General features: G+C 42.2%; 3 protein-coding genes and 1 long non-coding RNA gene across 14 annotated transcripts; 1 reads left to right on the top strand and 3 right to left on the bottom strand.

The window, feature by feature from the left end:
- The first annotated feature begins 3,297 nt into the window (after nucleotides 1–3,297).
- Nucleotides 3,298–10,661, top strand: LOC143518483 (uncharacterized). 3 transcript variants are annotated; one of them, XR_013132203.1, is made up of 4 exons: nucleotides 3,298–3,432; nucleotides 3,566–3,910; nucleotides 4,056–4,097; nucleotides 5,105–10,661. It is a non-coding gene; the product is annotated as an uncharacterized LOC143518483 (long non-coding RNA). The 3 variants fall into 3 exon arrangements; XR_013132204.1 differs by having other exon boundaries at nucleotides 3,298–3,766; nucleotides 3,881–3,910; XR_013132202.1 differs by having other exon boundaries at nucleotides 3,298–3,910.
- Nucleotides 10,662–18,072: 7,411 nt separating this feature from the next.
- On the bottom strand, nucleotides 18,073–22,576 carry LOC143518350 (uncharacterized). Its single transcript, XM_077010789.1, has 7 exons — nucleotides 22,333–22,576; nucleotides 21,460–21,657; nucleotides 21,155–21,348; nucleotides 20,476–20,500; nucleotides 20,085–20,119; nucleotides 19,940–19,954; nucleotides 18,073–18,093 (listed from the first exon to the last, which is right to left on the bottom strand). The coding sequence occupies exons 1-7, from the start codon at nucleotides 22,343–22,345 to the stop codon at nucleotides 18,073–18,075; spliced, it is 501 nt and encodes a 166-aa protein (XP_076866904.1). The 5' UTR covers nucleotides 22,346–22,576.
- A 17,339-nt stretch (nucleotides 22,577–39,915) lies between these two features.
- LOC143518461 (uncharacterized) lies at nucleotides 39,916–128,257 on the bottom strand. Of its 9 annotated transcripts, none has more exons than XM_077010930.1 (21): nucleotides 128,134–128,257; nucleotides 114,983–115,184; nucleotides 53,438–53,632; nucleotides 53,149–53,342; nucleotides 52,953–52,983; nucleotides 52,765–52,799; nucleotides 52,030–52,054; nucleotides 51,816–51,902; nucleotides 50,726–50,923; nucleotides 50,445–50,620; nucleotides 49,630–49,660; nucleotides 49,367–49,432; nucleotides 48,338–48,805; nucleotides 48,001–48,180; nucleotides 46,828–47,295; nucleotides 46,494–46,670; nucleotides 44,051–44,085; nucleotides 43,836–43,919; nucleotides 43,400–43,441; nucleotides 41,883–41,924; nucleotides 39,916–41,021 (listed from the first exon to the last, which is right to left on the bottom strand). In XM_077010930.1, exons 1-20 carry the CDS (start codon nucleotides 128,143–128,145, stop codon nucleotides 41,922–41,924), a joined length of 2,709 nt encoding a protein of 902 aa, XP_076867045.1. In that variant the 5' UTR covers nucleotides 128,146–128,257; the 3' UTR covers nucleotides 39,916–41,021; nucleotides 41,883–41,921. The 9 variants fall into 9 exon arrangements, 8 of the variants coding, with proteins under 8 accessions (XP_076867045.1, XP_076867044.1, XP_076867046.1 ...); XM_077010929.1 differs by having other exon boundaries at nucleotides 39,916–40,509; XM_077010931.1 differs by having other exon boundaries at nucleotides 39,916–40,509; nucleotides 41,888–41,924.
- On the bottom strand, nucleotides 44,096–46,433 carry LOC143518467 (uncharacterized). The gene has a single exon (XM_077010950.1). It carries the CDS (start codon nucleotides 45,865–45,867, stop codon nucleotides 44,503–44,505), a length of 1,365 nt encoding a protein of 454 aa, XP_076867065.1. The 5' UTR covers nucleotides 45,868–46,433; the 3' UTR covers nucleotides 44,096–44,502.
- Nucleotides 128,258–128,702: the final 445 nt, after the last annotated feature.

Here is a 128,702-nt window from a genome sequence, read left to right as displayed (position 1 = left end):
TGTAATATAAACATTGGCTGTGAGGCCAGGGATGCTCGGGAGGTTTGCGTATGTGATCATGTGACTGACCGGCTTCATTTGATTGGTCACTCATACTCGGGTGACAAGGTCAGTCTTCACAAAATTCAATGTATTTTTATAAACGTTACTCTTTAGTAAATACTCAAAGCACAGGTTTACCTGCAATATCATTAATAACTGGCAAGTTATTTAGCATCTCATTGCAGTATAAATGTCCATATTTAAAAAATAGCTACCGACATTTAAAAACGAATTCTTCGCCCCGTACACTAGACTCCGCCTGTTTATTGTTCATAGAGCAATGAATCCTGGGATATGGTGGGACGCGAAGGATACTCAGATGCATCCTTCGTTTTCGGGGTTTTGAAGGCTACATTCGTCGGCCGCATAAGAAGGAGTCCACGAATTGGGACAGCCTCGGCGCGGCGCAGTGACGTAACCGGCCTACAAATGCGCACTTCGTGGGCTGCAGCCCCTGAATTGAGATACTTGAAAAGACGAATGATTTACAAAACGAAAGTAACTGTAGCGCGCGCAAATCAGATTGTAACAGAGTAAAAGTCGCGTTTTTCTCAGCACATATTTACTCAAGTAAAAGTAGAAGTCGTTCATATTAAAACTACTCTTACAAGTACATTTTTGTCCAAAAAGCTACTTGAGTAAATGTAACGGAGTAAATGTAACGCGTTCCTACCCACCTCTGCGTATTACACAATGTTTAATATTCCAATTAATACTGTATCTCAGTATACAAAGCATACATTTTCAAAGACTTTCGTGTAGAATGAACTAAAGATGGAAATTTATTTAATATAATTTCCTTCTAACACAATCAGTGTTGCTTTCTAATTGAACAGGTTGGGCTCACAGAAGTGTGGTTGACTTGGAGATACACTGTTGTTTGTGTTCCTTTTATTTTTTTGAGCAGCATATAAAAATAAAATAAAGATAGGAAAAGTTTTTTTCTTAATTATATTCATAAGGAACATAATCTGTATACTTGTGACGGGCAGGGTGAGCGAATAAAAATGAAGCGATCACGCCAAGTCTCAGGGAAAAAGGATGGTTTAATTGAAAGTGCGCAAACCAAAAACCCGTGACGCGATCCAAATTAAGGATATAATGACCAGCGGTCAACTGCTACAAAGATATAGACATAGATATATAGATATAGACAAACAAACGACCCTCAGTGAGACGGATCATGGGCCCCGCCCACCTGAGGGATGCACACAACAAGACAGCTGCCGCTGTGGATGGAATCGACCAGTAGGGGGCCCGCTGTACCGTGACATACAACCGGAAACCTTACAAGCAAACTAACAATATATTCAGACTCTCAATAAATATACTAACCATATTCATTGAACCCCACCAACAGACTGAACACAACATAAATACACGAGATAAAGACAAACAAAACAAGACACCGCTGAAATAAATTTTTTTATTCAGGGCGTTAACCCACAGACGCCAAAGAAAACAACACATGGAAGTGTATGACCGGAGGGGCGGAGCCAACCGTGACAGTTGAAATGCACAATTTTGGCAGAACATTAAGCACTTTTCACCTGGTTAGACACAACTATCAATCATAACTTCAAACAGATCTATGAAGATTCTGTTGCAGTGCAGCAAGAACAGCACAGTTTGAAGTGCATTAGAAGGACATTATATTAAAAACATTTCCCTCTTTAGTTTGTTCTACGCATAAATGTTTTTGAATGTGTTTGCTTTGTATACTGAGGTTCAGTAATAATTGGAGTAACAATACCCCACATTGTTGTTGTAATACATCATCCAAACAGAAAGTGAATACTTTTTCAACCAATTGAATCTTCATTTAACACCTTGATAATGACATTTATGATGACAAGATCTGTGCACACCTCACATTGTTCTATTTCCTGTTTGGTCAGATACAAACATTAACTTGTTAGTCTTTGGTGTGTCTTAGTATTACATATATGTGTAATGCAGCAGTCTCTCCAGTCAGTAAAGGGTTTAGAGATAGAAACAACTGGAGGAAGAATAACCAAAAGTTTAGATTAAATATTTTACAGTATATTTACCTGAATTGATTAACAATCTGTAACCTAATCAAAGCAATAACCATTTATTTAATTATAGACTCAAATAAGACTGAAGGACACAGTGGCATCATAAACGCAGGACCACAACCTGGATCAGAAGAACAAGCCCAGCAGACAAGAAAAGACAAAACAAAAGAGGACAAAACCAAAAGGCAAGGAGAAGAACCCAAAGACATGACTGGTGCAGGTCAGATCTCAGCTTGCACTTTTTATACATATATATATATAAGCATATATGTGACTGTCTGTTCATAAGCATATAAAGGTACAGTAAGCTTTACTAAGCCCTCTCAACTTCTTAGAATCTTAGTTGAGTAGAAATCAACTTTTCCTGTGAGGCTTTAAAATACATATGCATTTACATTTACATTTAGCAGACTTACAAAGTGCTTTACATCTGTTCAAAGAATTCATCCTAGATAATAGCACAGATAACAGGCCAGAATTCAACCAGACTAATACTAAACTAAAGGAATCAATGTCATTACCTATTATTTTGATTAAAAACGGGCTCACTTAAACAGGAGTTGAACTTTTACCAAGAAGCACAATTAACCATAGACAGATAGACATGCAATTTAAGAACAAGGACAACAAGTGTTTTCTGCTGAGTTAGTGCTCATTTAAGAACTCAACAAATAAGTGAGTGTTCAGTTTACATTTGAAGTAGGTAAGAGACTGCAGTCTGAGCAGTAAAGTGAAGATCGTTCCACCATCTTGGAGCCAGGACAGAGAATAGTCTGGAAATTTGTCTTCCATGAGGCTTTAAGCATGGAGATTTGAGTAGAGCCATGCATGAGATTTGGAGTGCTCACGGTATGGATCGAACTTTGACCATGGACATCATGTAGGGAGGCGCTAGTCCATTTTTGGCTTTGTAGGTAAGCATCAAAGTTTTATATCTGATGTGTGACGCTACTAGAAGCCAGTGAAGAGAGCACAGGAGAGGAGTCACATGTGAGAACTTGGGGAGATTGAAGACCAACATTATGAATTGGTTGTAGAGGTTAGGACAAGAAGCCTGGAATTTACCAGAATCTCAAGCAAAAGTAATTAAACTCAAATTCTATTTTAACCAATCACAGGATGTTCCAAGAGTAGCCAAACAATTTGTTGTGTGAACCCCCAAAATTATAAGTGTGGATGTACATTCATTGTTTATTGCCCTCATATACACTATATGTTCAGACTCTCACTGACAATGAGAATATGAAATGACATCTGATTATTATGGAACAAGGTAAATAAGGTCTTTAAAATAATCCCATCTTCATCTTTTTTAGGCAGTGACTCGGGTAGTGCGTCAAAGGTCCCTTTAGTGAGTTTGTCCATTATGGTCCTGAATTCATAAAATAGACCAAACAACTCATTCAACTTTACAAATGTGTCTTTACTCTTTTGGCTGATTATTTGAGAGAGTCTCACATTATTGTTTTTTCTGTGTTTTTCAGTGTATAGTTTTGGTAAGTGAAAACACCTCTGCTTCATTAGACCTCTTCAATACTGGTACCAGTGTTTTCACCTTTTAATGGATAAATTCATATTTCTCTGAATACAAAATGTTGCACTGAGTCAAGCCTTAATGAACACAAACGTCATCTTGGTTTCCAGGGAGCAACATGTGTGATCGTCTTAGGGATCATCTTATCACGGTTGTGGATTTGAGTACTTTCATTTACATATGTATTCATTTACACATTGTATTCACATTTGTTCATGATATAGTCATTAAATTAATGTAGAAACACATCATATTCCCATTTTAGGAACTAGCGGATTCAATATGACATATACAAGTAAGCGTCTGTTTGCTGTTCAATGCATTTACATGTACATTCACTGTTTATTGCTCTGAATAAAGTGTTTGGACTAACTGACAGTGATATTTTATTTTGTTCCCATTCCCATCTGATAATGTAGTCTTATTTTTTTCTGTTCCAGTGAAGAAATGATTGTACTCTATCAAATGAGCTCTCAAGTAAGGTAATATCAAAAACACAAATCACCTCATTCAGCTTTCGAAATGTCTTTACTTCTTGGCTGATTTATGAGAGTGTAACATTGTTTACTTTTCTTTGTTTTTAGTGTTAAACACTTGATTGTGTTATTATATAAGTTAATGAACAAGTTCTTCAATGCTTAGTTATTTTATGAAACCTAATTCAGACAGATTCTCTTGTGCATCTTAAATGTGTCACTGTAAAATGTCCACTCTTGCTAGCAGAATCTGCATGCTTATGTGAAGAAATATTTTACAAACTAAATTCCTTACAATGGAGATATAATACATCTTTGTTGGTCGTGTATTTTTATTATTAATCAAACACTTACAGCACAAAAATACACAGACACACAATGTAACGTTCTGCGTAGCGCAGAGCAGGGAGGCGGACACAAATGCTGAGGAGAGCGAGATTTATTAATAGGAAATCCAAACTCAGGGTCATACAGGCAGGCATGGGTCGAACCAGATGGGCAGTCAGAACATGGAACAAAACCAAGACGAAGTGACATGACTAAACCAGAACACAAAACCAACCGTAATGCAGACACTCGAACATACACAGGGCACCGTGGCAGAATAACAAGAACAAGGCGAGTACATACAGAAACAATAATGAACCGCGACATACAGGACCAAACACCAGGATTAAATAGGCATGGGTAAATGAGGAACACATGAAATTCTAACGAGTGGGCAGGGTTACAAATTACCAGGAGGGACTAGGGACACACATGGCTAACAAAACAAAACACGACTGAATGACAGGAGAAGGAGCTAATCGTAACACACAACAATACAATAAAAAAAGATTTTTGTTCATAAGAGAGTAATGGAGATGTATGTTCTGCAAATCTGGATGGCCACAGTTCATTGGCTCTGCTGCTTGCAGTAATAATGCATTACAGTAATGATTTTACAGTAATGTGTTACAGTAGTTATGTGTTATAGTAATATGTAATATGTGCCTTTTTGTATGTGTTCTTAGATGACCAAGAAGAGCCCAGCATGTAACCTGAACTCACATGAGCATTTGATCACATGACTTCACAGAGATTTACTTATGGATTTGAGCAGATGGGTAACAAAACTGTAATTCCTAAGAGTATAACTTAACCGATTCACTAGTAGATAATAAGGTCCTGAAATAGTTAAGTTGTTGAAGCTGTTATTCATAGTCTAATTGTATGAAAACAATGTTATATTGTTTCACTGTTACATTGTAGTGGAGTGTTGGATTATCTATAAATCATTTATTCAAGTCTGTGCGTTTGAAACAGTTTGAACAGCTGAAACAGGAACAGGAACACAGACCTTGACAGACACAACCACGGGGACAGGGACCAAAACAAAACCAGGGACAGGACCAGGGAGCAAAGGGAACATGGGCAGCGAAACATAAGAGGCATGGGGTGGAGCAGGAGGCATACAAAGTCCATGCCCAACAGAGGGCCGCACAGTCTCAGAGGGAACAGGCGGGGTCCGCTGGCGGGCAGCGGGAACAGGCGGGGTCCGCTGGCGGGCAGCGGGAACAGGCGGGGCCCGCTGGCGGGCAGCGGAAACAGGAGCCGGCAGACAGGCAGCAGGAACAGGAGCCGGCAGACAGGCAGCGGGAACAGGAGCCGGCAGACAGGCAGCGGGAACAGGAGCCGGCAGACAGGCAGCGGGAACAGGAGCCGGCAGACAGGCAGCGGGAACAGGAGCCGGCGTGGACGACCCCTCCTGGGTCACGGAGACAGGAACCGGCGTGGACGACCCCTCCTGGGTCGCGGAGACAGGAACCGGCGTGGGTGAGACGCCCTCGGGGGGCGGAACCACCGGGCTGACGTCCTCGGGGGCGGAACCACCGGGCTGACGTCCTCGGGGGGCGGGACCGCCTTACTGACGTCCTCGGGGGCGGGACCGCCTTACTGACGTCACCGGGGGGCGGGACCGCCTTACTGACGTCACCGGGGGCCCAAGCCGGCCAATCTTGGGTTGAGTGGCCACTACTCCCCCCCAAAAAATTATTTGGCGTCTCTATGGGAGAGGCTGGCAGGATCGAAGGAGGGAGGAGCTCCTCAGGGTAGGCGACGACCTCATGCGTTGTGGCAGCGGGGCTCTGAACCGGGGGCGTGGTCTTCCTCCTTCCCCGGTCTGGTCTGCGCCTGGAAGAACATACAGACACAACTGCTTCTCGGTGGCTTTCATTGTGACTCCGCCTCGTCGGAGGTATCGGGAGCTCACAATGGCTTTTGAAAGCCAACCGAGAGCCAAGCCAACGCTCGTCTGCACATTCATTCCGTCTGCCCGAATCTCGCGCTACAGGCTGCTCCTCCCTGTAGCTTGTGTCGAGTCGGGCAGACACATAGCGCTTATCAGGGAGCTCGTCGCTAAAGCTAGAAACCGAAAGTGATTTCGCCTTGTTTTTACAGCGACGAGACTCCCCTGTACCCACAGGGCAAGGGGAATTCCTGTCTCTGGTTCGTTCATGCTGTAATACCGGAGAGTCGAACCGAATTAAACCAGCCAACATCTCATTACAGCGATTGAACTTACCAGAGTCTCGCTCTCTCGCTGTGTCCTTGTATGGTCGGGTATTATGTAACGGAGCTCGTGCTGCGGAGCGAGAGGACGGACACAAATGCTGAGATGAGCGAGATTTATTAAAGGGAATACCATAATTGTCGTCAGATAACCAGTCCGGGTCGATAACGGGAGGGCAGTCCGAATAACACGCAAAGACAGGCATATTAAACACAAGGAAACACAACCAGGCAGGGAGACACAGAGAACCAGAATAAACGAGCGAAACACAAAAGCACAGGATCAGGTACACGAACCAACAGCATGAACAAACATAAAATGAATCAAAATACCCGACAAAGGACAAGGGAGACTCAGGGGCTTATATACATAGGAACTAAACTACGAGCAGGTGAAGACAATGACACAGGGGCGTGGCAATTAACAAGGGAATCATGAGACAAACAAGCGGGGCGGAGTGAACAGACGCGGAACACAGACACGAGGGAGTTCAGAGTGACTGCTACGGGAGGGGGGCATGGTCATACGTGACAGTGTAACATTTCTTTTTTTTTTTGTTTAAACTGGGGTGGGCATAGATACATTTTTTAATCTAGATTAATCTCACTGAAATCTTGAAATTAATCTAGATTAAAATGGCTCATATGCGTGCTACCCAAGTAATGACTAAGTCAGTCTTTGAGATAAGGTTTCCTAAACTTTCGCGAGTGACCGTAGCGTGCGAGTCCGCACACCTCACGCGATCCTGCTTGAACGGTGGAGGCGTTCATACTTGCCGCGTCTCACATTCTTTGCAGTGTTGTCCGAAACGATATGTGGTAGTATAAAGAAACACCCCTCAAAAACAGGGGAAGAAACATTTACCTGACCAATTTTAATGTTGCTTTGTGTTTCAGGTTTGAAAAGTGCTGGAATTTAGGCTAAAGTACTTGAAAACACTTGAAATTGTAACTACATCTTTGTTTCACAACAAATAGCTGTCTGACTGAACAGTTCTCTTGTATTACGTTAAAAAATACGAGCCTCTTGTAATTCCAGGACGAAACATGAGAGAACATGAAGACGTAATGTAATAAAAAAGCAAATAATTTCAAGTATATGTATAAATATTTAACTAAAGTTTAACGTGCTGGGAAATATTGAAATGGACCTTGAAAGTGACATACAAGTGCTTGAATTCCACCTTGTTATGGTGTATGAACCGTACAAACATGACTTTGTTCATTGCACTGAGGCGTGGCGTGCGCTAAGTTACAAAATTCGAGAGGTGCACGACCTCGCGAATCGACTGCACCGCGATTACATCATTTTCACCGCATGGACCCTTGCACTGCTCGCGGCGCGTCAAGTATAAACCAGGCTTTAGCGCACTTCGTTGAAATGTTCTGAAAGCACCGCTTGCAAATTGGCTTGTTCATATCCTTCGGTTTTCCATCTGTATCTGCTTCAAATCCAAAGTATTTCCACACAGCACTTCTGCTGCTTTCCTTGCTTATTAAGATGGGCTGCGAACACACTGCGTTTGCTTTAGCTGCCATTTTAGCATTACAAACTGTTCTGTGCATTACGGCAGCTTGGGTGGGTCAAACTAAAGCGCAGTTGTCGTACCGTTTCAGAATGTTCAGTATCGATACGTATCAATATATCGATTTTTTTGACAACACTATTTCTTAGTAATTGTGTTTGTGTAAGGTGGGATATGTTATTCTGTGGGTCTACCCCGACCATACCCACAGTCAGCCCCGTCGACGGGGGGGGACAACCGGGTCTGTTGTCCCGGGCCCCAGGGCCAGGGGGGCCCATCAAAGAACCCAGCAATTTATTTTTTATTTAAAGTCTATAATTTTTAAATAATCTTGAAATCTTTCATTAATATAAAATTCTATACTCAAAATAAGCTCAATGGCTAAAATATATATGTTTTTTACCTATCTGCATATTTTCCATTAAGTGCATACACCCCCGCCTCCCACTGGAAAATGGTTTGATCCAGCACCGACCGTAACCGGCTGGTACCCGCTCAACAGCGGGAAATACAGTGGTGAATAGTTAAAGTAAACAGAAATTTGGAGCGCAGAAAAGAAAGGAAAAATTTACCTGATGAATTTTAAAGTTGCATTGTGTTCCAGGTTTGAAAAGTGCTGGAATTTAGGCTAAAGTACTTGAAAATGCTTGAAATTGTAACTACTTCGTTTCACAACAAATAGCTGTCTGACTGAACAGTTCTCGTGAAGACATTAAGATTGGGCGTTTTGAAAATAAACAACCATAAAACCATGTGATAAAAAGCGAATTGTTTTGAGTCATTTCGAGTATATGTATAAATATTTAACTTAACGAAACATGAGAGAACATGAAGACGTAATGTAATAAAAAAGCAAATAATTTCAAGTATATGTATAAATATTTAACTAAAGTTTAACGTGCTGGAAAATATTGAAATGGACCTTGAAAGTGACGTACAAGTGTTTTAATTCCACCTTATAAAGGTGTATGAACCCTGCAAACATGACTTTGTTCATTGCGCTGAAGCGCGGCACGCGAGAAGTTACAAAATTCGAGAGGTGCACGACCTCGCGAATGGACAGCGCATGAGGCCCTCGCACACGGGCGGTGCCACTGCGATTATGTCATTTTCGCGCGAACCCCATATACTATATCACCCGGGGGAGCACATGGGCCTGCCCACAGTAGTGCATGTGTGAGTGAATGAGTAGGTGTGAGTGTGTGTGGGCGCAACCATTTTCAAGAGAAAATTGAAAAATACAATTGAATACATTTGATATATAAACATTCCTATGATAGAACCTTGTCTCTGTCACGGGATAATATAATTAATTACTTTTCCTGTCGTTACAATGCCGTTGACGTTATTGGTCATTAAAAGCGGTGCGTTACTATATATTGATATACTAACAGTAATGCGAGCGGACCGCTGCAGGAGTAACAGATCTTGACAGGTCACAGTTCTCTGTGTAACACCTGTTTAACTTAACAAGTCAGTAAGCGATTGGCTAAGGCAGCGTTATGGTAGCCAATCAGAGCCAGTGTTTTTACACGCGCGGCGAACCACACCAGTGACAGACACACACAAAGAAGGGGCAGAAATGGCGAGTCAGGAGCAAGCCGAAGAAAATTTAGCATTATCAAGGTGGCGATATAAACGTTATTTAACCCTTATATGGTCCAAGGGTCTGTGGGACCCATTTTTAAAAAATCAGCTTAAAAAAATTCTACAATTTTTTTTTTTTCAAACTGAGATTCATTGGTCCTTGGCTCATTTTCTGTGAGCAACATAAATCAGAAAATATTTTCAATGACCACCCCCCCGTACCCCCCCCTTCACATTTGTATTACATACAGGGTCCAGGGTCCACTGGGCCCTGGGCTAGTCAAAGTGGGCAATCAACATTGGGTTGGGTAGTTGATAGTCGTCTGTATGACTTTAAAGGATATACAAACAAAGGACAGAGGAGTTTGGCATGCAAAGGTGAGCAACCATCAACACTTTTGATGGTTGTCACATCAGGGGTTGATTGCATATTGTCAGACAGCAGACGAAGAATCTCTATAGAGACAAAGGGGTGAGATCTGAAAGAAGCATCTTTTCTCTCAGCCCTCATTATCCCTCCCTCCTCTCTGGACCTGTGTGTGTGTGTGTGTGTGTGTGTGTGTGTGTGTGTGTGTGTGTGTGTGTGTGTGTGTGTGTGTGTGTGTGTGTGTGTGTGTGTGTGAGTGTGTGTTTCATCCAATCATGGGGACATGATGCTATAAATGCTAAAAATGCTATAAAAGATGGCAAAGCGATTCTCAGTTCAGACTGCCTTACAGCTGCTATTGGAAGAGACAGAGGATTTTGATGGTGATTCAGAAGAAGAAATTTCAGGATCACATTTCTGAAATATCAGAGTCTGATAGTGATAATGAAAAGGAGGATGAGCAGCAGCCAGCTCCGTTAGCACCAGCCCGTCAGCAGCTAGCCATAGGACCAGCCTGTCAGCCAGCATGATTTATGATTCATTTCCTTATTGTGTTACATTTTAATAAAAAAGTAACTAATAAATAAATGAGAGCAAACTAATTTAACATATGTATTGTTTATTTTACTTGCAATTGGGCTAAATCTGCTGATTATTTTAACAAAAAATGCAATGGGTCCCCCACGCCCAGCTGGACCCCAAGAAGGTAGACCACGCCCGGATCTCATCAGGGTTAAGAAAATACTTGAAGTTCCTGAATGTCTACCAGAATGGGTATTTGATTTATTTAATTAAGAATATAGGTTTTATTGTTAAGTTTACTTCTGTTGTGAACAAACCAATTGTCTCAGGTTGAGAGAATTTAATTTAATTTGATAGATGTAAATGCACTTTATATAGTGTAACTGTTTACATTTGCTTTTTTTTTTACAAAGATTTGGGATTTTAAATGATTTTATGCTGCACTGGTTTGTTGATGTGCAATAAATATCAAAAGTTAAACATCTTTCTGATCTACTCATTTCAACTGACTATGAAAACTGCTTTTTCAAAAAATCCTTATTTATTGGCATATAACTTTTTTTTATGTAACGCAAATAGTTACTTTCTCTGGTAACGAGTTACTTTTATTATAGAGTAATTCAGTTACTAACTCAGTTACTTTTTTGAACAAGTAGTGAGTAACTATAACTAATTACTTTTTTAAAGTAACGTTCCCAACACTGTTGGTAGTGCACAGTGTGTGAAATGTTAAAAAAAAATCATTGTGCTTTTATACTCTGATAATATTTTAACATATTTATTAAATACTGCCACGTATCATGAAACAAATCTTAACTCATGTTTTCACAATTCACATATCAATCAGCTCTAGCTGAAATGTCATTTCTATATCATTCAATAATAGACATACAGTTTGAGTAATGTTAGTCTAGACCTGTGTATTATTTAGGTATACATAATTAGAGGCACATAATTAGGCCAGCTCTAACGCAAGCTAGCAAAGAACATTTTCACCTGTTAAACACCGACACGCATTCTTAGCATGTCAAAAGTAAACTTCTACATGGTGCACTTATTTTGAGGGCGACATAACTTTATAGAAATTGTGATACTAATCAAATCTCAAGTTAATTAAAGGCATGCTGGCTAATCTAAGCTAGTTTACTAAGCAAGTTTAGGCACCGGACTGCTTAGACACTCACCGTGTGGAGGAAAAGCGCGCGGTGATTCTGTGTCCAGTGGCTCAGGCGGAAGTGCACACAGTCCGACAGCTGGGGGGGCACTCACTTTCACTTAAGGCTGTATGAAATGTAGTGCCCTTAAACAATCTTTGCTTCAAACCCTTGATATCGATGGTCGCAATCGCGCTCAAATTGGATAGCAACCTTACCAATGTGTGCAGAACTTCACAGTAAGAGTCTTTGTCTGAGCACATAAATACATACATATGTTGGCATGTTTCCATACGTGATCTTGCTAAACATCAAATGTCTAATCTTTTTTTAATCCATCATTATTTAAGCTTGGATACTAATCAGTTCATTTAGGCGTATCAGAACCCGAGAAGAACCAGAAACAGAGAATAAAAAAATGAATACGTTTAGGTGAAAATTACGTTTGTCTCTACACAGAGAAAAGTAGACAAAGACAATCCTTAAACTATGAAACCTCTCTCTCTCTCTCTCTCTCGATTCACTTAAAAGATTGCACGGCCAATTTTAACAATTGTTTGCAGCAGTTTAAGAACAAACCTAAACATAAAAAGCACTAATAGAAAATAAGAAAAATTTTAAATACATCAAAAAAATTAATAAAGCGGTTATTGTGGTCTTTTTAGTGAAGAATTCTGACCTAATCCCACTGGGCATTACGCTCAAGAAGTGTGTCTCTCTATCTCTCTCTCTCTCGATTCACTTAAAGATTGCTTTATTTGTGACGGGCGGGGGTGAGCAACAAAAAGGAAGTGATCACGCCAAGTCTCAGGGAAAAAGGATGGTTTAATAGAAAGTGTGCAAACCTAAAACCCATGCAATATCTCCAAATTAAGGATATAATGACCAGCGGTCAACTGGTACAAAGACAAGACATATATAGGCAAACAAACGACCTTCAGGTGAGACGGATCACGGGCTCCGCCCACCTGAGGGACGCACATGACGTCACCAAACAACAACAACAACAGCCGCTGTGGACAGAGGCGGCCGGTAGGGGGCCGCCTCACCGTGACAAACCCCCCACCAAGCCGCACTCCCCTCCACTGGGTGTGTGGCACACAGCGGCTGCACACAAAACACGAAGGGGCAGGAAGGCAGGGACAGGCATGGACACCTCCGGAGTCCGGGAGCTGAAACACAAACACACACATTACTCAGCTCGCCTCCCCGGGCGGGACCCTGGACCGACCGGGCCGTTAACAACACAAAACCACGCCCCAGTCGGTCACAGGGCCCTCACGCCCTAACCGGTGTTTAGCCAGAGAGCTCCAAGGGTGTGCGGACGAGGAGCTACGACTCCTTTATCGTCCTTAGTGTGTGTGTGTGTGTGTGTGTGCAGGTTACCTCCCCGAGGCGTGGCTACTTCTCCTCCTGGACCTACCTCCTCCCAGAGCTGACCCCGGCCCTTGGCTGGGGTCACCCCAGCCTCCTGGGGAGCCAACCCCTCCCGGGGCCCCTCATCGCAAGGTGGACTCCTCCACCCAACCCAGGAGCGCCAGAGACCGAGGCCCAGAGCACCCCCGACGCGGGCTAGGGAGCAGCCCCAAGGGCCTCCTGGTCACCCTGGGCAGGAGGGAGGATCTCCATCTCCAGCAGGAGCTTCTCAGACTGGAGCCCCATGGTCCCCAAACATCCGGGGGCCCCAGCCCTCTAGGGAGGGGCACTTCATGACCGGGCTCCGGTCACCCCACAACACAAGGGGGCTCTTGCCAGGTGGAGACCCCCACAAGGTCCAGGAACACCATGACACCACCAGGGGGAAGCACCTGCACAGAAACAGAACACACACACACACACCCAACCACACACCAACATAAAACACAAACGCGCCACACCGACGCCCTCCGTGCCATACCCCGTGGCACGGGACCACAACCGGTCCCCCCCCAAACACACATTTAAGGGGAGGAGCAAGCGTGGAATTACACACAACAACGACAGTTCACGAGCACGCTAGGACACAACGAACACGCAAATACTAGACAAACAGAAATAGTGCACAGACAGTAAACGAACGGGTTCAAAACGTGCGTGCTCTACATAAACACAATAGTGACGCGCCGCTCAGAGTCGCAGTCGCTCCCCACATTAAACACAAGACACACGGGGAGCAAGGAAACCGTGACGAGTGGCGACCGCGTCACACACATGAAACACTAAACACATAACGACGCGCACGCACACTGATCCTCCGGTCCGTACCCGTACACACTTATCACACACACACGAGAGTTTTCCCAGGCAGACACCCTGGTCCTCACCGGCCACACACAAACAAACGCACGGCGGAACTCTCTCAACACACAACGGACACGAAGGGCTTTTCCAGGGCAGACTGCCCTGGTCCTCGCCGTGCTACACACATACACACACACACAAAACACAAAAGCACGGCGGAGCTCTTCAAACAAAACACCACGTAGACAAACACTTACCACGAGACATGACCACGAACGAAGGAGAAAGAAAAAGAGACTCGGCGGCTTCCGAAGGGTTGCTGGTCATTCTGTGACGGGCGGGGGTGAGCAACAAAAAGGAAGTGATCATGCCAAGTCTCAGGGAAAAAGGATGGTTTAATAGAAAGTGTGCAAACCTAAAACCTGTGCAATATATCCAAATTAAGGATATAATGACCAACGGTCAACTGGTACAAAGACAAGACATATATAGGCAAACAAACGACCCTCAGGTGAGACGGATCACGGGCTCCGCCCACCTGAGGGACGCACATGACGTCACCAAACAACAACAACTGCCAACAATACGCATGGGGAATGAGACCGGGTTGGCCTTTTAGATATGTGTGCTACTGCTGTCGCACAACTCAGAGGATCTGGATTAAGCAGTTCCAATGTTAAGAGATTTGTCTCATCTATGGAAGAAGTGATCTTTGAGACTCACAGTCAGGCTATGGATGTCGCTTTACAGTGTTTACCTCCAGGGGATACAGAAAATATGAACAAAATAGAGCAATCATTCAAAACATTGGAAAATCTATTTACAACTTTAAATTCAGCAACAAAGATAAACAAACACTTAAGAGACAAATGGGGATTTGTTGAGCCTATTGAAAAAGTGCTTGGCACAAGATTTGACAGCAGAAGAAACAAAAGAACTGGGACATATGACCAAGTCATTGTAACTGATAAGTTTACTTATATTCCCATTTTGGAAACACTAAAGAGTATTTTAAATAAAAAAGACCTTGCAGACATGTTCATGCTCAGGTATATTCCCAAAGAAGGTGTATATGCAGACTTGAGAGATGGCACCTATTTTAAGGAGAGTCCGTTATTTTCTACACAAAAAGATGCCCTTCAGATTCAGCTGTTTTATGATGACTTTGAAACTGCAAATGTCTTGGGACCTAAAAAGGGTTTACATAAATTAGGTGCCATATATTTTACTCTAAGAAATTTCAATCCAATCTTTAATTCATCTTTGATTAATATTCATTTATGTGCTCTATTTCATTCACAGGACATAAAACGATACAGCTTTAATTTGATACTTGAACCTCTTGTCAATGATCTGAAACTGCTTGAGACAGAGGGACTTCAGATTCCAATTTTTGAACATGCGATTAATGGTACTGTTGTTCAGGTCACAGGGGACAATCTTGGTTTGCACGGTCTGTTTGGCTTTGTGGAGTCATTTAGTGCTCGGTATTGCTGTCGTTTTTGTCTCCTTGAAAAACACAACTTTCAAAAAACTGTATTCTCTGAAGATGACCGAGAAGTTATTTTAAGAACTGTTGATGGGCATGCAGAGCACTGTCAGAGTGTACAAGCAGATCTTGGGCTCCCTCATCTATATGATGTGAAACGCACTTGTCTGTTGAATTCACTTCAGTATTTCAACACAGCCAAAAACTTTTCTGTAGATATCATGCATGATATTCTAGAGGGAGTTGGTCAGTTTGAGGTGAAGCTGATTTTAAAGTACATTCATGGCAACTTCCTATGTGCTGAGCAAGTTGCTGGTAGGATACATGCATATGACTATGGTTTCAATCAGCAGCGAAACCGTCCACCTCTGTCAACAGATAAGATGCTGAATGGAAGTAATGATTTGGGTTTAACAGCCATACAATCTTGGTGATTGTTACGCTATATGCTTCTGCTATTTGGTGATTTGATTGAGCCAGATGATAAACACTGGCATCTTCTACTTTTGCTTTTACATATTGTTAGCATTGTATTTTCACCAGTCTTGTCAGATGGCATGACAGTGTACTTCAAACATTTAATAACTGAGCATCATCAGCTGTTCAAGCAATTATTTCCTGAAATAAATCTTTTGCCAAAGCATCACTTCATGATACATTACCCTCGTAGCATAAGGCACATTGGTCCAGTTTTGCATACATGGTGCATGCGTTACGAGGCCAAACATAATTTCTTCAAGCAACAATTAAAAAGCTATAAAAACATTACAAAAACATTAGCCAAAAAGCACCAGAGTTACATGGCAATGTATCACGAATCTTTTGGCAAGGAAAGACTCACTTTAGGTCCAGGAAAGATGGTGACACTTTATGAGTTAAAAGAGGGTGCAGCAATTGCTGCAAAATTTGGGATCAGTTTGTCAACCAGTGTGTTTTCTACCAAGTGGATAAAATACTGTTGTATAGAGTACCATCGAGACTTTATTGTATGTACTGAGGCAGCATGTGAGATGCCTGTATTTTGTAAGATTGAAATGATTGCTGAAAAAGATGGCTGTGTTTTGCTCTGTGGAAAATTGATGGAAACCATCTGTTTTGATGACCACTACCATGCCTTTAAGGTCAGGCTGCATCCAGACAAAGTTCTAAAAGTTTTGCACATAAATGATCTTTTCTACTTCAAATCATTTGATGTTCAAATAAAGTATGGTATGACCGATGCCTCCTTATTTGTGGTTCCATATTGCCATTTTATGCAGACCTAGAGTCATTGTTCTAGTGGTGTCCTTATCAGGCTGAAGTTAACTGTTTGTGGACTTGGTTGCTTGGCACGGCAAGCGCATGTGAAACCATTTACTGCCAAAGTTTTTACAGTCAATTCAAAGGTCTCCAACGCAATGGGAAGTACTCCATATGTTATTGTAACACTACTAAAGGTTGACAATGGATCTTTTAAAAGGTGATTTTGTTCAATAAAAAGAATGTAAATTCTGTGGTAATTTGATTTTACTCAATTGTATATTTTAAAAGCAAATCATTATTGAATTATAATGGATTGATGCAATTTAACACTACAGAAGTGTAAAAATTGCACTACATATGCAGCAAGAACATGTCAGGGCTGACTCGGCTGCCACTCCCTCTACCACCAGGAGGGGCACCCGAGTCAGTCCTAGACTTGCTGCACGTAATCAGCAATGATTCGTTTCAGCTGTTCTAAGGCTTCTTAAGGAAGCTTTGGGAAACGGATCATTGCTGATTCGTTGTGGTTTCCATGCGCTTTCAGGCGGTATCCTCGGTCTCTGTGGTATTCTTCACAGGAGTTACAAGGTGTCTCATCACCTCTCATCACCGATGGTACTGGTTGTTCCTGGGCCCCCAAATTTGGTGCTACGCCACATCAAAAAAAAAAATTCAATTGCACACTTGCTTCCTCTCTCCCCCTGGATTCTACGCCTGGGACATCTTGTAATTGGTTATTAAATATAAGTGGTAATTAAATATTGGTTATTTAATATGTAATATTATGGTATGTAATATTTTTGGTAATTACACTCCTGCAGCTCTCAGCTATGTCCTTTTTCTTCCTCACTTCAAGCACTTTGCTGTTACTTTATTGAATCTCTTTTCTCTTCCTCAACTGTTGAATATTTTCCTGCAGTGTTGTGGTTTCATCTTCAGTCTCTGGTGTTGTCCTGCACAGTTCCAGCACACAGACGTGTCCTCTCTGTCATCTACAGCTGTTCTCTCTGTGCTCTCATGGGTCTTTAGTCTCTCTCCTCTTACTGGACCTCGAGGGCTCAATGGTTATAATATTTCACTCCATCCCTTTAATCCACTTTCCCACCACAATGTAACAGTGAAACAATATAACAATGGAATTGATTCAGCATCATATCTAAACAGTAACAGCAAATATACTAGCAAAAACAGCTTCAACAACTTAACCGATTATTTCAGGACCTTATGATCTATTAGTGAAAAGTTATACACTTAGAAATTCCAGTTCTGTCTACTTAATCCCAAATCCATGAACAAGTATCTTGGAAGTAATGTGATAAAATCCTCATGTGCGTTTCTTCTTCATCTAAGAACACATAAAAGAACACAATACTGTAACATACTGCTGTAACACATCATTACTGTAACACATCATTACTGTAAGCAGCAGAGCCAATTAACTGTGATTAACTAAATCTTCAGATCTGCAGAACATACATCTCCATTACTCAGTCATGCCCACACTAAGAAACAGACCAAAAATCTTTTTTTGTAACATTTATGAAAATTTGCTTTAGTTCCTTTGTGTGTCTGTGTATTTCTGTGTGTATTTCTGTATGTGTTTGATTAATACTAACTAATATATGACCAATAGAGATGTATTATGTCTCCAGTCTAAGGATTTACAGTGACAATATCAAAACCCAGAACTTTCATTTTTACCTTTACTTAGTCTGATTGTGTGATTTGTGTGTGACTTGTGTATTTGTCTGTATTTTGTGTAATTTGTGTGTTAACGGGCCGCCCAATGGAGGATGGGTTCCCTTTTGAGTCTTGGTTCTCCCGAGGTTTCTTCCTAATCCCCACCATCATAGGGAGTTTTTCCTCGCCACTGTCGCCTTTGGCTTGCTCATTAGGGTTCTGGACCCATAGTATTGTTAACCTTTTAAATCCTGTAAAGCGCTTTGTGACTACATGTGTTGTGAAAAGCGCTATACAAATAAACTTTGATTTGATTTGATTTGATTTGATTCTAAATTATGTCAAACATATCATGCTATCACAGAAGAATCCAGATTTTCCTAACAAGAGTGGACATTTATCAAACACATTTTCTTATGACAAATTTAAGATGCACAAGAGAATCTTTCTTTCAGAAATAAATCCTGAACTGGGTTTCATAAAACAAGCATTTAAGAACTTAATTTAATTATCCTATTTTAATATAAGTTAATTATCCAGTGTGATAACACAATCAAGCAAATTACAATTCTGTAGTAAATAACAATGCAGTTTAAATTTCATTAAAAAAACAAAGAAACAACAATGAAGCAATAGACGAAGCAACAATGTTAGGCTTTCATAATCAGCAAATAAACAGGCTTGATTTCATATTCTCAGTGTCAGTGAGAGTCTGAACACATAGTGTATATAAAGCCAATACACACTAACTGTACATGCACACTGATCATCTTGTGGGATCACACAGCAAGTGTAAAAATTAAATCAATTAAACAGTAGACAGACACTTACTTGAATGTGGTGGCTTCACCTCTTCCTAAAATGGGAATATGATGAGTTTCTACGTTAATATAATGACTAAATCAGTAAAAACTGTTAAAGTGAAAGCTTTTAAATACTGTGATCTTCATATTACACTCATATAACCCCAATATTACTGTAATGTTACACTAATATTACATTACTGTTACACCAATATTACTCCAGTAACAGGAGTCAGTATTACATCAATATTACACCAATATTACTCCTGTCACTGGAGTCAGTATTACATCAATATTACACCAATATTACTCCAGTCACTGGAGGCAGTATTACCTCATCTGAGGACTCATTTGATGGAGCTGGATCATTATTTTTCAGGAACTGAAAAAAATTACTGTATTATGAACTGCTTCAGGAATTCTGCAATTACAATACAACTACTGTATGTGAAATTACATAGAGTGAGTCTGACTGACTGACCAATCATGATGTGAATAAACTGCTAAATGAAAACTTGATTCTATTACATTTCATTACACTGCTACACAAATAATGTTGCTGGGAAACCAAGATGACATTTGTGCTCATTATGGCTTGACTTGGTGCAACATTTTGCATTCAGGGAAAAGTAAACGTATCCATTAAAAGATGAAAACACTGGTTCCAGGATAGAAGAGGTTTAATGAAGTAGAGGTGTTGTCACTTACCCAAAAACTATTATCCTGAAAACACAGGAAAAAGCAACAGTTAGTCTCTCTCCAATAAACAACCAAAGAAGAAAGACACACTTGTAAAGCTGAATGAGTTGATTGGTGTGTTTTATGAATTCAGGACTGTAATGGGGAAACTCACTGGGTGGAACTCTGATGCACTATCCAAGTCACTGCCTGAAAAGGATTCAGATTTAATTTGCATTGTTCCATAATAATCAGACTTCATTTCATATTCTCAGTGTCAGTGAGAGTCTGACCAGTGTTTATATGTGACGGGTGAGGGAGTGCAATAAAAAAAGGAAGCCATCATGCTAGTCTCAGGGAAAATGGTTTTATAATGGATAAAGTGCACAAACTCAAAACCTGTGAACTAATCCAAATTAAGAATACAATAATCAGTAGTCAACTGGTACAAAGACAAGCCATATACAGGTATAGGCCAACAAACGACCCTCAGGTGTCGGTAGTCCTAATAGGCCCCACCCATCGCAACAACAATTAAATGCATTGAACAGCAGAAAGACACTTACCTGACTGGCGTGGCTTCACGTGGTCCTAAAAAGGGAATATGATGAGTTTCTTCATTAATGTAATAACTAAAACAGTAAACAAATGTTCAAGTTAAAGCATTCAAATCCTCAACCATGCAGAGTCTCACTAAGATGATCACTCTGCCACGCCCTTGCACCTTTTCCCCCATTACCTGCACCTGATCATTGGCCACACCCCTGCACCTGTCTTCATTACCTGTCCTGTTTAAATCTCGTTATTCAGTTCCCAGTGTGGGGAGTCTCCTGTCTACCTTTGAGTCTTAGCTTAGATGAGTTCTCCATTATGTGTGTTCTCCCTCAGTGAGCTCTACCATCTGTTAATCACTTTCCTTTGGGGTCAACACCCCTGGACTCTGGGGATCACATGATATGCTGTCTGTTTCCAATTTGAGTTTGCCTGAGTTTTTGCTTTTTTTGAGTTTTTGCTTTTTATGTTTAATAAAAAAACTCCAATTGAATCCTATGTCTTTTGTCATTTCTGACAACTATTTTCTGGATGCCCGAAGACTGTAGGTGTAGGAGTATGTAGGTGTGGTTTGTTTTACCCAAATCATTAAAACTAAAACTAAAAATAAAAGTCTTGACCCTACATCAGTACTCAGCTTCAGAGATAAACAGAAAACTAACATGCTAAAGTTTTGGAGTATAATTTCAGTACCTGATGTTTTAGCTTTTCTACCACTTTTTTTAGTGCTTCCTCATTTTTTAAGCAGTTCAATAATCCACAGTCCTCATGGAACAGACAGTCCACTGTGGTCGTGTTCTCCCTGGTTACATATCTGCTGCTGTCTGGTACTGTGTAGTGTCGGTCAAATGTGAGATGGAGCACCACTAGAACAGCAGGCTTGGAGTCTATGGACAGAGTACATTTTATCAAAATGTGTTTTGTTCAAGTCAGATTTGTTATGTTCTTGAAAAGTAAAGAGTTAATATTTCAATAGTTAAGACTGATGCATGTCTTACCTGCTGTTTCAGGGAGTTTTTTCAGTGCTGATTTAATGTCACTTCCAGCCCGTGACACAATGGGACAGAACAGCAGAATAACATCACACTCCTCCACTGTAGACACCTCCTGCAGGTCTGGTATTTGTTTGTGGAGACGGCTGATGAATCCTTCATGACTTCGTAAAGTGTTTCCAGTTACAATGGTGCAGTACGTAACTGTGAGGAAATGGAGAGCATTTTCAAAGATTAATCTAGAAATATTACACCAACTCGGTTTGTGCCGATCTGCACTCCTGCATAGTTTGTCTCCATCCCTCTAACACACCTGATCAATTCTAGACTGTTTTCCCTTCTAATCCACGTGAGGAAACACGTGAGGCACAATGCACAGAGACGTTCATCCCAAATCCAGCACTCGAAGACTGTAAATTATGTGAAAAAGAAGAGTGCTAAAGATTAGTGAGTATCAGAGTATCAATCCAGGATGAAACAACTAAGATCCAGGAGAACACCAGAAAGATGGACCTAATGATTAGTGAAACAAGCTCTGAATACAGGATCAACAAAGGGTGGGACAGAGAGATGAATGCAATAAGCTACCAGGCATAGCATACATGAAAACTCCATAACCAGTATGTATATACACATAGAGATATTAAAGAGATATTCAAAAATTATAGTGAAGTTCACAATGTTTCCATAGAAACAGGACAGAGACACATAGGTCCTTCATCAGCTGTGCAAACACATTAGTAGGTAGCAAAAATAATTGCAAATAGGTAATCTAACGCCGTTAACTGCCCACCACTAATATATATATATATATATATATATATATATATATATATATATATATATATATATAAATTTTTTTTTAAGTTGAGGTCTGACCTTTACCAGTCATGTCTTTGGGTTCTTCTCCTTCCTTTTGTCCTTTTGTTTTGTCTTTTCTTGTCTGCTTGGCTTGTTCTTCTGATCCAGGTTGTGGTCCTGTGTTTATGATGCCACTGTGTCCTTCACTCTTATTTGAGTCTATAATTAAATAAATGGTTATTGCTTTGATTGGGTTACATATTGTTAATCACATTCGGGTAAATATTAAATATTTAATCTAAAAATTTGGTTATGCTTCCTCCAGTTTATTTCCTCTATCTCTAAACCCTTTAATGATTGTAGAGACTGCTGCATTACTCATATATGTAATACTAAGACACACCAAAGAATAACAAGTATAACAAGTTAATGTTTGTATTGGACCAAACAGGAATAAAACAATTTGAGGTATGCACAGATCTTGTCATAAAGGTCATTATCAAGGTATTAAATGAAGATTCAGTGGGTTGGAAAAGTACTTTCACTTTCTCTTTGGATGATGTATTACAACAATAATGTGGGGCAGGGGTCACCAACGTGGTGCCCGCGGGCACCATGTCGCCCGCAAGGAAGTCATGAGTCGCCTGCGGGCCTGTTCTAAAAATAGCTCACTAATCTGGTAGCCCTCCGCAATAATTGGTATCCAAGAAGTAGCTCCCAGTTTCAAAAAGGTTGGTGACCCCTGATGTGGGGCATCATTACTCCAATTAATACTGCAGTATTCTCAGTATACTCAGTATACAAAGCAAACACATTCAAAAACATTTCTGTGTAGAACCAGTAGCGAACCGTGACCATTAAACCTGCCCCCCCCCCCGAAAAAAATTCCTCTCCTAATTAACTGCAATAAAAATAATATTAATAATAAATAAATAAATAATTGGGATGACAGTACAGCTTTAGAAATGCAATAACCAATAATATCTGTACTAGATAACTTCTTAAGCAAAATAAGGTTCTAACAATATAAGATTCCACAGCTCCCAATTACTTGGAAGCGGAATATGTAAACGATGCACACTAGGGCATCAAAGGAATGAATCTAAACTAGCTAGCGGTGGTACGATAACGCCAGCTAGCGTCGCCACAGCGAGCGGAAATTATCATACAGTTAAGCCCGCCCACTAAGAGGGAAGATATGATTGGTCAATTTTACTGTCATTTGAAACTGGTATTGCACTGAATTATAACTGCCAGGCCCTCTGTAAACGAACAGCGGGCATCACAGTCCTGATAGGGGGAGACACAGGCTCACAGGCACCGATTGAATAGACACGGGTTAATAATTTATTTGCTTATATTTTTGTAATTGTTTAGATGTCGATTGTCAAACTGTAAGTAGATAAAATAAAATTGGATAAATTATATTATATATATTTATAAGAATATTTTTAAAGAATATTTTAGGCCCTCTGAGAGGGCGTAAAGGGCCCTGATGGTTCCCCACTGTGTAGAACAAACTAAAAAGGGAAATGTTTTTAATATAATGTTCTTCTAATGCATTTCAAATTGTGCTATTCTTTCTGCACTGCAACAGAATCTTCATAGATCTATTTGAAGTTATGATTGAAAGTGTCTAACCAGGTGAAAAATACTTACCCTGATAGCAAATTCACTCTGGTCCTAATCTGGCCCAGACCAATCACAACATCTGTAACGAATCTGGCAAACTGATTTGGCCCGGCTTATTTTTGCACAACGGGCCCAAACCGGCACAGATACGTTTTGCACCTCTGGTCTGAATTTGGGCCAGAACTGGCACAGCTCTGGTGAATTTAATTTACATTTGGCCCAAATGTGGCTCAGATCTGTGACTCATTTTCATGTCTGGCCCAAATATGGCACAGACTCAATTATAGTTATTAGAACGACACTGGCCCAGCTCCACCCCACATACTCTGTAACACATACATGATCACAGATTTGGTTCAAGGTCTGTATACTTGCTTGTAAACGTTTTCTAATAAAGGTTACATTTTAAGATGTATTGGTTTTGTTACGTTCCTACAACCACTCAAAATACACTTAACATACACATTCTGACTTAGACAAATGAATATAAAAAGACAAGATTTCATTTAAATGTTATTAAACTTTATTCACACACCCCCCAATATGTTAAATTACACAAATATCATTTAATGTGGCATAACTAAACTCCACATTTTGTTTTACTTTTTCAGGACAGTTAATTCAGTAGTTCAGAATTCAGTTAATTCAGTTTGTATAAATGTACAAAAGCGATAAACATCTACTTTAACCAGGTGTGTATAACTTCATAACAGAGACAAATGAACATATAACACAGAATATCAGAACATATCAAAAGCTCTGTACTGACCATGTCTACATATAAAAAGTAAAAATGTGCATCATGAAAATCAATTATTAATTAATTCAATTAAATTACATCATCTGAACAATTTTTACCCTTTATCCCCATAAAGCTAACATTTTACAGATACATTTACTTTTAATAACAACACTGTATGTTGAGTTACTTGTATCAGCTTAGATTACTTAATTTGACTGGGCTTGACTGGCAGCAACTGCGCGTGCCTTGCGACCACCACCTCGGTCTGATGCTGAGCCAAACCATCGAATAGCCAGCTTCTCAATGTCATTGCTGGTTGCATTCTGAGTCAGCTGGTTCTTCCGTACAGCCCCTGTTAAATGGAAAAGAAAACGTTTATTCCCTAACTTTCTAAAGTATAAATTCGATGCCATAGATTGTTTTGCTAACACTTTATGTTAATGTCTGTTTCTTAATGGATATATTTAATTTAAACAGGTAAAATAATTTGAATACACAACTCACCACTTTAGTAAATACTAAAACACCTAAAATACAGGAATTTCAATGATGGAAAATCTAATTCAGTATTTTACTGGCCTTTATTATTAGTATTTAACTACAGATGCTATTAACAAACTGGTATGAATGACTATGGTAGAATCAGTGAATGTTTGTTAGTACCCCAGGCTCTCCATTAATCGGCTCTGTATTAACACCATTTGCACTTGAAGTAATACATTTCCAATACAGTTGTGTACTTATAGCAGACAAGATTTCGATAAATTAAAACTTTCCATCCTACCGCCTACGTAATGTATTCCCGGTGCGAAGCAGCATAGTAACCCTGCGTGCACACGGCAAGCGACGAGAGCGACACAGCGGCCGGAAGTCATTCATTTTCTATGGCGTGGTGTTGGATACGCCGAAAAAGAGACTTGCTGCCGGTTGGTTTGGCAGCGCATAGCGATTTCATCGCTTGCGGTGTGCACGCAGGGTTACGGGCATCTAAACGATGCACTATTTAAGGTGGAACGGAGCACGGCGCGCTTTTTTTCTGTGACTATACACCTCACTTCTCCCTCAGATATGAACTACACGTTATTTCACCGGGGGTCGAATTAACTGAATCAAACGAACATTCAAATCAATAAATTGAATCAAGCGGAAGATTGATGAATTACTTAAGTTGGATAAATAATTTAATTAAACAATAAAACACACAGTACTCCGCTAAATAAGTGTTTGTGTGCCCGTGCTTTTCCCTTGCCTGCTGTTATTTGCTACTGCTAAGCTAGCTAGCGAACACTGACGCCAACTTTTAGCTCGGACATTTAACCTAGATCGCTATCTAACTATGAATTTCCCAATGTAAAAGGTGCAGTTAGCTACACAGATTATGTGTTGTTTCTTTAAAAAAATCACAATCCTTAATTATAATTTAAAAATACAGCTTACCTGGACAGGAGCTGCTCCTTCACGTTTCCCCTCAGATTGTCCTTCCAGTAAAATTGGCGCCTAAACTTGTGCAGCTAAAATATTAATGCACTGTGACCGGAACTATTTGATCGCTGTATATGTTTGTAATAAAAATAACTCAATTGCACATAATTACTGTAACATCTATTGTTATGTATATTTTTTTTAGCAAAAAAGGCCTGTAAAGAACCCTTAATTTAGGAAAAAGGGGCGGGGTCTGGGTTTTAAAAGGAAGTGATTTCGGAGAACGGGGACTCCTGGTATTGGACCGGCTGTGGGTGTCGCGACAGAGAGAAGACGGAGGCTGATGGGTTGCGAACTAATTATGCTGCCTGGCGTTTGAAGAGACGCGCTTAACCGGGAAATGACTGGTTGCACCCGGGGGCGAGGACTTCCCAAACCAAGCCGGGTCAGTTGATCCTTGGTTAGACTTTTTATGGAGATATACTCCCGTGATGATAACCTGGGGTTGGGTTTCAATGTGTGTTTCTCATAGCGGATTTCCCGGATGTTTAGTCTCCGTGTCTGATTTTATTTTATAAATGCCGAGTGACTGCTAGTGTTAACTATGATTCTATGCATCTCCCAGGCATCTTATAGCTGTGTAGGAAGGCTGAGCTAGGGCTAGGCAACACATATTATATGATAGTGTGCTCCATATTCAGTGGGTGTGGTGTTGTGTAAGTGGGTGGTTGATCGTAAAGTGGGGGGTTACTTTGTGGTGGTCATTAAAATGACGTGCAGTGTTGATGTGTGGGTTATGCATTGAAGTGTGTGTGTGTGTGTGTATTACATAGATTCTTAGCCCAAATAGATCCTTAGCAGTCATCCGATAGTGGGTAAGACAACCGGGGATGTGATGGAACTTTTTACTGTGGTATTATAATAAACTGTGTATTTTTATAGTATTAAGGTCCCTTTGAATTATTGTTGAATTATCCTGGCCAGACCTTCCTGGCTTATCAAAGGTGGTGGCAGCGGTTAAACAATTAGATAATTGATACACAGGCAAAACCACTACATTTGGTGGCAGCGGTGGGATAGTTTTTATTAAGTCCTTTTTTTAGAAGGTTACCCTCCCCCCAGTGAAACGTAGAGATCGACTCTTCCAGTAATTCTAATTCTACTATGGGTGTTTCTCTGCCCGCATTTATGCCAGAAGTGTTTGATGGTGTTTCTTGTACGTGGCCTGACTGGCTTGGGCAGTTTGAGTTAGCTTCTGAATTGAATGGTTGGGATGATAATTTAAGGGTGAAGTTTATGACCTTATTACTGAAAGGAAAGGCTCGGGAAGTCTTCTTGGGTTTACCAGCTGAGGCCAGAACTGATTATAGGCAGCTGAAGACTCATCTAGAGAAATACTTAACCCCACCTGCTAATGAGGAAGTTGAGCGGCTCACTTTTCAAACCTGTAGACGTGAGGGTCGGGAATCAGCTTGTGAGTTTGGGAATAAAGTAAGGAGATTGGCCCAGAGAGCTTATCCCGGGGTGGAAGGTAAGGTCGTAGATATGTTGGCAAAGGACCATTTTATCAGTCAGGTGGGAAGGGGTGATATAAGGGTGCAGTTGAGGGCAGCCAAACTGAAGAGCTTGGAGGAAGCCATTACCTTAGCTACAGAGCTGGAAGTGCTACGGGATTTAGAGAGGGAAGACTATGTGCCAGAGGAATCTAAGGTCCGGAGTGTTCAGGCACGTTGTGAGAAGGGGGATGCTGGCGCTCTTACTGAGGTTCTGAAAGCTATTGACTATTTAACTCAGGAGGTTCGGAAGTTAAAGGAGGAAAGAGCCCACTCACCAAATTTTAATGTGGGGAATAGGGGGTCTAGGTTTAGGAGTGATTCAGACCCATCTAGTCGGCGGTGTTGGTGTTGTGGTGACCTTGGTCATATAAGCAGGAACTGTACAAAGGCAAAGCTAACGAAAACTAGAACGGGTGGGTGTTCCGGGCTGCTCACCCACCCACCCGGATTTGTCCAGTCAGCCCCTATTGTGCTTGGAAAGTGCTGGTATGGGATTTTATATCCATGGGAAGGTATTAGAACAGCCTGCCAATTGCCTTATAGATACAGGGGCACAAGTGTCTCTCTTGAGCAGCACATTCCTTTCTGATTTGCAGGTTAATGCCCAAGCAGAATTACAGACTTATAAGGGGAAGGTGCGGGCGGCTAATGGGGCGCTGTTGGACATTCTTGGGATTTGGGAGGGCCCTTGTGTTTTCGACGTGTTACAGGTGAAGCACCAATTCCTAGTTTGTAGAGATATTAACCAATCAGTTTTGTTGGGTACTGATTTCCTGTCCAAGTTTGGGGCCATCATCAATTTAAAATCAAATACCTGTTCACTCTTAGGAAAGAGTCTGCCGTTGCTCGGGGCATTTGGGAGAGGGGAGGTTGGGAAGGTTGTGGTTAAGGAAAGTATAGTCGTTCCCCCCCGGTCAGAAGTAGTGATACCTGGGTTGGTGCCAGAGGTACAGTTGGGTGAGGTTTATGGTCTAGTGGAGCCCAGTGAGATGCTCTTAGAAAGATATGACCTGCTCGTTGCTCGTTCTGTTGGTCAAGTAATTCAGGGGGAGATTCCTGTTAGAATCATGAATATCTCTACCGAACCGATAGAGTTGAAGACAGCCATGTCATTAGGGGTTTTCACGTCAGATATAGAACTTTGTCAATCCCTGGATGCTGCTGGAATAACCCCTGATGACCAAGTAGATAACATCATGAGTAACTTGGGGCTGTCTAATAGAGGCTTCAGCAGGGAGCAGCTAGAGGCCGTTAAAGAACTGGTACAGTCAAATTTGTCTGTTTTCAGTATGGGTCCCCATGACCTTGGTAGAACCCCCCTATGTCCGCATCGGATCGACACTAAAGATGCCCCACCCATTAGAATGGCCCCGAGGAGAGTGCCTATTCATTTCCAGGATGAGATGAACCGAGAAGTCCATGCCATGCTGACTAATGGTATTATCAGTCCCTCCTGTAGTCCTTGGGCAGCGCCAGTGGTGTTGGTGAGAAAGAAGGATGGGACACTGCGCTTCTGCGTTGATTACCGGAAGCTAAATGAGGTTACTGTAAAAGATGCTTACCCCCTTCCACGTATTGATGATGCCTTGGACTCTCTTGCTTCTGCCCAGTGGTTTTCCACTTTGGATTTAGCCAGTGGTTATTGGCAGGTGGAAGTGGATGAAAGGGACAAGGATAAAACTGCTTTCGTGACCAGGACGGGTCTGTACCATTTTAATGTCCTTCCCTTTGGATTGTGTAATGCGCCTAGCACTTTCCAGCGCCTCATGGAGTTGACCCTGGCGGATTTGCAATGGACCTCCTGCCTTATTTACCTTGATGATATCATTATTTTTGGTAGGTCTTTTGAGGAACATCTTAGTCGGTTGCAGACCGTTTTGGGGAGGCTGAGTCAAGCCAACCTCAAGGTTAAGCCCAGCAAGTGCCAGTTATTTGCGAGGCAAGTAAAGTACCTGGGACATGTGATCTCCAAGGATGGGGTCCAGACGGATCCAGAGAAGGTGGCTGCAGTCCAACAGTGGCCTGTTCCAAAGAGCCCCACAGAGGTCAGGAGTTTTCTGGGGTTGGCCTCATATTATAGACGATTCATTAAGGACTTTGCTAAAATAGCTAGGCCATTGCACCGACTCACAGAGCAGGGAGCCAATATGAGGTGGACGGGCGAGTGTCAAGAGGCTTTTGATGAGCTTAAGAGACTGTTGACAATGGCACCTGTTCTGGCTTTCCCAGACCCAGAGGCGGTTTTCCTGCTGGACACGGATGCAAGTGATACAGGTATCGGAGGAGTCTTGTCGCAAAAGGTTGGAGGAAAAGAACGTGTTATAGCATACGCAAGTCGCTCTATGAGTCGGACAGAGAGGAACTATGCTACTACAAAGAAGGAACTGCTGGCTGTTGTGACTTTTATGAAACAGTTCAGACACTACCTGATGGGGAAGAAGTTCACGCTGAGAACAGATCATAACTCCCTACGGTGGCTTCATAGCTTCGACTGCCCTGAGGGTCAAGTTGCAAGGTGGTTGGAACAGCTGGCATCGTTCGAGTATGACATTGTCCACCGCCCTGGAGTTTCCCATCGAAATGCTGACGCTCTGTCCCGACTACCGGTTGCTGAAGTAGAGCAAGTCTGCTTGATGGAAGAATGTGAACCTCCAACTTGGGACTGGAAGGTGGAACAAGATAAAGATGAGATCCTTCGTAAAGTGAAAGCCTGGGTGGAGCAAAGTAGGCACAAGCCTCCCGTAGAAGTGAAGCAAGATCCTCAGCTGCGGGGCTATTGGAATATGTGGAATACCTTGAGTCTGGAAGATGGAGTCTTAAAGAGCACCCAGAGGGGTCTTCAGGGAGTCGATCCATGCGAGCGAGTTGTGGTTCCAAAAGTGTTAGTCCCAGAGGTGTTAGAAAAACTGCATAATACAAAAACAGGGGGACACTTGGGAATTAATAAGGTAAAGGAAAAGGTGAGGATTAGGTTCTTTTGGCCAGGATGGAGTAATGATGTTGCAGAGTGGTGTACGAAATGTGAGCTTTGTGCTGTATATAAATCTAGTGGGCCAGAGCCCCGTGCCCCCCTTCATCCCATGCAAGCTACCTACCCATTTGAGAGGGTGGGGATAGACATTGTAGGCCCCTTGCCTACCACGATCCAGGAGAACCGGTATATACTGGTAATTGCTGATTATTTTAGCAAGTGGTGTGAAGCATTTGCTTTAAAAAATCAAGAAGCTGATACTGTGGCTAGGGTAGTGGTCGAACAGTTCATTCTTAGGTGGGGCACACCAAAGAGTATTCATACAGACCAGGGAAAGAACTTTGAATCTGCTTTATTTAGAGAGATTTGTGATCTCTTGGAGGTCCAGAAAACTAGGACTACTCCCTATCATCCTCAATCAGATGGGTTGGTAGAACGATTAAATCGTACTCTGACAACAATGCTTTCCATGTTTGTACATTCAAATCAGAGGAATTGGGATGAGCTCCTTCCATATGTAATGATGGCTTATCGGAGTAGCACTCAAGCTAGTACAAAGTTCTCTCCCTATCATGTACTTTTTGGTAGGGAAATGGTTATGCCCTCGGATTTACTGTTCAATGTGGAGGTGAACAAACCATATACATCAGTAGGAGGCTATGTCCAGGAGGTGGAGAGCAGGCTGCGGTCTGTGCATGAGGCAATTTGTAGACACCAACAAGAAGCCTCACTGAGACAAAAGCAATTTTATGATTTACGGGTGCGTGGGCCAAAATATGAGGTTGGGGATCGAGTGTGGCTTCGGGACAAGGCCAGGAAAAGTGGCCGGTGTCCCAAGTTTCAGGGACATTATACGGGGCCGTATACAATTAAAGAAAAGTTGTCTGAGGAGCTCTTTAAATTGTCTTCCCAGGGTAGACCCTTATTTGTTGCGCATTACAATCGCCTTAAGCTCTGTACGATTCCTTCTCTTCCAAGGGGACGGCGGAACGGCCATCGGGAACCGACTGGCAGGATCCCTGGAGAGAGACTGGATTCCCGTTGGAGAACTGCAGGGGTGGAGGACAATTCTATTGCTCCTGCCTGGGGAATCCGGTACCGGGCCCAAGGACATGCTGGGCCTTTGGAGACTGCTGGGGAAGAAGTTGCAAGTTCCCCCACCACTATAAGGGAGGGGATAGCCGATACAGTAGTAGACCAGCGGCCTTCAGGAGTTTCGGACCCAGATGAACCTCTGGCGCGCATGGAAGGATCAAGCGGGAATCACGCTGGACCTCAAGGGCCAAGTACTTCAGAAACTGTTGGACAGAACACCTCGGGGGCAGCCGAATCTGATGTTCCTCAGCCACCTTCATCTAGACGGGCTAGAGTCCTTAGGGCTCCAGTGTGGCAAAAGGACTATGTGATTGATTTATGAATGACGTGGGGACACGTCTAGAGGCAAAGTGGGGGTAGTGTAAAGAACCCTTAATTTAGGAAAAAGGGGCGGGGTCTGGGTTTTAAAAGGAAGTGATTTCGGAGAACGGGGACTCCTGGTATTGGACCGGCTGTGGGTGTCGCGACAGAGAGAAGACGGAGGCTGATGGGTTGCGAACTAATTATGCTGCCTGGCGTTTGAAGAGACGCGCTTAACCGGGAAATGACTGGTTGCACCCGGGGGCGAGGACTTCCCAAACCAAGCCGGGTCAGTTGATCCTTGGTTAGACTTTTTATGGAGATATACTCCCGTGATGATAACCTGGGGTTGGGTTTCAATGTGTGTTTCTCATAGCGGATTTCCCGGATGTTTAGTCTCCGTGTCTGATTTTATTTTATAAATGCCGAGTGACTGCTAGTGTTAACTATGATTCTATGCATCTCCCAGGCATCTTATAGCTGTGTAGGAAGGCTGAGCTAGGGCTAGGCAACACATATTATATGATAGTGTGCTCCATATTCAGTGGGTGTGGTGTTGTGTAAGTGGGTGGTTGATCGTAAAGTGGGGGGTTACTTTGTGGTGGTCATTAAAATGACGTGCAGTGTTGATGTGTGGGTTATGCATTGAAGTGTGTGTGTGTGTGTGTATTACATAGATTCTTAGCCCAAATAGATCCTTAGCAGTCATCCGATAGTGGGTAAGACAACCGGGGATGTGATGGAACTTTTTACTGTGGTATTATAATAAACTGTGTATTTTTATAGTATTAAGGTCCCTTTGAATTATTGTTGAATTATCCTGGCCAGACCTTCCTGGCTTATCAAAGGTGGTGGCAGCGGTTAAACAATTAGATAATTGATACACAGGCAAAACCACTACAGGCCCACAGAAAAAGGCTTTATAACTTGATTTATTTATTTATTAATTTATATATTTTTCTCTATATTTTTGAGCGAAGGGAAACATTTGTGTGATTTGGCTGTGATTCGTCACTGATTTTTTTCTCCGCATATGTAGCAGTGTTAGGGCCACTTCTGGCCCAAATATGCGGACCAGATCCGATTTGCCGTTGTGCAGACAGATCCGTACCAGACTCGGCTATTATAAGACAATACTGTATTGCATCCGGGCCAAATTCGAAAAACGGAGGTGACTGTAATGCGGATTTGCCGGAGAAAAAACAGATCTGGATCAGAGTCGTCTGCTATCAGGGTAATGTTCTGCCAAAAATGGTTGGCTCTGCCCCTCCAGTCATACATGTCCACGTGTTGTGTTCTTTGTCTTCTGTGTGTTAACGCCCTGATTACAAAATTAATTTCAGCAGTGTATTGTTTGGTTTGTCTTTATTTTGTGTATTTATGTTGTTTGTGTTCAGTCTGTTGGTGGGGTCCAATGAATATGGTCAGTTTGTTTATTGAGAGTCTGAATATATTGTATATCAGAATATATCTGAAAGTCGTATTAATGTTTGGATTATTTGTACCATTGTGTGTGTTAGTTTGCTTGTTAAGTTTCTTCTAGGTTGTATGCACTTATGTTTCTCCTTGGTTCAAAGTTTCTCATTTGTTAGACAGGAGAGAATGTTTGCGTGTTTGTGTGCACCTTTTACAACTTATTCATTTCTATCCATCCTAGTTTTGCTGTCTGCTAACTCAACACTGATTTTCACTGAACCTAAACATTAACCCTATACTGCCCATGACCCCCTTTAACGCTAGGCACCCCAATGGCTGCATTTCTTACTAATGGTACTAGTACACTTCAACACTAGATATCTCAAGTTGTACATATAGGAAAATGATCATTCAGGGCTCAAACTGAAGAAGACAGTTAGGCCAACATATTGATTCATCTCTAGGCTTATATTTCCATAATTGTGGTTTTATTTGAGAGCTTATATTACAGAAGAACATGGCCAAAAAAACCTGAACTTGAGCTTGAACTTGAAATTGACCAGTATGTATATTCACATAGTTATTCCAATCTGTCTATAAATTTGCAATATATTTCGCTATGGTCTTTTCTAATAACACAGAAAAAATGGAGCAAATCCATTCAAGCATTGCAAAGTTATTCCACTTTGTTCCAAGGTATGTCAAGTTCAACATTCCAATGTCCAAGTATGAGACACACCCGGTACACACCCATAGCCAACCAAGCTAACATGCCAGAGCTGGAGTGGCTAATCGGGAGAATCGGGAGGATTCCCAATGGGCCGGATTTGGGCATGAAACTCCCGGGCTGAAAAAGTGGCCCACTCCGGCCCTGTAACATGCTAACAAATTCCATACACGAAACCAAGGAGCTATTTCAAACAACAACGAAGCACATATTACAGAAACACCAGAAAATTACAATGAATAAATTCCATGTCCAAATATGAACTGTACGTTATGATATTTATGTCCAATATAGTCCGACAGGATAAGCTAAGCTTATGTCGCCAACTCCGGTAGCATCTGACACGATACCGAGTACTCCAGCACTCAAAAGCTCCAATACTGTTTATAATCTAATGTTTAGTATTAGATTATATATTTTGTACAAAATCGCTTATGAAAAATTATCCATTTTTATCGCGCCGTAGCCGTATTTTCTGTGATGTTCAAAAGTATCCACGATCAGAATAAAAGCGAACAGAATAATCCACGGCTGCGTCAGTTTCTCCGAACAGTGTGTTCTGGTGGAGCTTAGCTTAGGTTAGCAAAGGTTAGCTTATGTTGCTATGCTAGCGGACCCACATTGGAAATGAACCGCGACTTTCCGAAGGGTTTTATAAAAGAAATAATCCACCAATCATGGCAAACGAGGGCTGGTTAGCTTCGGAAGGAAGTAAACTATTGGTTAGAACAGGGTTAGGGTTACACAGCAAATTCAGAAGTGTTAAATTTCCAGTGTTGTTGTTGCCTGTTAAAAATACAGTGTTAATTCAACACTTGTTTACTCTAGATCAACGATATGAGTGTTTTTTCCCAAAAGAGTTGGTGTTATTCCGGGGAGTTAAATTTGTGAAACTCTGTATGGTGTTGAGTTTAAAATCAACACCTGTCCCAGAATTCCTACGTATACTACATAGCACACGCCCACCAAATTTTTTTATGTTTTAAAGCGTATAAAAACTTCAAGTTTTAACACTATAGTTTTTTTCACATCAGAATATTTTGACGGCACCCCTGAGGAAGACAGACGGCACCCTGGTTGAGAAACGCTGGTCTACAGCACAAGCAGTTTCATGGAGTCTGGAGCTGATGTTGTGACTTCTGTTGTAGCTATTGCAAAGCCAGTGCTGTTTTAGGTGGTGTGCTTGTTTGATATACAGGTGAATTCAAACTGCAACTTGTGTGGTTTTCTTTCAAGTGTTCTTGCTCCTGGAAGTGAATTTGGGGATTATTGACTACTAGAAGTATTTAAAATTTCAGTTTTCTATGTTGAGCTATATTTAACACTTTCCATCGAGTTATTATATGTTGAACCTTAATCGTTGTTGAATTAACACCGTAGATGGTGTTAACATTTGACACTACACTCTAGTGTTAGATAAATTCAACACTGATCTGTGTTAAATTTCAACTATTGAGAGTGTTGTTTTAACACTATCACAGTTAACACTTTCAAAAGTGTTATTTTAACTCAATCCGGTGTGGACCAATATAGACACTTTGAAAGTGTTGAATTTAACAACCTAGGAGTTGAATTAACACTTCCAAATTTGCTGTGTAGGGTTACCCCTAACCCTTAGGGTAACCCTAACCCTTTCAATCACTTCTAAGGCGCCAGAATGTCTGTAGAGCCGATTGGATCACCCCCCCTTCGCACCTCGCCGGGGAGAGGTTGTAAAACCTGTCATTCAAAGTCACTACCCCCCTTCTGACCAATAAAAACCACTCAAATCAAAGCAGAACCGCTGCAGCTTTGTAATAAGAGGACAAATCAACTTTCAAAACGCTTCGGTGACGCTTAGGGGGCAGATTTGTCGGAGCGTCTCATCCAGGAAGTGGATTACGCAAAATTTTTCAAGTGAGGTGAACAAGCTTTTTAAGGTACTTAACCACAACGGATATACGATGTTAAGGTCTTAAATTAAAGCCTTATTAGTAAACGATTTTTAGGTGACAAAACATTAAGACATCTCACATCATAAATATGTTTTTTAAACGGATATGTCGGGAGACCCCCCGCGAGGTGCACTTTTGTCGCCAACTTCAAAGCCGGATATCTCGCGATCGGCTGCACGTAGACATCTGAAACTCGGTAGGCATGTAGATGGCATAGGAAATTTTGAATTTATCACTTTTGTTCGGAGATTCATTAATGTTTAATATGTTTTATAAGGCCATAAAGGAGCTGGGTCTGCCGGTGGGCCCACTAGGGGGCACTTCTGCAGAATATAATAAGCTTTCTCTTCCAAATCAGGAGCTCACAATAGTCCCAAGTCTCTTCTTGCATTTTGTGTTGATTTAGAAAGTTTATGCAGAATAACAGTTTTTGACATTTCAACACTACTTTATAGATGTCAGTATGGACACTGCTGAACACATGCCAGACCACCAGAGATCACCCTCCCTGGAGTTCTAGCAACACCATGACAACAAATCACTCACCTGCACCTTCTCAACTCACTACTTAAGCTTCCAGAGAACGTCTATATAACCAGCCGTTTACCTGCTCTATACTGTGTTGACCTTTGTAGAGGTGAATATTCCAGGTTCAAAAAGTAAAAGTCCTCTTCAAGATTTTGCTCACGCTTCCTGGATTGTGTTGATTCCACTCATTTTAATTGGCTTGCACTAATTAGAAAATCCAGCAAAGTTTGTGTAAAATCCTGGACAGGAATTTTACTTTATGAGCCTGGAATGTCTGTTATTGTTGTTTTTGGATGTAGCCCTATGCTTCTGTTGTGATGTTTCAGATGAGCAAGTATTTGAACATTGATTCATTGAAAGCAATATACTGCATTGAGAAAGAGTCTGTTACAGTTGGATTCACCCATTCTTTCATTCTGTCTTTTTATTCTCCATGTGTTTGTTTTGGTTTCTTTTGTGTGCCTATATTTTGAAATTCCTGGTGGTGTCTGGCCTCATGCCCCACCCTTGTGCTTGTAACGTTTCAGGGGGACAGGCGTGACGCAAGTGCAAGATTTGACTAGTTTAGGGCATTGCCTCCCCCAAAAATATCCCCCGGGGTGTGCTCCTCACCGCACCGAAAAGAGGGCTGGACGGCAGCACCTGCAAACCGAGAGCGCATTAGGTTGCTGAAGCCCTCCACTGTCCATGCTTCCCCTAAGCGCCTCGACAGGATAATGTCCGCCCACTCCAGTGCTTTGGTCTTCAGTAGGGAGCGCATGAAAAGCACCAACACTCTCTCAGGAGGCGGGGGGCAAGTCAACAGCTGAAAGTACAACTCGCACTGAAAAAAGAAATATTCCACGGACATGGTTTCCCCGTTGTACACATCCGGGCAGGGAGCTAGTGAGGGCAAAGCAGCATATTTTCCAACGGAGTCCCTGGTCAGAAAGGATAGCAGGTTGTCCAGGCTTGCTTGAAAAGAATCCTTTCCGTCGTGTACCAGCGGACTAACTGGCGTACAAGACACTTGCTGCGTCAACTTAAACTGGTCGGTCATTATGTAACGTTTCAGGGGGACAGGCGTGACGCAAGTGCAAGATTTGACTAGTTTATTAAAGATAATAAGAAACAGACTAGACAGACAAAACTACCAGGTACACGAAAATTAGCGTAACAGAAACATCAAACAACAAGACGGCAAAGCAGAACCACAAAACGACAGAACTACACTTGACTTAATACAAAACCCACACACACGTAACTGTAAGACAGAACTAGAAACCAAAGAGGACTAACGAACATAGGACTCAGGGTTACTCGCACAGGAACAGCTACAAACTTAAACGTAAAGTGTAGGGCTGCAGACAGTAACATAACACAGAGGACACAACCGATAGAAAACTGAACAACAACACAGAGGGGAAAACTACCGAATACAAAGAGACCGAACGGGAAGCTGAAAACAGACACAGAGTACAACTGGGACACTTAACGGACACAGAAAACACATATGGTAAGGTAAAGCAGAGCGAGGGCAAGGAAGACAGAGGGATGCACTTACTAACAATGACTGACACGGAGGACTGAAACAGAAGGCTTGAATGAACAGAAGCAGAAGGCAGAATGACTTTGTACATTGCGCTGAAGCACGGCAAGTTACAAAATTCGAGAGGTGCACGACCTCGCGAATCGATAGCACGCCAGACCCTCGCACACAGGCAGGGCCACTGCGATTACGTCATATTCGCTGCGCAGACCCTCGTGCCGCGTCAAGTATAAACCAGGCTTTATAAACCAGGTTCATGGTTTAAACGATTCCTCGCCATCACAGCCAGTATTGTTATACTGTGCATAAATACTGCATTGTACCAGTACGTTTCATAACATCAATAAAAACTTCAATACTTACCAGATTTTTTATCATTAAAGTGCAGTAGATAGGAAATTTTTCCTTTTTTTATGTACTTTCATATTTTTTTCTTTCAAAATAGAAATGTGACGAATACCCCCCCCCTTTTTTACAGAATTTGTATTCTTTTGTTTCCTTTATATTTTAATTTCCCAATAATATAAATATTGTCACTCATTCCTATTTCCACGTTTGAATATTCTCAGTCTGTGTGTAGGTACATTTGTCAGCTTTGACTTAAATTTGTATTAAAGCCTTTCAAGAAATGGAGTTGTTCTTATAGTAATGGCAATTTAATTAAGGGGGCGTATTGAAATGAAATACAATTAGATAATCTTTTTTCTTCATTTACATAATCAACATGTATTTTTTTAATCATTGGGTTTTAAGTTTAAGTTCTAAAACATGAATTTTTTATTTATTTACCTAATACAGTACATCACTTTAGGCCAGTATCAATAGTTTGGCTGTCATCATTCATGCACAAATCAAGCCTTGAATATATTTCTGGCTTCAAAAACATGACTATCAACATACACCCTCATTATTTTTTACTGCCCCCCCAAGTAAAGCAGTCCAGAACCGGGGCTGGTGTGAAGACAGTCAAATGCGTATGTCTCACGCTCATTGCGTGAGAGTTGGCAACCCTGCTGTTCCCTCAACCTTGTCTCCTGCCTAGCCCTCAGGTACCGTACCGACTCTGCCTTCTCGTTACGACCCCGGACCGGATTGACCACTCCCAGCAAATGGCACTAGATAAACTCCGTTTATGCATTAACATCTCGCATTCTCTGGTTGTATCTATCTGCCAAATAAAGAGCACTGCGCTTTTGCACAAGGATCCCTCTCTGTCTCTTCCATTCGTTATAATCACTAGTTGGTGCATGCGGTTGGTTGCTCTTGGTTTAATGTTAGTGTACTGTGTGTAGCTTGGTTTGTTTTATTTATTTTATTAATAAACCTCCTGTACCTCTGAAACAGTGTTACCAGAAAGAACACCTCAGTAACACAGGCATCTGAGAGAGAATCCCTGTACTACAGGTACTTCTGTTTCTCACTGTAACACTGATCGGTGCATAGAATAAGTCTAATGTAGCAGACCTCTTGTCACTTACATTTTTTCTTAAACTTAAAAAAAGAAAGAAATGTTACACTTTCTCAAATAAGCAGCAAAACAGCAGTACTGGTACATTTGTAAATGGAAAGGAGTTATTTGGTGTGACTGCACTTACTATAATAATGAATCTCGCCCAAGAAGTCAATGCTGATGTACTATCAGAGTTTGTGCATGTAAAGGATGCAAGGAAGGAATGAAAGGCGGGTTTTACACAGATTTTGTGTGGGATATTTTTGTAGGACCTGGCAACCCTGAGGCTGGAGGTTGTTGAACTACATGCGAGTAAAGTGAAGCCGCGGAAAACCCGGTCTCATCCTTCTTTTTGTTTTATTAAAGAACCCAACACGACAAATGGAGGAAAAACGCTGAAAAGCCATTCAGAACAGCCACAGTTACAGCTTTCATTTTGGAATAGAAGCTTAATGTTAGTACAAAACAGCTACTTAGTGTTATTAGTCAGCTAAAAATAGCCTAGCATGCATTTAGCACTACATGGCTAAATACCAGTAGCCTACAAAATAACTGATAATGATATTTACAGTATTTTGCACTCAACTTGTTCTTGTCCAACACTGATATTCAATGTGAATAATTTAGCCATCGAACCTGTGAAATCTAACAAACTCTGAAAACAAATAAACATTGCTTATGTACTGCATAGAGTTTGATTCTGTAAAGGAAAAATATGACATTTATTTGTGATTGATTCAGAACTTAGACTATGAATAACAGCTTCAACAACTTAACCATTTTAGACCTTATGATATACTAGTGAATCATTTAAGTTATACACTTAGAAATTCCAGTTCTGTCTAAACTAAGTGGAGTTACCCCTCTGCTCAAATCCATAAGTAAATAATTGTGAAGTCATGTGACCAAATGCTCATGTGAGTTCAGGTTACATGCTGGTCTCTTCTTGGTCATCTAAGAACACACACAATAACGCACATATTACTATAACACATAACTACTATAACATTACTGTAACACATCATTACTGTAATGCATTTTTACTGTAAACAGCAGAACCAATTAACTGTGGGCCCCAGATCTGCAGACTGTACATTTTCATTACTCATTCATGCCCACACTGCACGGAGAAACAGACCAAAAATCTGTTCATGTGAACATTTATGCAAATTAGTCCAGGTTTCGTGGTGTGTCTATGTATTTCTGTGCTGTATGTGCTTGATTAATAATAGAAGTATATGACCAACAGAGATGTATTATATCTCCATTCCAAGGAATTCCAATAATACAATATTTAATCACAGAAGGATCCAGATTCTGCTAGCAAGAGTGGACATTTTACAGTGACACGTTTAAGATGTGTCTCCATAGATCACCAATGTCATCGTGGTGGAGGGGTTTTTGTGCCTACATGATCCTATTATTTTCAAAACGCCCGATCTTAACGTCTTCTCTCATGTTTCGTCCTGGAATTACAAGAGGCTCGTATTTGTTAACGTAATACAAGAGAATTGTTCAGTCAGATAGCTATTTGTTGTGAAACGAAGTAGATACAATTTCAAGCATGTTCATTTAGCCTAAATTCCAGCACTTTTTTCCTGAAACACAAAGCAACATTAAAATTGGTCAGGTGAATGTTCCCTCCCCAGTTTTTGAGGGCTGTTTCTTTATACTATCACATATCGTTTCGGACAACACTGCAAAGAATGCGCCGCGCCAAGTAGCCTCCGCCGTTTGCTCAGGTGTGCGGAGTCGCGCGCTACGGTCACTCGCGAAAGTATAATCACCCAGGCAGGAGGGAGGTAACTTTTCTACGTAATGTCCGAAAATCAGAAGGCGGGAAGTCAATCAAATGACACCGCCGTCATCCATCCAGCGCTGACGATCCAGTGAGAGGATCATATTTCGGACACAAAACAGATAGCACGCCTGTGTGGTTTATTATGATTTGACGGATTTTTTCCCCAAAAAATTCAAATGACGGAAATCCGTCGTAGTGACGGAGAACTTTAACCCATGAGCTAGAAGAGGTGGCTTGGGAGAGGGAATCCTGGACCTCATTGCTTAGGCTACTGCCCCCATGACCCAGACCCGGACCAGGATAAGCGGATGAAAATGGATGGATCCATCCATCCATTTAAGATGCACAAGAGAAAATAAGCATTTAAGAACTTGTTCATTAACTTATATGATAACACAATCAAGTGTTTAACAGTTTAAATTCCTTTCAACTAAAAACAAAGAAACACTGTCATAATCAGCAAAGGAGTAAAGACATTTATAAAGCTGAATGAGTTGATTTGTGTGTTTTGTGTGTTTGGTATTACCTTACTTGAGAGCTCATTTGATAGAGTACAATCATGTCTTCACTGGAACAGAAAAAACATGACCGCATTATCAGAAGGGAATGGGAATAAAATAAAATAATTATCACTGTCAGTGAGGGCCTAAAAACTTTATTGAGGGCAATAAATGTACATTTAAATGGACAGACTGTTACTTTTCTGTTGCATGTGACTTTGCATGGTCCTAATGGAACATGGTTGCACTAATATAACATTACTACTACACCAATATAATTCCTGTCACTGAAGGAGTAAATGCCTTATTTGAGGACCCATTTGATAGAGCAGTGGTTCCCAAACTTTTTCTGCCGTGCCCCCCTTTAGTAGATAAGAATATTTTTGCGCCCCCCCTACACACACACCCCCATATTGACACATGTGCACATGTTTTAAGCCTGGTTTATACTTCATGCGTCGCGAGGGTCCGCGTGGCGAAAATGACCTAATCGCGGTGGCTCCGCACATGTGCGAGGCCTCGTGCGCTGTCGATTCGCGAGGTCATGCACCTCTCGAATGTTGTAACTTCGCGCACGCCGCGCTTCAGCGCAATGAACAAAGTCACGTTTTTCAGGGTTCATACACCTTTATAAAGTGGAATTAAAGCACCTGTACGTCACTTTCAAGGTCCATTTCAATATTTCCCAGCACGTTAAACTTAATTAAGTTAACTATTTATACATATACTCGAAATGATTCTAAATAATTTGCTTTTTAATCACATAATGGTTATTTATTTTGAAAATGCCCAATGTTAAATTCTTCATGTTCTCTCATGTTTCGTCCTGGAATTACAAGAGGCTCGCATTTGTTAACGTAATACAAGAGAACTGTTCAGTCAGACAAATATTTTGTGAAACGAAGTAGTTACAATTTCAAGCATTTTCAAGTACTTTAGCCTAAATTCCAACACTTTTCAAACCTGAAACACAAAGCAACATTAAAATTCTTCAAGTAAATGTTCCTCCCTGTTTTTGAGGGGTGTTTCTTTATACTACCACATATCGTTTCGGACAAAACTACAAAGAATGTGACGCGGCTAGTATAAACGCCTCCACCATTCACACAGATTCATAGATGTATATTTCTATCAACGATTTTGCAGAGGTTTTTTATTCTCCACTGCCACCTATCGCCACCTATCGTTTCGGAGAACACTGCAGTGAAGCTCGCGCAAGTATAAACGCCTCCACCGTTTGTGCAGGGTCGCGCGAGGTGGGCGGAGTCACGCACTATGGTCACTCGCAAAAGTATAAACCAGGCTTTACTTCCAAGCTCCGCACCCCCCACTTTGGGAACCACTGTGATAGAGCATTTCTTTGCTCGAACAGAAAAATCACTGATTTATCAGTCAGTTCAGGCATTGTGCCTTTGCACTACAACTACGTGAAAATTCAGTGTTAATCTGACTGGCAGATTAATCATGATGTAAATAAACTACTAAACGAAAACTTGATTCTATTACATGCCACTGGAGTCACAGTCACTGGAGGCAGTATTACCTCATTTGAGGACTCATTTGTTAGAGCAGGATCATTTCTTTGCTGGAAGAGAGAAACCTTGATTCTATTATTCTATTACATTCCATTACACTGCTACAAAAAATAATGTTGCCTGGAAACCAAGATGACATCTGTGTTATTTAAGGCTTGACTCTGACATTTTGTGCAAATGTATCCATGGTACCAGTATAGAAGAGGTGTCACGAGACAGTCCCGGACCACTCCCTTTGGGCGTGTGTTTCTGTTGTCCACGTCTAGTTGTGTCCATGTATGTATTTCCGTGGGTGTGGGTTTATGTGTGTGTGTTCATCCTGTAGTTTGTCTATTTAATGTGCGTTTACGCAGTGTCCTGTGCTCGTCTTTGTCCGAGTGCTTATGTGTGTGTATGTGACTACTAATAGTCGCTTCAATAAATGTCTGTGAGACACGCACTCGCCTCGTCCTGCTGCCTCAACCTCACCGTTACAGAAGGTCTAATGAGGCCAAAATTTGCCAAAATTTTGCCAAAAAAATGAAGCCACTGTAAACACAGAAGAAGCAACATTGTGAGGCTCTCTCAAATAATCAGCCAAAGAGTAAAAACACATTTGTAAAGCTGAATGAGTTAATTGGTGTGGTTAATGAATTCAAGGCCTTAATGGGGAAACTTACTGGAAGGACCTTTGACGAACTATCCGAGTCACTGCCTGAAAAAGATGCAGATGGGATTATTTTGAAGACTTTATTTGCTTGTGCCATAATAATTAGACTTGATTTCATAGTCTCTGTGTCAGTGAGAGTCTGAACATAGAGTGTGTATAAGGGCAATAAACAATTACAGATGCCCCTAAGATAGTCCAGCATGTAACCCTACAGATGCCCCATGTATAACCCTAACCACGAAGATCCACTGACGCAGACAATGCACGTGGACAACGTAAACACACGCCCAAAAGGGAGGGGCCGGGTCCTCAACGTGACAGAGGCCCCCTTCAAGGTCACTACCCGTCCCGGGGTGCCAACAGGACCGAGTGCACCGAACCCACGACGATGGGCGGATCCGACACGCTCAGTCCTGCGTCTGGGAGGTGACTGCCCTTGGCGAAGCGTCCGTCATGAATCGCCTAGCACACCCCCCCTGGGAAGACGGGGGAAAAGACGTTAGACACATTAAACGGTACATTTACAAACATACACACAGGAACACTTACACACAGAGGAACAAGCGGGGAAAAGGGATTTGGTACACATACGGGAAGACAGACGAAAACTGGGACGGACACACATGACAGTGGCGCCAGGCTGCGCGCCAGGAGGAGGGCGATTAGGGGAGAGAGACCGGGAGCCACTGGTGCTGCAGGCGCTGTGGTGGGCGGTGCTCCTCCTGCCCTTGCTGCAAACCCTCCACCGGACGCAGCGCAGCTGGCGGACGCGCCAGGACCAGCGCGGTTGGCCGACGCACCAGGTGCAGCGCGGTTGGTCCCACCCCTCGGTGGGCCGTACGGGAATCCCTCTTCACCTGGGGATCTCCCTCCGGACCTGGCAGTGGGAGGGGCTTCCTCTGCTTCCATCTCCTCCTCACTGCCACGGCTCCAGCTCATGGGATGCCCCGAGCTGCCACCCCGGGAACAGTCCATGTCGCTGGCTGGGGAGCGCTCGGGGGATGAGCCCGCCTCTTGACTCCACCTCCTTTTCACCGTCCTGGCGGACAGTTCAGAGGGGGGAGGGCTCTCCTCCTCCTCGGTATAGGAGCCCTCGGACGGAGGGTAATCCACGTTCTCCTCTTCTTCCCCACCGTCGTCATCGGGGTATGCGGAGCACTCCGACGGGGGGTACTCCTCCTCGTCGCACTCCTGCTCCTCGCCTTCCTCCATGATGGTAGAGGGGCCTACGGGCGGAGGGAGGTAGTCCTCTTCCTTGGACTCTTCCTCCTCCTCCTCTTCCCCGTAGTCGACCGTGGAGGCGTCGTATAACGACGGAGGGTAGGCTTCCTCCTCGTCCTCTTGCTCCTCCTCCTCGCCTGAGGAATCCCCCTCCCCAAACTCGCTCTCGGGGGTCCTCTCCGCCCCGCAGAGCGCGAAGGAGCTTACCCACAGGGGTGAGGGCTCCCTGGATGTAGAGGGGTTGTACTCCCTCCAAAGCCGCACCGCCTCCTGGCGGACCCTTTCCGCTGCCTCGGGGTCGTGGTGCTCCCGAGCCTGGTGCAGCAGGGACGCACATATCGGGTCTTGCATGAGCTGCGCCAAAGTCGGCGTTGCTTTGCGGCGCGGGGGGGAGGAAGAAGAGCGGTGGTGCCGCTTGCAGGACTTTTTTCCCTTCTTGGGCTTGCTCTTGTAGCCTGGCATGTTTCGGTGTCTCTTGACGGCTCGTCGTTCTGTGACGTTCAGGCGCAGCCAAGGACGATACACGGAATCCTCACTTTCGTAGCAAACGTTACTTTTAATAACAACAGATATTGCGCAATGGCGCACGAGAACACTGAAGCACATACACACAATGTGCAGACTTTAGACAACAACGAGCACAGGACACTGCGCGAGCACACATTAAATAGACAAACCACATTAACCCCACATGATTACGAGACAAGTCACAGGTGAGACATATTATCACACGACATAATCCTAACCACGGAGATCCACTGACGCAGACAATGCACGTGGACAACGTAAACACACGCCCAAAAGGGAGGGGCCGGGGTCCTCAATGTGACACCATAACTTCTAAAGAAATGAACACTATAAATTTCTGTAAAAATTGTTTGATTCTAAAATAAATTGATCTTCTAAAATGATTCTAAAAAACTATTAATCAAGTGGGAATATTCTTCTAAAGAAATGATCACTATACATTTGTGAAGAATTTGTTAGATTCTAAAATGAATTCATGTTCTAAAAACGATTCTAAAAAACTTTTAATGAGTAAATTATACAGGATGTGAATACGGCATCAAGTATTCATAACCCTAACCCTAACTCAAATATAGAGGAAATACTCTCCTATGTTAACACATTAGTCCAAATGTTTAAAAAAAAAAAAGATTTCAGCACCCAGCTTTCTGGTACATCACACTAGTCTTCCTCCACTGGCTTAATCTGTGCACGTTTACTCTTACCTGCCATCTCTTCAGCTTCCACTCTTTTATCCTCTTGTTTTTCTTTCTTTTCTTCATTCTTTTCTTTGTCTTTGTCCTCTGGTTCTTCTTCTCTCACTTGTAGATCTGTGTCATCATCAGGTCTTGATTTTGTACCATGTGTGTTTTTTCCAGAACAATCAGGAACTGGAGTTTTCTCTGAAGGAAGGAAATACGTTAACAGACTGTTGCTCTTAGACAGCTTAGTTTTATAGAATGTAAATTTAGCTTTAACATTATAAATATAAACTTCACACAATCATGAGGAAAAACTGAAGGTACATGATACAATATTATTTGCAGGTCATGTCTTTACCGGTCATGGCTTTGGGTTCTCCTGCCATTGGCTGAATCTCTTTTTTGTCTTGTACTTTCTCCTCTTCTTTTTTCGCATTTTCTAGATTCTTTTGTTTTTTGTGTTCTTCATTCTGTTCCCCTTTGTTCAGTTGTTGGTCCTGTTCCTTCTGATTGCTCTGCTGGACTTGTTCTTCTGATCGACATTGTGGTCCTGTGTTTATGACGTCACTGCTTCCTTCACTCTCATTTGAGATATCATTAGAAAAGTCCATCTGGTGACTTTCCTCTAGCTTTTGAGTATAAGGTGTGTAACAGTTACCAGTCATGTTTTTAGCTTCCACTCCTTTACTGACCTCTTTCTCTGCTCTTTTTTCATTCTTTTGATTCATGTCATTGTCCTCCTCCTGTGTTATTATTGGTTCTATCATGTCAATGTCAACATCACCACTTGACTTTGACCCATCAGTTTCTCCTGGAAAATCCTGAACTGGAGTTTTCCGTAATTGAAAAAAACATGTTAACTTACCGCTGCTTTTAGAAAAGTGTGCTTTACAGAATGTGAATTTAGCATTAACATTAAAAACAACACACAAACATGAGCAAAACAGGCACATAAATGATGCAGCTTAAATACATTCAGGACTCCTGAAAGAACTTTGAGAACTTTGTTTTTGTTGTCAAAAACAAAACTGCACCTGAATAAAAGAAGAAATTAATCAAGTGGGAATATTCTTCTAAAGAAATGACCACTATACATTTGTGAAGAATTTATTAGATTCTAAAATAAATTAATGTTCTAAAAACAATTCTAAAAAACTCATCTTTTGATGAATAAATTATACAGGATGTGAATACGACATCAAGATTACAATAAAAGTTTACTCTCCTATGTTAACACGTTAGTCCAGTGGTTCCCAAACTTTTTCTGCCATGCCCCCCTTTAGTAGATGAGAATATTTTTGCGCCCCCCTCCTACACACGCTCCAACCATATTGACACATGTGCACAAGTTTTACTTACAAGCTCTGCGCCCCCCCTGCAATAGCTCCGCGCCCCACCTAGGGGGCGCGCCCCCCACTTTGGGAACCACTGCGTTAGTCCATATGTTTTTAAAAATGATTTCAGGACCCAGCTTTCTGGGACATCACACTATTGGATTAATCATGTCCATCTGTGTACGTTTTACTCTCACCTGCCATCTCTTCAGTTTCCACTCTTTTATCCTCTTCTTTTTCTTTCTTTTCTTCAAACTTTTGTTCTTTGTCTTTGTCTTCCTGTTCCTGTTCTCTCTCTCGTAGCTCTTTGTCATTATCAGGTATTGATTTTGTTCCATGTTTGTCTTTTCCAGGATGATCTGGAACTGGAGTTTTCCCTGAAGGAAGGAAATACGTTATCAGACTGTTGCTTTTAGACAACTGAGTTTTACAAAATGTGAATTTAACTTTAACATTCTAAATATAAACTTCACACAATCATGAGGAAAAACTGAAGGTACATGATACAATATTATTTGCAGGTCATGTCTTTACCGGTCATGGCATTGGGTTCTCCTGCCATTGGCTGAATCTCTTTTTTGTCTTGTAATTTCTCCTCTTCTTTTTTCGCATTTTCTAGATTCTTTTGTATTTTGTGTTCTTCATTCTGTTCCCCTTTGTTCAGTTGTTGGTCCTGTTCCTTCTGATTGCTCTGCTGGACTTGTTCTTCTGATCGACATTGTGGTCCTGTGTTTATGACGTCACTGCTTCCTTCACTCTCATTTGAGATATCATTAGAAAAGTCCATCTGGTTACTTTCCTCTAGCTTTTGAGTATAAGGTGTGTAACAGTTACCAGGCGTGTTTTTAGCTTCCACTCCTTTACTGGCCTCTTTCTCTGCTCTTTTATCATTCTTTTGATTCATGTCATTGTCCTCCTCCTGTGTTATTATTGGTTCTATCATGTCAATGTCAACATCAGCACTTGACTTTAACCCATCAGTTTCTTCTGGAAAATCCTGAACTGGAGTTCAATAAAACTGTCAAAACTGTCTGAAGCCCTAGCTAAAATAACCCTATCTTATATTATATATATATGATACAGTATCATTTCGAGGTGATCATATTCAGGTACGTTCAGGGCTTAATTTGAGCCGGATCCTGCCGGAACAGGATCCGGGAACTGTTTAATTTTGAAGCGTGCGTTCCGGTAACTGTCTGCCTCGATCCGGTAACATTTAATGTTGTCCGCTGGGTTGCCAACTCTCACGCATTGCGTGAGTTACTAGTTCGCTAGCTCTGGCGCCAACCACCGGCGATATAACACTCAATCTGTGTCCATTTTACGTTCGCCAATGCCACCCCCCCCCCACCCCCGCTCAACAATTTACGTTCGCACCCAACCCCCCCCCCTCAATAAATTACGTTCGCCAACGCCACACCCCCCCTCGCTCAGGTTACAATGCGTTCCGGCAACGTTTGATTTACAAATTAAGCCCTGGGTACGTTTTTCTACTAATTTGGTAGAAAAGTCTCTTTTTCTAAAACCGCCTAAGCCTAAACTAGTAAACCCTAAAGTCATTACCTGTTTCCTTAGATTGCGTCTGCATGTCTGCCGTGTCTTTCTGAGTGAACCCCTCTGAATGTACAGCTGAGCAAAACAATATGATGTAAGCAAGACAATAACCAGACATAATTTCATATTCTCAGTATCACAAAGAGTCTGAACATATAGTGTATATGAGGTCAATAAACAATGTAAATGCACACTTATCTTCTTGTGGGTTCACATTTAAAAATCATTATAAATCAATAATTAAAAGCATTGAACAGCAGACAGACACTTACTTGCTCTTGACTGTGGTGGCTTCATCTGGTCCTACAATAGGAATGTAATGTGTTTCTACATTAATATATTGACTAAATCATGAACAAATGTGCATACAAATGTATAAGTGAAATAATTCAAATCATCAACTACGGTGAGACTCACTAACATGATCACTCTGTACTAGTGTCACACCCCACTACCTCCTCCAATTACCTGTAACACCCCTGCACCTGCACTGATCATTGGCGACACCCCTGCACCTGTCTCAATTACCTGCACTGATCATTGGCCACACCCCTGCACCTGTCTTCATTACCTGCACTGATCATTGGCCACACACTGCACCTGCACTGGTCATTGGCCACAACCCTACACCTGTCTCCAATTACCTGCATTTAAATTACTGTTTAAATCTGGTTGTTCAGTTCCCAGTGTGGGGAGTCTCCTGTCTACCTTTGAGTCTGATCTGAGTTCTCCATCACATGTGTTCTCCTTCTGTGCAGTGACCCTCTACCATCTAACAATTTCCATTTGAGGTTGACACCCATGGACCATGTTTGCTGATCACATGACCTGCTGTCTGTTTTCCACTTTGAGTTCCCCTGCTTCTTTGCTTTGTATGTTTACTGAATAAACTCCAATTGTATCCTGTAACTCTTCTCATTTCTGACAACTCTTTTCCCTGTTCTGGATGACTGGAGACTGTAGGTGTTGTTTGTTTCACCCAAATTATTAAAACTAAAAACAAATGTATTCACCCTACATCAGCACTCAGGTTCAGAGGTAAATAGTAAACTAAATAGATAAAATTGATAGAGTATAATATCGGTACCTGAGGCTTTAGTTTTTCTACCACTTTCTTTAAGTTCTTCGCTAATCCACAGTCCTGATGGAACAGACAGTCCACTGTGGTCGTGTTCTCCCTGGTTACATATCTGCTGCTGTCTGGTACAGTGTAGTCTGGGTCAAATGTGTGATGGAGCACCACTAGAACAGCAGGTTTGGAGTCTGTGGACAGAGAACATTTGATCAAAATTTGTTTTGTTCAAGTCAGGTTTGTTATGCCTTTTCAATAGTTACTATTTCAGTAGTTAAGACTGATGCATGTTTTACTTGCTGTTTCATTAAGTTTTTTCAGTGCTGCTTCAATCTCAGTTCCAGCCATAGACACAATGGGACAGAACAGCAGAATGACATCACACTCCTCCACTGTAGACACCTCCTGCAGGTCTGGTGTTTGTTTGTGGAGATGCTTGATAAGTCCTTCATGACTGTTTAAAGTCTTTCCAGTTAGAATGGTGCAGAACTTAACTGTTAGGAAAGAGAGAAGTATTTCAAATATTGATTTGGAAATTATTAACCTGTAAAATAAATGAAGTGAAAAAATTTGTTTAGTTTCTGTCTAAATTGTCACGTTGCGATCCCCGACCCCTCCCTTTTGGGCGTGTGTTTACTTTGTCTGTGTCTGCTTGTCTGCGTCTGTGGATCTCCGTGGGTGCGGTTACGTCTCGTGATGATCCGTCTCACCTGTGGCTCGTCTCGTCATCACGTGGGGTGTATGTGGTTTGTCTATTTAATGTGCGTTCGCGCAGTGTCTTGTGCTCGTCGTTGTCAGAGTCTTACATGTGTGTGTGCGCGCGTTTACATGGTCTCAGTGCGCTATTTGCGCTACATGTCTGTGAATAAACGTGACGCCTGTTCAAGCAAAAATGATTTCTGTGTCCTCCTTCGCTGCGCCCCGGATGTTACATAAATAAATAGCTATCTACATTTAAAGAGCTTAAGTTCCGTTCAACGTAATGAGATACTGTATAACACAACTCTTGTTTCTGGCTAAAAACCTAGTGTCCCTGCTTAAAATAATTTGTCCAGAAACACTTATTCCATTGTGTTGTGACTGGAATTGCAGCGTTTTTGAAATTGCAGCGTTTCTGAATTTGCAGCATCATTAAATTTGCAGCAAAATGGGCTTTCTGGGCCACCGTCGTCCAGAACGTATGGATTTTATCTGATAGTAAACTCCACCTTCTCCACCTACAAGAGCTAACAGAACTGACGGAGTATGTCTGATATCACCTTCATTTTCCCTTCTAATCCCCAATGAACTGAAGCCATGTGAGGAAACTCTGCACAATGCAGGAGGCTTTAGTCCTAAATCCACCACTCTAAGACTATATAGTATGTGAAAAAGAAGGGTACTAACGATTAGTGAGCATCAGGGCAGCAATGCAGAATGAAACAACCAAGCAGAACATCAGTAAGTTGGTCCAAGTGATTAGTGAATCAGGCTCTGGATACAGGATCAACAAAAATCTTTATGTTGCATCATTTGATATTAGCATTATATATAAAAACTACACAAAAACATTCAAACAGTGAATGTACATGTAAATGCATTGAACAGTAGAGACACTTACTTAACTGTCCTCTCTTCGCCTGGTCCTGCGATAGGAATATAATGTGTTTCTACATCAATATAATGACTAAATCATGGACAAATATGCATACAAATGTATAAGTGAAATATTTCAAATCCTCAAATGTGCTAAGGTGAGTCTCACTAAGATGATCACTCTGTACTAGTGTCACACCCCACTACCTCCTCCACTCCTGTGATCCTCATATCACCCCAATATTACTCTAATGTTACACTAACATTACATTACAATTACAACAAAATTACTCCAGTCACTGGAGAAAACATTATGTCAATATTACACCAATAATACTCCAGTCACTGGAGTCAGTATTACTTATTGGATGACTCCTTTGATACAGCAGGATCATTACTTTGTTGGAACAGAAAAAACAATACTGCATTATCAACCAATTCAGGTATTTTGCAATTACACTACAACTATCTGAAATTGCATAAAGTGAATATGACTGGCTGACCAATAAGGATGTGAATAAACTGCTAAAAAACTTGATTCTATTTCGTTCCATTATGCGGCTACACAAATGTTGTCTGGAAACCAAGACTACATTTGAGTTATTTAAACCTTGACAGAGAAAAGTGAATTCATTAACAGATGAGAAATCTGGTACCTGGCAACAAATTTAGCTTATCTCAAATAATCAGCCAAATAGTAAAAACACATTTGTAAAGCAGAATGAGTTGCTTGGTGTGTTTTGTGAATGGAGAAACTCACTAAAGGCAACTTTGACGCACCATCCAAGTCACTGCCTGAAAATGATGCAGATGGGATTATTTCATAGTCTTGAAATAATGAGGCCAATAAACAATTAATATAATGCACACTGATCATCATGTAGGTTTGCACAGCAAATGTAAAAATTACTCATATTTAAAAGCATTGAACAGCAGACAAACATTTACTTGCTCTTGGCTGTGGTGGCTTCATCTGCTCCTACAATAGGAATATTATGTGTTTCTACATTAATATAATAACTAAATAATGAACATATGTGCATACAAATGTATAAGTAAAATCATTCAAATCCTCAACCATGCTGATTCTCACTAAGATGATCACTCTGTACTTTAGGTTTAGGAAACTGTGTAATATCAGTACCTGGGACTTTAGTTTTTCTACCACTTTCTTTAGTGCTTCATCATTTTTTAAGCAGTTCAGAAATCCATAGTCCTCATGGAACAGACAGTCGACTGTGGTCGTGTTCTCCCTGGTTACAGATCTGCGGCTGTCTGGTACAGTGCAGAATCGGTTAAATGTGTGATGGAGCACCACTAGAACAGCAGGCTTGGAGTCTGTGGACAGAGAGCAGTTTCTATCAGTGTTTTGTTTAAGCCAAATTTGTTGTGTATAAGCAATATGTAGAGTTAAAGACTAATAAGTGTCTTACCTGCTGCATCAGATATTATTTTCAGTGCTGCTTCAATGTCAGTTCCAGCCCGTGACACAATGGGACAGAACACCAGAACAACATCACACTGTTCTGATGATACACACATCAGGTCTGGTATTTTTTCATGGAGACGTTTGAGGAATTCTTCATGACTGTTTAAAGTGTTTCCAGTTGTAATGATGCAGTACTTAACTGTAAGGAAACAGAGCATTTTCACAGATTAATCTGGAATAAGTTACACCGACCCACTAACACATCTGATAAATTCTTGATTGTTTTCCCTTCTAATCCACAATGAATTTTAGCCATGTGAGGAAACTCACAATGCACAGCTTACATCCCAAATCCAGAACTCTAAGATTGTACAGTAAGTGAAAGAAGGGGGTCTGATGAGTAGTGACCATCAGAGCAGATATCCAGGATGAAACAACCAAGATCCAGGAGAAAATCAGAAAGATGGATCCAGTGATAAGTGAAACAAGCTCCGAGTACAGGATCAACAGAGGCTGGGACCTGCCAGTTACTGTAACGGCTCACCCCCCTCCCTCCCTATCAATCATTCCTCCATTTCTACTTTCTTCCGTGTTTCTCTTTTCCCCATGTGTTCTTTTTGCTAATTGCCTAGCCTTAATCCAGCACTTCATTTCTGTCATTTGTTTCACCTGTGTCTCGTCCCTGTCCTCATTAGTTGTGTATTTAAACCCTCCGATTTACCTCTATCCCTGTCGGTCTATGTTTGTGTTTATTTCCCCTTCCTTCAGTGTAATTTTCCTTGCTCACTGTGCCTCCTCTGCCCCCGATTGATTTAGTCTCCTTTCCCTCTCCTCGCCTTGTTAGTTATTGTTTTCCTCTCCTGGTTTGCCCAGTTGTACTTTGTTTTGTTCTCCTTTTTTCTCGTCTTTGCATTTCGTGATTTGTAGGTGTTCTTATGCTTTATTGGTTCGTGTTTAATATGTTAGTTTGTTTTCATATGCTTTCAAATGTTCATGTTTATTGTATTACTGTTGGTGTTAGTTTAGTTTCTACGTTGCCCTGGTTCTGTTTATCTAGCTTATGTGTAAGTTTGCACCATTGAACCTGCACCAGTATGCTTCTGTGTAGCATGTATTGTTTTGTATAAATGTTTTGAGTTTTTGCGCTGATATGCCATGTCTGTCACGGTTAAAGTTCCGGACCCCTCCTTGTGGGCGTGTGGTTATGTCGTCTGCGTGCAGTTATGTCCATGTTTGTAGTTCTGTGGGTGTGGGTTGTTTGTGAGCGTGTTCGTTAGTCTCAGCTGTGCTTTGTCTCGTGATCACTGGGGAATGTGTTCAGCACCTATTTAATGTGCGTTCGCGCAATGTCTCGTGCTTGTCTTTGTCTAAAGTTCGTGCCCGTGTAACCGTGTGAAAAGTACTTGTGCGATCGCATCGAACTTCACATTGTTTGTGGATTAAAGTATATGTTGCACCATATCTACGTTTGTCGTGCCTGTCTCCTCCGCACGTCACAGAAAGACCAGCCACCCAAATGCCAGGATACACGTCTCATGGGAAGAAGGGGAAGATACATGGGGGCAGTCATGGCCTGGTGGTTAGGGAACTGGTCTTGTGACCGGAGGGTCGTGGGTTCGATCCCCAGACTTGAGGCCATGACTGAGGTGCCCCTGAGCAAGGCCCTTAACCCTCAATTGCTCACTTGTATAAAAATGTAAGTCGCTCTGGATAAGGGCATCTACCAAATGCCGTAAATGTAAAAAGGCTAAGCGACGTCACGCATCTTCCTCTGCCCCAGTGCTTGTGGAGGAGAAGAATGCTGAAGCGTTCTTCGAAGCGGCGTGGAGAGAGGGATACCAGGCGGGATACTCATGAAGGAGGGTATCCCCCTGGCATACCTCGAGGAGGAGTCCAGTGCACCTATATTGGTGGGTATAGGTGCCTTTGCCCTGCCAGAATGATTTCGTGGCTGCCTGTGCTTGTCTGTTTGTCCCGTCCCTATGTTTCTCCCAAACCCCCTTTTCCCTCTTGTGCCCTTTGTGTTGAACGTGCCTGTGTGTGTGTTTGTAATTGTGGCCGTGTTTAATGTATTTTCCCCTGTCTTCCCAGGGAGGGTGTTTTAGAGCTGTTCGCGGCGGTTCCCACCATCGTGGGAGACGGCTCTCAGGGGCTTCACGAGGGTCACGAGGGTATATCACCTATTTAATATGCGTTCGCCCAATGTCTTGTGCTTGTCTTTGTCTAAAGCTCGTGCCGTTGTGAGTGTTGTGTGAGAGTGCTTGCGCTATACATGCCGCACTTTGTTCATTGTTCACAAATAAACGTCTATGTTCATGTACCTGCTCGTCGTGCCTGCCTCCTCCCAACGTAACAATGACACATTGTTAAAATATGAACTTTATATAGGAAATAACCTTGAGTCCCTTATGTCATGTGTGTTTTTTTGTATGAATGTGGCCATAATCATACACAAAAAAACAATGACTTGTGAGGAACATATAAAAAACATAGTATGTAGACATATGTGATTTAAGTAAGAGATATTTTTAGCCTTATAAGAATCATACTGTTTTTTTTCCATATGGGTAATAAAGTGGCCAGTGAGTGTATATTGTGTGTGGTAGCCCTGTCCCGTGCTCATCTATGTGAGTCTGCTACGTAATGCCTTGTTGTATGTTGAAGTGTTTGCTTAGCGCATCTCTCTGTAGTCACTTTTGTTCTAATTAAACTGTGTGTTTCAATGTCACTCGTCTCTGCATCCTGCCTCACCCGTGACAGAAATGTCAGCCAACTAAAAGATGCCAGGATATCGGTGCGATGATAAAGGGGGGAAAAAATGGAGGAAAGAAGAAGAGGAATCGGCATCATGCACCTTCCCGCGTGCACTTCAGCACCACTTCAGACTTGGCCTCGGAGAGCGAGGGGGAAGTCATATGTGGCTGGTTTCTACAGGGAGCTCGCGGAACAAGCGTGATGTAATGAACCAGCCAGGACCATAGAGCAGACCCCTCCGGAGTATGAGTTCGGGGACAAAGTTTCGGAGGAAGAGAAGCGTCCAGCCCTTCGGTATGCTCTGAAGAAACCTTGGACTACGTGAACAAAGGGGGAAGCCCCCCTCCATCAGTATACTCGAAAGCTACCGAGAATTATGGGAAAGAAGCTAGCCCCCCATATGTATACTTGGAAGCTGCTGAGTATTGCGGGGGGAAAGCCAGCCCCCCTCCATCGTTATACTCAGAGTATTTTGAGCAGGAGGAGGTCAGCCTGCTGCCATCAGAGTACTTCACCTAGACGGTGAGATATCGGGGTGGGGAAGTTAGCCCTCCCCTCCTCGGAGTCCTCTTGGGCGGCCAGCATGGGAGTCCAGCATAGCCCCCAGTCTTGCCACAATGTGTCTCCATGCAGAGGAGATTCCTCTTCCCCACTCTGAAGGTGAGAGTATGGAGTGCCCTGGAGGACAGTACCTCAGAGGGTGCCAGTATGAGGAGCTATGTCTCCTTGGGGGAAGAGGAAGAGATGGATGCGGAGGAAGACGAACCGACTGACCTGCCTGGGTGTCGTCCCAGGACTCCAACGCTGTTGTGCAACCACTCAGTGGGAACACGAGGAACTGCAAGCGCCCCTGTGGCGCTCAATGTCAGTTTGCACCCCCCAGTGGCACCTAGGGGAACTGCAAGCGCTACAAAAGAGCCTAACTCCAGGAGTGCGCCCCCCAGCAGTACCGAGGAGCATTGCATGTCCCAGAGGGTCAACCTCAGATCTGGAGGGATGTTGGCCACGGTAGCTCCTGTAGCTCCAGGAGTGCTCCAGCAGGGCATGTTAATATTTACAAACCATTAGAAACCTTTGGTCTGCAGCCATACTAGCAACGGCCCAGACGAGTAGAGCATATCTGATAGTAAACTCGACCTGCTCTATTTGCAGGGTACCAGCACTGATGAAGTTTATGTAATATTATTTTTTGGGGATTTTCTATGAAAGCGCTGTAGCATCCTATTATGTCACCTGTTACAGTCCTGAAGTACTTAAATGTAAATGTGCCATATTTTGTCAATTGTGATTTTTTTTCCACTGCCTCCACTTTTTACCCAACTGTGCAGTTAGAACACAGACACACACACACTAGTGATTACTAGGGGGCTGTGGATCACACGTGCCCAGAGTGGTGGTCAGCCCTAGCCCGGTGCCTGGGGAGCAGTTGGGGTTAGGTGCCTTGCTCAAGGGCACCTCAGTCATGGCCTCAGGTCTGGGAATCAAACCCACAACCCTCCGGTCACAAGACCAGTTCCCTACCACCAGGCCATAACTGCCAACACAATGAACGAAAAAAATGTGTTTTTTCAAAGTTGAACATAAACATATTACATTGTATAAGAGATACAGAACTTTTATTGTATTTGTATAAAAAGTGAATCTTGAGGTCTGACCTTTACTGGTCATGTCTTTGGGTTCCCCTCCTGCCATTGGCTGAAACTTTTTTCCTTCTTTTATTTTCTTTTCTTAATTCATTAATTTTTCTTGATTCATTTGTGTTCCGTGTTCTTCATTCAGTTCTCCTTTATCAGTTGTTGGTGCTCGTCCTTCTGTGTGCACAGCTGGTCTTGATCTTCATGAAGAATCACATGAGTCTTAATCACACAAAACCACATCAACACATTAAAAAGTGGGGTGTCACGTCAAGCCCCGCCTCCACATGTCATTCAAGTCTATGTTTTGTTGTCACATGTGCTTTTGTTTATTTTCTCCATTTTTAACTCAGAGGGCATCACGGAGCAATGGGGCAGACAAAAACGCTGAGAAAAGCAAGATTTGTTAAAGGGAAGTCAAAAATCAGGACTGTATAAACAAGCATGGGTCAAATCCAAGAGGTAGTCTAAACACAAAACATATCCTACATAGACACAGATGTGGGCGAGATTTTGGTTGGTGCCCCCTGCATCATCAATCGTCGGGTTGATTGTATTAGTATTAAAGAAACAAATAAAAAGCAAATGAATTATAAATATTACCGTATAACAAGAAATAAATATAAAGGTATTGCACAAAAAATGTAACTATTTTTTACATAAAGTAGTGCAGAGAACAACTTTTAAATATTAATAATAAATTAAAAGAAAGAAAAAACAGCAACTACCACCAGTGCAAATCAGTGCAATTTGCCTACTGCAGCATTGTTATTATTTCAAAAGTGCATCTGCAATGAACAGATGAGCATATGTGTGTTTTAATATATATTTATTTAAAAACTTGCTGAGCTAAGCTAATAATAGCACCTACTAGGATTGGGCAGTATGATGACAGAATAGTAAAATTGTGGCAGTATATTAACTACGTGACATGACGCAATGTGCTAAATCTGTACTTTGAAAAATGGGGCATTTAAGACATCCATTAAAAAGATCTGTGGGCGGGGTCAGCAGTTGGAGGTCACTGATTGGTTATGGAGTGGCGGTTTTCAGGTGTTGTGTGTTGTTATTATTATAATTATTAATTTGACTAATATTAATAAACAATAAAATTATGATTATGTGGACTTTGCTTGTTTTCACAGTTATTAATTAAAAAATAACTGTGATATAAAAATGTTTAAAAAAAACGCATTCACGCGAGCGCCCCCCTAGACAAACGCCACCCCTAGAATTCGCCTATATTGCCTAATGGAAGGGCCAGCCCTGCATAGACATAACGAGACACAAAAGCACACCATAACAAGACATGGAATATATATGCTACAATACATGCAATTAACCAGTGCTGAAACAGAAACAACAGTCGACAATGACCAGCAACAAAACAGACCAAACACAGGATTTAAGTACAAGAGACTAAACAAGTAACAAGGGCGTACTCACACTAAGCACGGTTTGCTGGTTCCGTGCTGGGGCCCGGTTATCCCCCCTCCCCACTCCCCCTCTGGCCTGCACTCACACTGCCTTTATCAAGCCGGCCCGAGCACGCTTACGTCATCACAACGTGACTTTATTTGGAAAAAAAGCGCGCTCGCACAACACTATGGAGTTCCCAATTCTCTTTTTATTGTATTTTTGGAGTCGTTTTGAACCAATCACACGAGGCACCAAGCGGGCCCGGGCACGATTAGCGCTCACACTAGAAGCGAATCATGCCCTGGCCGACCTTTTCAAGCGGGCCCGGGCACGGTTAACTGGGCTGGGCCCGGGCACGGTTCGGAGCGATCACATTAGTCAAACGAACCATGCTTCGGCAGGGAACCGTGCCCGGGCCCGGATCACAGACCCTAGTGTGAGTACGCCCTTAAATATGCTGTCAAGGGGACCAGGTCACAAATGGCATGGGCGTGATAAGGGAACACACGAGAAACCAAACTAAACAAGACATACGTGATTGACAGCTGAGAGAAGGGCTTATCCTCCAGAAATATGTTCATGTGCCAGCTTCACGTAGGTAGGCTGTCCGACCGCCGTAATTTGAGGCACACTCAGTTGCTCTGCCACAGCTCTCAATTTGGCAATAACAGTCACATCAGTGCCAGATAAGGCAGATATGTCTGCCGCTTGCCCAATTAACCTTTCACACTAATCGAGGGTAAATTCACCATAAGGCCTGTCTGCTACCCTTTGAAATAAACTAATGAGCGCTTCTGCGACCATGTTTCAAATAACTCACCTGTACTAGTGATGTGTCGTTTGCGTTTGCGGTGGGTCGGAGTGACATTCCGGTGAATGAATCTTTTGAATGAATCTTTTTAGTGAACTGATTCTAATGATTCAATTCATCTAAGCTGCAGTGCCCACCACTAGCCTGTACTGCTTAGCGTGCTGTAGTCCCGTCCTGATTGGCTGCCTGAGGGGGAAAGCTGTGGAACCCGATTGGCTGAATAAATTGGAGGGCTGTGGAATCTGATTTGACTGTAGTGGAAGACCATGAAAATGAAAATGCATTCTGCGCGTATTGTATTTTCAAAATGCACTTTGACACAGATTGAGCTCTATTGGTATCGTAATCGTAAAGGAGAGACGCAATTTCCCCTTTAACGTTTGGATTTTTACATCTTTTTAGCTTTGTGGTGAGGTTGAAAATTAAATTTCAAACGCATTATTACTGAATGTAAATGGGTGAATAACATTTTAATTAGAATTTTGATACAACTTTTGCATGACCACATGAAACTTCATGTCGGAAAATACATTTTCAGTTAAATGCACAAATAAAGCATCAAAATGTATGTGTAAATGAAATATGAATAGAATATACATTGCAAATGTAAATGGAATTATTGCATTTGACTTTGAACTTTGAGCTCAAAGTTGCTTGTATGAGTGGAACATGTAAATGCAAATTTAGGATTGTCATTTTGTGTAGCCTATTACATTTTCATTTTAATATTGACATAGAAAAACTTCGTGTCTTTGTATGTTGAGCTTTGTTCCCGTGTTACGTTACGTGTTTCATTTGAGGTAAAGTTTATTTGGTTAAGTTCATTGTTTAGAATGTCTAAAGATCATTATTGAAGTATTGATTTTGATTCAGCGTCTAACTACCCGATAAAACAATGTAAACTCTGATTATGGATTTGCGTTAGTAAATCTTGTTCTTCTCAGCGTGTGCGCTACTGGAAATCTCCTAATTCAACGTCTCACTCTCCGACTGAAACTACACTGTAGCACTCATAAACCGACGTTACTTCAGCGTTTACCCGTGAACACTGTTTATTATACTGTAGAATCGTTAAAGGTCGACGTTATATTACGTATTCACAACAAGCAGTCCCAATACCACATTTCGCTGAAAGGCTAAAGACGAATAACAACGAATAACCTGTGATTGTTTTGCATAAGGACACTAGCTGTAGCCATTAGCTAGAACTGAGCTTACGACGTTTTTTGCGCAGATTAACACATTTCAGTCTGAGGTATCTACTCACCTCCGTTTATCTTCATGTAGTGACGCGAGAACTAATGTACATTCACTTTCTCTTTGGATGACGTATTACACCGACAAAGTGGGGTATTATTACTCCAATGAATACTGTAGCTAAAAATACAAATCGAAAACATTTCTGTGTAGAATTAAGTGGACGGAGATGTATTTAATGACATCTTTCTAATGTAGTTGACAATTGTGCTGTTCTTTCTGCCCTGCAGCAGAATCATTTTACAATCTCCTCTGGCCACCAAAGGGCCTCCTCCCCTGATTCTTATAGTCATTTGTGCTTTATTGAGTTTCACTTTTGCTACCTGTCCTTACCAATATGCAGCCCAAGTGCATCACAGTCCAAAATGTGTTTTAGTGGGTGAAATTATGATTACATCATGATAGCATCATCTGGACATTTAGAAGATAAGTAGATCTTTCCTCTATATGTACTACTGCATGTTTCTACAGAACTGCTAGACTACATGGGGCAGGCATGGCCTGGTGGTTAGGGAACTGGTCTTATGACCGGTTGTGTCAAATCACAATTGACAAAAAATATGGCACATTACCTCTTGTTGGGGGAAAAAGACAGCTAACCACTCCAAACAGAAACACAAGGAATAAAACATTCACGTTTGCTTCCTCCCTTTGTCCCTGCATGTTCTACGCCCATGACATCTTGTGATTGTTTGTTAAATATTATTGGTTATTTATTATTGGTAATTAAACTCCTGCAGCTCTCAGCTATGTCCTTTTTCTCCCAGCTTCAGAGATTTCTCCATCTTCTCTTCAAGTACAAGTCTCTTCAAGTGCTGTTACTTTACTGAATCTCTTTTCTCTTCCTCAAGTCTTGATCAGTACTCAGGTTCAGAGGTAAACAGAAAACTAACATGCTAAAACTGAGTACAATCAGTACCTAAGGTTTCAGCTTTTCTACCACTTTATTTATTATTATTTCTTATTTATTATTATTTAAGCACTATTTAGTGCTTCCTCATTTTTTAAGCATTTTTTAAATCCACAGTTCTCATGGAATAGACAGTCCACTATGGTCGTGTTCTCCCTGGTTACAGATCTGCTGTTGTCTGGTACAATGTATTATGGGTTATCAAGCAAGATTTGATCTTGTGAGCAGGACTTTATCTTGTCAAACATGATGGAGCAGTGTGTGCCTAATATCTTATGTGTTCACCATGAAGAGGCTCAGAGTTACCTGCTTCAGAAATGAGCTTCAGTGCTGCTTCAATGTCAGTTCCAGCCCGAGACACAATGGGACAGAACAGCAGAATGACATCACACTTCTCCACTGTAGACACCAGCTGCAGGTCTGGTGTTTGTTCATGGAGCATTTGCAGAAAGTGTTCATGAACACCAAAAACACAAGTGTTTTTCTATTTGACCCTCTGGTGGGGACGGAGGCTCCATAATAAGGTAATAATAAGGTGTGTGTGTGTGTGTGTGTGTGTGTGTGTGTGTGTGTGTGTGTGTGTGTGTGTGTATATATAAGTGATATATAAGGTGTGTCAACACACAACAGAGCACCACCTGCAAACCTTAAGTTTCACTTTCTTGTCATCACCATTTCATTTTGACACAGAAAAAGCCAGTATAACTGAACCTGCATGTACAACTGGATTATCTAACCATAGTAATGTTTAGGCTCCCTACAACGCAGTATGTAATATGTCCATGAACAAAACAGAACAAAAGAAACTGTCATGGTGAGCCAGACCCAGTTCTCAGGGGAGACGCTCACACCCAGACACACCCACACAAGGACAAACTGGTAACAGAAACAAATTGTGGATTCCAAAACTTGCCATGGCCACAATCCAAAACTACTGACAATGTGTTAATGGGAATGTTAATGGGAATTAATATGAATGTTTATGACATCAAAGCCCTAGCAACAAGAAAGATACAGGTGACTTCATGTAATAAATTAAGGATGAGGTGGTACCTTTTGAGATAATCGAATGTGCTTATAACAATAAACTCTGCTGGACAGTATTGATGTCACAGTACGGTGGGCCCCCTACTGGTCGCCTCCGTCCACAGCGGCAGTTGTCGTGTTGTTATTGTGTTGTGTTCGTCCCTCAGGTGGGTGGAGCCCACGATCCGTCTCACCTGAGGGTCATTTGTTTGTCTATATATGTCTTGTCTTTGTACCAGTTGACCGCTGGTCATTATATCCTTATTTCGGATCATGTCACGGGTTTTTGGTTTGCGCACTTTCTGTATTAAACCATCCTTTTACCCTGAGACTTGGTGTGATCGCTTCCATTTAATTTGCTCACCCTGCCCGTCACAATTGACTCCTTGACTAGATCAGATGAACCAATTTGTTCATCTCTTTTTATACACACCTCTTTTTTTTGTGGTGGTAGCATACTACAAGCCAAGGAGTTCATTACTGAGTCTTTTCATGTTCCCCAATTTCTTCTTTCTTCCAACTTTATTGTGTTTGATGGATTTAGCAAATGCATAACATTGGTGGTAGGGAAGTGGTCTTGTGACCGGCAGTGTTGTATAATCCAGGTTCAGAAAGTAAAAGTCCTCACCCGGATTTTGCTCAATTAAACCACTCTGGTGACCGGAGGGTCGTGGGTTTGATTCCTGATTGACTGAGGTGCCCTTGAGCAAGGCACCTAACCCCAACTGCTCGCCAGGCTAGGGCTCTGGGCACGTGTGCACCACAGCCCCCTAGTAATCACTAGTGTGTGTTTTCTTTTTTTAATAATGTGTTTGTTGTCGTTCACATAATTAGCTCACATCGTATCCAGTAAACCTAATGATATTGTTTCGCAATCTATTAAATTTTTTTACTCCAATTTTTTGCTTGTCTAACAACTATTTGTCTAGAATCTTCACAGTATGTAGCTACAGTAAATACAGAACACATGGGCATCTCACTTCAGATACTTCAGACATCCTTTGCCTGTGAAATCAGCTTGGTTATCACAGTCCTGAGAAGATCCAGCTTTAGATCCAGCTTTATATGTAACAGATGCCGAGATCCACCAATGGGATGTATCAGGTCCTGAGAGAAGGTTTTTTTAAAACCAACATCACTGAGTGTACAACTGGAGATGACTGAGAGAATAGCCGGGTTTCCATCCAAACCTTTCAAAAAAATAATGCACAATTTCCAAGTTTCTGCAGAAAAAAATCCGAATTAAGCCTTGTTTCCATTCATTACAGTTATGCGAATAAACTTTAGATCACGTGAGAGGACGCCAAACAATAGTGGTTTTTACATTCATCTGGCAGTTACGCATTTTTGCACGTTGAGGCATGACTTGAGGCATGATACGTCATCGTTTATGCGAAAAACCCTTTTCCATCCAGTTTTTCCGAATTTTGGCGATAGTCTAACTTTTTCACCTCCTCCTAGCGTAAAAATCTTTTTGCGATATTTGGGGCTTTTTTTGAATTTTGGACTTTTTCCATCCAGCTTTTTGCATGCGCATTTTCAAAATGCGCAAAAACTCGGTGGATGGAAAACCCTCTAATGTCTGTTTATATGCATATGGCTTGAGTGTATTGGTGATGTGTGGATTTTGAGCATTACCAGCAAGTCATCAAGTCTTTGTTGCAGGTTAGCAGGTTACCATGCTGTTTTAGATACATTTTGTGGTTGTGTTAATGTCAAGAGTGTTACAAGTGTACTGGTAAGGCTGTTAACAGGTCACCACCTACCAGCCCACAGCATCTTACATACATTCTCAGGACTGAGGCCTAGTCATTCCTGTTACCTCGGACTGATGCTCAAAGGAGGATCCAGGGGAGTCCCCTCTGTAGATCCAGGGCTGGTCCAATGTACCAGTCCTGGTCAGATGGTGAATCTTCCTCTGAGGAAGGGGAGTTCATGCTGGAACTCTTTAACTATTTCAATTTTGATTGATTGACACCTTGTCAGTCAACATTCCTTGTGTCAAGTCACTTCTGTCAGGTTTTGCCTACATCTCGTTTAGCCCCTCCTGTCTTTCAGGCTTGTCTTTGTTTTTATTTTCCATGTCTCGTTCTGTTGATCACGCCCCCTTGTCTAACTCCTCCTCCCTGTAATATACAAATTTTCACTGGGCCTAAACCCTAATTAGCCTGTTTCAAAACAGGAAATGACAATAGTCCCAAGTACCTTCATGCATTGGTTTTATTTAGAATGTTTATTAGGAGTATAAGAATAATCAGGAAGAACATGGCTGTCAGGCACATTCTCTTATGCATGTTTAAACTGTCATACGTTTATGAAGGTCTGATTGTTTTATACTACTGTATATGTATATATATATATATATATATATATATATATATATATATATATATATATATATATATATATATATATATATATACTGTTTTTCAAATGCACAGACTTGAATCAATGATTTATAGTTAATCCAGCACTCCACCACAGTGTAACAGTGTAACAATATAACAATGGAACAAATTCAGCACCATATCTAAACAATAATAGCAACTGCACTAGGAAAAAAGCTACAACATCTTTACCTACTATTTCAGGACCTTACACTCAAATTCCAGTTCTGTCTTAATTAAATTGAGTTGCCGCTCTGCCTAATTCATGAGTAAAGCTTCACACTGGTTTCTTCTTGGTCATCTATGGACATACACAAGAAGGCACATGTTAATAATTACTATAACTACTGTAACGGTTACGGTTTGTCTTTCTATATACGTCTTGTCTATGTACCAGTTGACTGCTGGTTATTCATTTGGATTAGTTCACAGGGTGAACACAGCAGAGGTGGGACCAAGTCAGTGTTTTGCAAGTCTCAAGTAAGTCCAAGTCTTTATCCTCAAGTCCCGAGTCAAGTCTCAAGCAAAGACAGTCAAGTCAAGTCTCGAGTCAAGTCTCAAGCAAAGACAGTCAAGTCAAGTCAAGTCTCGAGTCAAGACAGGCAACAGTCAAGTCAAGTCCCAAGTCTGAAACTCTGAAACTTGGAATTTCAAGTCCTTTCGAGTCTTTTTTTTTTTTTACCAATGTTGCAGGTATATTTTAAATGTAAATGTGACGAACGGGGCGAAGCGAAGGATGAGACACGGAATCCTTGCAGTTTGACGGACGTCACTTTTAATTCACAAAATAAACGTGCGATGGCGCACGAGCAACACTGAATACACTGACACAACGTGTAGACTTAGACAACGACGAGCACAGGACACTGCGCGAGCGCACATTAAATAGACAAACCACATTAACCCCAGGTGATTACGAGACGATTCACAGGTGAGACGGATTATCACATGACATAGCTATCACCACGAAATATCCACAGACGCAGACGATGCATGTAGACTACGTAAACACACGCCCAAAAGGGAGGGGCCGGGGTCCTCAACGTGACAGTAAATAATAGACATGTGTTCTTTTTTAAATTTGTATTCTCCTCAAATCTTGATAAAACATGTGCAACTGAAAACACGAAGTATAAAAAAAATTAAATTACACCTCTTTATTGCACAGTTCAATTTGTTAAAATTAGCTGCAAAAATATTCATACTTTAAACTACAATTTTCCAGAAATAAATATTCTGTGAAAAAGTCACAAGTAGAACTCCATGCTCAAATAAAAAGTGCTGATATTTTCACAGTACAATACAAAGAACCATAACAGCATTTTTCCCTCTCTTCTCTTATCTGGTTTCTTGGAGAACATGTGTGTCCATGTGTGAGTGACACAAGACAAACGAATATAAGAACTCAACAATTAACAGGAATCTGCAACTTTAGACATTTCAGTAAACTATTCTGCATTGCATTTGCAAAAGACCAAACTGGCCAAAAGTCTGTAGGCTGTCATTTGTGCACGATGAGGCCGTAGAATGATGTCCCCATAGCTGAAAACTCCACTTTTGTCAATATATTTTTTTCTCGACGTAGATGTCTTCAAATACACAATCCATGCTGAGATAGAACTGGATATGATGGTGACAGAGAGAGGCTCTCTTCCCCGTGTTCAGATACAGAACCCAGGTTTGCCAACTCTCACGCATTGAGCGTGAGACACACGCATTTGACCGTCTTCACACGCTCACACGCCACACTTCCGATATCTCACGCCGAAAAAAAAAATCTAGTTTATTTACCTCTGATCCATATCTATGATTCAATGAGTTACTAGTTCGCTCTGGCACCAACCACTGGCGATCGATCGATCGCGATACAATACTTAATTTGTGTCCATTTTACACCCCACCCGGTAACAATTCACGTTCACTGACCCCCCCCCCCCCATTTGATTGGTTGTGCTGCAGCTCATGTGCACACACACACACACACACACACACACACACACACACACGTACAGAGTGTGGAAAAGCAGAGGACCGGTCTGCGTCAGAAGGACGGAAATGAAATTAATGGGGCGCACTTTATAAATATTAATATGCGCTTTAAAATTTAGATTTGGGGTAAAAAAATTAAAGTCTTTGCAAGTAAACAGGTTCAAGTCCAATTCAAGTCCCAAGTTATTGGTGTAAAAGTCCAAGTCAAGTCTAAGTCTCTGAATATTTTTTCAAGTCAAGTCAAAAGTCTTAATATTAATGACTCGAGTCTGACTCGAGTCCAAGTCATGTGACTCGAGTCCCTACCTCTGGAACACAGACTGGCACTATGTATTTGTGTGAGTGTTCTGTGCAGGTGTTTCTCCCCAGAGGTGGATGGTGGTTCTCCTGGGCCTCCAGGCTCCCCTATAGGGTTAGAAGAAATTGACTCGGAAACAGACCCCGCTGAGGGGAGAGTCTCCCCTGGGATCTAGGGTGGGCTTGAGGAATTGGTCTCAGAAGCAGACTCCCTTGAGGGGGGTGCCTCCCCTGGATTATAGGCAAGGCCAAGGCCTTGGTCCACCCTATGCTGGGTGCAGGGCCTCCCTGAGGCGAGAGGGAGGTCTGGGAGAAGGATGACCACTCCCCGGGTGAAGTAGCCTGCACAGACACACTTTATATGTATGGGGTAAAAGCAGCCAAGGGGCTTCTAGGACGTGAGTCCTGTGGCCGACCGGGGCATAGTTATCGTTCAGTGATGGTCCAGTCGGTTCAGGACTCCTCCTCCTTTTTTACTTCTCAGTGTCAATGTGGCATGTGAACATGTAGTATATATATATATATATAAACAATGAATGTACATGCATACTGATCATCTTGTGGGTTTGCACTGCAAACGTAAAAATAATTAAATAATTAAAGGCATTGAACAGCAGACAAACATTTACTTGCTCTTGACTGTGGTGGCTTCATCTGGTCCTACAATAGGAATATTATGTGTTTCTACATTAATATAATGACTAAATCATGAAAAAATGTGCATACAAATGTATAAGTGAAATCATTCAAATCCACAACCGTGCTAAGGTGAGTCTCACTAAGATGATCACTCTGTACTAGTATCACACCCCACTACCTCCTCCACTTACCTGCCACACCCCTGCACCTGCACTGATCATTGGCCACACCCCTGCACCTGTCTCCATTACCTGCACTGATCACTGGCCACACCCCTGCACCTGTGTCCATTACCTGCACTGATCATTGGCCACACCCAGAGCCGGAGTGGCTAATCGGGAGATTCGGGAGGATTCCCGATGGGCCGGCTCATGTCAATCTCTAGTTTGGGCCGATTGGGAGGGAAAAATTATTTTGGGCCGGATTTGGGCATGAAACTCCCGGGCTGAAAAAGTGTCCCACTCCGGCCCTGGCCACACCCCTGCACCTGTCGCCATTACCTGCACTGATCATTGGCCACACCCCTGCACCTGTCTCCATTACCTGCAATGATCATTGGCCACACCCTGCACGTGTCTCCAATTAACTACCCTTTTTAAATATGGTTGTTCAGTTCCCAGTGTGGGGAGTCTCCTGTCTACCTTTGAGTCTGATCTGAGTTCTCCATCATGTGAGTTCTCCTTCAGTGTGACCTCTATGAGGGTGACACCCATAGACTCTGTTTGCTGATCACATGACCTGCTGTCTGTTTTCCACTTTGAGTTCACCTGCTTCTTTGCTTTGTATAATAACTGAATAAACTCCAATTGTATCCTGTAACTCTTGTCAGTTCTGACAACTCTTTTCCCTGTTCTAGATGACTGGAGACTGTAGGTGTAGGAGACTGTATGTGTTGTTTGTTTCACCCAAATTATTAATACTCTAAAACTAACAACAAACGTCTTCACCCTACATCAGCACTCAAGTTCAGAGGTAAATAGTAAATTAAATTGATAAAATTTTATATCAGTATAATATCAGTACCCGACGTTTTAGGTTTTCTACCACTTTCTTTAGTGCTTCCTCATTTTTTAAGCACTTCAATAATCCTTGATCCTCATGGAACAGACAGTCCATGTCACGTATGACCGTGCCCCCCTCATGTAGCTGTCACTCCGAGTTCCCTCATGTCTGTGTTCCGTGTCTGTTCATCCCGCCCAGCTCGTTTGTCTTCGTGATTCCTCGTTTGTTACCACGCCCCTGTATTATCGTTCACACCTGTCCCTCGTTTTCAGTCCCTTGTATATAAGCCCCTTAGTCTCCCTTGTCCTTTGTCTGGTGTTTTGACTGTATTGGATGTCTGGATGTTTGATTCTCTCTTGGTTGTTCGTGTTAAGTTCTAATGTTGTTTGCTTGTTGCCCGTTTGTTCCTGCTTTCTGTTACTCCCTGTCTGGTTTGCGTCTCCTGCGTTATCATGCCCGTATACGCTTGCTTTTCGGACTGCCCTCCTGTTATTGACCCTGCCTGGCTAAGCGACGACGAATATGGTATTCCCTTAAATAAATGTCGCTCTTCTCAGCGATTGTGTCCGTCTCCTTGCTCCGTGGCGCGAGCTACGTTACAGTCCACTGTGGTCGTGTTCTCCCTGGTTACAGATCTGCTGCTGTCTGGTACTGTGTAGTTTGGGTCAAATGTGTGATGGAGCACCACTAGAACAGCAGGCTTGGAGTCTGTGGACAGAGAGCAGATTTATCTGTGTTTTGTACAAGCCACATTCCCACAGCCCACAATGAACTGAAACTATGTAAGGACACTCCACACAATGCAGGAGGTTTTAGTCCTAAATCCACCACTCTAAGACTGTATAGTGAATACAGTATATGTGAAAAAGAAGGGTACTAAAGATTAGAGAGCATCAGAGCAGCAATCCAAGATGAAACAACCAAGAACCAAGAGTACACCAGAAAGTTGGTCCAAGTGAAACAAGCTCTGAATACAGGATCAACAAATATCTTGTTTGTGTTGCATCATTTGATATTAGAATTATCAATAAAAACTACACAAAAACATTCAAACAGTGAATGTACATGTAAATGCATTGAACAGCAGAGACACTTACTTAACTGTCGTCTCTTCACCCGGTCCTACAATAGGAATATAATGTGTTTATTAATCAATATAATGACTAAATCATGAACAAATGTGCATACAAATGTATAAATGAAATCATTCAAATCATCAACTGCGCTAAGGTGAGACTCACTAAGATGATCACTCTGTACTAGTGTAACACCCCACTACCTCCTCCACTCCTGTGATCCTCATATTACACCCATATCACCCCAAAATTACTCTAATGTTACACTAACATTGCTATTACATCAATATTTCTCAAGTCACTGGAGACAGAAATACTCCAGTATTACTCAAACATTACTCCAGTCACTAGGATAAGTATTACCTTATTTGATGACTCATTTGATAGAGCAGGATCATTACGTTGCTGCAACAGAAAAAATAATTACTGCATTATCAGGCATTTCAGGCATTCTGCAGTTACACTACAACTATGTGAATTACCAATAATGATGTCAATAAACTGGCCAATTATGATGTGAATAGATTTGCCAATCATGATCTGAATAAAGTGCTAAATGAAAACATGATTCTACTCAATTAAACTGCTACACAGAGTCTTTCTGAAATAATCAACCAAATAGTAAAAACACATTTATAAAGATGAGTGAGATGTTTGGTGTGTTTTGTGAATGCAGGACTGTAATGGACAAACACACGAAAGTCGACTTTGATGGACCGTCAGAGTCACTGCCTGAAAATGATGCAGATGGGATTATTTTATAGTTTTCATTTGACTTGTTCCATAATAATCAGACATCATTTCATATTCTCAGTGTCACAATGAGTCTGAAAATATAGTGTATATGAGGGCAATAAACAAAGAATGTAATACACACTGATCATCTTGTGGGTTTGCACCGCAAATGTAAAAATAATGAAACAATAAAATGCATTGAACAGCAGACAAACACTTACTTATTCTTGACTGTCGTGGATTCACCTGGTCCTAAAAGAGTAACATGTGTTTCTACATTAATATAATGACAACATCATGAACAAATATTCAAGTGAAATCATTCAAATCATCAAATGTGCTAAGGTGAGTCTCACTAAGATGATCACTCTGTACTAGTGTCACACCCCACTACCTCCTCCACTCCTGTGAGTCAGTATTACTTATTTGATGACTACTTTGAGCAGGATAATTACATTGTTGGAACAGAAAAAACATTACTGAATTATCAGCCATGTGTTTTGTGCATACAGGTGTCTATTGTGAATGCAGGACTGTAATGGAGAAACTCACTGGAGGCAACTTTGATGGACTATTTGAGTCACTGCCTGAAAATGATGCAGATGGGATTATTTTATAGTTTTCATTTGACTTGTTCCATAATAATCAGACATAATTTCATATTCTCATTCTCAGTGTATATGAGGCCAATAAACAATGAATAAAATGCACACTGATCATCTTGTGGGTTTGCACAGCAAATGTAAAAATCATTCATATTTAAATGCATTGTACAGACAGATACTTGTTCTTGAGTGTGACGGTTTCTTCTGGTCCTACATTAGGAATATAATGTGAGTCTCACTAAGATGATCACTCTGTACTAGTGTCTGTAACGTTTCAGGGGGACAGGCGTGACGCAAGTGCAGGATTTAACTAGTTTATTAAAGAAACAAGGAACAGACTAGACAGACAAAACTACCAGGTACACTGAAATCAGCGTAACAGAAACATCAAACAACAAGACGGCAAAACAGAACCACAACACGACAGAACTACACTTGACTTAATACAAAACCCACACACACATAACTGTAAGACAGAACTAGAAACCAAAAGAGGACTAACGAACATCAGACTCAGGGTTACTCACACAGGAACAGCTACAAACGTAAATGCAAAGTGCAGGGCTGCAGACAGTAACATAACATAAAGGACACAACCGATAGAAAACTGAACAACAACACAGAGGGGAAAACTATCGAATACAACGAGACCAAACGGGAAGCTGAAAACAGACACAGAGTACAACTGGGACACTTAACGGACACAGAAAACACATATGGTAAGGTAAAGCAGAGCGAGGGCAAGGAAGACAGAGGGATGCACTTACTAACAATGACCGACATGGAGGACTGAAACAGAGGGGAAGATATACACTGAACAGGGGAGTGAAACGAGATTCAGGTGTGGGCACTAACGACGGGGGCGGAACAGACAAGGGAAAGCACAGAACCGGGGAAACTAGGTCGGACCAGGGAGGAGGGCGGAGCTGGACGTAACAGTGTCACACCCCACTACCTCCTTCACTCATGTGATCCTCATATTACACTCTTATAACCCCAATATTACTCTAATGTTACACTAACCTTACTATTACACCAATATTATTCCAGTCACTGGAGACAGAAATACTCCAGTACTGCTCAAATATTACTGCAGTCATTGGAGTCAGTATTACCTTATTTGATGACTCATTTGATAGAGCAGGATCATTACATTGCTGCAACAGAAAAAATTATTACTGCATTATTAGGCATTTCAGGCATTCTGCAGTTACACTACAACTATGTATTACCAATAATGATGTCAATATTTCATCCATATAATATGTCATCCATCAGGCTTCCGGGTTGGAGAACGCTGTGTGCATCTGGCTGCCGCTTCCTCCTGGTGTCACGTTGAGAACCCCGGCCCCTCCCTTTTGGGCGTGTGTTGACGTAGTCCATGTGCTTTGTCTGCGTCAGAGGTTCTCCGTGGTTATGATTATGTCAAGCGATAATCCGTCTCACCTGTGAATCGTCTCGTAATCACGTGGGGCTAATGTGGTTTGTCTATTTAATGTGCGTTCGCGCAGTGTCCTGGGCTCGTCGTTGTCTAGAGTTTACACGTTGCTGTGTGTATGCTGTGTGTTCTTCGTGCGCGGTATTGCGCAATAAACATTATTATTAAAAGTGACAAGAGAAAAAGGAGGATTCGTGTCTCATCTTTCCCTGCTCCGCCGTGCGTCACACCCGGTCTCACTTTCTTCTTACTTTCTTTTCTTTCGCCTGATACAAACCTATGGGTATTTGGGAACTACTTACCATCGCCAGCTCCAAGTCTCCATCTCTGGTCCTACTCGGAGACTTTAATATCCATATGGACACTGTTTCATCTTTATCCACTGAATTTTTATCTCTGCTCAAATGTTTTGATTTAACTCAACATATAGATTTTCCCACGCACAATCAGGGCCATATTCTTAATTTGTTCTGCTGGATGTACTGTTAATAACATCTCTGGTACTGGCTTGGGTATATCTGACCACAAAGTTATCACTGCTGGCCTCTGCCTGCCTATACCTAAGACCCCCTCTAAAATGACAATATCCTTTCGTAATCTTTCTGCTGTTGATTCTCTCGCCTTCTCCAAACATCTCAAATCTTCTTTATTCCCTTCAATTTGTAACATATCTAACGTTGAGGATGCTGTCTCTTTGTATAATGATTCTGTCTCTGCCATCCTCAATACACTAGCTCCACTTAAGATGAGGACTGTACCATCCACGCACACCTCTCCCTGGATTACCCCTGAACTACACACACGGAAATCGACCGGCAGGCGCCTTGAGCGTCTCTATTAAAAAACAGGTCTTCAAGTTCACGCTATGGCCTTTACTGACCATATGCTCACCTACAAATCTGCACTACAATCTGCTCGTTCTCTGTACTACTCTAACCTTATACATGGCTCCAGACATGACCCTAAACATCTCTTCTCTATTGTCAACAAAATTTCTTGCCCTCCTACTCATACAGTCTTATCCTCTCCTGAAATCTGTACTTCTTTTCTCAACCATTTCCAAGATAAAATTACTTCCATAAACAAAGGTTTTCCTAGCTCACCCTCCCTTGACTTCTCTTTCTCTCCTCCCAGTCCTATTAACACTCTGTTATCTCATTTCTTTCCGGTTTCCATCAGCAACACTGCCGAAATAATTTCTAAGTCCAAATCCTCATCCAGTCAACTTGACCCTGCCCAAACTTCACTCCTAAAGCTCTGTCTCTCGGACATAAGTACTCCTATAACACATATCATTAATCTCTCTCTCTCCACTGGTTATGTTCCCTGTTCTCTTAAAACGGCTGCCATTACTCCTGTTATTAAAAAACCTTCTCTTGATAGTTCTGATGTACAATCCTACAGACCGATTTCCAATCTACCTTTTATTTCTAAAGTTCTTGAGAGAGCTGTCGCCATACAGTTACAGGCTTTTCTCACCACCAACAATCTCTTTGAGACATTCCAGTCTGGATTTCGTCCCTTACATAGCACTGAGACTGCTCTTCTCAGTGTTTTGAATAACCTGCTCCTGTCCTCTGACTCTGGGCGTGCATCTGTCATTCTTCTCCTTGATTTAACTGCTGCTTTTGATACAGTTAATCACAAAATACTCCTCTCATGTCTTTCCAGTTTTGGTCTGTCTGGCACTGTGCTTTCTTGGTTTTCATCCTACCTTACTAACAGATCTCAGTTTGTCAGTATAGGAAAGCACAAATCCATTTCTGTCCCAGTCACCCAGGGAGTTCCACAGGGTTCCGTTCTTGGTCCCCTACTATTCATTACATACTTACTTCCTCTTGGTAACATTATCCACTCCTTCGACATCAACTATCACTTTTATGCGGATGACACACAGCTGTATCTGGATCTCCACCCTTCTGACTCTTTCCCTCCTACCACACTGCTGTACTGCATCCAGGAGATAACTCACTGGTTAAACAATAACTTCCTCAAACTAAATCCTACTAAAACTGAATTCATGATCATCGGCACCAAGTCAGCCATCTCTGCCCTCTCAAACTGTAGTCTATCTGTTGATAATATCCCAGTTACCCAGTCTTCTGTTGTGCGAAACCTTGGTGTTTCATTTGACTCCTCTCTCACTTTCATCCCACACATAAATTCTATCCATAAATCTGCTTTTAACCATCTCCGCAAAATTGTAAGGCTCCGCCCCATACTTTCACTAAAAGATGCCGAAACCCTGGTACATGCATTCATTACTTCCAGACTAGATTACTGTAACTCCCTGCTACCTGCAGGTCTACCTGCTAAATCACTTTGCCCCCTACAACAGATATAAAATTCTGCAGCCAGAGTTCTAATGTCCATAAAAAAATCTGATCACATCACTCCTATCCTCCATCGGTTACACTGGCTTCCTATCTCTGAACGCATCCACTATAAAATCCTACTCCTAACATTCAAATCTCTGCATGGTCTTTCACCCTCCTATCTCTCCAACTTTCTCCACCTTCATATCTCATCACGTCAGCTCAGGTCCTCTAACCTAGGTTTGCTCTCCGTCCCACGACACAGACTCTCTACTATGGGTGGCAGATCATTCAGTGTTGCTGCCCCCACCCTCTGGAATTCGTTACCTCCCTCTATAGTTGATTTGAGTACTGAGCTGTGGTGCTGTAAATGTATCTGCATCCTGCTCGTATTAGTTGTGGTGTACAGCATTATTTTCATACAATGTTTGCATATGTAGTGTCTTATCAGTCACTCTCTTGCCATTTATCATTTCAGCCGGGTTCCCAAAAGGCTGCCAAACAAACGATGTGAAAGCGGCGGGGGCATCTTCAATAGTAATACCTGCATTTTCTGACGTCGTTGTGACGTCATCAAATCTCGCGAGACAGATTTTTAACACGACGAGAAATCTCGCGGAGTTGCGTCTCGCGAGATCTCGAGACACGAGATCTCGTCACACCCCTAGAAAGATCTATAGGACAGTAGTTAGACCTGCTATGTTGTATGGACTGGAGACTGTGGCACTGACAAAGAGACAGGTGAGGGAGATGGAGGTGTCTGAGATGAAGATGTTGAGATTCTCATGTGGAGTGACAAGGAAGGAAAGGATCAGAAATTAGTTTATTAGAGGATCAGCACATGTAGCATGTTTTGGAGATAAAGTTAGAGAAGCAAGATTGAGATGGTTTGGACATGTACAGAGGAGGGAGGAAAGGTATATTGGTAGGAGGGTCTTGAGAATGGAACTTCCAGGCAAGAGGAGGAGAGGTAGACCTAAGAGGAGGTTTATGGATGCAGTAGTAGATGATATGAGAGTGGCTGGTGTGTCAGTGGAGGACACTCAGGACAGGGCCAGATGGAGGAGTTTGATCCGCTGTGGCGACCCTTAAACGGGAATTGCCGAAAGAAGAAGAAGAAGAGGAAAAGTTATTTTCTTAATTATTTTCATAAGCAACAAAATAGTGCTGGGCGGTATTACCAAAATTCTATATCACGGTATTTTTCAAAATTATATATAATATATATTCACGGTATTTGACGGTTTTTCCCCCCCATGCATGATATGTTAACTGCATTGATTACGAAAAGAATTACTGCAGTAGAGTGGTTAGGAGTACCCTATCCCACTGTTAGAAAAATGTCTCCAAAGTATTACATGTAATACAGATTTGCATGGCCCCACATGATCGGTTTTCAAATGGTAGCACTAAAGTAGTGAATGAATCATATAGCATTACAGTTGCAGTAAAAATGTAAAACCTTTTATTTTTTTATCTCTTTTAATGTGATAAAAAGCTAATTATTTTGACTCATTTCGACCATATGTGTATTTGTATAAATATGTAACTTAATTAAGCTGAAGTTGCTGGAAAATATTGAAAATGATAATTAAAGTCTAGCTCTTATTTATGTATTGAAACGTAAATCGACAATATAATCTGTTGCGTCTTTATGGGCGGATAAACTAGGGGAGTCAGAATTGGGCACAACACCGGCTGAAACCCAAATCTGTCACACGTGATATGTTACAGGCACCATTCAGAAACTGATCACTTCAGTTAAATGTATTCAGTTCAGTAGATAGGCCCTATATGCGGCTTTTAGCCTGGTGTGGCTTATTTTGAGGTGAGCGCTATAGTCGAGAAAATACGGTACTTCCTGACAACAGACACGGCTGGTTTCTTTGGCTAAAGTTCATTTGGGGCATCATCTTTGTGGTTCAGAACATCCCTGTTTTCAGCAAGCTAGATTTGCGCTCTGTTGCATGTATGCTTAGCAGTGCAGCAATAAAAAGCGTCCCTTGAGAAACAATTAACGACCGTGCTGCGGACACGTGAAAGTTATTTAAACCGGTGTAGCCTGTATCTGAAACATTCTTATAATAACAAAAATAAACACTGGATTTTGGTGCGAACCGGTATACTGCCCAGCACTACAACAAAATCTGTCTGTAATACTGATATTCACATCATCACTCAGATACATGTGTCACGGTATGGAGGCCCCTGCTGGCTGCCCCCATCAGCAGCGGCAGTATTTCATCTTGTCCTGTTGTTGTTGTGTTCATCCCTCAGGTGGGCGGGGCCTATTAGGATACCCGACACCTTAGGGTCGTTCGTCTGCCTATATATGTCTTGTCTTTGTACCAATTGACTGCTGGTCATTGTATCCTTCATTTGGATTGTGTTACGAGTTTTCAGTTGGTGCACATTATCGATTAAATGCTCCATTTTCCCTGAGCCTGGCATGATCGTTTCTTTTTATTTGTACTCTCTCGCCCGTCACAACATGAAATATGCATAATAGGATGACCAGAAACTGTATCTGTGTTTAAAAACTATGGGAAGTTTGGATGGGAAGCACATTATATAATGTAATGAGTAGTGCCCAATATATAGTCACTGGAGAGATTTGCCCGACATTATTTTTTTTTTATATAAAATTAGTATTGTGCCAATGTTATGCCTATATTTTACTTTAGTATTACTAATATTACCCTTGTGACTGAAGAGAGTATTATCAAAATATTACACTAATATATGAGTATTATACCAATATTACCCCAGTGACTGAAGGGAGTATTACCACATTACACTAATATACAGTATGAGTATTATATCAATATTGCCCTAACTGAAACTTCATTCAAAAGAGCAGCGTATCAGTGGTAGGAAGAGGGTGAGAGGTGAGAGGTTTGTTCAATGGACTTTATTCTCCATAGCACAACCAAACAAACAAAATGGAGGCCATCAAATCAGCAGAAAAGCTCTAACCGTTCAATTATAAACTCAGCATCTGTGTGCACTCCAGGTAAAGTAATAACAGTCGTGAGGATCTCAGGGACTTTCGTCTCTAATTGGTGCATGGTAAATGTCCTGTGTCGATCTTAAAATAGTACCTGTAAATGAGAGTAATTAAAGTGCAGGTGAAGGTGGTGATGAGAGAGAGAGAGAGAGAGAGGGAGGGAGAGAGAGAGAGAGAGAGAGAGGGGGGGGTGAATGTGTAGACAAGTTCTTGCTCCTCCTGTACTAGAACCAGTGCACTGTGACAAGCAGCTTTAGAACCACCCTGGAAAATGAAAAAAACAAACAAAGTTTACGGTATTATCAACCATTTCAGGCATCCGCAAATACATAACAACTATGAGGAATTACATATAGTAAATATGATTGGCTGATCAATCATAATGTGAATAAACTGCTAAATTAAACCACTAGCTTGCACACTCAAATTATACTGCAAGACATTTAATGTTATAATGGCTATATTATATTTGTCACACCACGATGGCCCCCTGCTGGTCATCCCCAGCAGCAGCAGCAGTATTTCATATTGACCTGTTGGTGTTAGTTTGTGTTCATCCTTCAGGTGGGCGGGGCCTATTAGGGACCCTGGCACCTCAAGGTCATTTGTCTGTCTATATATGTCTTGTCTTTGTACCAGTTCACTGCTGGTATATTCTATTGGATTATGTCACAGGTTTTGCGTTGATATATATTATTAACTAAATCCTCCATTTTCCTTGAGACAGGCTTGATGGATTCCTTCTTTTTTTGCACTCCCTGACCTGTCACATTAATATACTATGCATATAATATAATGCCTGGAAACACTATATTGCCAAGAGTATTCGCTAACCTTCCTTGACGCACATATGAGCTTAAGTGACATCCTATTCCTAATCCATAGGGTTCAATATGATGTTGTTTCACCCTTTGCAGGTAGAACAACTTAAATTCTTCTGCAAAGGCTGTCCACACGGTTTAGGAGTGTGTTTATGGGGATTTTTGACCATTCTTCCAGAAGTGCATTTGTGAGGTCACATACTAATGCTGGACGAGAAGGCCTGGCTCTCAGGGCGTACTCACACTAGGCTCTGTGATCCGGGCCCGGGCACGGTTGCCTGCCGAAGCACGGTTCGTTTGGCTAGTGTGAGCGCTCCAACCGTGCCCGGGCCCGGATCAGTTAACCGTGCTCGGGCCCGCTTTGAAGAGGTGGGCCAGGGCACGATTCATGTGGACTCGGGCACGGTTCGCTTCTAGTGTGAGCGCTATCCGTGCCCGGGCCCGCTTGGTGCCTCGCCTGATTGGTTCATTTCGCTGGAACTCAAACATGACATCAGTGATGCGACGCTCACGTTAAACAGTCATAGCGGCAAAGCGATTAGCAGACAATCGTTGTGTTAAATTATCGATAAATCTGTGCTTGCACCGTGTTTCTGCACTCCCAAAACGACTCCAAAAATACAATAAAAAGAGAATCGTGAACTCTATAGTGTTGTGCGAGCGCGCTTTTTTCCAAATAAAGCGGCGTTGTGATGACGTAAGCGTGCTCGGGCCGGGTTGCTGAAGCGAGTGTGAGTGCAGGCCAGCGGGGGAGTGGGGAGGGGGGATAACCGGGCCCCAGCACGGAACAAGCAAACCGTGCCTAGTGTGAGTACGCCCTTAGTCTCCGCTCTAATTCATCCCAAAGGTGTTCTATTGGGTAGACTGGACTCTGTGCAGGCCAGTCACGTTCATCCACACCGGACTCCATCCATGTCTTTCTGACATGCTTTGTGCACTGGTGCACAGTCATTTTGGAAGAGGAAGAGGCCAGCTCCAAACTGTTCCCACAAATTTTGCCATGTGCATTCGTAGTCCCTCCTTGTATTTTTTAACGGCCCTCTCGTTATTGGATTCATGTGTTGCTCTATTGGTCTTCTCTATTTAATCCTGGTGTTTGGTCTTTTGTGTTGCTGTTCATTGTCACTTGTCGTATGTTGTGTCACTCACAGCCCTGTCTACTTTTATGTCTGCTCTTCAGTGTCATATTACGGTTTGTGCCTGTTTGTTTTGTCATTATGTCCATTCGAGTTGGTTATGTTTCTATGTTGGACTCCCTATTGGATTTGACCTATGCCTGCATATATGACCCTTCTATTGGACTTCCCTTTAATAAATCTCACTCTTCTCAGCATTTGTGTCCGCCATTTCACTCCTTGACACCTCCAGCATTACAGTTGAGAGCATGGAATTGTCCAAAATGTCTTCATATGCTGAAGCATTCAGAGTTCCTTTCACTGAAACTAATGGGCCAAGCCCAGCTCTTGAAAAATAACCCCACACCATAATCCTCCCTACAACAAACTTTACACTTGGCACAATGCAGTCAGACAAGTACAATTCTCCTGGCAACCACCAAACCCAGACTCATCCACCAGATGGCCAGATGGAAAAGCGTGATTCGTGACTCCAGAGAATGTGACTCCAGAAAGTTGGTGACCTCTTCACACTATGTGATTCGCTGATCCTGCCCCGTCAGTTTATATGGCCTACCACTTCATGGCTGAGTTGCTGTTGTTCCATTTTCTAAAAATACAGCTGACAGTTGACTGAGGAATATTTAGGAGCAAGGAAATTTCAGATTACTAGATTTGTTGCACAGGTGACATCCTATCACTGTTCTATGCTGGAATTCACTGAGCTCCTGAGAGCGTCTGCATGCCTAGATGCTTTACGTTTATACACCTGTGGCCATGTAAGTGATTGAAACACCTGATTCCGATAATTTGGCAATACTTTTGGCAATATAGTGTAGGTGGTAATAAAAAAAAAAGAGCAAATATTTTATCATTGATTGGTTCAAAGCAATATACTGCATTGAGAAAAAAAATTCTCAGTAACAGTGTTACCTGAGAGTGTAAAATATTTAGAAGTCCATGCCTTAAAAACGTTCTGCATCAATCTTTACTTTTTTATGTTAGCTGACATTTTTAAGAGCTGAGAGCTGCACATTTTTCCATGTGCGTTAGTAGTCCCACATTCGCTGGCACATTTGAGTGATGGTGCATATGTGAACTTAATGGACAGAAACAAAATTAAAATGTTTGTATAAAAGCGATGTAGATGTTTTTCATGCACATTTACTTGCAAATAGTATGATATTTACAAAATATGTCCTGGTTGTTTACAAAGTTTTGGCAGAATAATAGCTTCATAAGTACCACTGTTCCCCGAGAGTGAGCTTTACTTCATATTCTCAGTGCCGTGGAGAGTTTGAACAGTGTATGTAAGTGTACTGTATATGCACACTGGTTGTCTTGTGGAATCACACAGCACATGTAAAAATCACGAAATAATTTAATGCATTGATGAGCAGACACTTACTTGTTTTTGCCTGTGGTGTTTTCATCTGGTCCTAAAAGAGGAATATGATGTTTTTTTTAATGTATTGACAAAATCATGAATAAGTGTGAATAAAAATGCGTGACTGATAGTCAATCCACAACTGTGCTAAGGTGAGTCTCAGCTGATCACTCTGTACTAGTGTCACACCCCCACGTCCTCTTCTCCTGCACGTCCTCATTCAATATCCCGTCTCCATTACCTGCACTGATCATTGGCCACACCCCTGCACCTGTCTCCATTACCTGCACTGATCATTGGCCACACCCCTGCACCTGTCTCCATTACCTGCACTGATCATTGGCCACACCCCTGCACCTGTCTCCATTAGCTCCCCTGTTTAAATCTGCTTGATCAGTTTCCAGCTGTGTGTTTATCTAAAAATATTTATGTGCATGTGAACAATCTGAAGAATTTTCTACAATTTGAACTATTTTTGTATTAAAGAAAAGCTTAGTGAAAATGAGAGGCATTATTATTATTATTATTATTCTTCATTATGCCCAGCAGTGTGCAGTTGATATATGAGGTATTTTGCAGTTTGGCTGTGTGACTTTGTGAATTGTGTATTTTGATAAAATCAGCCTAGTTTACAAAAATGTGTTTTAGCAACTGGAAAAAACTGTAATAAAGAAATAATTGTACCCTGTCTATTTTGCCTGTTCTGTTAATCACTTCCTTAAGGGGTTGACACCCTTGGACTGTTTGCTGTTTGCACATAACCTGCTGTCTGTTTCCACACCGAGTTTGCCTGCTTTTTTACTTTGTATGTTAAGAAACTTCAACTGTGTCCTGTCTCCCTCTTCTCATCTCTGACAACTATTTTGCCTGTTCTGGATGACTGGAGACTGTAAGTGTAGGAGACTGTAGGTGTTGGACATTGTGAGTCTGGTTTGTTTCACCCAAATCATTAATACTCTAAAACTAACAACAAATGTCTTGACCCTACATCAGTACTCAGATTCAAAGAGAAACAGAAAACGAACATGTTAAAACTGAGAGTACAATATCAGTACCTGAAGCTTTAGGTTCTCTACCACTTTCTTTAGTGCTTCCTCATTTTTTGAGCACTTCAATAATCCACAGTCCTCAAAGAACAGACAGTCCACTCTGGTTGTGTTCTCCCTGGTTAAAGATCTGCTGCTGTCTGGTACAGTGTAGTATGGGTCAAATGTGTGATGGAGCACCACTAGAACAGCAGGCTTGGAGACTGTGGACAGAGAGCAAGACTTGATGTTGTGAGCAGGACTTTATCTTATCAAACACGATGGAGCAGTGTGTGCCTGATATCTTGTGTTCACAGTGAAGAGGCTCAGAGTTACCTGCTTCAGTAATGAGCTTCAGTGCTGCTTCAATGTCATTTCTAGCTGATGACTCAATGGGGCAGAACAGCAGAATCACATCACACTCCTCCACTGTAGACACCTCCTGCAGGTCTGGTGTTTGTTTGTGGAGTTTTTGCAGAAAACGTTTATGAGCACCAAGTGTTTTTCCACTTATGATGGAGGCATATTTGACCCTCTGGTGGTGACGGGGGCTCCGTGTCCATCTGGAGTCTAAAACCAAATAAGAGAATCTGCTGCAGGCTTCACTTCATAACTGTGGGTGTAACATTTAGGAACTGTGGGTGTAACATTAAGGAACAGAACATAATGCACATAAACCTACATACTGTATAATGTCATTTCATACAGGGCCAGTGAGGTGTACTGAACAGATGAAAAGTGCAAAAAAGCCAAATATTTGAAAACATGAAATAGCCCTTTGTGCGTGTTTGTGTGCAGTGTCATCCGTTTATGTCTGTGTATGTAGTTCCTTGGGTGTGGTGCTGTGTTTGTGTGTGTTCTTCCGTCTCACCTGTTGGTGTTATCGTTCTGTGTTGCACTTGTTTCTTGTTTATGTGTATTTAATGTGTCGATGTTCTGCCTGTCGCTAGTCTTTGTTAGAGTCTACCCCTGTTGTGTGTTAACCATTCTTCTGTAAAGTGCTCAATGTGCTAATAAACAAGTGGTTTGTGTTAAGGGAAACTACGGCTCGCTCTCGGCATCTTTCCCCCTACCCCTAATTATACTTGCAGTCATTGCAGAATAGGAGATGTTCAAACTTTCTAGAAGATACCATGACTTACTTTGTCTCATCAGGCTGGCACTATCCTGTGGGAAAAGAAAGTCTTACATAAACAATACAAAGAATAAATGACAGAGCATAAATATCCGGATGGAAAAAAACTATCCTCAAATATTGTGTGCTTTGTTTCTCTACTCTTGGAACATCCTGTGATTGGTTAAAGTAGGATTTGAGTTTAATTACTTTTGCTTCAGATTCTGATAAATTCCAGGTTTCTTGTCCTAACCTTGTTGTTTGTTAGATGTTATTGGCTGTAATTACGCGTTGCAGGTGTAGTTTCACCCTGGTCCGAGGTATGAATTATGGGGTGGTTATAGCACTTACTAAAACAGATAAATTAGGACAACTACGCTATAGACACGTGTCTGTAGTTGTATGTAGTAGCTTCTGACCTCCATTAAGGACTACTGTGCTCTCTGCTTTCATCTACTTTCCTGACACTGAATCTCAGGTAAGTGTCAACTTTTTCTGCCATTCTCTGTCTTTACTAGTATCCCTAAAGCTTGTTCAATTCCATAATTTGTATGTATCCCACAGAGCTCAGAGATAGTCATTGCAACACCAGCAACCTCATTTACCCACAACGTTCATCACATACATTAACTACTCCCCACCTTGGAAGGGGAGGTGGCACAGGTCTACTATTACCTCCAGAGTGGCGTTTCACCCAACTTTCCTTCTCAGCTCTTTCAATCTCATCCTTTGAATTTCATGCTATCACTGTATCCTACCACAATAATCTTCTACCCAACTATTCTTCATCTTGTGATTTATCGCCTTCCAGGTTCCCTTGAGAACTTCATTGATGAGCTCGGTTGATTCAGTATTAAAGCAAACCCACTCATTCTCCTTGGTGACTTCAACCTTTCATCTGACAAACTACATTCATCTTGCATTCTTCCATTGCTGCTGTCATTTGACCTCGCCATCAACCTGTCCCCTCTAGACCTGGTCTTTACATGAGCCACCGGTTCCAGTCAAATCTGGAAGAACATTCCTATCAGGTAACATAGAGAGGATCTACATCCAATCCATGTAAACTCTCCACTGTAGTCCCCCAAGGCTCAGTCCTTGGCCCTCATCTCTTTATGTACTTGTTCCCTTGGTGACATTATTTTGTCTCATGATTTCTCCTATCATTGTTATGCTGATTACACCCAGGTAATTCTTTCCTTCCCACACTGACACCCAGGTTCCTGGTCGAATCTCAGCTTGCTTGGTGGATATTGCTTCATGAATGACTGCTCACCACTTGAAGCTCAACCCTAGCAAAACCGAGCTTTTGTACATTCCAGGAAACTCAAGCTCACACAACGACCTCACCATGTCATTTGAGAACACTCTGTTAACACCATCAGAAACTGCTCGGAGCCTGGGTGTAACGTTGAACAACCAGTTGTCCTTCTCAACACATGTTTCAAAGCTGACCAGATCCTGCAGATTTCTTCTCTGCAACATATGGAGAATATGTCCCTTCCTTTCACAGGAAGCTACCCAAGTGCTTGTGCAGTCGTGGCGCATCAGATATAAAACATTGATGCTTGCCTACAAGGCCAAAAATGGCCAACCCCATGATGTCCATGGTTAAAGCCCGATCTGTACCATAAGCACACCGAATTTCAAGCATGGCTCGATTCAAAACTCATGGAAATCAAATTTCCAGACTATTCTCTGTCCTGGCTCCAAGATGGTGGAACGATCTTCCATTTGCTGGTCAGACTGCGGACTGCTTGTCAGAGTCTCTTGCCATCTTCAAACGTTAACTGAACACTCACCTGTTTGTTGAGTTCTTAAATGAGCACTAACTCAGCAGATAACACTTGTTGTCATTCTTAAATTGTATGTCTCTGTCTATGGTTAATTGCGCTTCTTGATAAAGGTTTATCTCCTGTTTAAGTGAATCTGTTTTTAATCAAAATACTAGGTAGTGACATTGATTCCTGTAGTTTAGCAGTAGTCTGGTTCAAGGGTATCTTGAATTCTGGCCTATCTGTGATATTATCTAGGAAGAATTCTTTGAACAGATGCAAAGCACTTTGTAAGTCAGTCTGGATAAGAGCGTCTGCTAAATGCTCTAAATGTAAATATAAATGTAAATGTATTTTAAAGCTGTGGAATAATCTTCCTGCCTTTATTCGGGACTGAGATACAGTCCCGATGTTTAAAACTCGACTAAAGACTTATCTGTTTAGTTTGGCCTTTGAATAATCTGTTACATATTTACCACATCACATATCTTTCTTCTCCGAGGTTCACCTGGGGAGTAACACTGCAGTCGAAGCCTACAATTCCAGTATCATCACTCCGACACGGAATGAAAACCTGGCGTTCATCACAAGACATTTACATTGACAATATCAACACCAGAACTTTCATTCTAGTTACCTTATACTTAGCCTGATTGTGTGATTTGTTTGTGACTTGTGTATTCATCTGTATAATTTGTTTTTGTGTAATTTGTGTGTTAACGGGCCGCCCAATGGAGGATGGGTTCCCTTTTGAGTCTTGGTCCTCCCAAGGTTTCTTCCTATTCCCCACCATCTAGGGAGTTTTTCCTTGCCACTGTCATCTTTGGCTTGCTCATTAGGGATTTGGACCCATAGTATTGTTAACTTTGTAAAGTTACGCGATGTACAACGTACGTTGTACATCGCGATCCATCACCAGTGGAGGGCGACATAGATATGGATCAGAGGTAAATAAACTAGATTTTATTTTGTTTTTTCCGGCGTGTGAAATCGGAAGTGTGCCGTGTGAAGACGGTCAAATGCGTGTGTCACACGCTCAATGCGTGAGACTTGAGAACACTGGCGCTATACAAATATATTTGATTTGATTTGATTTTAAAGCCACACAGGAAAAGTTGATTTCTACCAAACTAAGATTTTAAGAAGATAAGAGAAGGCTTAGTAAAGGTTACTGTACCTTTATATGCTTCTTAGGACTTGGTCCCCTTTTTCTCTTTCATGAAGATAAATGCATGAAGATAAATGTAATTATATATTTTTTAAATCACGTCTTTTACATAATTTATAGTTGTATACATTTCTAAAAACTGGTATTTTATCCATCTATATATATTACAAGACTAAAATGATGAATAACCATTATAGGAATCACAGAAAGCGATAATGAACTGGTACCTGATCCTCAATCCACTCTGCAGCTCTGCATAGAGCCTTTTTATTCGTCTCACAGTCTAGTAGTCTCTGATTTTCATGGAACAAACAGTCCAGTGTGATCGTGTTCTTTCTGTTTACAGATCTGCTGCGATCTGGTACAGTGTAGTTTGGGTCAGCACTCAGATTGACCACCACTTGTATAGTGGGCTTGGACACTGTGAAAAGTGATTTTTTTAAGTAGTACCTTTATTCTGGTCTGCAATATTAATTACAATAATCAATCAACTGCTATATTTGAAGCCAAAAATTAACTATCAAAATGTTTCTAGTAAATTCAGACTGAGGGATACATTACCAGGATACATACAATTAAACATGTTCCATGGTTCCCCATTAAGAGTTTCTTGGTAGAAAATCAGAACCACATCACAGTTCTCCACTGATTCAACCACCAGACCCGATATTTGATTTTGGAGACTTTCCATTAAATCATTGTAGCATCCTATTATGTTTCCAGTTAGAACAGTGAAGAACTTGACTGCCCAGTGACAGGGGAAAATAGTACTTTCACAAAGTTGAACATAAACATATTACATTGTATAACGTTATATATATATATATATATATATATATATATATATATATATATATATATATATATATATATATATATATATAATATATATATATTTAGAAAAAAGTTGAGGTCTGACCTTTACCAGTCATGTCTTTGGGTTCTTCTCCTTCCATTTTGTCTTTGTCCTTTTGTTTTGTCGTTTCTTGTCTGCTTGGCTTGTTCTTCTGATCCAGGTTGTGGTCCTGTGTTTATGATGCCACTGTGTCCTTCAGTCTTATTTGAGTCTATAATGAAATAAATGGTTATTGCTTTGATTGGGTTACATATTGTTAATCACATTCGGGTAAATATTAAAAATTTATCTAAAAATTTGGTTATGCTTCCTCCAGTTTATTTCCTCTATCTCTAAACCCTTTAATAACTGTAGAGACTGCTGCATTACTCATATATGTAATACTAAGACACACCAAAGAATAACAAGTATAACAAGTTAATGTTTGTATCGGACCAAACAGGAATAAAACAATTTGAGGTGTGCACAGATCTTGTCATAAAGGTCATTATCAAGGTCTTAAATGAAGATTCAGTGGGTTGGAAAAGTACTTTCACTTTCTCTTTGGATGATGTATTACAACAATAATGTGGGGCAGGGGTCACCAACGTGGCACCATGTCGCCCGCAAGGATGTCACGAGTCGCCCGCGGCGACACATTCAAAAACATTTCTGTGTAGAACCAGTAGCGAACCGTGACCATTAAACCTGCCCCCCCCCCCCGAAAAAAAATCCTCTCCTAATTAACTGCAATAAAAATAATAATAATAATAAATAAATAAATAATTGGGATGACAGTACAGCTTTAGAATCGCAATAACCAATAATATTTGTACTAGATAACTTCTTAAGCAAAATAAGGTTCCAACAAAATAAGGTTCCACAGCTCTGAATTACTTGGAAGCGGAATATGTAAACGATGCACACTAGGGCATCAAAGGAATGAATCTAATCTAGCTAGAGGTGGTACGATAACGCCAGCTAGCGTCGCCACAGCGGGCGGAAATTATCATACAGTTAGGCCCGCCCACTAAGAGAGAAGATATGATTGGTCAATTTTACTGTGATTTGAAACTGGTATTGCGCTGAATTATAACTGCCAGGCCCTCTGTAAACGAACAGCGGGCATCACAGTCCTGATAGAGGGATACACAGGCTCACAGGCTTTCACTTAACCCCTCACTTTCCAACACAGATTGAATAGACACGGGTTAATAATTTATTTGCTTATATTTTTGTAATTGTTTAGATGTTGATTGTCAAACTGTAAGTAGATAAAATAAAATTGGATAAATTATATTATATATATTTATAAGAATATTTTTAAAGAATATTTTAGGCCCTCTGAGAGGACGTAAAGGGCCCTGATGGTTCCCCACTAGCCGGGTTTCCATCCAAACCTTTCGAAAAAATAATGCGCAATTTCCAAGTTTTGGCAGAAAAAAATGCGAATTAAGCCTTGTTTCCATTCATTACAGTTATGCGAATAAACTTTAGATCACGTGAGAGGACGCCAAACAATAGTGGTTTTACGTCCATCTGGCAGTTACGCATTTTTGCACGTTGAGGTTTTGAAACATTTTTTTCTTTTTCTTTTCTATACATGGAGAAGTTAAATTAAATTTTTGTTCTCTCCAGAACAGTTTTTGTATGCATTTGCCATCTTTACATCGTGATCATGTACAGAACCACATGACTTGAGGCATGATACGTCATCGTTTATGCGAAAAACCCTTTTCCATCCAGTTTTTCCGAATTTTGGCGATGCGATAGTCTAACTTTTCCACCTCCTCCTAGCGTAAAAATCTTTTTGCGATATTTGGGGCTTTTTTCGAATTTTGGTCTTTTTCCATCCAGCTTTTTTCATGCGCATTTTCAAAATGCGCAAAAACTCGGTGGATGGAAAACCCTCTACTGTGTAGAACAAACTAAAAAGGGAAATTAAGATAATAGAAAAAGCTGTTGCCCAGCAATTATGCCTATATCTGCATAGGCATCACATATTTGAAAAGTTCCAATCTGGTTTTAGGCCCCATCACAGTACTGAAACAGCATTAGTTAAAGTAACAAATGACCTCCTCCTTGCTTCAGATCAAGGCTATGTATCGCTGTTAGTGCTTCTTGATCTTAGTGCAGCTTTCGACACAATTGATCATAGGATCTTGCTAGAAAGGTTAGAACGCTGGGTTGGAGTCTCTGGCGCTATCAGTTTGTAGAGCTCAATAATATTCCATCCAAACGTACAAAAGTTAAATATGGGGTCCCGCAAGGCTCCATTCTAGGACCACTATTATTTACATTATATATGCTACCATTGGGCACAGTTATAAACAAACATGGTGTCAATTTTCACTGCTATGCAGATGACACTCAACTTTACATATCAGCCAAACCTGATGACAAACTCAGTTTAAGAAAAATTGAGGCCTGTGTGAGAGATATTAAATGCTGGATGTCTCTAAACTTCCTCCAATTTAATGAGGACAAAACAAAAGTTCTCCTTCTGGGCCCTAAGGCCTCAAAACAGAAAATTCCAGATCTAATGCTTAATATCGCAGGCTACCCCATTACACCTGGCACAGTAGCCAAAAACCTAGGCGTCATACTCGACTCTGACCTATCATTTGATAAATACATAGATAATACTACTAGGATAGCTTTTCTACATCTCCGTAACATTGCTAAATTAAGAAATGCATTATCACAGGATGATGCGGAAAAATTGGTGCACGCCTTTGTTAGCTCTAGATTAGACTACTGCAATGCACTACTGTCAGGATGTTCAAATAGGAATCTAAATAAACTTCAAATAGTTCAAAATGCCGCAGCCAGGGTTCTGACCAGAACTAGAAAATTTCAGCATATCAGTCCAGTCCTATCAGCCCTGCATTGGCTCCCAGTTAAATTCCGTATTGACTTTAAAATTCTTTTATTATCTTATAAAGCATTGCACAGGCTTGCTCCTGAGTACCTTCAGGAACTTATTTCCTATTACGAACCCCCACGCCCACTAAGATCACAGGGTGCTGGTCTTTTATTAGTTCCAAAAATTAACAAGGTAACAGCAGGGGGAAGAGCCTTTTCTTGTAAGGCCCCCCAGCTTTGGAATAATCTTCCTAAATGCGTCCGGGACTCCAACACAGTCACAATCTTTAAGTCTAGGTTGAAAACCCACTTATTTACGGTAGACTGGGGCGCTGGTGCTGTCGTCCTGTCACTGCTCGTGGTCACTCAAGTTTGTTGACAGTGCAGTGGACGGATGCCATTGTCTCAGAATGACCAAGTATATCGAGCGTGACCAGAGTAGCTTGTGCTCTAATACCGACGGAGACACGTCCCAGTTTATTGACAATGTGACCGGATTCTTGGTGGGATGTGCATCTCTCTGGAACGACGCAGCCGCCCACCACCTCCGAGCGGCTCGCATAGTTTCTCCTAACGGTCGAGGAACCCACCCGGTGCTCAATGCCACCTGCTCCCAACTAGGACACCAGGAAAAGTCGGCCGATCCCTCTCTAAAGCACCGACTATCTAGACGTGGACTCCAGCACAGGTACACGTCCAAACCCCTGTATGCCGCGTCTTCCCCCTGACAGTCGATGACGTTGCAGACATCAAATGTCCATGCAGTGGTCTCCCTAAGAACGTATTCTAATTCTATTCCCCCATACTTGTCGATGCAGCTGCCTATAATGCTTCTTTTTGCTCTCGTGTTGTTAAGGTCTTGTGGTTTAAGTGTAAGCAGCAGGAATATCACTACGGCTACTACTGATACTGTGAACGCAGCATATCTTATCCATTTAGGTCCCCACCATACATCCGACCTCGGACCCGGACGCCCAAATAATCGTGGTAGACCCATCATTTTAGTTGTCTAATTATGGTCTAATTAATTCGCTTATTCTTCCTTTTTAATTTTGACCCACTCTTAATTTTAGTCAAATTATTTCTTTATTTATTTCGGGGTGATCAATAGCCTTCTTGACACCTTTGTGCTTGAAGGGCGGGTATACCCGATCAGCCCTTCTCCCAAGCCCAGTGAGCTATTTTGATCACCCTTCTTTATCTAATCTACACAAAAGTCTAAGGTCCCCGCTGAGTATCTCCTGTTGCCGGCCTCGTCGCGAGCGAATCTAATCCTAACCCCAAAGCCCCCCAAACTTGGCTCTCCTTCTGGTGTTTCGACGGGATAAAAGATCGAGACCCAGTCCACCCCTGGGATGCTGGGTATAGGGTCTACCCTTAGAACCTTGGAGCTTGGATATGCGGCGAACGTGGCTATTAGTGTGCCTGTCTGTGAATGTGATATCGGGACCGCCGGCCCTGTCAACATAGGCTCTAATGGCGGCACACCTGCGGGGAGGATCTTCCACTCTACCCCACTCATTCAGAACACTGTTTCGTTACCTTCGATTTTACTTCTGCCCTTCGCCTCTTATTTAATGTGGTACTGGTTTACGCCACTAGATGGTGCTGGAGACCCTCTTACCTTTCAAATGACAAGAGAGGGTGTCTGGATCATGTATGCTCTCAACCTCATGCTCCTAGACTTCTTTTATCCTTATCACAAACACAGTTTGATTATAATGCAATAAAAACACAATGTAATACAATTCAGTAAAACACAGGGGGCAGTCCCCTGTTATGTGGTTACACTGGTGTACGCTCTCCTGGGTATCGCCGAAGGGAATTTAACATCTCATAGTTGGTTATGGCCCACACTGATGTTATCAGAATGTTATACACAATGATGCCAATGACCCAGAGGGCTTTTGCAGTTAGAATGCAGTCGGCCCACGAAGTGTGTTGCGTTTCTTCTTCGGCAAACTCAGCTTCCATTCCTCTCCCGCGTTGGGGGCGGTGTGGCCTCTAACCCGATGTGCCCCGAGAGCCTCACGCAGGGTGTTATTGTGACCCTTGCTCGTGAGCTCGTGTCTTGTCGTCCTCCACAGGCGGCTCCGATGCCCGGCACTGGCTGAGGTGGTACCACGTCTCTCCCTTGCCCTTCAGTCGGACGGCGTGCGCTGTTCTCTCGACGACCTCAAACGGTCCGGTCCACCTGGGCTCCACCCACTTCCTTTTGATGATCTTCAGCTGGACCCACTTGGTGATGGGCAGGTCTGCTCGCGGAGTTGGTTCCCCCTCCACGGCTGGGTCCGGTGGCAGGAGTGGTCCTGACTCCTCTCCTCGTACCTGGGCAGAATAAGCTGCACACAAAGCTTTTAAAGGATTATACCACTCTTTTTGTGCTCCTACCGCCTTCCAGGCAGGTGGGGTGAGTGGTTTGTGCGGTCCTGGAAAGCTTCTTCCTGTCATGAGTTCAAAAGGAGTTAGACCAGTAGTAGAACTCACTGAAGATCTGATGGCCATCAATACTATCGGCAGGGATTCGGCCCAATTCATCCCTGTGTGTGCGCACACCTTTGCCAGTTTGTTTTTGATATTACCGTTCATCCTTTCCACTTTGCCCTGAGATTGGGGATGGTAAACCGACCCGTACTTGTGTCTCAAACCCAGACTTTGTTCCACCAGCTTTAACTCTTTACTGGTGAAGTGCGTCCCATTATCTGAGCGCACTACTTTTGGGAATCCGTGCCACGGGATCCAGTGATTTACCAGCACTTTGCAGACAGACTTGGAGTCCTCTGCCCTGGTGGGAAATGCTTCAACCCAGCCTGAAAATTTGTCCACGATCACTAGCAAATACCTTAGCCCTCGTACCGGTGTTATCATGTCTGTGTAGTCAATCTGGATTTCCTCCCCTGGCTCCTGTGGCCCAGGGAACTTGCCTGGACCTGGTTTTAAAGTACGAGAGCTGTTATGAGCATTACAAACATCACATTTAGCCGTCCAGTCTGCTATTAAATTAGTTAGGTATGGATGCCACCAGCGACACAAATTTTCTTTCATCTGTTTCCGTCCCACGTGTGCTGCCCCATGCGCTTCAGTCAACACTGATTTGATCAACTGGCTCGGTAAAATCGGTCTCCCATCTGGTCCCTCCCAGACTTCGCTACCCCTTTTACCGCCTTTGCTAAACCACGCTGTTTTTTCTTCCGGGGTCGCCTGCTCCTGTAGCTTGCGTAGCTCTGGACCCTGCGGCAGAGGAGCCCACTCGTCCTCTGCACTACAAACCATTTGATGTGCTCCGGTACTATAACCTGCTGCTTTTTTAGCGGCCGCGTCTGCTACTGCATTACCTCTGCTTATTAGATTGTCCCCCTTTTGGTGCCCTTTGCACTTAATGATAGCTACTCTTGTTGGTAGCAGCAATGCCTCTGCTAATTCTTTCATGTCCTGCTGATGCTTGATGGGCTTGCCCCCTGGTGTGATATAACCTGCTCTCTCCCAATGACCCAGTTCTACATGGGCTGTTCCTACCACATACGCCGAGTCTGTGTAAATGTTAACTTCCTTGTTTTCCCCCAGCCTTAGTGCTGCAATGACAGCCAACAGTTCTGCTCGCTGTGCTGATTGTACGCCGTCAGGCTTCCCTGATTGCACAACCCAAAACTCACCTGGGCCCCCGTGAGTCTCCATTACCACTGCAAATCCTGATTCCACCCCGCCTTCTTGGCTCCTGAAGCCACACCCATCCGTCCACATATTTTCCGCCCCTGGGATCGGTTCTGCTTCTAAGTCCGCCCTCCATTTAGCTGCTTTTGCCACCTCGGTTACACACTCGTGTGCCGGACCCTGTAACATACAATCAGCCATGTTAATCCCTTCATGTGTGAACAGTAGGTTTGGCGCCGTCAGGACCTTCTGTATTCTTCTCTGTCTCAGTGGAGTGAGTGTGAACATCTGTGAGTTTACATAAGCCATGACGCTGTGGCTGGTCAGGATGTGTAATGGGTGTCCCGTGACGATGTGTGCTGTCTTTTGAACCAGTTTCGCAACTCCTGCTACGTGTTGTGTGCACGGAGGGTGTCGTTTTTCTGTGTTGTCTAGCAAAATACTCGCGTGCATCAAGACCTTGCGGTCACCTCCCTTCTTTTGATATAGCACTCCGTTCACGCAGGAGTGCGTTTCAGAAACATCCAAAAAGAATGGTAGGTTATAATCAGGAACTGCCAAGTCCACTGCCTGAGCTAGTGACTGTTTTAACTTGATAAAGTGCTGCTCAGCGTCAACAGTCCATTTTAGCTTTGCTGGCAAATTTCTCATCCCCAGCTGTCTGACCATGTCTCTCAATGGTTGCGTCAGGCCCACGTAGTCTGGTACGTAATGTCTGCTGTACCCAGTCAGTCCCAAAAATGACAACATGTCTTTAACTGTGTCTGGTTTGGGATGATGCAATATGGTGGTTCTGTGTGAAGGGGAAATGCCGGTCAAACCTCCTGTGACTATACGGCCTAGGAACTGAACTCTAGGCCTGCAACACTGCAACTTATCTCGCGACACGCTGTAGCCTGTCTCCCACAGTTTTAGGAGGACACGTGTGGTGGCCTCCAGGCACGATTCGGCGGTTTCTGAGCTAATTAACACGTCATCAACATATTGGATCAAAAGAGACCCTTCTGGCATGTGGCAGGTCTGCAGAGATATAGACAAAGCTTTATTGAACAGTCCCGGTGACAGGGCCAGCCCCTGTGGAAGTCTGGTGTACCGGTACTGCCTGCCGTTGAAGGTAAATGCGCAGAAGTCTCGGCATTCCTCTGCTAGTGGGACACAAAAGAATGCGTTAGCCAGATCAATGCATGTGAACCACTTCATTTCAGGTGACAGTGAGGATAAGGCTACATATGGGTTTGGTACTGGAATGGTGGGAGTTATTAAAATTTCATTAATGGCCCTTAGGTCATGTGCCATACGATATGTACCAGTGCCTTTCTTCTCTACTGGGAGGATGGGGGTGTTCCAGTCTGAATCGGCCTCTTCTAAGACCCCTGCAGCCCAAAGCGCGTTTATGGTCACAGTGATCCCAGCTTCTGCAGCTGGTTTGTGTGGGTATTGTCTCACCCACCTGGGGCGGTCGGCCTGTACCTCAAACTTGACTGGTGGCTGCGAGATGAGGCCCACGTCATGAGGTCCCTTTGACCACAGAGAAGCCGGTATCTGATTCAGAACTGTCTGTGAGTCAGGGTGATCGCAGCATTCTCTCCCGTGGAACCTGCTCAACATTTCATGGGTTAATTTAACTTTGTCAAACGACCGTGTTTTGATAAACCAGGTGTTACAAGATTTAGTGTAGATTATACATGGGATGTTAGTTAATTCCCAGTCCTCAGCGGCTGCAGCTCTCCTAATCATGCCTCCTAACTCCTTAGCCATGTGTGCAGGGTGCAAAGCCAATGAAATATGTGGAGCTGCCGATTCGCCCATCATGTACCAGCGTCGCTGTTCAGGTGTCAGACGCACTGAGGCGGCGACCCCCTCGGGCCCTACCATTATCCCCCGGGTCTCTATTTCCCATACCTGCCCCTGTAGCTGTTCCCCAAATTCTTCCCCATAAACTGGATCCCCTACTGGATCATAAAACAAAGTGACATGCAGTGGGTCGGGGGGCAGGACATAAGGCTCAAGGAGATTGATCCATGGTTTCCAGGACATAAACACAGAGTGGATGCCCTTTGCGGTGCATGAGTCAGGTTCCAGGAGCCCCCAGTATATGTCGACTGTGGGGGGCCACTCCGTGGAGATCAGGTACATCCCGGTGTTGATTTCCTGTGAACACTGGATTTCGGTACCGTCCGACAGCGTCACCACCAGACCTAGGGGACTACACAACACAGTAGCTCCTAGTTTAGTCAGGATGTCTCTCCCGCAGAGGTTAACAGGCGCTGACTCTGAAATGAGGAACCTGTGGTTAATGGCCTGCTGGCCACACTGTACAGTCATTGGAACAGTTTTATGCAGACTTTGAAACTCCCCCGAGAACCCACGAACTATGACAGCATCGTTGCTCACTAAGTCATCCGGCAAAACACAATTGATCGCAGAGTGTGTTGCTCCTGTATCCACCAGAAATGATAGTTCTCGAGAGCCGACTGTCAAGGACAGCATGGGATCCGCCGTAGCGCTGCTGTCGGAGTTCTCGTTGGGGCCCCGTCATGCGTGCTGCTCTGCTCCCCAGTCTCCAAGTGGGAAATGTCCTGGGACTACAGAAGGGTTAGGTGCAATCATGTACGGACCTTTCCCCCTCCCTCGCCCGCTGACATACTGGGGCCGCTCCCTTGAGTTATGAGGACACTCTCTCGACCAGTGCCCCTCCTCCCCGCAGATGAAACATCCACCTGACATATCAGGACCCCGTCCGCCAGGACCACCCCGAGTGCCTCTGCCCCTTCCACGACCTCTGCCTCTGAAACCCCCGTTAAATCTTTCGTGTGGGTGCTCCCACCCCTGTTGCGCATAAGGAGCGTATTGAGGACCGTGGGGCGGGCCCCCGTACGTGTACACCGCCTGCGACATATCTGGTTGAGGTAGAGCTTGGGGAGGTCGATGGGCTTGAACCGGAGCTACCGTAGCAGCTTTTAGCTTTTTACCCTGTTTGTCTTCTGTGGCCTTACGCCGCGCCTCAGCTAAATGTAGTTTTAGCAGTTCTATTTCACTTTTATCTCGTTACTCTTTCTTTTCTTCCGCTTTGTCTAGGGCCTTAGTTAAGTGATGAATGAGGTGCTTGTTCCACTGGTCAGAATCGCAATCTGTTAAATCTGGATTGTTTTCTATGGCTTCCTGCACATGCTTTGGGACGCCATCCAACACAGCCTTCCTAAACCAGTCACGGTGGGGGCCTTGGGTTCCTGGGTGAATACCAGTTTGAGACACCCAGGTGTCTACAGCTTGGCCAAGATAAGCTGTGGGGGTCAACTTATCAGACCACGTGAACTTGGGAACTGCGGATGCTGCACGCACAGGCCATTTTTTACGGAGGGCATCCCCCAATGCCCCAATGTGCCTGTTGAGAGGGGCCTCATGTAATGCGTGAGTTGTGCCTGCATCATACTCGATATCTCTAAGGTCTGTGGTAGTACAACAACGCGCTGCCACCCCCCTAAAATCTCCTAGAGCCAGAATTTTTCCGGCAGTAAGCTTATCCAGTTTGGCCAGCCAAATGCCTCCCCCCTCGCTGAGAGGAGGAAGTTGGTCAGTCAGTGCGGTTACGTCAGTCAATGTCCAGGGTTGATATTCGCGCTGTCCTGCGGGTCCAGTCCGGACACGAGTGGCATGATTTCGGCTACTTCAGGACTTTTATTACCCGTTTTAGATCTAGTGCCTGCGTGAGGCCCCGCGAAGCCCCTCTGACTGGGCTGCTCTGAGCAGTCAGGCTGTGGTGAGTGAAGCTGCTCCCTGATCTTGCGCAACTCTTCTCTGGCATCTAGCAGTTCCGCTTTCATAGCTTCTGTGTCAGCTCCCTCCTTCTCACTCCCCGAAATGTCTCCCTCGCTTGCTCCGCTCGGCTCTGTATGTGTGCTATCTGAATCTGACTCCATCCAGTTCCCCTCTAACACACAGTCAATCCTTACCGCGCGTCCAGCTCTCCCTTTATCTCCCCCCTTGCATCCCTTAATGGCTTTTGCTAATGGATCTCCCTTTGATTTGTGTTTTCTGACAGCTGTGGGGCCCCCCTTCCTTTTAACTCGCCTATGTGTTTCTGGTATGGATTTTGAAGCACGCTCGCAGCCCTCTTCCTTGTCAGATGGTTCTGAGTGTGTGGACTCCGCATCTGAGCTATCGTCTTGTGAATCAACATATTCATACCAGCCCTCCTGCCTCGCGCGTACTTCGTCAAATGGTTTAATCCCTGTGGGTTTCATTGTGGATTTATCGCGTGTTCTATTGGGCTCCCCGTCGACAGCTTGGTTAACTTTTATAGTTCCTGTTTTAACATTGACCACGGGATACATTCCACCAGCCCCTCCCTGCGCTCCTCCTGCGCCCTCCGCTGAGGGAGCTGAGGCCTCTACGCGCTTAGGCTCATATGGCGGTGGTGCGAGATCCTCCTCTCTGTCTGTTATTTTCAGACCGCTTTTTCTAGCCTGTTCCTGCACGACTCCCAGCCAGTACTGTTTGTACTGACGACTCCGCACTAAATCTTTTTCCCCTTTAATAATTTTACGTGCCAAGCGTTTACGGTTTATCATTCCTGCAATCTTATCCGCATGTTTTAGTCGCTCTACTTTGCTGCGAGACTCCCGTATTTTATAGTCAATAATGTCCCCCAACGACACACGGTCTTTCCCTTGCCACCCCGTTTTCGAGATCCACGATCTCAGTTTTGTGGAACACTTGTTTTTTTGTTTTTTCCATTTCTTGGGATTGTCCTCAATAGGGGGGATTATCTTACTGGTCAGGGTTATCTGTTCGTCTAAAGTTTTCCACTCCCATAATCCAAAACCCCACTTTAAATCAAACTGCTGTTGGATCGTGTGCATTTCCCCACCAGGCATTGCTGACAAATCACCGATACTCGCCTTCAGTCGTCTTCAACCTTACTTTGATAGATTGGGGCTCAGTTGACACCGTAAGGTTTACCACCCTCAATCAATTCAGGTTCTTGGTCCGAAATCAGGCGATTCTGGGGGTACCTCAGGTCCCCGGGACGCCCGTGACCCAGCTGACTCGAGAACGCCGCTCGGTCTTGCAAACGGGAGGGTTGCCACACCCCAGGAAACAAAGAAAACACTTGTTAGGGACTCCAACCCTGTATTTTTCCTTTAAATTGCCTTTTTTTTTTACCTTGTTACCTGTAGCCTTGGTTTATCTTTTAATTTGAATCAAAACAAAATTGAATTTGGCATCGACCAAACACCATTAGTTCATCACAATTTGGTATTTATGCAAATGTGCAGAATTTTTGTTGTAACAGGTATTCTGCTTACCTTGTTTTATGCCGGCATGGATGAACCAAAGGTCTTTAGAGGATGGGCCCTGGATTCCCCTCCAAGAACGTCGGGGTCACCATCTGTCAAGGGCTGACTACGTTCCCACCACTTCAGCCCAGCGTGTTCGTTCGATTGTAGGAGAAAACAGGAGCCACCAGCCAAACTGTTGCAATGCTATCAAAAGGCTTTATTAAAATCAAAGATATATCTCGGGAGAATCTCAGAGACACCAACACAACCTGTGCACCAGAGAATTCTCAAAGAGTATGTTTAGACACAGTCGTTATATACTGTTTTCTCCACCCCTCCGTCCACTCTTCTATACCTTACATGGTAATGTCATCCACACATACCACACTTCTTCTTTCTGCACCCCCAACACTTTTCCCCAATGGACTTATGGTCCCTGCCGATGGACTGAGAGGCCGGAAAGAGGCCACCATACATGAAGATGCTGTAGATTCATATTTCCTCAGTGTCGGCACAATCAGGCCTACGCCTTCTGCTTTTTAGGTCTCACTCTACAGTGTGGTTTGCTCAACATCCTCTCCCTAGGGTTCACCGCTCGGACACATCTTAGACAATGGTTACATTTTACTTCTACATGAAACAGTGGTTACATTTTACTTCTGTATTATGTTAAAAGAATAATGTTAAAAGAATACTGTATTATGTTAATATGTTAAGAGAATACTGTATTATGTTAATATGTTAAAAGAATAAACAAAGCATGTGTTAACTGCTAAGCAAAAAAAACCCCAAATCACAACACCTTTTAGCAAGTCAAGTTTGCTTACGAACTGAGCTGACCCCACATTATCTATACAATCATCCATCCGCGGCAATGGATATGAATCAGAGACTGTAACCGAATTCACGCGTCTATAGTCAGTACACAATCGAAATGATCCGTCCGGTTTAGGGACTAATAGGCAAGGTGAGCTCCAAGGACTGCAACTAGGTTTTGCCAAACCGTTTTCACACAAATATGATACTTCCTCTCTCATGACTTGTCTTTTTTTTTCTTTTTTGTCATTACAAAAGAGGTTGGCCTCTTTTTTGGGGGTACTGCCAGGCCCCTCCAGTTTTCCAGTGTTGGCTGATTGGGTGTGTCCACTGCCAGGCCTTTGTCGCAACCAACATCATCCCTGTCTGGCTTGTTGTGTTTGGCTGAGGAAAGCCGCATCTCCCCTTCAATGTAATTTAGGTGTCTGCCCACAAAACGATCCACGTGTGTAGGCAGGTTTTCATTCCTGAAGAGGCCACGTTTTACATTTTTGAATTCGGCCTCCACATACACCGGTCCACAGAGGCAGGTAGGAGCCAATTCTGACAAGTTGTGGTATGAGCTCAGGAAGGTAATGCAAATTGTCATGGTCTCCATGGTGTGATGCACGACTTAAACTTTGTTCACAGATCATTTCTGGCTTTGGCATCTAGTGAAGTTAAGAATTTAGTTCCATTAATTTTTTATTCCAGAATTCATTTCAGTTCAATTGCTATTGTTCTCTTTCCTGTTAGAAATTAAACCTTATTGTTCAGAATTGTGTGTGGTCCATCTCTCAGATGTCTGTTTTTTACTATGTTAACACGATCAATCTTCTCATGTGCAGCCTTATTTACTTAGTCTTTACATATGGCTGAGTATTGGTTCGCTACTGCCACCAACTGGACAAACAAAATTGTTGCGCATGAAGTCGATAATAGCCCATCCCCCACTGTTAGTTCCAAAACTGATACATTCAAAGATTTTCCCATAATAATTGGCTAGGAAGGCTAGTTCACTTGCAGCTTGCTAGTTTTATTACATGCTAAATTTGTAGGCTATTTCTGATCAATTACAACTTACTGCAATATGTATGGTTTAATCACATTACAACATACAAAATTGTATGAATTACTTCAATATTGAGTGTCCATGTCAAATAAGATGCATTGTTTCCTACCTCTGACTCGTACTCATGTATTCGTCAAGGAAATGATTAGCACAGAAGTGTAGATTCCTGCATGAGGGTTGTGTCTTTGTGTTTTTGCATCCCCACAGAAACAATGATTCACACAAAGATTCCTGTCAGTCAATTCGTGAGAGGTGCGCTCGTGACGTTAAGTACAAACGTTAATTTTAACAGCACAAACGAGCACAAACGTAGCACAAATGAACGAGACCAGTTTGGAGTGATTTGGACATGGAGGGGGGGCTGGTGACGTCACACGTATGAAAAAGAATCGGTTATATTAAAAAAACCATAAAAGCACAAATGTTAATTTCAACAGCACAAACGAGCACAAACGTAGCACAAACGAACGAGACCAGTTTGGAGTGATTTGGACGTGGAGGGGGGGCTGGTGACGTCACGCGTATGAAAAAGATCCAGTTATAGCCTAATTTAAAAACCATAAAAGCACAAACGTTAATTTTCACAGCACAAACGAGCACAAACGTAGCACAAACGAACGAGACCAGTTTGGAGTGATTTGGACGTGGAGGGGGGGCTGGTGATGTCACGCGTATGAAAAAGAATCAGTTATATTTAAAAAACCATAAAAGCACAAACATTAATTTCAACAGCACAATCAAGCACAAACGTAGCACAAACGAACGAGACCAGTTTGGAGTGATTTGGACTTGGAGGGGGGGCTGGTGATGTCACGCGTGTGAAAAATAAAACAACTGTAACTTTACAAAGCAAGTGATTGAAGCGTTCATTTTAACAGCACAAACGAGCACAAACGTAGCACAAACGAACGAGACTACGTTGGAGAAATTTGGACGTGGAGGGGGGGCTGCGTGACGTCACCAGTCAGAAAATGCATTTTTAAATTACTCAAAAGCCTTAATAGCACAAACGAAAATATTTGCAGCACAAACGGGCACAAACCCAGCACAAACGAACTGCAGTGTTATTTCAGCATTTTGGGTATGAGGGGGGGCCAGCTTCACGCAGGTCCGATCCTTGGTTACTGAAGCTGACTCTTGGGACATGGAACGTAAGCTTTCTGGTTGGGAAGGAGCCTGCGCTGGTGTGTGAGGCTGAGAGATACCAACGAGATCTAGTTGGGCTCACGTCAACACACAGTTTGGGTTGTGGAACCAATCCCCTCGAGAGAGGCTAGGCTTTATTCTTTTCTGGAGTTGCCCAGGGTGAAAGGCGGAGGGCCGGAGCCTAATTATAGCTCTCTGGCTCACTGCCTGTGTGTTGGGGTTTTCCCCAGTAGACAAGAGCGTTGCTTCCCCATGCCTTCGGGTTTTATCTCTCGGCTGTTCTGGGAACGCATCGGTATTCCCCAAAAGAGCTAGAAGAGGTGGCTTGGGAGAGAGAATCCTGGACCTCAATGCTTAGGCTACTGCCCCCATGACCCAGACCCGGACCAGGATAAGCGGATGAAAATGGATGGATCCATCCATCCATTTAAGATGCACAAGAAAAAAATAAGCATTTAAGAACTTGTTCATTAACTTATATGATAACACAATCAAGTGTTTAACAGTTTAAATTCCTTTCAACTAAAAACAAAGAAACACTGTCAATCAGCAAAGGAGTAAAGACATTTATAAAGCTGAATGAGTTGATTTGTGTATTTTGTGTGTTCGGTATTACCTTACTTGAGAGCTCATTTGATAGAGTACAATCATGTCTTCACTGGAACAGAAAAAACATGACCGCATTATCAGAAGGGAATGGGAATAAAATAAAATAATTATCACTGTCAGTAGCCAGGTTTCCATCCAAACCTTTCAAATAAATAATGCACAATTTCCAAGTTTCGGCAGAAAAACATGCGAATTAGGCCTTGTTTCCATTCATTACAGTTATGCAAATAAACTTTAGATCACGTGAGAGGACGCCAAACAATAGTGGTTTTTACATCCATCTGGCAGTTACGCATTTTTGCACGTTGAGGTTTTGAAACATTTTTTTATTTTTCTTTTCTATAGCCTACATGGAGAAGTTCAATTCAATTTTTGCTCTCTCCAGAACTGTTTTTGTATGCATTTGCCATCTTTACATCGCGATCATGTACAGAACCACATGACTTGAGGCATGATACGTCATCGTTTATGCGAAAAACCCTTTTCCATCCAGTTTTTCCAAATTTTGGCGATGCGATAGTCTAACTTTTCCACCTCCTCCTAGCATAAAAATCTTTTTGCGATATTTGGGGCTTTTTTCAAATTTTGGACTTTTTCCATCCAGCTTTTTTCATGCGCATTTTCAAAATGCGCAAAAACTCGGTGGATGGAAAACCCTCTAGTGAGGGTCTAAACACTTTATTGAGGGAAAAAAATGTACATGTAAATGCATTGAACAGCAGACAGACGGTTACTTTTCTGTTGCATATGTGACTTTGCATGGTCCTAATGGAACATGGTTGCACTAATATAACATTACTACTACACCAATATAATTCCTGTCACTGAAGGAGTAAATGCCTTATTTGAGGACCCATTTGATAGAGCAAGATCATTTCTTTGCTCAAACAGAAAAATCACTGCTTTATCAGTCAGTTCAGGCATTGTGCCATTGCACTACAACTATGTGAAAATTCAGTGTTAATCTGACTAGCAGATTAATCATGATGTAAATAAACTACTAAACAAAAACTTGATTCTATTACATGCCACTGGAGTCACAGTCACTGGAGGCAGTATTACCTCATTTGAGGACTCATTTGTTAGAGCAGGAACATTTCTTTGCTGGAAGAGAGAAACCTTGATTCTATTATTCTATTACATTCCATTACACTGCTACACAAATAATGTTGCCTGGAAACCAAGATGACATTTGTGTTCTTTAAGGCTTGACTCTGATATTTTGTGCGAATGTATCCATGGTACCAGTATAGAAGAGCTGTCATGAGACAGTCCCGGACCCCTCCCTTTGGGCGTGTGTTTGTGTTGTCCGCGTCTAGTTGTGTCCATGTATGTATTTCCGTGGGTGTGGGTTTATGTGTGTGTGTTCATCCTGTAGTTTGTCTATTTAATGTGCGTTTACGCAGTGTCCTGTGCTCGTCTTTGTCCGAGTCCTTATATGTGTGTATGTGACTACTAATAGTCGCTTCAATAATTGTTTCAAATGTTCAAAAACGCACTCGCCTCGTCCTGCTGCCTGAACCTTACCGTTACAGGAGGTCTAATGAGGCCAAAATTTTGCCAAAAAAATGAAGCCACTGTAAACACAGCAAAAGCAAATTGTGAGCCTCTCTCAAATAATCAGCCAAAGAGTAAAAACACATTTGTAAAGCTGAATGAGTTGATTGGTGTGGTTAATGAATTCAAGGCCTTAATGGGGAAACTTACTGGAAGGACCTTTGACAAGATGCAGATGGGATTATTTTAAAGACTTAATTTGCTTGTGCCATAATAATTAGACTTGATTTCATAGTCTCTGTGTCAGTGAGAGTCTGAACATAGAGTGTGTATAAGGGCAATAAACAATTACAGATGCCCCTAAGATAGTCCAGCATGTAATTGCATACCTGTCAAGAGTCCTGTTTTAGCCGGGACAGTCCCGTATTTTACCGCTCTGTCCCGGCGTCGTCCCGTATTTTTATTTTCCCGTATTTGTCCCGTTTTTTCAGTTTTCAATTTTTATTTTTTTAAAGCATTCATGTGCCGCGCCAAACAGAATTATGTCACTAGCCTCGCGAGAACTGCTACCTGCAGTAGTCTGGGTGGCAGTTCTCGCGAGGCTAGTGACAGAATTCTGTTTGACGCGGCACATGAATGCTTTAAAAAAATAAAAATTGAAAACTCGCGGGTTTAGTGTTGACAGTGGGAGCAAACCTGGAACAACAAATCAGAGATGGATTTAACGAGAGAAGGCAGTCCTGCCTAAAAAGCTAAGCGTACGTGTAAGTACTTTGACGACTGGGACAGGGAATTTACTTTCCTAAAGAGGAGCATGAAGGGGCATAGCTACTCATTCTGTAAGATATGTAGCTGTGATCTTAGTGTCTCTCATGGGGGAAGGAACGATGTCCGTCAGCACGAACAATCTGCCAAGCACAAACGCGGGCTAAAGGCACAGAAATATGCCCAGGAGATGTCCCCATTTGTAGCTAGAAATACCACTAATTATTATTTTTTTTTTTATTCATTTGTAGTTCAAAACATATTTGGGGTGTTTTTTCTTCACTTTTTGCCACTCCAAAGATGTTTTCGTTTCTCCTACAGCCTGATTGCGGCTATGCAAATAACGTATTATGCAAATTAGGCGATGACGTCATATACGGGAAATGTCCCGTATTTTTAAATACAAAACTTGACAGGTATGTAATTGCAGGATGCAAGATACTACCAGGCATACATGAAAAGTCCATAATTTCTAAAGAAATGAACACTATACATTTCTGTAAAAATTGTTTGATTCTAAAATAAATTGATCTTCTAAAAATGATTCTAAAAAACTATTAATCAAGTGGGAATATTCTTCTAAAGAAATGATCACTATACATTTGTGAAGAATTTGTTAAATTCTAAAATGAATTCATGTTCTAAAAACGATTCTAAAAAACTTTTAATGAGTAAATTATACAGGATGTGAATACGGCATCAAGTATTCATAACCCTAACTCAAATTATAGAGGAAATCCTCTCCTATGTTAACACATTAGTCCAAATGTTTAAAAAAAAGATTTCAGCACCCAGCTTTCTGGTACATCACACTAGTGATGTATGCAACACGGTGGCTTGGTGGTTAGCACGTTTGCCTCTCAGCACTGGGGTCTTAGGTTCAAGTCCCTATCTGAGTGGAGTTTCCATGTTCTCCCTGTGTTTGTGTGGGTTTCCTCCGGGATCTCCGGTTTCCTCCCACAGTCCAAAAACATGGAGGTTAGGTAAATTGGCAGTCAACAAAAAATTCTCCCTGAGTGTGTGTCTGTGTCTCTATGTTCAATAAAAAGTAGTGTCTGTGTGCGTGCGTGTGTGTGCTTGAATGCCCAGTGGTGGATGGTGCTTTGCCACTAGGGTCTGTCCTCTCTCCCCTTCCTGCACCCCATTCAGTCCCCCAGGGGGCTGTAGCTTCCGGTAGAGAGTACGCTGTGCGCAATTGGCTGCCGCTTCTCGCCGGTGTGTGTGTGATTGATTGTCTGTGACTTGTGTTAAATTGTAAAGCGCCTTGGGAATCTGGAAAGGCGCTATATAAATCGAATATTCATTCATTCATTCATAGTCTTCCTCCACTGGTTTAATCTGTGCACGTTTACTCTTACCTGCCATCTCTTCAGCTTCCACTCTTTTATCCTCTTGTTTTTCTTTCTTTTATTCATTCTTTTCTTTGTCTTTGTCCTCTGGTTCTTCTTCTCTCGCTTGTAGATCTGTGTCATCATCAGGTCTTGATTTTGTACCATGTGTGTTTTTTCCAGAACAATCTGGAACTGGAGTTTTCTCTGAAGGAAGGAAATACGTTAACAGACTGTTGCTCTTAGACAGCTTAGTTTTATAGAATGTAAATTTAGCTTTAACATTATAAATATAAACTTCACACAATCATGAGGAAAAACTGAAGGTACATGATACAATATTATTGGCTTTGGGTTCTCCTGACATTGGCTGAATCTCTTTTTTGTCTTGTACTTTCTCCTCCTCTTTTTTCGCATTTTCTAGATTCTTTTGTATTTTGTGTTCTTCATTCTGTTCCCCTTTGTTCAGTTGTTGGTCCTGTTCCTTCTGATTGCTCTGCTGGACTTGTTCTTCTGATCCACATTGTGGTCCTGTGTTTATGATGTCACTGCTTCCTTCACTCTCATTTGAGATATCATTAGAAAAGTCCATCTGGTGACTTTCCTCTAGCTTTTGAGTATAAGGTGTGTAACAGTTACCAGTCATGTTTTTAGCTTCCACTACTTTACTGGCCTCTTTCTCTGCTCTTTTATCATTCTTTTGATTCATGTCATTGTCCTCCTTCTGTGTTATTATTGGTTCTATCATGTCAATGTCAACATCAGCACTTGACTTTGACCCATCGGTTTCTTCTGGAAAATCCTGAACTGGAGTTCAATAAAACTGTCAAAACTGTCTGAAGCCCTAGCTAAAATAACCCTATCTTATATTATACCACAGTTAGTTCCGACCCTACAATGTGATTGGCTGAGAGGCGATCTAGGAGTGCCGATATTACATGTTATAGCACTGTAACCGAAGCTCTCCATGTATTACTCCGCCACATACAGGTAACCTAGCAACGAAGCGGCGTTTACAAGCCAAACAGCGCAACTACAAACAAGTATCAAAAGTATCAAAATGAATTACACGGATTTAATTAAATCTATTGGCTTCGAAACAATTTGTTTCGATCTTAAACTGGAGGATGACATTATAAATGACCAGCCTGATTCCTCCAATGAGCCTCCAAGGTTTGTCATGCTTACAGATAATGATTTGGATGAGCTGGAAATGCAAAAAAACGAAATTAATACCGTTAGACAAACGTCCTGGGCTCTTAACGTATTTACATCCTGGTTAAATAGCAACAACACTGCAGTCGATTTTAGTATTATCAACAAAAATGAAATGAATCAGCTTTTACGACGTTTTTATGGATCCGTCAGAAACGTGAAGGGAGAGTTATATGGCATCAGCAGCTTCGTTGGTTTAGAGCTGGACTGAACATATAGCCTACCTGAACGAATCAGCCGTGGATGGTCAATAATTGTACTTTATTTTTAATAAATACAACTTTATCAACAGTTGTTTTTGTGTATATTTACCTCTATAATATTTATTGGGTAAGGCTGTTCCAGTGTTGTGTAAGTTTAGCAGCGAGCCATTGAATGGAACTATTTTAACTGGCGGAGTGTTTTTAACCAAACAGGTCGTATTTTCTCGTCCTCTTTTACTCAAAATCTTTCAATAAACAGCGATAATGGAACTGTGGTATAATCGCAATAATACACTCGAGGTTCGTGCTATAACGGGTAATATCGGCACTGCTGTGCTGATCTACGGCACTCGGCCTGCGGCCTCGTGCCTACGACCGCAGCACAGCAGTGCCGATATTACCCGTTATAGCACTCCCTCTCGTGTATTATTGCGTCATTATATTATATATAAGATACAGTATCATTTCCAGGTGATCATATTCAGGTACGTTTATACGTTTTTGTAAGGAATGCCACCTGATCTGTCTTAATCAACCTCACCTGCCCCTCATTACCACACCCCCTTCAGCCTTACTTAAGCACTTCACCAGCACATCTCAGTTGCGAAGTATTGCCGACTCATGCCGCGTACCAAGCCTTTCTATATCCTGTCTGCTCTCCTGTGTCCTGACCCTCGCTTACGTCCCCGACCTTGTCTCCTGCCTAATCCCTCTGTACCTCCTGACTTCTGCTCCCCCGGTATGACCCTGGACCGTCCTGACCACGCCAAGAAAACGCTGTTACTGATCCTAGTACTCGTGATTCACCTGCCTGTGTTTGTACCAGCGTCTCATTTAAATAAAAGCGGTGTTCTTCCGCATTTGGATCCCTCTCTGCCTGTTCAATATGTTACAGTTTTTCTACTAATTTGGTAGAAAAGTCTCTTTTTCTAAAACCACCTAAGCCTAAACTAGTAAACCCTAAAGTCATTACCTGTTTCCTTAGATTGCGTCTGCATGTCTGCCATGTCTTTCTGAGTGAACCCCTCTGAATGTACAGCTGAGCAAAACAATATGATGTAAGCAAGACAACAATCAGACATAATTTCATATTCTCAGTATCACAAAGAGTCTGAACATATAGTGTATATGAGGTCAATAAACAATGTAAATGCACTTATCTTCTTGTGGGTTCACACAGAATATTTAAAAATCATTATAAATCAATAATTAAAAGCATTGAACAGCAGACAGACACTTACTTGCTCTTGACTGTGGTGGCTTCATCTGGTCCTACAATAGGAATGTAATGTGTTTCTACATTAATATATTGACTAAAACATCAATCAACAAATGTGCATACAAATGTATAAGTGAAATAATTCAAATCATCAACTAAGGTGAGACTCACTAACATGATCACTCTGTACTAGTGTCACACCTCACTACCTCCTCCACTTACCTGTCACACACCTGCACCTGCACTGATCATTGGCGACACCCCTGCAGCTGTCTCAATTACCTGCACTGATCATTGGCCACGCCCCTGCACCTGCATTGATCCTTGGCCACACCCCTGCACCTGTCTCCATTACCTGCACTGATCATTGGCCACACCCCTGCACCTGTCTCCATTACCTGCACTGATCATTGGCCACACACTGCACCTGCACTGGTCATTGGCCACAACCCTACACCTGTCTCCAATTACCTGCATTTAAATTACTGTTTAAATCTGGTTGTTCAGTTCCCAGTGTGGGGAGTCTCCTGTCTACCTTTGAGTCTGATCTGAGTTCTCCATCACGTGTGTTCTCCTTCTGTGCAGTGACCTCTACCATCTAACAATTTCCATTTGAGGTTGACACCCATAGACCATGTTTGCTGATCACATTACCTGCTGTCTGTTTTCCACTTTGAGTTCCCCTGCTTCTTTGCTTTGTATGTTTACTGAATAAACTCCAATTGTATCCTGTAACTCTTCTCATTTCTGACAACTTTTTTCCCTGTTCTGGATGACTGGAGACTGTAGGTGTAGGAGACTGTAGGTGTTGTTTGTTTCACCCAAATTATTAAAACTAAAAACAAACGTATTCACCCTACATCAGCACTCAGGTTCAGAGGTAAATAGTAAACTAAATAGATAAAATTGATAGAGTATAACATCAGTACCTGAGGCTTTAATTTTTCTACCACTTTCTTTAAGTTCTTCGCTAGTCCACAGTCCTCATGGAACAGACAGTCCACTGTGGTCGTGTTCTTCCTGGTTACAGATCTGCTGCTGTCTGGTACAGTATAGTCTTAGTCAAATGTGTGATGGAGCACCACTAGAACAGCAGGTTTGGAGTCTGTGGACAGAGAACATTTGATCAAAATTTGTTTTGTTCAAGTTAGGTTTGTTATGCTTTTTCAATAGTTTATATTTCAGTATTTAAGACTGATGCATGTTTTACTTGCTGTTTCATTAAGTTTTTTCAGTGCTGCTTCAATCTCAGTTCCAGCCATAGACACAGTGGGACAGAACAGCAGAATGACATCACACTCCTCCACTGTAGACACCTCCTGCAGGTCTGGTGTTTGTTTGTGGAGATGCTTGATAAATCCTTCATGACTGTTTAAAGTCTTTCCAGTTAGAATAGTGCAGAACTTAACTGTTAGGAAAGAGAGAAGTATTTCAAATATTGATTTGGAAATTATTAACCTGTAAAATAAATGAAGTGAAAAAATTAGTTTAGTTTCTGTCTAAATTGTCACGTTGCGATCCCCGACCCCTCCCTTTTGGGCGTGTGTTTACTTTGTCTGTGTCTGCGTCTGTGGATCTCCGTGGGTGCGGTTACGTCTCGTGATGATCCGTCTCACCTGTGGCTCGTCTCGTCATCACGTGGGGTGTATGTGGTTTGTCTATTTAATGTGCGTTCGCGCAGTGTCTTGTGCTCGTCGTTGTCAGAGTCTTACATGTGTGTGTGCGCGCGTTTACAGGTTCTCAGTGCACTATTTGCGCTACATGTCTGTGAATAAACGTGACGTCCGTTCAAGCAAAAATGATTTCTGTGTCGTCTTTCGCTGCGCCCCGGACGTTACATAAATAAATAGCTAGCTACATTTAAAGAGCTTAAGTTCCGTTCAACGTGATGAGATACTGTATAACACAACTCTTGTTTCTGGCTAAAAACCTAGTGTCCCTGCTAAAAATAATTTGTCCAGAAACACTTATTTATTCTATTGTGTTGTGACTGGAATTGCAGCGTTTCTGAAATTGCAGCGTTTCTGAATTTGCAGCGTTTGGCTTTCTGGGCCACCGTCGTCCAGAATGTATAGATTTTATCTGATAGTAAACTCCACCTTCTCCACCTACAAGAGCTAACAGAACTGATGGAGTATGTCTGATATCACCTTCATTTTCCCTTCTAATCCCCAATGAACTGAAGCCATGTGAGGAAACTCTGCACAATGCAGGAGGCTTTAGTCCTAAATCCACCACTCTAAGACTGTATAGTATGTGAAAAAGAAGGGTACTAAAGATTAGTGAGCATCAGGGCAGCAATGCAGAATGAAACAACCAAGGAGAACATCAGAAAGTTAGTCCAAGTGATTAGTGAAACAGGCTCTGGATACAGGATCAACAAAAATCTTTATGTTGCATCATTTGATATTAGCATTATATATAAAAACTACACAAACATTCAAACAGTGAATGTACATGTAAATGCATTGAACAGCAGAGACACTTACTTAACTGTCCTCTCTTCGCCTGGTCCTGCAATAGGAATATAATGTGTTTCTACATCAATATAATGACTAAATCATGGACAAATATGCATACAAATGTATAAGTGAAATATTTCAAATCCTCAAATGTGCTAAGGTGAGTCTCACTACGATGATCACTCTGTACTAGTGTCACACCCCACTACCTCCTCCACTCCTGTGATCCTCATATCACCCCAATATTACTCTAATGTTACACTAACATTACATTACAATTACAACAAAATTACTCCAGTCACTGGAGAAAACATTATGTCAATATTACACCAATAATACTCCAGTCACTGGATTTAGTATTACTTATTGGATGACTCCTTTGATACAGCAGGATCATTACTTTGTTGGAACAGAAAAAAACAATACTGCATTATCAACCAATTCAGGTATTTTGCAATTACAACTATCTGAAATTGCATGAAGTGAATATGACTGGCTGACCAATAAGGATGTGAATAAACTGCTAAAAAACTTGATTCTATTTCGTTCCATTATGCGGCTACACAAATGTTGTCTGGAAACCAAGACTTCATTTGAGTTATTTAAACCTTGACAGAGAAAAGTAAATTCATTAAAAGATGAGAACTGTGGTACCTGGCAACAAATTTAGCTTATCTCAAATAATCAGCCAAATAGTAAAAACACATTTGTAAAGCAGAATGAGTTGCTTGGTGTGTTTTGTGAATGGAGAAACTCACTAAAGGCAACTTTGACGCACCATCCAAGTCACTGCCTGAAAATGATGCAGATGGGATTAATTCATAGTCTTGAAATAATGAGGCCAATAAACAATTAATATAATGCACACTGATCATCATGTAGGTTTGCACAGCAAATGTAAAAATTACTCATATTTAAATGCATTGAACAGCAGACAAACATTTACTTGCTCTTGGCTGTGGTGGCTTCATCTGCTCCTACAATAAGAATATTATGTGTTTCTACATTAATATAATAACTAAATAATGAACATATGTGCATACAAATGTATATCAACTTAAATATGCAAGGAAAAAGATCCCCCCCATCAGAATGCTGGCTACGGCCCTGTGATGGGGGGGATCTTTTTCCCCCAAAAGTGGACTTAATGCTCTCTACTCCAATGCCCCTTAAATACACGAGCACACTTCAAACCTTTTAATTTACACATATTTTATTCAATATAAGCAAGGTTGCCAACTTTTCAAAATCACTAGGACTGAGATTTGATTTGGGGGCGGGGGTGGGTGGTGTGGTGTGTGTGTCAAACGTTGGCGGGGGTGTTATGTCTTATATGTTTCGTCTATGCTGCGCCTAATGCCCGGTTCACACTACACGATTTTAGGCTGGTTTTTCAGTCGCCGACTGTTTTTTGTAGATCGCCGACAGAAACTGTGGTCGGGGGCAAATCGGCGATCACTCGTCGCTCGCTCATTTCGTGTAGTGTGAACTGCTGAAAGACGCTCGCCGAGCCGTCGCCGACTCATCGCGGACGACCGGCAGATATCTAGCATGTTTAATATCTAGCAGTCGGCGACTGAACCTGACGACTGAAAAGTCGTGTAGTGTGAACCTGGCTTAAAGCGATCGATTGCCGGTGGTTGGCGCCAGAGCGAAATAGTAACTCATTGAATCATGTAGATCGGAGATAAATAAACTAGATTTTTTTTCAGCGTGAGAAATCGGATGTATGGCGTGTGAGCACGTGAAAACGGTCAAATGCGTGTGTCTTACGCTCATTGCGTGAGAGTTGGCAACACTGTTATAAGTTTGTTGTGAGTCTGTTGTTGCTGTCCTTATTTGTTTGTCTGTATATTCACCGGAGATTAACAATTCATTCATTGAATAGCCTACCTATCTTGAGGGGCATGTGTGTACGGAGGGATGGTGCGGGGGAGGGGGGGGGATCGAACAAACCCTTCGATCCCCCCTGGCTACGGGCCTGGATCACCGCACTGTCTTCCCCAATGATACGCTGCACCACCTCACAAACTGCGCTAAGAGGCTTGCCCGGTGGTCCTCCGCCTTAATGGGATTCGGTTAGAATGTATGCAGTATCCAAAATAAATCTGAGAAAATATATGAATAACAAAAGAAAGAAGGGAAAATTATACATACCAGTGCGTGTCACATACTTAAGATATGTGATAGATATGAAATATTTTTTAATGGATTATTTATTAACTATGTAAATACGCTGTGTTATTTCACAAAAAATATGACTGCAACATTATTAAGTTAAATATGAAGGTATTTCAACATTTTCTGAATTTTATCTTGACATTTCTCAGGAAATATTATTGAACATGAAATCCGATCCAGTGAGGGGTTTTGAAACGACGTCATCCAGGATCAGCTTTGCGGCACAGCCAGGTGTCGTAAATCAGCTCTGAGACTGACACTTAAGAATTGCTCCTACACTTCGCTTAAAGTGAGACTGAGATGCTTGATAACTAACTTTTAGTCTCAGCTTTTAACTAAGAATTATTTTAGACATAAGTCAATTCTTAGCAGCATTCTTAGGAGTAATTCTAAGAAGTTTGATAAATACGGGCCCAGGAGTACTCCAGCAGGGCATGTTAATTTTTACAAACCATTAGAAACCTTTGGTCTGCAGCCATACTAGCAACGGCCCAGACGAGTGGAGCATATCTGATAGTAAACTCGACCTGCTCTATTTGCAGGGTACCCCACAAACCTCCGGTCACAAGACCAGTTCCCTACCACCAGGCCATGACTGCCAACAGAATGAATGAAAAAAATGTGTTTTTTTCAAAGTTGAACATAAACATATTACATTGCATAACAGATACAGCACTTTTAATGTATTTGTATAAAATGGTGCATCTTGAGGTCAGACCTTTATGGGTCATGTCTTTGGGTTCCCCTCCTGCCATTAGCTGAAACTTTTTTCCTTCTTTTAATTTATTTTCTTCTTTCATTAATTTTTCTTTATTCTTTTGTGTTCTGTGTTTGTCATTCAGTTCTCTTTTATTCAGTTGTTGGTGCTCGTCCTTCTGTGTGCTCTTCTGATCTTGATCTTCATGAAGAATCACAGGAGTCTTAATCACACAAAACCACAACAACACATTAAAAAGTGGGGTGTCACGTCTAGCCCCGCCTCCACATGTCATTCAAGTCTATGTTTTGTTGTCATGTGCTTTTGTTTATTTTCTCCATTGTAACTCCGGGGGCGTCACGGAGCAATGGGGTAGACACAAACGCTGAGAAGAGCAAGATTTGTTAAAAGGAAGTCAAAAATCAGGATTGTATAAACAAGCATGAGTCAAATCCAAGAGGGAGTCTAAACACAAAACATATCCTACATGTATAGACACTAGGGATGTGGAGATTCACCGATTCATATCGGTGAATCGGCACACATGTCTGCGATTTGACTGCACCGGTAGATTCAATGTGCATCAGGTTTAATTTGCGGGCGAATTTACGGTGCATCGCCTCTAGCCTTTTTGCATCGGCAAGTACCATGGTTAAATCGGGTGTTTTGTTTTCCAGTATCTATTCCTTATTCTAACATATTTTTCAGAGGCAACATTTTTTATTTTTATTTTTTATTTTTGCGAGGCAACATAAATGCACCATCGTGTCCTCAGGCACTGACGCAAGCACGCAGATGTACACAACAAAGATGGAGGGAAACGAGAGCATTAGCAACGACAAAGAGATATTTAAGGCACCAAAAAAGACACACCAATCAAACGTGTGGCAATATTTCGGGTTTTTTAAGCGAGATGGGTCAACTTGACAAGATGCACGCAATCTGCAAACAATGTGGGGCTATCAAATACGTTAGTAGCACAGCGAACCTGGCGACACACATGAAAAGACGGCACGGTGTGGACATCGCTGCGGCCGCTACCCCCTCGTAAGTCTAGCAGACTTTTGTATAAATATAGATGGAGAAAATAACAGAATAATTCAGTTGAATAAATTAATGCTCTGTCTGAATATACTGAATTATGCATTTTTTTATATTATGTATTGGTTTTGCTCCATTGAAAACAACCAGATGCATACATCCCTTAAATTGTTAGAAAGTAAAGTAGAATTGTGCTATTGAGTTAAGAAAACTGATGGGTTAGGCCAATACATCCTCAAACCTCAACTAACTGTATCGAATGATCACTTATCAAACCGAATCCTCATATAATAAGTCATATCGTTACCAATCATTTTTGAATCGCATCATATCGTGAACAGGAGTGATTTGTATCGCATCGTATTGACAAGGGGTTTCAGAGTATCCCAGTTATATCGCATCGGTGGCAGTGTGTCGAGATGTGTATCGAATCTACCTTAATGGAGAAGATATACATCCTTAATAGACACAGATGTGGTGCCCTAGGCGAGATTTTGGTTGGTGCCCCCTGCATCATCAATCGTCGGGTTGATTGTATTAGTATTAAAGAAACAAATAAAAAGCAAATGAATTATAAATATTACTGTTTAACAAGAAATAAATATAAACGTGTTGTCACGGTACGGCGGGCCCCCTACTGGTCGCCCCCATTCACAGCGGCAGATGTCCTGTCAATCATGGCGTGTTCATCCCTCGGGTGGGCGGAGCTCATGATCCGTCTCACCTGAGGGTCGTTTGTTTGTCTATATATGTCTTGTCTTTGTACCAGTTGACCGCTGGTTATTATATCCTTAATTCGAATCAGTTCACAGGTTTTGGTTTGTGCACTTTTCATATTAAACCATGCTTTTTCCCTGAGACTCGGCGTGATCGCTTCCATTTATGTTTGCTCACCCTGCCCGTCACAGGTGTTGCACAAAAAAATTTAAACTATTTTACATAGTAGTGCAGAGAACAACTTTTACATATTAATAATAAATCAAAATAAATAAAAAAACAACAACTACCATCAGTGCAAATCAGTGCAATTTGCCTACTACAGCATTGTTATTATTTCAAATGTGCATCTGCAATAAACAAAGGAGCATTTAATATATATTTATTTTAAAACTTGTTGAGCTAAGCTAATAATAACACCTAAACTAGGATTGGGCAGTATGATGATAGAATTGTAAAATTGTGGCAGTATATTAACCACGTGACATGACGCAACGTGCTAAATCTGTACTTTGAAAAATGGGGCGTTTAAAACATTTTGCGCATCCATTAAAATGCGTGGGTGGGGTCAGTAGTTAGAGGTCACTGGTTATGGAGTGGCGGTTTTCAGGTGTTGTGTGTTCTTATTATTATATTTATTTATTTGACTAATATTATTAAACAATAAAATTATGATTATGTGTATTTTGCTTGTTTTCACAGTTATTAATTTTTCATTTGTAAAAAAAAAGCCTTTATTTCCTAATGGGAGGGCCAGCCCTGCATAGACATAACGAGACACAAAAGCACACAATAACAAGACATAGAATATATATGCTACAATACATGCAATGAACCAATGCTGAAACAGAAACAACAGTCGACAATGACCAGCAACACAACAGACCAAACACAGGATTTAAGGACAAGAGACTAAACAAGTAACACTTAAATATGCGGTCAAGGGGGCCAGGTCACAAATGACATGGGCGTGACAAGAGAACACATGAGAAACCCATCGAAAAAAGACATATGTGATTGACAGCTGAGAGAAGGGCTTATCCTCCAGAAATATGTTTATGTGCCAGCTTCACGTAGGTAGGCCGTCTTGCTCTGCCACAGCTCTCAATTTGGCAATAACAATGTTCACATCAGCGCCAGATAAGGCAAAGATGTCTGCCACTTGTTCAATTAACCTTTCACACTAATCGAGGGTAAATTCACCATAAGGACTCGTCTGCTACCCTTTGAAATAAACTAATGAGCACTTCTGGGACCATGTTTCAAATAACTCGCCTGTACTAGTGATGTGTCTTTTGCGAATGATTCATTCGAATGAACAAATAATTTGAGTGAAAGTACTGAATCAAATCACTTCCTCAGCTGATTCATTCCTTTCTCAGTTCAGTAGTGAACTGAGGGCTCCCCTTCACTCACTGATTCGTTCACTGAATGTCACTGTGATTCATTCGCACTGGCACCCAGAGAACTGTTGCTAAGGACGTGATTCACATTTCTGCTGCCACTCACTCACATTTTCTTTTTGATTGCATATTTAAGTTGATATTTTCCTCTTAATGTACAGTTTTTAATCTTAATTTTGCACTTAATTTCTCTAATTTAAATTTTACATTTTTTGTATTATGTTATTTGTAATGTGATTTATATTTCCTATAATAAACCCCACATTTAGTTGCATACTTGAATCATTTTTATTTATTATTTTTTTACAACACTCTTGACTCCTGGTCCCGGAAGCCGTGAACTAAACTGAAACATGAACCGTTCAGCCGTGTATCAGTTAGGTGGTTCAGAGTGGCAGGCTCCTCCTGCCAAACACTGAACCATCCGGTGAATGAATATTTTGAACAAATCTTTTTAGTAGGGGTGACCTGCAATAGTCGCTGATTCGACTATAGTCGACTATACCCCCTAGTCGACTATGAACGTCATAGTCGAATGTACCATTCTAACTGCATGGGGGTGCCCAAGGATGCAGCTAAGCATTAGTTGTTACATGAAATGTCTGTCTTCGTTATATATAGCCTTTTGTCAAATAAACTCATCCTAATTTCTGTTAACAAATATTTTTAAATGATGTTTGCGCATTAACAATAGGCATCTTCCTTACTACACATTAATAAATCACACCCTGCAGTTGCACAATCCAAATGAGCGGAGCTGAACACGCTACACGATAGTCAGTAACATCTACCGAGATTATAATGGCTACTAAAAAACTTCAAAAGTATTTTGAAAAAGATAAATATTAATCAAACAAAGTAAAGTGCAAGTTATGTCATCAACGTCTTTCATTTCGCACGACAACAACCAACAATGGCATACCATTTAAAACGCATAAGGTAAAAAAAAACAGTTCAGCCTTTTGTCGTTTCGGTCGTGTCGTCTCGTCTCGTCGCGATGCGTCTCGGCAAGTAAACCTATAAACATTTTTGGTTGTTGTTTGCTTTTTAAACCCCGTTACTTGAACCTTTCCTTATAATTTTTTTGCTATTGTGTGGCAATTTTTTTTCAGGCAGCTATATTTTATTTAAAATATTTTTGACATTTTGCACAGTTCGATATGCGCAATGCGCACTGACGGTTAATGTTCTCTAACGTTTCATAAAAATAAAAAAGAAGTAAATAAATAAAAGCTGAGTAAAGCCAACCTATCGTGTTTATTCATTTATCTGAGTGTTTTAGGTTTTTACTTTGAAGAGGAAAAAAAGTCCTGAATGAGAACGGGATCCCGTTTAAGGTGCACAAAATAAAAAAAATAAAAATAAACCTGATTCGACTATTAGTCGACTAAAGGGAAAAGCTGACGAATCAGATTCGACTATGAAAATCCTTAGTTGAACACACCCCTACTTTTTAGTGAACTGTATGGTGTCAATATAGGTCCCAAAGTTTTGAGAATCAAAAACCAGGATCCATAACCAATAAATGATGTTTTGTAATTGAGAGAACTGTCGTTAATATTTAGAGTTAAAAAAGCAGGTTTGTAAACCTGGGCCCGTATTTATCAAACTTCTTAGAGTGGAATTTTGGACTTAAGTGCTGAAAAATTCTTAGATTTGCTCCTACTCAGAGAGTTAAGTGTAAGTGCCAGTTATCAAAACTCTCAAGTATAAGAATCACTCTTACTCTCCCGAAAAGTTAAGACTGCTCCAGAGGACTCATAAGTCGTTAAGAGTTGCCACTAGGGGGCTGAGATGGCACTGAGAAGACAGAGACGTGTGCGAACCTTCATTTTAGGTACACATTTCAATTTTATAGATATATAAATATGCACACAAATATGCACAATGCACAAATATGTACAATAATTAGGCATTAAGATAAGCATGGGTTAAATTTTTTTTTTCTTTTTTTCGTGCAAGCATGTAATATTCATGCTGCGATTTTCATACTTTAATTTTAAGCTTTGACTTCTGCCTTGTCAGTTATTGTATGTCATTTGGGAGTGAGTCCTCTGCCAGACTTCCTTCAGACGCTCACTTTTCCTCTGGCCATTCATGACTGGTGGTGTTTGGAAGTAGAGGTCTGCACTCCCGCGGTAATCCCGCGGGACCCGACAGAATATCTTGCGGCGCGGGACAGAATTTAATTGTTATTGGCGGGAGCGGGAGTTGAATTAGTCCAGGCGATGCGGGAGCGGGACCACATATACATGTAGAAAAATCCCGCAAATTAATAGTCTAGAAAATTATAATAATAACAACGCAATGATTTCCATGCATAAGGAACAGGACGAAAACAACTAATCATTCAGTAAGTAAGCAATAAACTAATTCAAAATATTGGCTAAGCAACTGATCACGTGAACATGAAGTGTGCGTCATTTTGTCATTTTGATACAGAAATGGCAGAGACTGTAGACCAGGGGTCGGCAACCTTTGAGACATGGAGTGCCAACTTTAACATGTCCAGTCAATGAGTGTGCCACTATGGCGGCGAGTTTAAATTGTTGACCGAGGAGAGGAGGAGGGGGGTGTAAATGGACACAAATTAAGTATTATGTCGCAATCGATCGCCAAGTTTAAACGCCTCCGCCGTTCGCGCGAGGTGTGCGTGCGGAGTCGCGCGCTACGGTCACTCGCGAAAGTATAATCCATTAAAATAATAAATTATATTAAAATATATATTTTTGCTGATGCTGGTCCAGCGTGTCGCGTGCCAGTGACTATGCCTCAGTGTGCCAATGGTGGCACGCATGCCATAGGTTGCCGACCCCTGCTGTAGACGGTCAACCAGTTTCAGCTGTGGAAAATTCTATTAAAACAGGCGAATACACCACAATTAAGCCAACTACAGGAAAGTCTGATATATGGAAGTCATATTCCATTGTAATTAATGTGTGACGGGCAGGGTGTGCGAACCAAAAGGAAGCGATCACGCCAAGTCTCAGGGAAAAAGGATGGTTTAATAGAAAGTGTGCAAACCTAAAACCCGTGCAATAGATCCAAATTAAGGATATAATGACCAGCGGTCAACTGGTACAAAGACAAGGCATATATAGACAGACAAACGACCATCAGGTGGGAACGGATCACGGGCTCCGCCCACCTGAGGGGCGTACACGACGTCACAAAACAACAACAACACAGCCGCTGTGGACAGAGGCGGCCGGTAGGGGGCCGCCTCACCGTGACAGACCCCCCCACCAAGCCGCACTCCCCTCCACTGGGTGTGTGGCACACAGCGGCTGCACAACAACACGAAGGGGCAGGAAGGCAAGGACAGGCAGGGACACACCTCCTGCAGTCCACGAGCTGAAACACAAAACACATAACATTAGTCAGCTCACCTCCCTGGGCGGGACCCTGGACCGACCGGGCCGTTAACAACACAAAACCACGCCCCAGTCGGTCACAGGGCCCTCACGCCCTAACCGGCATTCAGCTGGTAAGCCCCATGGGTGTGAGGACGAGGGGCTACGGCTCCTCTCTCGTCCCTTGTGTGTGTGTGGGTGTGCAGGCTACCTCTCCAAGGCGTGGCTACTTCACCTCCTGGACCTACCTCCTCCCAGAGCTGACCCCTGCCTTCTGCTAGGGGTCACCCCAGCCTCCTGGGGAGCCAACCCCTCCCGGGGCCTCTCATCTCAAGGTGGACTCCTCCACCCAACCCAGGAGCGCCAGAGACCGAGGCCCAGAGCACCCCCGACGCGGGCTAGGGAGCAGCCCCAAGGGCCTCCTGGTCACCCCGGGCAGTAGGGAGGATCTCCCTCCTCAGCAGGAGCTTTTCAGACCGGAGCCCCATGGTCCCCTAACATCCGGGGGCCCCAGCCCTCTAGGGAGGGGCTCTTTATGACCGGGCTCCGGTCACCCCACAACACAAGGGGGCTCCTGCCAGGTGGAGATCCCCACAAGGTCCAGGAACACTGCCAAGGAGAAGCACCTGCACAGAAAACACACCCTCACACACACACACACAAAACACAAACGCGCCTTACCCTATTCAGGGCCTCCCTTGGGAGAGACGCCCTCCGTGCCACACCCCATGGCACGGGACCACAGCCGGTCCCCCCCCAAACACACATTTAAGGGGAGGAGCATGTGTGGAATTACATGTAACAGTTGACATCACGCTAGGACAAAACACACACGCAAATACTAGACAAACAAAAAACGGTGTACAAACAGACAGACGGAACCCATCACATGCGCGCTCTGTTTACACACACACACAGTGACGCGCGCCGCTCAGAGCCGCAGTCGCTCCCCACATTAAACACACGACACACGGGGAGCGAGGCGACAGTGACGAGCGGCAACCGCGTCACACATAAAACATTCAACATAGAACATAACGAGCACGCACACTGGTCCACACGTCCGTCACCCGTACACACATACAAAACACACGAGAGTCCACCAGGCAGACACCCTGGTGTTCGCCGTGCCACATACACACAAGCGCACGGCGAAACTCCCGCAACATACAACGGACACGAAGAGCTGTCTCAGGGCAGACTGCCCTGGTCCTCGCCGTGCTACACACACACACACAAAACACAAAAGCACGGCGGAGCTCTTCAAACAAAACACCACGCAGACAAACACCTACCACGAGACATGACCACGAACGAAGGAGAAAGTAAAAGAGACTCGGCGGCTTCCGAAGGGTGGCTGGTCATTCTGTGACGGGCAGGGTGTGCGAACCAAAAGGAAGCGATCACGCCAAGTCTCAGGGAAAAAGGATGGTTTAATAGAAAGTGTGCAAACCTAAAACCCGTGCAATAGATCCAAATTAAGGATATAATGACCAGCGGTCAACTGGTACAAAGACAAGGCATATATAGACAGACAAACGACCATCAGGTGGGAACGGATCACGGGCTCCGCCCACCTGAGGGGCGTACACGACGTCACAAAACAACAACAACACAGCCGCTGTGGACAGAGGCGGCCGGTAGGGGGCCGCCTCACCGTGACATAATGGAGATGGAAATCGGCTTGTTGTGATACATGTCAGAAAGTGTTGGTGTACGTCACCTAACGGGATGTGTTTGGACTGTGATAAGAAATGGGACAGCGCGATCAATCGCTATATTGCTGTTTTAATAAATACATAAGAAAATTTCAAGTACTAAATCTAATTCATTCAATTCATATTAGGATTGCGGGCGGGGGCGACAGAAATGTGTATGTGGTGGGCGGGTGCGGAATTAAAACAAGCGATTTTTTGGCCGGTGCGGGCGGGAGCGGGATTAAAACAAGCAGGTGCGGGCAGGAGTGGGATTAAAACAAGCGATTTTTTGGCGGGAGCGGGTCTAAAACAAGCGGGAGCGGGCGGGAGCGGGATTAAAAAAGCAGTCCCGCGCAGACCTCTATTTGGAAGCGCTGTCAGAGAGGGAGGGGCAGATGGAGAATCTGCGCTCAAGCCAGCAGGGTCGGGAGCACGAGCTTTAATACTGACAGATGCAAATATTTTATTAGCATCACAGTGTTTGTGTGCAAATCTAAATAAATTTTAAAAACATTGTCTTTGAGATATACTTTAGAATTTCATTAATGCAGGATCCATTCCACATATCACCACAGTGTCTTCCCCCATGATACGCTGCACCACCTCACAAACTGCGCTAAGAGGCTTGCCTGGTGGTCCTCCGCCTGAATGTGATTCAGTTAGAATGTATGCAGTATCCAAAATAAATCAGAGAAAACATATGTATAACAAAAGAAAGAAGGAAACAAATTTTTTATAAAGATTATTTATTAACTACGTAAATACGCTGTGTTATTTTACAAAAATCATGACTGCAACATTATTAAGTTAAATGTGAAGGTATTTCAACATTTTCTGAATTTTATCTTGTGTCACGTAAACCAGTTTTCGGCTAACTTCTGCTGTGATTTAAATCCAAACTGTAGCAACGTCGAGTCTTTAATGCAGTCTTTTAATGAAGAGTGTTCCCTGTTTACTGGACAAGGTGGCTCCTCTAAAGACTAGGTCTAGGCCTATCATTAACAAAACTCCATGGATGACTGATGAAGTTCGTTCTTTAAGACAGAAGTGTCGTAGATCTGAGAGACTTTGGAAAGCTACGGGTTTGGAAGTACATCGTCTGTACCTAAAGGAGCTTCGCATCTCTTTAATGATCTAGTAAAGGATGCTAGGTCCTCCTTTTTTGCGAATCAAATTTTACTCTCCAAAAGAAACCCAAAGATTTTATTTAATACCATAAACAATATTGTAGCTCCTCCTCCTGTAGCGCTGCCATGTCTTTCAGCCAATGACTGTAATAGGTTTCATGTGTTTTTTGTGGAGAAGGTCATGGACATTAGGTCCAGCATTAAGCCAGTGGCAGGTGTTTCCTCTTCTAGCCGCCCACCTTCTCTTACTGTTTTGGATTCCTTTCAGCCTATCAGCTTAGATGATCTGCTGGATGTAATTGTGAGGCTAAAGCCATCAAGTAGCTCCGTGGATGTGATACCCTCTTCATTATTGTTGAAGGTCTTACCTACCGTTGGCCCTGCTATATTGGCCATTGTAAATTCCTCACTGTTAACAGGTTGCTTTCCATCTTATTTTAAACACGCCACTGTTCAGCCTCTTTTAAAGAAATCAAATTTAGACCCGGCTGTGCTTAAGAACTATAGGCCTATATCTAAGCTTCCTTTCTTATCCAAAATTTTAGAGAAGGTGGTGGCAAACCAACTGATTACAGTTTTAGAAAATCACAATTGCTACGACTCTTTACAATCTGGGTTTCGGAAGAGGCATTCTACAGAGACTGCTCTCCTGAGGGTCTCAAATGATCTTTTAATGTCTGCTGATGTTGGTGACTGCTCTGTGTTGGTGCTGCTGGATCTCAGTTCTGCGTTTGATACCATTGATCATGAAATACTGATAAATAGGTTACGTGACTGGGTGGGCATATCTGGAACAGCACTTGATTGGTTTATTTCTTATCTCACTGGGAGAAGTTTCTCAGTTACGATGGGAGATTACACGTCTGAGGCAACCCCATTAACCTGTGGGGTTCCACAGGGTTCAGTTTTAGGGCCTTTGTTGTTTTCTTTGTATATGTTACCTTTGGGGCAGATTTTAAATAGTTTTAATATTTCCTATCATTTATTTGCTGATGATATTCAGCTTTATTTCTCTTTTAAACCAAGTGAGGTTCATAGTTTGTCTAGGCTATTAGATTGTCTTCAATCAATCAGAGAATGGACCTCAAATAACTTCCTACAGCTAAATGACAACAAGACTGAGGTATTGATCATTGCTCCTGATAGGCTTAGTCAAACGATTAAGCAAAATCTTGGACTTCTTTCCTCTGCTGTCCACACTAGCCTCCGAAATCTGGGAGTTATCTTCGATCAGTCTTTAGCATTTGATTCTCATGTTAAACAGCTGTCAAGATCCTGTTTCTTCCACTTGAGAAATATCAGTAAACTGAGATCTATGGTTTCAACAGCAGATCTAGAGATGCTGATCCATGCGTTTATTTCATCTCGCATAGACTACTGTAATGCCTTGTTTTCATCTCTCAGTGTATCAGCTCGTGGACGTTTACAGATAATTCAAAACGCTGCAGCGAGGTTACTGACCAAGTCAAGCAGACGGTCTCACATAACACCCATTTTAAAATGCTTACACTGGCTTCCTGTAGAATTCAGGATCCAGTTCAAGATTTTAACTTTAACATACAGAGCACTACACAACACAGCTCCTGTGTATGTCGCTGACCTGCTCCACCCCTACACTTCATCACGATTACTCAGGTCAAACAACCTGAGTTTACTGTCTGTGCCACGCTCATGTCTAAAGACTCGTGGAGACCGAGCATTTAAGGTGGTTGCTCCAAAACTGTGGAACACACTGTAGATACTTTTAAAAAACAGCTAAAGACTTTCCTTTTTACGCAGGCGTTTAGTTAGTGGTGGAGGTTGCAGCCATTGACCTTGTACACTGTATTTTATTTCTGTTTTATAGTGTGTGTTTTTGTGTCTTTGATTTATTTTATTTTATTTTCCGTTGTAAAGCACTTTGTGGCTTGTGCCTGTGAAAAGTGCTATATAAATGTATTTTACTTTTTACTTACTTTTTTTTACGTAGGGCAACGCCCCCTCTCGTAGCTGTCACTCTGGGTTCCCTCATGTCCGTGTTCCCTGCCTGTTTGTCCCGCCCTGCTCGTTTGTCTTCGTGTTTCCTTGTTTGTTGCCACGCCCCAGTGTCATTGCCATCACCTGTCCCTAGTTAGTTTCTATGTATAAAGTCCCAGTATTTCCCCAGTCCAGTATCCGTGATTTTGTCTACTCCGTGCCTTGTGCTTTGTCTGCCTGTTTGTAGTGAGTATTTGTTTCCGCTACAAAGTATTCCTGCCTGTTCCGTGTTTCCCCGTCGTGTTTGGTTATTTTGTCCGAGTATGTCTGTTCGCGTTTCATGTCTGGACTGCCTGCCCGTTGTGACCCATGCCGGTTATATCGATGCTGCTTCTGGAATTTCCTGTAATAAATCTCGCTCTCCTCCGCGTTTGTGTCCGTCTCCCTGTTCTGCGCTACGCAGAACGTTACATCTTGACATTTCTCAGGAAATATTCTTGAACATGAAATCCGATCCAGTGATTGGTTCTTGCAGGGAGTTTTGAAACGACGTCATCCAGGATCAGCTTTGCGGTACAGCCAGGTGTCGTAAATGGAGTTAAGTCCCGCCCACCTATCCCATTCTACATACCCTGCGACACACCCACCCTGCTACGTTAGCGAAAGCGCGCCAATCTCACCCTGTTGGAAAATGGCCACCCGGCACACACAGGTAAGATGTGTGTTTGTTTTCTCATATCAGCTAATTTTAATGATTATCTATTTTAGTAACCCACAGTAGATACACTGAAGTAGATTGTTGTGTAGTTACTACTACCCTGTTGTATATTGTAATCATGTGTGTGTGTGTGTAGAATGGGATGGGTGGGCGGGGCTTAACTCCATCAGCCAATGACCACCTGTCAAATCAGGTCCAAAAGTCAAAAGTGAGAAACTTCTGGAGGCGAGAGTGAGACTGAGAGAAGCGCGAGCAAGAAAAAGTGTCTAGAATATTAATCTCAAAATAGACAATTAAAACCATAAATATTCTGTTTACGAACCTGCTTTTTTATCTCTCAATATTAACGATTATATTAACTTAATTAAGTTTTCTCAATTACAAAACGTCGTTTATTGGTTATGGATTCTGTTTTTTGATACTCAAAACTTTAGGACATATATTGACGTCATAGAACTGATTCTAATGATTCAATTCATCTAAAAGACCTGCTGTGCCCATCACTAGCCTGTACTGCTTAGCGCTGTAGTCCCGTCCTGATTGGCTGCCTGAGGGGGAAAGCTGTGGAACCCGATTGGCTGAATAAAGTGGAGGGCTGTGGAATCTGATTTGACTTTTTAGCTTTGTGGTGAGGTTGAAAATTACATTTCAAACGCATTATCACTGAATGCAAATGCATATTAGGTGAATAACATTTTAATTATAATTTTGATACAACTTTTGCATGATCACATGAAACTTCATGTCGGGAAATTTTCAGTTAAATAAAGGCACAAATAAAGCATCAAAATGTATGTGTAAATGAAATATGAATAGACGTCTACCACATTGCAAATGTAAATGGAATTATTGCATTTGACTTTGAACTTGCTTAAAGTTGCTTGTATGAGTGGAACATGTAAATGCTAATTTAGAATTACATTGCCATTTTGTGTAGCCTATTACATTTTCATTTTAATATTGACATAGAAAAACTTTGTGTCTTTGTGCTTTGTTCCCGTGTTACGTTTCATTTGAGGTAATGTTTATTTGGTTTAGTTCGTTGTTTAGTATGTCTAAAGATCATTATTGAAGTCTTGGTTTTGATTCAACGTCTAACTACCCGATAAAACCATTTAAACGACTCTGATTATGGATTACCTACGTTATATATTACCTACCTGCGTACGCATTCACAACAAGCAGTCCCAACATCACATTTTGCTGAAAGGCTAAAGACGACAACGAATAACCTGTGATTGTTTTGCATAAGGACACTAGCTGTAGCCATTAGCTAGAACTGAGTTTACAACTTTTTCGCGCAGATTAACACATTTCAGTCTAAGGTATCTACTCACCTCCGTTTATCTTCATGTACCCGACGCGAGAACTAATGTACATTCACTTTCTCTTTGGATGACGTATTACACCGACAAAGTGGTTATTACTGCAATTAACACTGTAGCTCAAAAGACAAATCGAAAACTTTTCTGTGTAGAATTAAGTGGACGGAGATGTATTTAATGACATATTTCTAATACAGTTGACAATTGTGCTGTTCTTTCTGCACTGCAGCAGAATCATTTTGCAATCTCCTCTCTGGCCACCAGAGGGCCTCCTCCCCAGATTCTTATAGTAAGATGAGTCACTTGTGCTGTATTGATTGAGTTTCACTTTTGCTACCTGTGTTTACCAATATGCAGCCCAAGTGCATCACAGTCCAAAATGTGTTTTAGTGGGTGAAATTTTG

The sequence above is a fragment of the Brachyhypopomus gauderio genome, chromosome 7, assembly GCF_052324685.1.
Source record: "Brachyhypopomus gauderio isolate BG-103 chromosome 7, BGAUD_0.2, whole genome shotgun sequence".
Lineage (NCBI taxonomy): Eukaryota > Metazoa > Chordata > Actinopteri > Gymnotiformes > Hypopomidae > Brachyhypopomus > Brachyhypopomus gauderio.
This window is presented reverse-complemented; position numbering and strand designations above follow the sequence as displayed.

Bases quoted from the DNA above. Each gene is read 5' to 3' on its own strand.
- LOC143518461 (XM_077010930.1), bottom strand. The intron at 53,343-53,437 runs GTAAGACACTTA...CTCTGTCCACAG, and splicing joins AATAATATCTGATGCAGCAG to ACTCCAAGCCTGCTGTTCTA. The intron at 49,661-50,444 runs GTACCGATATTA...TTCCTATTGTAG, and splicing joins TAGAAAAACTAAAGCCTCAG to GACCAGATGAAGCCACCACA.
- LOC143518350 (XM_077010789.1), bottom strand. The intron at 21,349-21,459 runs GTAAGACATGCA...CTCTGTCCATAG, and splicing joins AAAACTCCCTGAAACAGCAG to ACTCCAAGCCTGCTGTTCTA. The intron at 20,120-20,475 runs GTAAGTGTCTTT...AATCCTTTTCAG, and splicing joins CGTGAAGCCACGCCAGTCAG to GCAGTGACTTGGATAGTGCA.
- LOC143518467 (XM_077010950.1), bottom strand. From the start codon at position 45,867: ATGTGCTTCAGTGTTCTCGTGCGCCATTGCGCAATATCTGTTGTTATT.